Raw genomic sequence first — 143,889 nt, forward strand, 5'->3', positions numbered from 1 at the left:
AGAGCAGATTTGCAGTTACAGAAGAGTACGGATACGCAACATCGCCATCAGACTGTACTGGGTGGTTAAAACCTGCAGCACTAACAGTCTAGTAAAACTTGTATTACAAACTACAACATACACATTACAAACTACAGTGTATACAAACTACAACATACACATTACAAACTACAGTGTATACAAACTACAACATACACATTACAAACTACAATGTATACAAACTACAACATACACATTACAAACTACAGTGTATACAAACTACAACATACACATTACAAACTACAATGTATACAAACTACAACATACACATTACAAACTACAACATACACATTACAAACTACAGTGTATACAAACTACAACATACACATTACAAACTACAGTGTATACAAACTACAACATACACATTACAAACTACAATGTATACAAACTACAACATACACATTACAAACTACAGTGTATACAAACTACAACATACACATTACAAACTACAACATACACATTACAAACTACAATGTATACAAACTGCAACATACACATTACAAACTGCAACATACACATTACAAACTACAATGTATACAAACTACAACATACACATTACAAACTACAATGTATACAAACTACAACATACACATTACAAACTACAGTGTATACAAACTACAACATACACATTACAAACTACAACATACACATTACAAACTACAATGTATACAAACTGCAACATACACATTACAAACTGCAACATACACATTACAAACTACAATGTATACAAACTACAACATACACATTACAAACTGCAACATACACATTACAAACTACAACATACACATTACAAACTACAATGTATACAAACTGCAACATACACATTACAAACTACAATGTATACAAACTGCAACATACACATTACAAACTACAGTGTATACAAACTACAACATACACATTACAAACTACAATGTATACAAACTACAACATACACATTACAAACTACAACATACACATTACAAACTACAATGTATACAAACTACAACATACACATTACAAACTACAGTGTATACAAACTACAACATACACATTACAAACTGCAACATACACATAGACATTACAAACTACAGTGTATACAAACTACAACATACACATTACAAACTACAATGTATACAAACTACAACATACACATTACAAACTACAGTGCATACAAACTACAACATACACATTACAAACTACAGTGTATACAAACTACAACATACACATTACAAACTACAACATACACATTACAAACTACAGTGTATACAAACTACAACATACACATTACAAACTACAGTGTATACAAACTACAACATACACATTACAAACTACAACATGTACATTACAAACTACAATGTATACAAACTACAACATACACATTACAAACTATAACATATACACATTACAAACTACAATGTATACAAATTGGAACATACACATTACAAACTACAACATATACATTACAAACTATAAAATATACATTACAAACTATAAAATATACAGTCTATCAGAACATCAGAATGGAAACTGCGTGGGTAGAATATTTTAAGATGCTGTTACGATACAAACTGTAGGATGTGGCTCATTTATAGCTCAAACCTGAAGGGATTTACTGTCAGATCATTTGGCGAACCTGTGCGTCTTTATTTTTTCTTTTGATACTATTGAAACCAAGTTGGTATCAGTATATTATCAATATTTTTGCTCTTCTACTTGCGTACCACGTTCGAGCTGGAAGTTAACATAGAACTACTGTGACTCGGTGACGTCACAGAAAGGGGCGGTCCCGGCCCGTTTGGTACACCGCCCCCCAGCAGCAATCTCATGGTATCCTATAAGACTTTTTAAGTACATGTGGAAAGCTTGTATTAGGGATTTAATTAGGCTGGCACAATCAATACAAACTTTTAAATGTAGATTCAATTGTGCTCTATAAATTTGATTCCACCAATCCAGGGTGAAATTATTGAGGAAAAATCTAAACTTTTGCAACCATACCAAAGCATGCAATGGTCTGCAATACCACAAACCAACCCAGAGCAGTAATACTTAACAAATTAATTTTTTTAATTAAAAAATATGGTGTAGCTAAAGAAAACTACAAATGAGACAATGTCAGAAAAGTTTATTTAAGTTTTAAGATACATGATGCATGGTAAAAAGTGAACCAAGATATCGCACATTTGTATTTTCTACAAACAAAAATTCATCTTCAGGTAGGATAAATAATCACTTAGATGTCTCTGCTAATTATGATTACTATGGAAATACAATTACTGCGCTTGTAAAAATTGTCAAATGAGATGCCCTGCAAGGCAATTACTGGTCCTTCAACAGTGACACGCTGCAACTATTTACATTATGATAGATAAGGCTAAAACTATAAAGCACTTTTAAGTGAGGAGGGCAAACAGTCCTGTTTCTCATTTCATATGGCACATGGTTCATCAGAAATGACCCCTTGCTTCTATACATTTAGAAGCACTTAATTACCAAACGTTACATTGCACAGCTAAAACAGACTGTCTGTATAATCCACCCAAAGAGGACTGAAGAGCCTGTGTGTTCAGCAGTAACAATTTTAATGAGATTTCACCCAGAGACTGATAGGGCTATTCTATTATCATCCAGAGGCCTAATAAGCACCACTACCCAATAACAGCAGCTGCTTAAACAGAAGAAAATACATATGACAATTATCCATAACAATAACTGACTATACACGCTGAAACACATTCATACACAGTAAAAGCAAATGTACCCATGCAGCCAAAAGCTATTTTATAACTAAAAATTCTGAAATAATTAGATTATTTTGTTTCTGTAAAACCTGTGGTGAGGTGTGAAGTGCAGTATTTACTACTGCATAGTCCAGAAGGTAGCGATTAAAACATATGCACAATGTTCACAACAATGTTCTTCTTGCACAAGAACAATAATGAAAGACGAGTGCAATCAAAAACTGAGCAAACTGTGTACACTGGAAAAAGATAATGACAGAGGCAAGGCCATGGATGCTTTAAACTGCACAACAGGTATGGAAGCGTTGCTCACACAGTGAGAGTAGTGGAAACCAGCAGGCCCAAGCTATGGGACTGTATGGAACTGGATCCAGCTCATTTAAGTCAAAAAAAAAAAAAAAGATATGTGCCTTGGGGAGATGAAGTGATCATAGCTGCTGTACATGATCTGCCACTGTTCTGTTCCACTGAGTGAGACTATAGCTTCACATTGGCAAGATCTTTGGAGATACTGTGAACATAGGCTTCATGGATGGCACTTAGAAACCTGGCATCATTCTGTTGAGTTAAGAAAAAGAAAATGATTAAGAATGGAACGGTGAACAATGAAAGAGGACTTTCACATTAGCTAACTGAAATGTAGTCTCTCTGCGGTTCATGTTCTCTACCTCATTTTAGTCCTTCCACTATTTACAACTGTTTAAGACTTAAACTGGGTTCCTGCACATTTCAACTGCTAAAAAGAAATTCACATTTGTCAGATGGAAAATTACAACATTTAATAAATTACAATTACAACAGAGAAAATACTTATAATTTCATTCCAACAAAGCACAATATAAAAGGAAAACTGAAAATAAAATACTTGTCCCCACTTCTGAATATCCTAGACACATATGACTTAAAAGACTGTAAAATTAAATAAATTCTCTCATAAAACACAAAACATGTACATCCCACAGACAAGAATGGGTTTCAGAGGGCAGTGCTGAATGGCACCTGGTTCTGTGGTGCCAGCTTGTTGCAACCAGCTGTAATCCAGTCACATGTGTTTTAGAAATATTGTAAGTGTGTGTGTGTGTATGGGATGGGTTCCTAGTAAAACAGCCAGTGTGTGTGTGTGTGTGTGTGTGTGTGTGTGTGTGTAGGGGAGCACAAATGTATTACCTTTATAAGGTGGATGAGGATTTCCTGTAGCTGGTTTCTGTTGATGGGTGCAGACCCCTGATCTGCGGGCCCCAAATTAGCAGGCGGTGAAGGGGGTTGCGCTTGGTTCCTTATCGGTTCTGTTGTCTTGGTAACAGAGTTTTGAAATGCGCTTGGTGAAAGAAGCACAGAGGGCTCAGTGCCTGCGACCAGCCCCGCCTTCAGTGAGACCACCTGCAATTAAGAGAGCAAAATCAACTGCATCATGTCACAAAACATGATCAAAAGTAAATCAAAGTACATCATGTCACAAAACAATAAAACATAACTGGACATACTGGGAAGTTTTTCACCAAATTCTGTGGCTGAACAAAGACATTGGTCTCTTTACTTGGCTGTAGGAATAAAAAAAAAAAAAAAAAAAAACATTGGTTACATCCAGTCATGTAACTGAATCAAAGTTGAATTTGGTGAGAGCAGGACATACTGACCTGGACAGGGTTGGGAGGAATGCCTGCAAAAGCTGCAGGGGGTTTGGGGACAGACTCTCTGAAGCTCTGAGGTGTGACCAGTGGACTAGACAGGAAAGTGGGTGCAAGTGTAGGCATGGACAGGGGGTGGGCTTCTGGCTTGGATGGCGTGATGTAAGAAGTTGGAGGGGGTCCTGCTAGGCCAAGCGAGACAGAAGTCCCCAGGCTGCCAAGTGCATCAGGTACAGCCTGAGGCACCAGCCTTGGTGAAACAGATGGTGGATGGTGTTCCATAGAGCTGCCCGCCTGAAGAAGGGGAGCAAGGCCCGGGACAAGAGGTCGGTCTGTCCCACCAGAGTCTGGTGTGAGGTGTGGTGCAAGTAATGACTGAAGAGAAGGGGACTGAGGAACATATGTGTTTGCATGAAGAAAAGTTTCACCCGGTGAAGAATCAGTGGTGTTTTGGACAGGTGGACAGGCTGAGACAGGATCCTTAGATAAAGAGCTTCCAAACAACTCCTCCACTGTAATCTGCTTCACAATAGTATGTGTGGTCTGTAAATAGACATGGTAGATGTAATATTAGAAAAATAATTAAAAGATAATTAAAAAAATAAGACAGTACGAAATGTTATAGTGTAATCCAGTATTTGAGGTTAACCCTTTAATGCACATACTGAAATTCAATATGTTGGCCCCTGGGACCAGATATATAAACAGCCTGATAATCATTAGTCAGGTGGGCTTAGTACTGTGCAATATAAATTTGGACAACGGGGGAGATTTGGAGTATACCGGCCTACCACAGAAATATCCGCTCCTCGCCAAAATGACAAGTCTTGTCTCCGCCACAAAACCACGCCTACTTGCAGCACGAGGTATTAGATTTGGAGCATGGCAGGGTTTCTATGGATCTATAAGTCTTAAATTCGACTTTCCAAAATTAAGCCCTTAAATATCATTAGAAATGACTAGTAATCTAGAGTTTAAAGGTATTTTAAAAATGAAAAAAGCCTTCAATCGGTCAGTAATCCGAAATGACCAGGTCCTAGCCTATTTGATGCCGTATAAGAGTCCAAAAAAAAAGTAAACCCAAAAGAAATTTTGAGTTTAAAAATCCCAGAATAAAATCTTGGAATCATGGAGGGACTGCATGATAAAATATGAACAAGCATAGTGTTGACTAGATTTTTACTGCAAACTCTATATAAATCACTCGCATTAGCGCTACTAACACTCTTCTCTCCTCATTTTCCCTTTCTATGGATCATCCCTGTCCTCTATATTCCTCTATGCTCCCAGGCTATCTGAGACGTTGTGCAGCAGTCGAAAGGAGTGAAGAGCAGCGGAAATCACAGCTTGACCGGGCCTGCTGCATCATTAGATACTCCTGCGCAACTTCTCCACTAACCTCACCTCTGCTAAATCTACTTTCCACAAAGCCAAACTGGAAACTCTTCAATAACTGCTGACAATTTAGCCAAGTTTCCATCAGATGAAATCATCCAGATCATATCTACAGGCAATCCAACCACCTGTCCACTGGATCCAATCTCTTCTGACCTTTATCCCCTTTATTCCTCATGTCGTAAATGGTTCGATTACATCTGGTCATGTACCATCTGCCTTTAAAACAGCCAGGGTTCTTCCAATCCTCAAGAAACCCACCGCTGATCCTACAGACATCAACAATTACAAACCAGTTTCCCTCCTCTCATTTCTTTCTAAAGACGTCCTGGAGCGCTGTGTCCTAGATCCCATTCAGTCAGGCTTCAGAGCAGGTCGTTCTACTCTGGCTGTTTCTGAGAAGCTACATGCATCTGTTCTTATTCTCATCTCATGAAGCATTTGACACAGTTAACCACTAGACTCTCCTGTCCATCTTGAAGAGACTTGGAACATTGAAATGGTTTGCTTCTTACCTTGATGAGCGCTTGAACTGAACAACTCTCAGATCTCTCCTTCTACAACTTCACGCAGAGTTACTACGGACAACCAACTCTCCTCGACTCACATCACCAGTCTTTCCCACTCGTGTAGATTCCTTCTCTACAATATCAGACGGATCCGCCCTTTTCTATCAACACAGGCCACCCAGATACTTGTGAAGTCGTTAGTAATCTCACGACTGGACTATAGTAACCCTTCAAGAAGGGTTTGATGCAGCAGACCGAAGGTTTTCAACCTTCTTAAACTCTCCCACACCACTGGCTCCCAGTAGCTGCACATATCACATTCAAAATACTGATGCTGGCCTACAAAGCCAGACATGGAGTAGCACCATCCTACCTCACAGCCCTTATTACACCTCGCACTGCACCTCATATACTCCAAGCCTCCAGTACTGCTCGCCTGGTCCCTCCATCTCTGAGGGACGGGGAAGACACTAATTTATACTCTTCTCCGTCTTGGCCCCACGGTGGTTGGATGAACTTCCCCTCAACAGCACAGTCGCTGAGTATTTTCAAATGGCAGTTTAATACCTTCTTCTTTAGAGAACATTTAGACTAACTTGTAACCTTCCTATAGACTTATGTATAGAAACTATAACTGAGGGAATAAAATGATTGTATTAATGGTGGATTCAGGTTGGCGGATTTGCAAATCAAATGAAAATTTCATTGAAAATGAATATTTAATAAAACTAATTTACAATGTGAAATATTTTTACCAATTACCGAAAGGAAAAAGATAGACCGAACTATACGATAGGCCGAAGGTTAGTGTTTGCTGACCGTTCATTTACCTGTAATACACACTCTCAAACGTATGAATGCTAAAATAAAACTATTACTGATCACTTCTGATGGCTACCTTCTCTTGAACAGGAGGATCTACAGTGGCATGCAGTTGATCCTGTATCTGGCCAGCATCAGCATTTGCAGAGACGTCAGGAGTCTCACCAGAATGGATCTAATGAAGTGAATAAATGAAGAAATTCTTTGGAACATGTGGAGCTGGTTAGGCTATAATGTTAGAATTAACACAAGCACACATGACATGGGTTAAAAAGACAGAGCAATTAGACATTCAAAATGACAATGTACAATCCAATCAAGCAATAAAAACTCATTAAAACCATCATCCTCAACCAGAGCAGAACCCCAGTTTATACAGATGTGTTTTAAACCGCTTTTTAAAACCAAAATCCAGTACTCTTGTACTTTATTATTTAGATACAAATCATGTGCAACTCTTGTACAGTCATGTGATATCTGTAAACCCAACCAAGCCGGTCCAATTTCCTTCACACCCATCCAACCCAATTTCATGGCAACATATTTGTGGCCTATTGGAAGTTAATAACATATTGGCCTGATTTAAACTACACAGTGTTGACTAGACTGGCTGGTATGAATTTGTATATGATGTTGCAGACTACAAAAATGTACATTAAATACCGGAGATCGAACTAAATCCTCTGCAGATTACAAACGACAATTCTTTTAATCCCACATAGTCAATTTCTTTATGTTTGTAAGTGTGATGGTACATTTGAAATTACCTTCTGGTACTCCTCTTTAGCTCTGTTGAGCAGCTCAAGGATGTCTCTGGATTGTGTGTCGACACAGCCATTAGTCCTGCTGGTCATGCCGGAGTCAGGACAAGCTTGCTGAGCCATCAGAGCCTCTTGCTTTACAATACTGAAACACACATTTTTTCCGTTTGAAGGAATCAGACAATTAAAAAAATTAATTTAATTAATTATTCCTACAGACAACCCCTAATGAAGGAAGATTTGCAACTGGAAGAACATAAAGCCAGGACCCAGATTCGAGGCCACAACGCTATCTACCATGGCTTCATGCATAAACACCATGTGCTGAAAGCTGGTAACATCATTAGAGCATCTCCTTCTTCACAAGCTTCCATTCTGCTCCACTCCTCCCAAAGCCCAGTCAAGAAGCCACACAGTCTCACTACCAAAGCTCTTCTTTCCAGGAAGAGGGGATGATCCACTTTCATAAGGCTGATGAATATTGCTCCACTGTTTTTAAGCACTTTAAAAACAGCAGATATCTAGAACCTGACAGAAAACCCAAGTAAAGGATATGCTGGGCATATACTGTAAATGCTGGTTCACCAGTTTCTCCAAAAGCTCAGGGATGCAGGCTGATATGGCCTGGAATGTTTAAGTCTGATTACCTCCCTTAAAAAGAGGTTGAATAAGTGACTGGTCCCATGTGGAAAATAATAGTCTTATTTGCACAACCTACAACCACAGGGTGGTAGTAGTCTAGTGAGTAACACACTCGCCTACAAACCAGATGACCCAGGTTCAAATCCCTCTTACTACCATCGTGTCCCTGAGCAAGACACTTAACCCTGAGTGTCTCCAGGGGTGGACTGTCCCTGTAACTACTGATTGTAAGTCACTCTGGATAAGTGAGTCTGATAAATGCTGTAAATGTAAACAACCTTTTGAATAAATATGAACGTTAATTGAAATATTGATGAAATAGGCCCACTGCTTGTCATTATCTACAGGAATAACAGCACAATTGTTAAAATATTTGTAAAGAATGTCTCTAAATGCCTTACCTTACCATCAGCTGGGCTATACGTTGGCAGTCAGTCTTATCATAGAACCAGATACTATAGATTCCCACTAGAGAATGGGGAGAGAGATGTTAATGTTATTAATGTTAATGTACTGTAAGATAGCGTCAACATTTAACCTTTATCTAAGCACATAAAAAGCAAGGCCAGACTTCAACAGACTTATTCCCAGATGCTGGGTGCTAAGCAACCAGTGTGCTCACAGTATCCCTATGGGAATAAAGAAGCTGAATAAGCTGATTGTTACAGCACAAAATTTCCAACCCCATGCACATACACAGAAAGACACCAGATCAATTGACACAAATTTCAAAGAAGAAATTATTTAATATAGAAAAAAAAAATTATGACTGTCTCAATATTTTTACACAATAAAAATGTCCCATAAAAATACTCCCAGTTTGGGCTGAATCGCAAATTGACAGATTTAATTTTCACATTTTTTGCACATCGTTCCAGTATTAATTTGTGTATAAAGAAACTTTAACATAACTGTACATTGAAATATGCTACTGCAAGTAGCATAGCACTAGATGAGAGTGAAGGTCTATCATAGGGACTAGGGATGTGCAATACCATTGGTTTCATTTTCGATCCGATACCAAGTAAATGTGATTGGAATGTCGAACAAAAAATGTGATTATCCGGGTGGGCCAACTTGGTATCGATAGTATCAATATTTAGTATCGATCTGCACCAGCCTAACAGGGACATCAACGCAATTCGATTAACTGTCATTGCACCTGTTTTACTGCTTTCTTTACTCCGCTGCATGCCCCCTCGGACGGACTGATTCCCTCTCTCCATGTCCACCTAAGCGGTGCGCTAGAGGTGTGAACCTTCACTGGTCTCATGATTCAAACTGATTACGATTATCCCTGACAGCATTATGACATCAATTTTTTATTATTCAACTGAATTAAACTAAAAATTCCATTTCACATAAGCCTGATGGGACTATTTAGACACCCTGGATGTTGCTTGCCAAGTTAAAGATTGAGAACTGTATTTGATTTGCTACAACAAGCAGAAAAACGGTCTGTATTCAGTCTGCACTCCCCTGACATCACTTCACTTTGACTTAAAACAAGAGATTAATAATAAAAATGAATAAATACGCTGTGTCTGTTCATTCTGAACCTTCCACCACCACCACCTCCGATATAAGAACAGGATTATTAAATGTTAGATCTCTCACACCTAAAATGCTCAGTGTTAATGAAATGATTACAGTTTTACGAATTTGTTGCATTGAACGAGTCTCGTCCTCCTGGATACAGCTATGTACACCAACCTCGCTTAACTGGAAGAGGAGGTGGCGTCGCAGTCATTTATAATGATAACCTCAGTATTACTCATAAACCCGGACATGGATTTAACTCTTTTGAGATTCTACATACCAATATAACTCATGTAGGGCTGCAACTCTATCAATAGTATGTTATTTAAAATGAGCAAGCAATTGGCTGTTATTCCTCACAAAAAGTTTTTTATTCAAACTTTTATTAGATCAAAGCTTAAAACCTTTGGGTTATGGCTCCAGAATTAAGCCCATTTAATCAATCTTTCTGTGAAATTCATGAAGAGAGAGAGAGAATTTGTCTTAGTGCATGATGTACAACAAATGCTATAAACTTGCCCAAAAGTAAATGTGTGCGTGAGAGAGAGGAGGAGGGATGAATTACATGAGTGAGATCTCATGCCTTATCATACCTCGACTCATAACACAAATAATTACAAATCATGTACGTTCTAAGAAGCGCTAATGTTAGTTAGCAATCATAAAAATAAGATACCTTGTAGAGCGCTCCGAGTCGCTTGGAGGTTATTTCGGTTAGGGTGCTATAGCTTTGACAAATTTTAGTACTTTTATGGTAAGCCAAGTCCGTTTTACAGTGTATACGTTGTCCACGAAGCATAAAATGCTCCCACACTTCAGACATTTTATGCCTTTTATGCACACGGTATCTTCCTTTTCCGCCAATAAACTGCACCTCCTTAAATCTTTGAAATGCGCATCAGTTAAAACAGTCCGTGTAGAATAATGATTGCGGAGCTGCACCAGCAGGAGCGATACGATAAGAGATGGACTTTGGTGATGAATTAAATGAAGCCTCGAGGCAAAGAATTTTCCTCAAATATTCGTTTCAGCCCTAAACTCATGTAGTCTCACAAAATAAAAATTATAAATGAATTCAATTGATTATTATTTATAGACCCCCTGGACCTTATTCCGAGTTTCTTGGTGAATTTACAGATTTTGTCTCCAACTTAGTTGTATCTGTGAATAAAGCCCTAATTGTCGGTGACTTTAACATCCACTGTGATAAATTAGAAGACTCACTAAGAACAGCCGTCCTGTCTTTATTAGACTCAGTTGGAGTTAACCAACATATAACAGGACCTACTCATGAAGGTGGTCACACGCTCGATCTCGTAGAAAAGAACATAGAAATTAGAACGTAAATTAAACGTATTCAGAATAGCGTGGAAGGAGAGCCTACTTAACTATAATACGACTCTTAGCGCGGCTCGTCCTCGGTCCTCGATAATAGACAAGAACAAAAAGAATCCCAGATTCCTGTGTAACACTATAGCCAAACTAACCAGGAATAAGAAAGAAACTGATACTACCACTCAATATCATCATAGTAGCGAAGATTTTATGAATTTCTTTAATACTAAAATAGTTACGAATAAATAGAGATAAGATTAAAAGCACAACAAATAGCTCTGTTGATATTAATATGGAAAATAATCTTCAAATAGCTGACCACCGATTAGAACGCTTCAAATTTATTAAAGAGCATGAACTAATTAAGCTAATCTCCTCGTCAAATCAATGTACTTGCGAATTAGATCCGCTTCCTACAAATTTCATTTAATAAGTAGCACCCGATGTTATAAATTAAAATTATTAATTTGTCGCTTAGCACCAGCCAAGTATCAAGTTTGGGGCAAAGTGTTCAGTATTGGGGCAGTGGTGACCTAGCGGTTAAGAAAGCTGCCCCGTAATCAGAAGGTTGCTGGTTCGAATCCCGCCACTGAGCAAATTATGGTCCATCAAGGGCCATCAAATATTGATATTTTTGGATACAAAAGTCCAAAATTCAGTTCTGAGTTATGCTGTGTCTGGTGATTTAAGTGATGTGACCTACCCAGATCGTACACAGAATCATGTATATCAGCTCGATTTTTGCATTTTCAATGACCTGTAGAATATTGCAATATAGTGCCGTAATTTATCATGATATATCGTATCGTGAGATCCTTGCCAATACACAGCCATATTATCCAATGCTACTTGTATATAGTATAATGTATATTGTGTTGTCTAGGTAATCATCTGTATTTAGTTCATGTCTGTAATTAAGATCCATACATGTCTGTCTACTGTATGTTGTATTATATCGTACCAAGAGCCTTGACCAGTAAATATGATTTATATAATGAAGTCAAATCCAGAATCACAACAATAAATTCCATAATGATTACGATATTAATGTGTGCAGAAAGAACTCACAGTTTGCATTTCTATAGAGAAGAAAGGGATCCTGTAGCTGGAACTCCAGATCTTTATTGATGGGCTCAACCAGGTTCTCTGTGCTAAGCCGATTCATGATGGTGAAGCCATGGTGTGGGGACGCCGACCTGAAGGAAACACAGCACAGAACTATTCCTGAACAAACTGCTGATGTCACATCCACCACTAACTTCATTAACGGTGTAGCAGGTAAGGAAGCAAATTCCGAACCCCCATGGTGGCCCTGAGCAAGGCACCATCCCCACACACTGCTCACAAAGGGTTAAAAGCCACATCACATTCACTAGTACTAAAAACACAAGTGCTTACCTGGCATACACAAACAACGTCCCCTCAATGTCTGTCTTCTCCTGGTGAAAAATGTTCCCAAAGGTAATGATCACACGATTCATCCACCATTTCACACGACATTCAAGTGAGCCTCGCAACAGCCATCTTACCCATTCGCTCGCCTTGGAGTTAAACGTGTAGAGTGCGACCTGGCCGGTGACGTCCAGGAGTTTATTAATGTAGGGATCGTACTGCTGTAGCGCAGCGAGGCTCATCAGATGGCCAGCCTTGTTGACGGGGTCCATCTTGCAGCGTGTACAATGCGCACATCCACACGGACGATATTCCACGAACACAAGCTGGTCCCCGTCCCCGGAAACAACTGTCCGGAAATATGGGTTCCGACGTGACGGGACGGTGAGCTACAGCGGACACGTTTGGTAAGGGACGATAACTTCTACGCCGGCTTTACGCATGAACCACTCCTGTCAGCATTACTACAACTATAGTTTTAGTGACGTTTATTACATTCAAAATCTCTTTAGGAAAGTACGGCCGCAAGGTGGCAGTGCAAAATGCATTTATTTTACCTACGTGTGTTTTTATGAATTATTTTTTATATTATTGTATATTTTATATTATTGTATATGAATGTAGCTCAGGATTATTATTGGGGATTATGATTGTGAACCGGGTTTCCGTTGCTGTCACATAATCTCAAATTGTCTGTATGCAGTGATCAGATGTGAATTTATTTCTAGCCGGTGTTGCAGAGATGCAACATGACTTTATGTTGCATATCATAGGCCTGCACATCTAATATTAAAGGGACTGGTTGGTGCTTAGAGATGTGCTTTTTATTGTTTGTAGCTCAAAAAATGACTAATTTATCAAAAAGTTGTTCTAATGTATACTGTACTCTGAGCAGTTTAATTAAGGTTTCTTCTTTTTATGTCCAAATCCTAAAATAATGATTTAAAGCAAACTGTCAAGGTAGTGGAACTGACAGCAAAACCCACAAACCAAAAAATATGATGCACAATGTATTTTTACATCATGCAAGGACAAAGACAATATAGGGAAAATATATAACAATATATACACACACACACACACACACACACACACACACACACACACACACACACACACAACAACAAGTGCTAAACACCTCTGGGAACTCCTTCAAGACTGTTGGAGAAGCATTTCAGGTGACGACCTCTTGAAGCTCATCGAGAGAATGCCAAGAGTGTGTAAAGCAGTAATCAGAGCAAAGAAACTAGAATATAAAACATGTTTTCACTTATTTCACCTTTTTTTGTTAAGTACAGAACTCCACACGCGTTCATTCATAGTTTTGATGCCTTTAGTGAGAATCTACCAACGTAAATGGTCATGAAGATAAAGAAAACACGTTGAATGAGAAGGTGTCCAGACGTTTGGCCTGTACTGTATGTTTTATTATATAATAAGGGCCAGTGGTTGCGGGTTCGAATCCCGATCCGCCAAGGTGCCACTGAGGTCCCCTTCTTTTGTGCTGCACTTGTCGCTCTGTAGAGAGAGGTGCGACTCGGACACAATCCCTCAGATTAAAGCGGATTATCGCTGCGCGCCCCCGCGCTGCGTGCCCGCGCATCCCCGCCGATGCCCAGTCCACAGGTAGGCGCGAGCGACGGCGCAGCACCCGGATGTTCCTGTCAGGGAGAACCGGCGAGAAGCTGCGGACCTTATCCTGCCTCGGACCTTCATGCGTTCCAGCTCTGATCCTGTCAGGGAGACCATTGATGGTCTCCAGCTCTGATCCTGCCTCGGACCTTCATGGTCTCCAGCTCTGATCCTGACAGGGAGAACCGCCGTGAAGCTGCGGACCTCGATGCGCTCCAGCTCTGATCCTGCCTCGGACCTTCATGGTCTCCAGATCTGATCCTGCCTCGGACCTTCATGGTCTCCTGCTCTGATCCTGACAGGGAGAACCGCCCAGAAGCTGCGGACCTTGATGCTCTCCAGCTCTGATCCTGCCTCGGACTTTTCTGCGTTCCTGCTTTTTCGATGTGGAGGAGGGGATGCGAGAGACAGAGGATCAGTCCGGAGGTAAAAGAATAAAAATCCTTCACGCTGCGCTGCTGTTTCCGTGATAAATAAGGTGCAGTGGATGGAATCTCAGTAGTTTCTGTAAAGTTGGGGGTCGTGTTGATGATAATACGTTGTCATGTACTGATGGACGATGTGGATTTTTCTGGAAGGTATAAAGATATAAAGAGTTTACTTTCAACATTAATGCGTAATATGAAATTATTTTTTTTGTGGAGCGATGACTTGTCATTTGTCATATGGCGGTGCATTGATTGGGGTTCCTGCCTCTCCCTGTCTCCTCAGGGGCGAATTATGCCAGTAGCACCAGAGCCCCGCCTTCTGACATCGCCCCGCCCCCGTGGTCTGAAAGCCCCGCCCACTCGCCCCAGCAGCCCTCCTCTGAGGCCGGTGGCCTGTCCTGGCAGGCCGCGATCAGCGCCGCCCGGAGCGCCCATGGCGGCGCCCCGCGCAAGGTGAAGGGCCACCCCAACATGGGCGTGGCGCCTGCGGGCTCCCTGTCCCAGAGGAAGAGGCAGCAGTACGCCAAGAGCAAGAGCAAGGGCAGCGCCACCAACAGCCGGCCCCCGAGGGCCCTTTTCTGCCTCACGCTGAACAACCCCATACGCAGAGCCTGCATCAGCCTGGTGGAGTGGAAGTATCCTTCACCGAGTCCATATTTCAAATATATGCATATTACAGCCGTTACTTAGCAACTGTCTAGCGTACACGTCCATGTTGCTGCAGTCTTTTCCTTCACAGTTCAAACACAGACCTTTTGATATCTTTATATTACTTTCTATTTTTGCCAACTGCGTGGCCTTAGCTGTTTACATCCCTTTTCCCGAGGATGATTCCAACTCTACAAATCACGACCTGGTGAGTACAGTAGGGCTGCTGGAAGCCCCGCCCTCTGCGTTTGGCATTGTTGAGGCTGTGCTGTGGTTGGGCGGTAGATTACAGGTGCTTCCCATGCAGAGACTCCTCTGTGTTGGACATGGCTGTGATTGGCTGTCCCATGGTGGGATCAGAGCCGGCGCAGAAGATGTTGGTGGGTTCTCTTTTCTAAATGGCGAACTACCCGGCTTTCATTGAATTATTTAAAGCATTGATATGCAGCATTTTTTTAAGTTGGGATAGTTGATTACTATCCCACTGGCTCTAAAAAGCGTATTGCTCTATAAACTCCTAGGAATTTGCATTTGAACTTGCACATAATGACATTTGAACTGTCATTATCATTCAGGCACACAAAACTGTGACCTCGTGCTGTGCGCATTGCATAATCCTACCGAGCGCTGCTGAATATTGCGCGCTCGGTGTCCTTGACCAGATGTTGATTGGAACTGGTTGTAGCTTGATCCTCGCTCATGCAGGATTACGTCACCCATAACTTGCTCTTTCTCCCTCTCGCTGGGCCAGACAGAGACGCTGAACCTCCGTGGAACCCGCTGTCACTGCCGAGCAGAGCAGTGGTTGGGGCACTGTGGCATCGTCACCGAAAAGATGTGGTTATGAATGAGTGCAGCCATTCAGCAGGATTGTTGTGTGTGTGTGTGTGTGTGTGAGAGGGATGGCCATCGGCAGCAGGGATTACTCTGGCCTGTGGATTAGCTGTCAGTCAATATGGAGAAGAGGATAGGCAGCGTAGTTAATGATGGTCATGTGGTTGTGGTGAGGGATGAACATCTTCATGCCTGATGGTTAAGTTATGCTGGTGCTGTAGGACCTCCAGCAGGAAAGGAATGAGGGAAGGTTCTGATGATGTATGCTCTAATAGACAGGAGATAAGACAGGACATACATTTAATCTGCCTCAAGCCCACTGGGGTTACAGCAAAGGTGACACCCAACAGCTGGGCAGGACAAGGGCTGTGGGTAGGGTGGCAGTAGCCTAGAGGGTAACACACTTGCCTATGAACCAGAAGACCCAGGTTCAAATCCCGCTTACTGCCGTTGTGTCCCTGAGCAAGACACTTAACCCTAAGTTGCTCCGGGGGGGGACTGTCCCTGTAACTACTGATTGTAAGTCGCTCTGGATAAGGGCGTCTGATAAATGCCGTAAATGTAAATGTAATGTGTGTCAGTCAGAGCTTTTACTTTTTTTTAAAGATTTGAAACTGATAAAACAAAAAACAACAAACTTTTGATAAGATAAATGCAACCATTATAAATCAATATTCATGACATTTACCCTTCAAGTAAAAAGAATGTTATTGATTGGGATTTTGAGTCAGATTTTCCTGCCTTAAACACTGAAACATAGCCATACAAATATCTTATTTAATAAGATATTTAGTTGCTGAAAACTATATACTTTTTATGGTTTTGTGTAAAACACATACAAATAATCAATGGCATTTGTACGCCCGGGGAGCAGTGTGTGGGGACGGGATCTTCATCACAGTGGATTAAGGGGACATCAAGGGGACCAAAGTAGATTGAAAGTGTCAGAAATACATGGAATACACAGATTATAATAAATCAGCTATATTTAAATCAGTTTTTTAATAGGGAAATTAAATGTGTGAAGTAGAACTGTAATAAAATCATTCAAATACAAACATGCTATATAAAATATTTCATGACGCTGCTTTTACACGTTATTGTCCCTGTAAAATGTCATATGGGGACACCAGGATCAGGTCTGCTTGTGTGTGACCCAGTGCTAAATCAGAATAGTAGGGACACAGACCTTCTAGGACGTATTGAGAGGGGCTGCTTTAAATAATCCAGAATGAGCTAATACACACTAGCAGATACAGAAAACTAACAAGCCGTCAGTCCAGAATATTAATATACATGAATTAGGGGATATGGGGTATTCTGAAAACACTGTCCTAGAGAAACTGTACCTCATAATGAACTCATAGTTTGCCCTGCTTCCAAGAACCTACTATTCTTTCTACATGTAGATGTACATTTTGTTTCATAAGAAATGGTTTCCTCAATAAAAATCACAATAAATTCTAAAAGCCAATACATATCATATATTATGCCTTTATATAACAGTTAAATATATTTTTTTGTAGTAGATGATCGCTGTTACTGCTGTTATTTTTTCCTGCATTTATAAAAGAATAGAAACTTTTACGAAAGTTGCCAGGTTGAAATATTTAGTCATGCTTGATAAACTAACATACATGTGCATGTGAAATGCATGCATGCATGCATGTGTGTGAGTGTGTGTGCTGGACACTATTGATTATATCGGAGCACGTGGATTCAGTGGCAATTTGTGGGCTGTTCCCTGCAACTCTGCAGTGGCTTTATTGAAGCTGCATCGGGGATAGGAAGACCTCAAGCCCCAGGCATCAGCTCCCACTGGAACAAGGACATCAGACACATAACCTGATACTGAACTGTACAGCAAGCCATAACACAGGCCTCCACTACACGGAGGATCTGCATGCAGCATCTGTGTTATATGCTGCTGTACATTTTAATCTATCCGAGCTGCTGAGAGTCTGTGTGGGCTGGAGAGTAGGCGTCTTACAACAATGAGGTCAGGTTTTATTACCACACACACACACACACATCATCCATTACTGAGAATATCCTCACATTTAACTACAATGCTCACTCACAGTTTCATGCCCGAGGCTTCGCTTTGAAAGGAAGTAGCAACTTTCCGTCTCTGTGCGAGTACATGCTATGTTCCTTGTGGATTTTTAACTGCATGCATTTTAATTCGACTGATTTATTCCAGAAGATTCCAGTGTATTTGTATGAAGGTGTAAAGCACTGTGAACCTAGTTTCTACTTGTTGTTGATAAGCTTCTCTGATGTTAATAACTCAGTAAAAGGTGACTGTGAACACACACACACACACACACACACACACACACACAGAATATGAAAGCAGTGGGCTGGTGTGTGGAGCAGGATGTAGTATTTTGGCTGGTGTTACAGACAGTGCAGGCGGGAGCAGGGCTCTAATCTGCCGTTTTAAGGTCAGCAGAGTGCAGCGACAGAGGCGGATTAAACGGCACGGCGAGAAGCGACACCGGGAGTGTTGCTGATTCATCCTTCATCAGGCTTTCCCGTGTCCTGCCTCTCTCTTCTAACTGCGTGAACATCAAAATCCTCTTTCCATGCTTGGACGCGTGCAGGAACTGGTCCACAGGCCTTCAGGGAGTGACCTGACATTGAGGTTGGCTAACATGCATAACAGTAGTTTTTTTAGTTAGTTGCTTCACCATTGATCCATACTTCACCATTTTTTAACAAGTTATTCAGCAATTGGCCTTCACAAAAGACTGAATATTGCACTCACAGTAATGCTGCAGTATTCACGTCTGTGATATTGTTCTGGATGTCCAATCTGTGTCGGATGGACGTGAAAAGCTCCCTGTGTGTGCAGCTGTCTTCTGTAAATACGTTATCTGATTTGGTTGAAGTGATGTGTAGGCTTTGATGTGAACATGCGTCTTTTTCTGCTCTATTCCTAATCTGCCATAAAACACCTTGCTATTGTGGCAACGGTGGTCATGGAGACGTGTGGTCGCCTAGTGAGTAAAACACTCGCCTATGAACCAGGAGACCCAGGTTCAAACCCCACTTACTACCATCGTGTCCCTGAGCAAGACACTTAACCCTGAGTGTCTCCAGGGGGGGACTGTCCCTGTAACTACTGACTGTAAGGCACTCTGGATAAGGGCGTCTGGTAAACGCTGTAAATGTAAATGTAATGGAGACCTGATCAGGACAGATACAGAGAGCGGTGTATCCTCTGCTAACAGACATACTTACTGTTACATTTATTTATGCTGTGGAAAGAAAAGGATGGTGATGCTGAGGTCTTTACTCACACAGACCATGTCATGCTGGGGGTTTAGAGGTGCCAAAACATTCACAAAAAGGAAAATGTGGCTCTTTTGCCAGTGTGGCACGTATTGCACATCATGACATATTTAGGCAGTGACTTTCTGTGACATGTATATGGCATGTTGACATAGGCCGGTTGCCATGGCAGCATATTGAACATGCTAAGCATGAATTCCCAGTGCACACATGCTGAAAATTGAGATATGAATAAGCTCCTCATTAACATGAATTGAGGCAGAGGACCTTCCTGTGCTGCAGCTCATGTGGTCACGTCTGTATAACCTCACACATACACCATATATTCCTCACACATCTACATACAGACCTCACACATACACCATATATTCCTCACACATCTACATACAAACCTCACACACACACCATATATTCCTCACACATCTACATACAAACCTCACACACACACCATATATTCCTCACACACCTACATACAAACCTCGTACATACACCATATATTCCTCACACATCTACATACAGACCTCACACATACACCATATATTCCTCACACATCTACATACAAACCTCACACACACACCATATATTCCTCACACATCTACATACAGACCTCACACATACACCATATATTCCTCACACATCTACATACAAACCTCACACATACACCATATATTCCTCACACATCTACATACAAACCTCACACATACACCATATATTCCTCACACATCTACATACAAACCTCGTACATACACCATATATTCCTCACACATCTACATACAGACCTCGTACATACACCATATATTCCTCACACATCTACATACAGACCTCACACATACACCATATATTCCTCACACATCTACGTACAAACCTCGCACATACACCATATATTCCTCACGCATCTACATACAAACCTCACACATACACCATATATTCCTCACGCATCTACATACAAACCTCACACATACACCATATATTCCTCACATATCTACATACAAACCTCACACACACACACCATATATTCCTCACACATCTACATACAAACCTCACACACACACCATATATTCCTCACACACCTACATACAAACCTCACACATACACCATATATTCCTCACGCATCTACATACAAACCTCACACATACACCATATATTCCTCACACATCTACATACAGACCTCACACATACACCATATATTCCTCACGCATCTACATACAAACCTCACACATACACCATATATTCCTCACGCATCTACATACAAACCTCACACATACACCATATATTCCTCACGCATCTACATACAAACCTCACACATACAACATATATTCCTCACACATCTACATACAAACCTCGCACACATACACCATATATTCCTCACACATCTACATACAAACCTCACACACACACCATATATTCCTCACGCATCTACATACAAACCTCACACATACACCATATATTCCTCACGCATCTACATACAAACCTCGCACACATACACCATATATTCCTCACACATCTACATACAAACCTCACACATACACCATATATTCCTCACACATCTACATACAAACCTCACACATACACCATATATTCCTCACGCATCTACATACAAACCTCGCACACATACACCATATATTCCTCACACCTCTACATACAAACCTCACACACACACCATATATTCCTCACACATACACCATATATTCCTCACGCATCTACATACAAACCTCACACACACACCATATATTCCTCACACATCTACATACAAACCTCACACCAACACCATATATTCCTCACACATCTACATACAAACCTCGTACATACACCATATATTCCTCACACATCTACATACAAACCTCGTACATACACCATATATTCCTCACGCATCTACATACAAACCTCACACATACACCATATATTCCTCACACATCTACATACAAACCTCACACATACACCATATATTCCTCACACATCTACATACAAACCTCACACATACACCATATATTCCTCACACATCTACATACAAACCTCACACATACACCATATATTCCTCACGCATCTACATACAACCTCACACATACACCATATATTCCTCACGCATCTACATACAAACCTCACACACACACCATATATTCCTCACGCATCTACATACAAACCTCACACACACACCATATATTCCTCACGCATCTACATACAAACCTCACACATACACCATATATTCCTCACACATCTACATACAAACCTCACACATACACCATATATTCCTCACGCATCTACATACAAACCTCACACATACAACATATATTCCTCACACATCTACATACAAACCTCACACATACACCATATATTCCTCACACATCTACATACAACCTCACACATACACCATATATTCCTCACGCATCTACATACAAACCTCACACATACAACATATATTCCTCACACATCTACATACAAACCTCACACATACAACATATATTCCTCACACATACAACATATATTCCTCACACATCTACATACAAACCTCACACATACACCATATATTCCTCACGCATCTACATACAAACCTCGCACAGATACACCATATATTCCTCACACCTCTACATACAAACCTCGCACACATACACCATATATTCCTCACACATCTACATACAAACCTCACACATACACCATATATTCCTCACGCATCTACATACAAACCTCGCACACATACACCATATATTCCTCACACATCTACATACAAACCTCACACACATACACCATATATTCCTCACGCATCTACATACAAACCTCACACATACACCATATATTCCTCACACATCTACATACAAACCTCACACACACACCATATATTCCTCACACATCTACATACAAACCTCACACATACACCATATATTCCTCACACATCTACATACAAACCTCACACATACACCATATATTCCTCACACATCTACATTCAAACCTCACACATACACACCATATATTCCTCACACATCTACATACAAACCTCACACATACACACCATATATTCCTCACACATCTACTGGCACTATCTCATATAAGGTAGAAATACGTTGACATTATAAGAGACTAAGAAGTTAATTTATTCATAAATTCTACTGTAAAAAAAATGCATATTAGGTATGAACGCGGTATGAGAGGTACTAGGTATGTTGAGTGGACCTGTAGTGGTTTGGTTCTGGAACTATCTCATTTCAGTGGAGCTGTATGAAGGTTGACATATGTAGAGACGAATAGTGAAAGTGCTTTTACATTACATTGATTTAATTAAATCATTTAATTAAAATTAAATCATTTAATTAAAAGTGGTGGCCTAGTAGGTAAGGAAGTGGACCCGTAATCAGAAGGTTGCCGGTTCGAATCCATGAATTGCCAAGGTGCCACTGTGGTCCCCCACACACTGCTCCCCGGGCACCTGTCATGGCTGCCCACTGCTCACTAAGGGTGATGGTTAAAAGCAGAGGACACATTTCATTGTCTGCACTGTGTTCTGTACTGTGTTTCACAATGATAATTTATTCATTACGTTCAATATTGTCCTTCACAGTCCAATAAGGAAATTCTAAGATGAACGCAAGGTTTCCCTCAAAGAGCATTGGTCTTCCAAAGGATACCGTAAACCCCCTATAACTTGTGCGTGGCTTTTTTTAAACGTTTAGCTAAACCGTGTTTGAGGGCATTAGAACAAGTTGTGCGTAGCAATTGGCCAGACAGTAATCCCGCCTCAAATGAAATCAGAACAAACACAGTGATTGGTCAGTAGTTTGAACATTGGAACAGAGAAGAATGAGACACTTAACCCTGAGTGTCTCCAGGGATAAATAACGTAAATGTAAATGTAAATGTGCGGCTCAGCATGTGCACCCAACAGTTACACAACCGCATACACATAAGTGCACTGCGTGTATGTAACACACAACCACCATGAGCTTCAGTACTTTTAATTTTTGTATGAGTCCCAAGTGCATAAATGCGCCTTGGCCATGCATCAATGACCTATTGCTAGTTGACTTATATTATGCAAAAATGATTAGCTTTTGCCACTGCAGTTATTAAAGTGACAGATTGACCAGTAAAATTAAAGAATTAGAGTGCATTTTTCTAAAGGCCACCTCATTTTTCCCATTTTTCTGTGCCACCTCACATTTTTTTATATCAGTTAATACATAGTATTGTTCTATGACTACTTTTAGGCAGTAGAAAAAAAATCTTTCAGATAGTTTAGTTTATGTTAATTTTATGTTTAGTTTATGTTCATTTTCATCAATAAAAAAATACAATGGTTGAACAGAAGAAATCCTAATCAAATCAACATTTGGTGTGCGCACCCTTTGCCTTCAAAATGGCATCAGTCCTTCTAGGCATACTTGCACCCAGTTTTTGAAGGAACTCTGCTTCATGTAATCCATGACACTAGGCTACTACCACCCTCATCAGCAAGAACGATGAGTCAACATGCAGTGAGGAGATGCAACGACTGACGGACTGGTGTAAGTTCAACAATCTATTTCTGAATGTGGACAAAATAAAGGAGATGATTGTTGACTTCAGAAGACAATGGAGGGACCACTCTCCACTGAACATCGACGGTTCTTGTGTGGAGATCTAGAGGAGAATCTCAACACCAGCTCAACAAGCAAGAAAGCCCAGCAACATCTCCAACCACCCATCCTCATCACCTTCTATAGAGGGACCATTGAGAGCATCCTGACCAGCTGCATCACTGTCTGGTTTGGGAACTGCACCATATCGGACCGCAAGACCCTACAGCGGAGAGTGAGGACAGCTGAGAAGATCATCGGATGATTTTCTTCCCGCCATAACGGACATTTATCACACACGCTGAGTCCCTGAACACTCAGGGACTCAACCCTCTGGACTGACACACTCACACACACACACAACTTCTGTTATATTGTAATATTATCTATCTGTAATATCATCTATTAATTCACCATTCCATGGTACTATTTTACTTTGCACCTGTTGAGCGCTGTCTGTCTCGTTGTTTCTTTGTTAAATGTTACTCTTGCACTGCCTGTGTCCCATCTTTGCACTTTATGTAGCCCAGTTTGTCTGTGTCGCGTTATGTCAGTATATGACATTGTGTAGCACCAGGGTCCGGAGAAACGTTATTTCGTTTCACTATGTACTGTCTAACATGTATATAGCTGACATGACAATAAAGCTCAACTTCAAGACCTTGCTGATTCAGTAGACCTACCTTGTGTCTTCTTGCTGTGGTCAGCCTTGTCATGGTGTGTGACCTGATGTCATGAAATGGGGTTCCACTACTTCACCTTGGTAACAGAGTTTGTTTAAAACTCCTACACAATAACTGTACAGTAGCAGTAAAAATTGGATTGAACAACCATCAGTCACTGAGCGCTACTAAGTGGGAGAGCAGCTTGGACTGAACCCATGTGACTCTTGAGACCGCTGATGCTGTAGGCCTGTTTTCTGCTGCTTGTCCACTTTGATTATCCTCAACAGAGCCAGTGACACCAGCAGATACAGGATCCAGACATCCATTTAGCTGCACAGCATATGCATTGACTGACTGGAGCATAGCACTCCATAATACTCCATGGAGTGCTATGGAGTATAATGGAGCATAGCACTCCATTATACTCCATGCAGAGTATAATGTGGTGAAGCCTACAAGAAACATGCAGAACACATGAAGTTCATTTTGATCTACTGGCTTCTTTTGGAAGTTGCCCTGTAGTGGTGATCTTTGACCTGTATGCATTAATGGTTGCAATAGGGCTGTTTGCCCCAAATCCTCCCTTCTTTACCCCATCCTTTAAAGGGTTATTATGCTCCTGCTCCCTTTTTCAGATAGAAGAATTTCCTTCTGGATAAATAAACTTATTGTAACGTGTTGGTGCGGTGTGTTCGGCCAATGGGGAGGGTTTTTGTTGTTCAGTGTTGGGGTAGCCTAAGGGCACGTCCTGTTGGGGTTAAGGGGGCAGTTCTGCAGAAGGGGAATTGTTCCGGTTGAGCGAGAGTTTGGTGTGGAAGCGTGCGTTGGAGCTGGAGTGATTCAGTCCCGTGTCTCATCTTTGCATGGACGTTATCTTATACTACATCATCTTAACCAATTTTTCATGTATTTCTCCCTCATTATAAAGATGTCGAGGTTTAAGGGTTGTGTGTGTTTTAGATGGATAACTGCAAACCAGAATCAGTTTTGAGTCGCTGGAACTAGTGTAGAGCTGTTAATATGGCGTGTGGACTTCCATGTTTTGCCACTTTGTGTCTCTGAGTCCCTCCATAAATTGAAGCATTGCTTATTGCACATGCCCCTTAGTTCAGAGGTGCAATCTATATTTTCTATAATCTATATTTTCTGCCATTTTTGAGGGTGTTGACCAGTAGTCAGTAGCTTCCTGGTCATTTTGTGTTTTACAATGACTGACATGAAAACTAATTAGAGAAATCTGCAGGAGATTGGGAGGTACACGCACTCTCACCCTGCTCATGGAGGCTCGCTGCCTCCATCTGCTCTGTACAATAGAAGATGGTGGCTCATGCCCCAGTCAGCATTGTCCACAGAGCAGGAGAAAGGTAAACACGGACGCAGAGCGGCTATTCAGCCCACCCGGGGTATCTGGGAGGTCCAGTTGTGGCCTTCATTGTGTTCTGTAGATGTGTGTTATCTGATCTCATCCTCTCGATGGCTCTGGCTTTGTGCTAGGATGGGCCAACCCTCATTACAGCTGTATATCTTTTTAAACAAGTGGTCATTTCTGATCTATAGTACCTATTCATAATTTGTTTTGGTGATTGGTTAATGTGTTTCGCATGTTGTAAAGTCTGGGGGTTCACCGTAGTTTTGACAGTGCAAAGGAGCTGTGCGCATGAGAACAACTGAATAATGTGGTGAGCTTTCGAGGAAGAAAAGCATGACACTGATTCTGGCTCAAAGAAGAACTCTGACATCCTGCTAGGAGGAGTCAACACCTCAACACACCCACTTTTTGCTTACTGAGTAGCAACCACCATTGCACACACACTCACACACACACACACACACACACAACTGTAAGTGGCACTGTACCTCTCCGATCTCGCATATTATTTTGCTTCTGTCGTGTGTTAAACAGCCAGAAAACGTCGATGTTCTCCAGCTTTGTCTATTTATTAGAAATGTGCACCATAGTGGGGATTTCTTGTAGTTGCTTTATGAGGTTCTGCAGCACAACCACAAATGAATTTTATCTTTTAATAACCAAATAATTACAATAGGACAACTACAATTATTACAATTTTTATTAAATTATTACAATAATTACAATTACAACTCTTCTACAGGACTGTACTAGAGGGCAAAATTAAATTTAGAAAACAAAACAAAAAAAATATACATAAACTGGGGTGTCTTGCCATTGAGGTGAAAAAATTGCAGGTTATTGAAGAATAAACTGTGCATCCCTCAAAAAAAGCACAACTTCCATCAAAACTCGACAAAAGAACAAAAGTCCAACCAAGATATATTCACAACCAGACAGTGTCAGAATAAATGCTGCAACTGGCTGCAACTGATGATTATTTTAATAATTGATTAATGTGTTGATTTGTTTTATTAATTGTAGAATCGGAAAAAAAAAAGAAAAGCATTCATTTCCAACCCTTTATTCAAAAACAGAACTAGAATCTTTAGAAAGTGCACAAACATGTTGCTCCTTGAGCTTTTATAATAATAATACAGTAAAATAAAAATGGACAAACACAAAAAACACACACGTGTATGCTTTACATCTGCCAAATATAGACTTTTTTTTTATTTCACCTGAACTGCCAGGACAATAAATAAAAACAAAGAACAATTCAAATCAGAAAATGTAACAGGAATTGTTTGAATGTCAGACCTTGTTCTCAACACTACACTGCAGACACACACACACACACACACACACACACACACATTTACTCTCTCGCACACCCGTTGTTCAGACACTTTGCAATGCAAAAATGTGAGCGTGTTTCTTTGAGGCAATGTTACCTGCTGCAGATGGTGTTGATGTGGCAGGGATGCGGCGGTAAGGCATGAAGTAATTGTCATTTTGAAACACTGCATCACCCTTGGTGAGCAGTGGGCAGCCATGAAAGCCGCCCGGGGACCAGTGTGTGGGGACGGTGCTTAGCTCAGTGGCCCCTCAGTGTGGAGGTGAAAGTAACGAATTACATTTACTTACCTTACTGTAATTGAGTAGCTATTGTGAGTATCTTGTAATATTTTAAACCGTTTTTTAAAATAGGTCATTTTAATTTTACTCGAGTACATTTTTACCCCAGTATTTTACTTTGCTAAATTGGGGGGAAAAAATCGTTACTGAGTAAAAATGCAGAAAAAACTTCTGCTTAAACTGATAAGAAATTGTACAGGTTCACGCTGCATATTTCTCAGAAGGCAGACAGCAGCGCCTCACTATGAAACAAGTGCTGGGTCCTAAAGCCAGTCAATTACCAGCCAATCAAAAAGGCCTACACAACAGCCAAATCAGAAAACAGCAGGACTGGATCTGGGCAAAATGCAGCACAGCATGAATTCTTCATCCCTTCAAGCACAGAGTAAGTCATCATTTGTTTTAATATAGGGTTGTAGTAGCCTAGTGGGTAACACCCTCGTCTATGAACCAGAAGACCCAGGTTCAAACCCCACTTACTACCATCGTGTCCCTGAGCAGGACACTTAACCCTGAGTGTCTCCAGGGGGACTGTCCCTGTAACTACTGATTGTAAGTCACTCTGGATAAGGGCGTCTGGTAAATGCTGTAAATGTAAAATGTCAATGTAAATATTTGTTACAATTTGTTACAATTCGAGAATGTCGATCAGATATTAGCATCAGTTTTTTGTATAGCCTCAACTTTTACAGTCTGCAGCATGAAAGCATGTGGTAGTAAGAAGAATAGCCTATACAATGCATCCGGATAGTTTTTACATATTTTGTTATGTTACAGCCTTATTCCAAAATGGATTAAATGTATTTTTCATCAGAATTCTTCACCCAACAGCCAACAATGACAACATGAAGAAAATTTGATGGTTTGGCAAATTAATTAAAAATAAAAAAACAGAAATCACACAGCCTTTACTCAATACTTTGCCGTCTTTTTGAATATGATACCACAAGCTTGGCCCACCTATCCTTGGCCACGGCCATTCCGCTTTGCAACACCTCTCAAGCTTTACCAGTTTGTATTGGAAGCGTCGGTGCAACCATTTTAAGACCTCTCTAGAGATGTTCAATTGTATTCCAGTCTGGGCTCTGGCTGGGCCACTCAAGGACATTCACAGAGTTGTCCTGAAGCCACTTTGAAAATCTTGGCTGTGTGCTTAGGGTTGTTGTCCTTCTGAACTCCCCCCAGTCTGAGCTATCTGGAGCACATTTTCATCCAGGAGGTCTCTGTACATTGATGCAGTCACCTGTTCCTCTATCCTGACTAGTCTCCCAGTTCCTGCAGCTGAGAACCATCCCCACAGCATGATGCTGCCACCACCATGCATCACTGTAGGGATGGTAGTGACCTGTTGATGAGTGGTGCCTGGTTTCCTTCAGGTAGCTTTTGGCAAACTCCAGTCAGGCTTCCATGGGCCTTTTATTAAAGGTCCCTTATTATGAAAATTTCACTGAAGCGCTGAAGAACCAGTGGGTTAATTTTTTTCTGGAAAAACACTAAGTGTTGATGACGTAATTTCCGTGAATTCCTGCGCACTTTGATTGGCTTCTCCTCCTTTATGCACACACACACACACACACACACACACACACACAGAGAAACGGTGCATACTGGGATTGCTGATTGTGTGACCTTCAAAAGCAGCAGAAAGGTTTCTGTAACCCTCCCCAGATTTGTGCCTGGAGGCAAACATGTCTCGGAGGTCCACAGACTATTCTATTCCTTTGACGTCATGCTTGGTGTGTGTACTGACATGAACTGTGAACTGTGGGACCTTCTATAGACTGGTGGGTGCCTTTCCATATCAGCTAGTGGACTCCAATTAAGCTGCATCTTAAGGATGATCAGGGGAAACAGGATGCACCTGAGCTCAATTTTGAGTTTTTAATTTTAATCCCATTTTTTCAGGACTTTTTTACCTCCTGATTACGGGTCCATTTCCTTACCTGCTAGGCCACCACTGTCCCACTTGGCTGGCCTGGCCAACATGGGATATCTTTCATTGTTAGCCTTCCACCACAGTAATGGGTTTTCTTCCTTGGCAAGTATGTGAGGACTTTCAATGAGGGTGATAAAAATGATTGATAAGAAAGATTTTCATTAAATAACTGATCAACCAAAAGAACCAATAAGATAGATTTGAAAAATATAGATTTGTGTTCATACACAGTGTCCTTATTGTTCCATATAAAACGAGAAATTGTGTTTGTAGATGAGTAGAAGGATGGATGGCCTGGCGATGAAAACCAGGTAACTTTACCGGGACTTTATCAAAATAATAATTGCACATGAGAAAGAAATTTAAACCAGCAAGGTTTGATAGAATAAGGTGAGGAATAATAGAAGTCTGGGTTTTAAAAAATGATCTTATTCAGGGCAGAACCACAAACGTGTTATCTGCTGTTGTTTTATGTTTGAGGTTGGAGGTTTGGCTAATACAGGAGGGCAGTGGTGGCCGAGTGGTCTGTTAAGGAAGCGGCCCCGCAATCAGAAGGTTTCGAATCCCGATCCACTGAGGAGCCACTGAGCAAAGCACTGTCCCCACACACTGCTCCCTGGGTGCCTGTCATGGTGCCCACTGCTCACTCAGGGTGACGGTTAAATACCGTACACGCTTACATCAGCGTTTTGACAAAAAAAACACTGTTGACACATTTACATTTACGGCAATTAAGACGTCCTTATCCAGAGTGACTTACAATCAGTAGTTACAGGGACAGTCCCCCTGACAGTGAAAATTAAAGTGCATTTTATATCCTTAAAATGTAACGCAAATTTGTGTCTCCAATTTCAATTTCAGTTTAATGTGACACACAATCCGGGTCCTTTTGGGGAAAAGCAATGGAGTGCAGATTCCCAACAGAGCTCATGTTCTGCTACGAATGCTATTTGTGAAAACCGGCTCCTGACATGGGCTCAGTGTTGGTAGAAGCTCTGCTGTTGCGTCAGTTGAGAATGAGGTTGCAGGGACACCATGGCCCCCCTGACAGTAAAGTGCATTTTGCTTTCTCTGGGTGGTCTGTATACACTGTTGCCAAGCAACAGCCAAGGTGCACATCTCTCCGGTGTGGTTGATCAGCATACAGCCGCCTCTGCTTTCATGCTGCGGGAATTACTCTGTGGAACATGAATATTATTACATTACTTTGATCTTTGTTACCTGGTTCAGGGTTAAATGTCTTATTTGCAGCCGTGACTCTACGGTTATTTGCCTGTTACTGTGGTGAAGATTTGATCAATAAATTTAAGCAACAGGAAAGTATTCACAGCGCATCACCTTGATACTTTATGCACTATATGTCCAAATTATTTGGGTGAAAATATACATTTAATCCTTTTTGGAATAAGGCAGTAACATAGCAAAATATTTAAAAACTGATGCACTATGAATACTTTCCATAAACTGGAAGCCTGTATACTGTAATGCAGGGTAAATAATTGGGTGAATCTGAAGAATGAAGTCTCTTAGCACTGTACCAGCAGGTCAGTACGAGCAGATCTGTCTAATCGCTTTACCACCTGAGCGTGGATGCTGGCCGGTGTTGAACAAAGCGATTTTAATGTTCAAACGGGATTATGGAGGCTATTCTTACTACAGCGGTAATCCGAAAGCATCCTGTCACTTGCCCGTTCGCACCGGTGTCTGAGCCTGGCCCGACTGCTGTCATTTCACTGAATGCTGATTCTGAGAGTGATTTAAACACTGGTTACCTGGATGTCCACATTCACCGTTCCTTTTAAATCAGGAAATTTACACCGTTACCAGTGTACATTCACTAATTCACTGTAATTTGTATTAATTACGTGCCGCTCTGGGGCATGACTTCCCACAACAGTTTTTTTTCCATCTGTAGACTTTTGCTTGTAGGAAATCTTCATTTACATAGTTGGGAGAGACCAACCCCCAGTTCCTCTAGGTATCAGTTTTTCTCAAATCATTATTATTTATGTGTTTTACAGATTTACACAGTCTCTTCCTGAACATTTTGTGGAGCTACTGTTAGGAAGATGAAAACCCTCTAATTAGTTTTACCACTGCCTAAAACCTTAGCACAGCATTGTGTGTGTGTGTGTGTTTCACATTCTTACACTTAAATATGCTCTTCACTCTGCTCTTCTTTCCCACCCCATTCCTCTCTTTTTTTGTCCACAGGAAACAGTAGAATATGCCTTCTTAATCATATTTACGATTGAGACCTTTCTGAAGATCATAGCATATGGATTAGTAATGCACCAAAACTCCTATGTGAGGAATGGCTGGAATATGCTGGACTTTATAATAGTTATAGTTGGGTGAGTATACAGCTCTTCCCTATATTTGGTTTGTTTACATTTGATTTATAATTTTTTTGACATTTTAGACAAGATTATAGTATCTACTCATGAATGCACTTTTTTCCATGGTGAAACAGATTTGTTAGCTTGTTTGCCAGAAATGCTAAATGGCTTGTGTTCTCGTTCCAGTGTTTTGTCAAGTCCATTTCCTGCCCTGCCCTGATCGAACTAATTGATAAAAACTATTTTTTATGACATTTTTAAATCACAATGACTCCACCCAAGTACCGAACATGTGGTCCATATCAGCCCCATCTAAATATGAACCCAGGAACCCGTAAGAGGAGCAAGAGACGCCCCTGACAGATATGGGGCTGATATGGACCATCTGTTTGGTATCTCCAGTCAGCTGTATTTCCTACAGTTACTAGGATACTGTTGGAACCACTGGATAGGGGGCAGTGGTGGCCTAGTGAGGACACATTTAGTTTTAGCTGCAACATGCCTGAGTGGGGTCTCAAGGAGAATAGAAAGAAAATATCTGAATAAGAGATGCATTCACAGAAGTTTTCATACCTGTTTGGTTGTATTTTTATTAAATGAAAACTGAACATTGTAGAATGTATAAGTGAGCAGTTGTATGATTTGATTTATTGTCACTATGGTGGTAGTAGGCTAGTGGGTAACAAACACGCCTATGAACCAGAAGAGCACAAAGTCCCACTTACTACCATTGTGTCCCTGAGCAAGACGCTTAACCCTGAGTGTCTCCAGCTGGACTGTCCCTGTCACTACTGATTATAAGGCACTCTGGATAAGGGCGTCTGGTAAATTCTGTAATTGTAACTCATCATTGCAATTTTTGAGGTTTGCATCATGTGCTGTGGGTGGTGTTTCATTCCACATGTTGTCCAGCAATTCTTCCAGCTGCTCTAACCTTTAAAAAATGATCTGTGTTTTAATGACCTTATGTAATATTTTGAGGAGTTTTATTGGGACACTTGAGAGAACATTTTAGACTGTGATTCTTCACACCAGGTTGAAACACAGTATAGAAAACACAGTAGTGAGTGTGAAGAGTGTGACATCACATAAAGTACAAAATGATTAACATGGTTCATCCTAGAACATCTCTGGTTGGGCATACTGTACCTAGATCAACACAAAGTACTATTCATGAAAGATACAGACCATATCATAAGCAGAAAATAGAAAATCTGAGGTGTCAGTCATACTCATAACACTTCCCACTCACTCACAGCATCCACTGGGAGAGAGAAGGAGAGAGGATATGTGAGAAGTTAATAAACTGAAAAAAGGAAAAGTGTGACATGCTTTATGTTTTTTTCCCTTTTGAATTAAAATGAGTGCACTGTAATGTCTAATCATTTGCTGTATTACATTGCTCACTTTTTAGGCTGTACTGTATACTATATACTTAGTTTTCATTAAAGATTTTATAAGTATACATAATACTTGTAAGTACTACTAAAATGTGTTCTTTTTTTGCTTGTTAAATATTTGCACTTAAATTATTATTGCATGTTTACTGTAGTTTATGTTTTTTTATTATTTAAAAACTAATTCTAATAATTTACTATTTTATTTATCTGACATTAACATCGGCTTTTCCTGCAGGTCCTGGTATTATCTGATATTATAATACTATGTCTCATGGACAACTGATGGGACCATTAACTAATTGTTCCTTTCTTTGCATTTTATTTAAATATGGAATTTATTATATTAATTGCATATGTTTATGTGTATTCAGGTTGTTTAGTGTGGTGCTAGAGTTGATAACCAAAGAGGGCGATGCATCTGGTCCAGGTGGAGGAAAACCAGGTGGCTTCGATGTGAAGGCTCTGCGAGCATTTCGTGTTCTGCGACCCCTCCGACTCGTCTCAGGAGTCCCCAGTGAGTCGGAAGCTCGTACTCCACACACTTCACTGCCATATACGGTTTAAAGATGCAGAGCCTGTAGTAGATATATTGCAACATCTTCATCAACAGCGTAAATAAGAGATACTGTCACTTTCTCTTGCAGGCTTGCAGGTAGTTCTTAACTCCATAATTAAAGCCATGGTTCCTCTTCTCCACATTGCGCTGCTTGTGCTCTTTGTTATCATCATCTATGCTGTCATTGGCCTGGAGCTCTTCATTGGCAAGATGCATGCAACCTGCTACCAAACCAAAACAGGTGTGTGACTCCTTGTCCCCAGTTGTCCCTGTGCTGGCATGTTTTGGCTAAATGCACCATTGAATAACTGTGCGACTTTGCATGTGTGTGTAGGAGCCTTGATTAGGTCTGTGTCTCGCTGGTTTCTGTTACTAGACCTTGAAAAGCTTTCTGTCTTCGTGTTTTTGCAGGTGCACTGGCTGAGGAGGAGCCAGCTCCGTGTGCTCTGTCAGGGCACGGGAGACACTGTCCCCTTAACAACACTGTATGTAAGGAGGGCTGGATTGGCCCAAACAATGGCATCACCAACTTTGATAATTTCCTGTTTGCCATGCTGACTGTGTTCCAGTGCATCACTATGGAGGGTTGGACAGATGTGCTGTACTGGGTGAGGAACACAGTTGGACCAGACATTACTCTGTCTTCCTAACTGGCCTTTATCGTGGTCAACATTATATGCCGATTTTGTTAAGTATTCTGGGATGCTCTATATTATTTGGTAGTGCAGTACTAAACAGTAAACAGCTACACTAATTAATAAATAACCTTGCAGTAATTAAGAAGCACTAATTAATTGTTCTAACCTCTGTGGACGGGAAACTGACCCCTAGAATTCGAAACACTAACGTAATGTAAAGTAAATGGGGTGCTAGTAGCCTAGTGGGTAACACACTCTACTGATTAATTCAGTAGATTTACGGTGGTCATTTGTGAAGTACATTACATTACATTAAAGAATTGATCAATTTAATATTTTATTCTGATAAAAAAAGCAAACATCGAAAACATGAAATAATAGAAATCAATAAAAAAGGTTAGAACGTTTGTTCATGCATTTAGTCATTTCATGTTAATCAGTATCAGCAATCAAAATTTTGCATCATCCTTCTCCTTTAAAAGGGTGGATTGCTGTGATAATGGTGTGTTTACCTGGTAAACCATGAAAAAATATTAGCAAAGTTTGTGGAGGTGGACTGAATAAAAAGGTCTCAGTGCTTGGACAGAGAAGGCAACAGAGAAGGGCCAGTGGTGGCGTAGCGGGTAAGGAAGTGGCCCCGCAATCAGAAGGTTGCCGGTTCGAATCCCGATCCGCCACGGTGCCACTGAGGTGCCACTGAGCAAAGCACCGTCCCCACACACTGCTCCCCGGGCGCCTGTCATGGTGCCCACTGCTCACTCAGGGTGATGGGTTAAATGCACAGGACAAATTTCACTGTGTGCATCGTGTGCTGTGCTGCTGTGTATCACATGTGACAATCACTTCACTTTTTTTTTTTTGCAATGCAGTGTCGTTTATGGTCAGATTTACTGACTACCTTTAATAACTCCAAGCAGTCTGACAGGTTCTACTGTACTACTCAATGTTGCCATTGTAAAAGTAGGTCACAAAGGCACAGAAAAATGAAACATACAAATGCATTTTTATGAAATGATTTGCAATATTTACATCTCCAAAAATCTGCAAAATTAACCAAAACATTTTTAGTTTGTAATGTAAATGAACCTAGACTGTAAAACTGACTAAACTGTAGGTCTGATGTTTAATCAAATATGTTTTGTAAGATAAAATAGTAAAATAAAATAATAATAATATTATTATTCAACTGGAATTGCTCCTCCATGTTACCATAGTAAACACATGTTAAAAAGTGATGGAAGAGAGAAGCAGACACTCTGAATGGAGGGTGGTGAAGAGGAAGTGCTCTGTGCAGGAGAGTCATGTGTTGTGTAGGGTAAAATTGCTGGTAAAACCATGTGTCTTTGTGTGTTGTAGATGAACGATGCCATGGGTTTTGAGTTGCCTTGGGTTTACTTTGTCAGTTTGGTGATTTTTGGCTCCTTCTTCGTCCTCAATCTTGTGTTGGGTGTACTGAGTGGGTAAGTCTGTTGAAATCGGAAGGCAGCATGTTTGAGTTTATACAGTGTACTCAGTGACTAATGACATCTTGTATGTGACATAAGAGAGTTCTCGAAGGAGCGGGAGAAAGCCAAGGCCAGGGGAGATTTCCAAAAGCTACGTGAGAAGCAGCAGCTGGAGGAAGATCTGAAGGGCTACCTGGACTGGATCACACAGGCTGAGGACATCGACCCAGAGAATGAAGAGGAGGGCGAGCAGGAAGGCAAACGCAATAGTGGGTGCCCACAAAACTACACACACACACAAACACACACACATTCTGCTCCCTTTACTCATAGCTTTAGCCTGGTCTGAAAACAATGTTTTTTTTTTTGCTAAACATAAAGAATAAAGCAGGGATTCAGACGAAAATGTGTTTTAATGCCTTCATGGACTTTATATTCTCATCGTACCTTTTATCTGCCAATCACTCCTGTTCATAGTACTTCATCCCTCCTCCAGCCACCTTGCATCATTTCTGCCCTTCACTGATCCTCTCATTCTGCTCATCCCTCCTCCACTCAGTCTGGGACCAGATTGTGCAAAATGTTTCATTTCTCTCTTTTTTTTTCTCCCTTTCCTCTTTTTCTTTCTCCCACAAACACACACACACACACACACACACACACACACACATAAATACACACACACACACACCCACACAGACTGTCTGGGCTTCAAACACTCTGCCTGGCTCCTGACAATGGGCTTATCTCTTATGTAAATCCCAGCTGATGAACACACTGTCATTAAACTCTCGTTCAAGGTTACATGAACAGACACAAAGGCCAGTAACACAAATGTAAAATGCAACTTGAAACACCGCAGGCATCGTAACATCGCTCTGTTTCTATTTCAGTGTCCATTTTGCTTGGGTTCATTCCTGATTTCTGCCTGTTTCACACATGTAACAGTGGCAGTGGTAAGAAGCAGTAAATCTGCTCCTCGCTGCTGTGGTCAACTCTGAATGTCCTGTAGAAGTTGTTTACCGGGGCCAGTGCATAGATTAGACTGGACGGGATAAATGGCACGACTTCTGTGGAAGAGAGGGAGAGTAATCCAAATCCTTTTTATGTAAGTGCCACATGACGCATAGCAAAAGCACACAAGTGGGTCAGCACAGTGCAGCCGAGAGGCCATCGTCCAGTCCCTTCTTTCCCTCGTCACTACATCCACATCTTTTACACAGAACGACATCATGTGACTGTTTGCACTGAGAGGGTGACATTGTTGTGTGTCGTCTGTCTATTGTGACATGGCTTTTGTCAGCATCATTATCTGACTACTCATCCCTCTGTTAAACACGGGCACATTATTTGTGTGACAGTGAGGCTGAGGTTACTAGGCTGCAGCTGTGCTGAGACTCTTAAAGATGGTGTGTGTGTGTATATATAATTAGACAATATTTATTTCTGCCAATTTCTGTCATTTAGAAGGAATTAACATCATAGAAAAAAAATACTTTATTAAGAAATAGCACATTTAATATATCTGATCTGATACAGTTCTGATCAACCATTTCAACTGATAAAAATGCATTCAGTGCATTCATAAACCATAATCTGATTTTCAGTAAATAGTAAAAGTAAAACAAAGAGAACCCAATTAATTGAATTATAATGAATTATTAATCAGTAATTATTTACGGATGACGTTGTCTTCCAACCAGTTTGGTTGTACGCACAAAGATTTTACACCTGATGTCCTTCCTGACACAACACTCCCCATTTACCTGAAGACCGGAACCAATACACACAGTCATTTATTTACTGATGACAATGATGCAATATTTGCATCATTGTCATATTTAATGTTTAGTCATATTTAAATGTTTCAGATAGTAAAAAAATATTAAATATAAGTCAAAGACAACACAAGTTAAAAAATCCAAACCTTCATGGACCGGTGGGACAAAATGATTGCCCCCAGCCTGTTAATACACAACTTAACAGTGGTTCATCACAACTGAGTTCAATATAGCCACACCCAGGCCTAATTACCTAATTATCTCAATCAAGAAACCAATAAGATCAAATCTCAATAAGACCTGCCTGACACAATGATGTAGACCAAAAATCCTCAAAAGCTCGACATCATGCTGAGATCAAAAAGATTCAGGAAAAAATGAGTCTGGAAACTGAACAGCGGTGAACCTTCCCAGGAGTAGCTTCAGGCCTCGTTGCCTTAGTCAAGGGCAGCTTCTGGTTGTAACGGCAACAGTAAAATATGGTGGTGGATTACAGTCTGGATTTGTCACACTACCGGGGCAGTGGTGGCCTTGCGGGAAAAGAAGCAGACTCGTAATTAGAAGGTTGCCGTTTCAAATTCTGAAGCAAGGTGCCGCTGAGGTCCCCTTGATCAAGGTACCGTCCCCACACACTGCTCCCCGGACGCCTTCCATTACCAAGGTCATGGAATAAATGCAGATGGCACATTTTGTTGCTGCATTGTTTCACAGTGACCGTCACTTCACTTTCACTTTTGCTGCTTTAGGTCCTGGAAGACTTGCTGTGATAAATGGAAGTATGAATGGTCCTGTCTACCAAAAAATCCTGAATGAGAATGTCCGACCATCTGCTTGTGACTTCAAGCTGAAACAAACAATGATCCAAAACACACCAGCCTCTGATTCCACCTCTGATTGGCTGAAGTAAAACAGAATGAAGACCTTGGAGTGGCCTAGTTAAAGTCCTGACCTGAATGATATATAGATGCTGTGGCATGACCTTAAAAAGGCGGGTCATGATTGAAAACTCTCCAATGAGGCAGAACTACAACAATTCTGCCAATGAGCGTGGGCCAAAATTCATCCACAGTGCTGTAAAAGACTCATTGCAAGTTACTCGAACGATTACGCAGTTGTTGCTGAGGGTGAGGGTGACCCAACCAGTGATTGGGGAGCAATCACTTTGTCACACAGGGCCAGGTAGGTTTATTCCCGTAAGAATAAAAACCTTCACTTTACCACATTTTGTGTTTACTTATGCCTTTGACTAATATTTTCAGACTATTTAATTAAATTGGAAAAAAGTAAGAAATAAGAGAGGTGGCAGATACTTTTTCCACACCATTCGATGTTGAAAAATGATCCTGGTCAAGCTGCAAATTGTGAGGGCTTTGACACTGGCTGGGGATGTTGTTGATGAGTGGTGCAGACATGGCAAGCCGGTGTACGCCAGGTCACCAGGGACGCATCAGTCATGATGACTTTCCTACTCAAGATCATCCCCAACGGAATTTACAGTATGTTGTCAGATTATTCTCACCAATGGAGACTGTGACCATGGAGACTGTGGTATTTAATTCTGTTCTGGGGTTGACGAGAAGTTACTTTTGAGAGGGAGAAGCACTTTTAGAGTGAAATGGCAGCCAGTGAGGACGGTGTGTTGGAGTATTCTATCTGAGCACTGTGAGAGACACCATGTGCCGATCAGACACTGATCTTTAAATAAAACAGGACACCCACTCACAATTGATTTAAAAACACCTACTTCATATGCGCCTTTAAATTAATTGCTAATCCTATGTATAAAAAATATAAAAAATAAACAATCAACAATAACAATTTTGTCTTATTCATTTAATTTGATTCTCTTTATCAATGTATAGGACTTGTCTGAAAATCAAATTCAACCACCACAGTATATAACACAATTTTAAGTTAAATCACCAACATAATAAATCCACTTTCCCTAAATTTCTTTGCACTGTTTATTATGCCAATTCTATAAAAACATGTGTGTTTTAATCTATTCTGGTAACTTCCTGTCTGGGGCACTTGGAGCCCAAACGTCTACATCTGTCTTTCTTATAGTATGACCTCCCTTCAGCTCCCTCCTCCGTGCTGAGTAGCTGAGTGCTGATGCTGATAGATACTTCTTCTCCTTTTCCCTGTACACTCTCTCTCCCTCTCTCTCTCTCTCTCTCTCTCTCACCGCACGCCCCCTGCTGTCTCAATGCATGAACTGCATTAAAACTGAAGGGGTGACCTTGGCTGACCTCACTCAAAAGAAGAGAGGGAAATTTAGCTGGTTCAGCCAGTCTACAGAAACACATGGTAAACCAATGTGTGTGTCCTCCCCATAAACTGTTTCTGTCTGTTCTGCATGAAACTAATCTTGAACAGGAATGTGGAGCATGACTGTATTCATCGGTTCAGTTGGAAACAAATGAAATTCTAACAAAATGTAATTAATATTGTAAGCATAAAATAACTGTATTCCTTTATGTAGAGTGTATGGTATGTGACTGCGCATGATCTGTATCATACAGGCAGAATTTTGTGCATGCGATACTGTGCAGGTATGCAAATGTCATGTTATTCTACCGCACAAATCAACACTGGACCTGCGGTGCGGTTTCACTGAAACTGCCAGCAAGAAAATGATTCAAACCTGCTCTGGTGTTAAAGGGATAGAGAGAAATGAGAAGCGAAGTGAGAAAAGCTAATGAGAGGTTATTCATGTAACTTATGTGCTGAGGTGAAGCAGGGTCAAGAATAATGACCCTGCTATTATAGGAAGTTTAGACTGGGCCGAAGAAGTAAATTTGATTTATTGTATATTTATATAAAATACGAAAATGTGTACATAAAGTATTGCATTTTAATTAGAGAAAATACTGTTCATAATATTGATAACAAGATTACTATTAATTTATCAGCTTGGAGTAAACTTTTTCATATTTCCACAGATTTTTTTAAACAGAACAGTGCATCAAGATTTTTCATTGAATTTATTGATTTTATTTCTATTAGTATTTTGTTTTAATTTCTTCGTTTTAATATCTGTGAGATGAGTTAAAAGGATTTCTGTAATGACTATAATGAGTTAAACAGACTACTTACTTTGCTTTAGTGGAAATGTAACATTATATATACAGTGGTGCAAAAATGTTTTTGGCTGCCACCAATTGTGCAAGTTGTCCCACTTGAAGATAGAGGTCTGTAACTTTCATCATGAAGTGTCTTGTACAACAAAATGTAAAAAAATCCAGTTAATCACAATGTATGATTTTAAAAGAATTTATATGAATAATGGTGCAGAAAATAAGTATTTGGTCAATAGCAAAAGTTCACCTCACTACTTTGTAATGTAACCTTTGTTGGCAATGACAGGTCAACGTTTCCTGTAGGGCTTCACCCGGTTTGCACACACTGAGGCTGGTATTTTGGTAGTAGCCAAAATACCAGTAGTAGTGTTAGTGGCCTAGTGGGTAACACACTCACCTACGAACCAGAAGACCCGGGTTCGAATCTCACTTACTACCATTGTGTCCCTGAGCAAGACACCTAACCCTGAGTTGCTCCAAGGGGGGACTGTCCCTGTAACTACTGATTGTAAGTCGCTCTGGATAAGGACGTCTGATAAATGCTGTAAATGTAAATGTAAATGTATTTTGGCCCATTCTTCCATGCAGCAAACACGCTCCACCAGTATCAAATGAATTCTCTAAAAATCATACAATGTGATTTCCTGAATCCTGATTTCCTTGAAGTGTACATATGATGAAAATTACAGACTCTTTTTAACTGGGACAACTTGCACTTCTTTTCAGTCTGGTACTTTGATAAGAAGCCACAACCACCTGCTCACTCGTAAATGCTCCATAGTAAGCTGTTAGTGGTATTATAATTGGGCCACAAAATGGTAGACCACGTAAAATCACACAGTGTGGTCAGTGAAGTCGTGTGGGGGGATTTCAGGGGTTGACCCTGCAAGCCTTCACAAATGCTCTTCTGGAACAGAAAAATCCCCAAAATCCTAAACTTGTAGTGTGCCTTCCCAGCTGTAATAGCTGTAAAAAGTGAGCAGGTGTCCCAATACTCTTGGCAGTATAATGTACATTGTTGGGCCCTCCAGTTAGCTGTTGGTACTGATCAGTGCACTTTTTTATTTCTTGTTTTTCCTGAAGAATTATCATTCCTCTTCCTGTGATCATAGAGCTAACATACAATGTCCCCCCCATCTCAGTGAGCATGCCTACCAGCGAGACAGAATCAGTCAACACAGACAACGCAAATGGACAGGATGGCAAAGCCCACTGCTGTGGACCCATCTGGTGAGTGTGTGTCCTTCTGGTTGCTGAAGCATAAATGCGTTTTGAGAGACATATGCAATAAAATGATGGGTTATTACCCTTTACTGTTTATTACATCTTAACTGTTTATTACATGATATATTTTTTGGAAAATGGAATTACATATACTTTACATAGTTTCCTGTTCATAAACTGGATGTTGTCTTTGATTTTCCAGTCAAAAAATTACAAAATCCAAATTCAGGTTAGTAACTAAGCCTGAGCCACGTTTGGTGGCTTGCATGTTTCAGTCAGTCTGTCTTGATCCTGATTGTTTTGTGGCAGAGTGGGACTTCTGTATTCCTTCTTCATTGCTTTGTACATTTGTACAGATTCTGTCCTGCATTTTTCATCCCTTCTGCAGACATTGGCATGGCCTTGTGTTCTCATTGTTACTCAGTGTTTCATTCACTCTTCATTTATCTTCTTTGTTTCATGAACTTTAGTGTGCGGCAATATTGGCAGTGTTCAATAAAATCTGTGCATCAGTCCACATCATGACTTGCAGTATTTTGTGAAAGTTTTAGTATTGAACTCTATAAAAACTTTTCCACAGATCGTTCTGACTTGGCATTCTGATTGGCTTAAATCTCAAAATAACATATTACATTGTGACTAGGGCTGGGAGACTATTAATCATATTTCCTGTCATGACCAGGATCTGGTAGTAGCCTATGAGTGTTCAAAGGTTCAAACCCAACTTACAACTTGTCCCTGAGCAAGACATTTAACCCTGAGTGTCTACAGGGGGACTGTCCCTGTCGCTCTGATAAATGCTGTAAATGTAAAGTAAGCCCGTAAAAAGGGAAAGTAGTTTCATTAACCACAGTGTGAAAATGGCACAAAGGGAGACACATTTAACACCCAGAGCTGTTTAAAGTAAAAGATACACTAGGCAGGTGTCAAAAAAATGCTTTAAAAATCTTAATAATAATAGATAGATAATTTTTTAACAATTTACAAAATTCAAAGTGAGCAAACAAAAAGAGTATAAGTTGAAATGCAGAATCAGCTGTGTAGGAGGCTTATGTACCGTACTGACAGTTCTAGCCAGAAGTGGTCAAAAAGCCAGACCTCCAACATGGAAACGAGGATTGCACAGGAACTGGGGTGCAGAAAATGGCAGCAGCTGAAATTTGAAATATATTTTTGTAGCTGGTGAGTGGTACAATAATGAGTGTATGCAGGTAACAATGAATCATTGTGGATATTCTGTGCAAGTTTAGTGCTGTATTTTTGCTAATGTAATATTTTTTGTGTGCAGAAAGGGCTAGGACAAAAGAACATTATCTTCTGGTGCTCATGCAGTAGTAGTCTCAGAGCAAAATCCATATTCTTTTTACAATGTGATTGTTTCAATTGTTTAAAAAAATTCACATTATTAAAACCACCCAACGCCTTGCAAGATGAACAAATGAATTTTTATAATTATTCTCTCACTTAAACCATTTCAGAAGGCACATCCTATGGTCATGGCAAGGATGTCACTGTGAGAAGAGTCAAAATATTGTCCCCTATCAAACAAATAAACTACTAAGGAGATCACTTAAACGACTGTGGATATTAGACCACGATCATCTCAGCAGAATCTCAAAAGACGATAATGATTAAATTAAACACTGGTGAAGTCAAACCGTACAAAAAGATAGTTGAACTCACAGCTCTGATTAAAAGACGAAGTAAAAATATTTCTATACACGCTCTGCATCAATACAGCTGTATAGAGCTGTTTGGTCATGTGTCTGATGAGTCCAGATTGATGGCTGCATCAGGTAAGAAAGGAAGCACATGTGATGCAGCCTTGATACTGTTACTTGATACTAGTGTACAGTATTACTGTACAGAGGCCTGTGGACCCAGTGTTGTGAGCTGAGGTCATCTGACTACGTGCTCATCCTCATCAATGGTTCAGAGACACTTCGAGTCGACTCTCTTGTACATTAATACAACTCTCAACTGAAATAAATGTTGGGACATTTTATACATTTATTGATGATTAATGTATTCCCTAGTGGAGGCTAAATTGGTAAAATTAGTATTATTTGAGCCTATTTCTCCCAGCCCGGGATATATACCAGATGGTCTTCCAACGCATGATCTAGAACCATCATAATTGAACACTGCTTAGTTTGCTGTACGATGTGTGTGTGTGTGTGTACTCATCTGGACTTAATTCTAGCTACTTTCACTTGCAAGTGACATTACTCCATCCTCACACAGTCGCCACTGGCGCCGCTGGAACCGCCTTTGCCGCAGGAAGTGCAGGGCCGCTGTGAAATCCACATCCTTCTACTGGCTGGTGATCCTCCTGGTGTTTCTGAACACTCTCACTATCTCTTCTGAGCACTACAACCAGCCTGACTGGCTTACTGAAGTTCAGGGTGAGTTAGAATACGAAATTCTTGATTATAATGCATTCAACTGCTATGAGCTTTGTCTTTGTTCTTCTTGTTCATCTCAGAGGTTGCCAATAAGGTTCTTCTCGCCCTGTTTACCTGTGAGATGCTGGTGAAGATGTACAGTCTGGGTCTGCAGGCCTACTTTGTGTCTCTGTTTAATCGCTTTGACTGCTTTGTGGTGTGTGGAGGGATTGTGGAGACCATCTTGGTGGAGCTGGAAATCATGTCATCTCTTGGCATCTCAGTGTTCCGCTGTGTACGTCTGCTCAGGATCTTTAAAGTCACTCGGTATGAGCAAATAATATCACGAAACCCCTGGAATTATTTTGTTATTACTGTTCTTCATTCTGATTATGAATTCTCTGCTCACAGCCACTGGGCATCCCTCAGTAACCTGGTGGCATCTCTGCTGAACTCTATGAAGTCCATTGCATCTCTGCTGCTGCTCCTTTTTCTTTTCATCATCATCTTCTCACTTCTTGGCATGCAACTTTTTGGGGGAAAATTCAACTTTGATGAAACTCAAACCAAGAGGAGCACCTTCGACAACTTCCCCCAGGCATTACTCACTGTCTTCCAGGTCTGCGTGTGTGTGTGTGTGTGTGTGTGTGTGTCAGAGCTGATAAAAGCTGTAATTGCGGCTGCTAACTGCTCTATATGTAGTTATTCATTAGCGCTATTTTAAGGACAATATGTAATATATTAGAATACATATTTAGCTTAACACAGGGGACTGTCATTGGAACTACAGATTGTAAGTCGTGTTGGATAAGGACGTCTGGTAAATGCTGTAAATGTATTCTTGATACGTTTGAGACATAAAAAGAGCAAAACGGTGGTTTGGTTTGGCATCTCTCCTGTGTTGTGCAGATTCTGACTGGTGAAGACTGGAATACAGTGATGTATGATGGAATCATGGCGTACGGAGGGCCCGCCTCCTCAGGAATGGTCGTGTGCATTTACTTCATCATCCTCTTCATCTGTGGAAACTGTATCCTTCCATAGCTATTTTTGGATCATTGTGTTGCCACGCTCTGTTTCAGACTTCCTTAACTCTCCCAATACAGACATACTTTTGAACGTTTTCTTAGCCATTGCTGTTGACAATCTTGCAGATGCTGAGAGTTTGAACTCTGCTCAGAAGGAGGAGGAGGAGGAACGGGAGAGGAGAAAGAGTCTTCGGTAGCCGCAGTGAAACCGGAGCATCTAGTGTTTAAAACTGTCTTTCTGACTTGCATCATGTGAGTTGTGGGGTTTTTTTCTCTAGAGAGGGGAGCATGGATAAGAGAGATGAGGAGAAATCAGAGCTCAAAGCTACTGAATCTAAGGCAAGCTTTACATGCACATACATACATACCCATAGTGCTAAAAAACTGTGACACTTAAATCACACCAATTTAAAATATTAGAAAAATATAACCAAAGAAAAATGGAAAAGTACATTTTTAACTGTTTGTGCCACCTTTAGCGTTTGTGTTTTTTTGTCCCATTCTTCTCTGTAGAATTATTTGAATTCAGCCACATTTGGGGGTTTCTGAGCATGAATCACCTTTTTAATGTTGTGACACAGCATCTCAACTAATTTCAAATCTGGACATTGACTAGGCCACTCCACAACCTTCATTTTGTTGTATTAATGAAGTGAAGTGATTGTCACATGTGATACACAGCAATACAGCTCACAGTGCACACAGTGAAATTTGTCCTCTGCATTTAACCCATCATCCTGAGTGAGCAGTGGGCAGATATGACAGGTACCCGGTGTGTGGGGACGGTGCTTTGCTCAGTGGCACCTCAATGGCACCTTGGCGGAACGGGATTCGAACCGGCAACCTTCTGATTAAGGGGCCGCTTCCTTAACACAAACCAAGGAATGTGAAACGGAGATTTGGCTTGAGATGATAGTGCATCCTAATGAATATAATGGTTCCTTCCAACCTGTGTATGTTCCCTGCAGATAGATATCAGCTAGTTTTTCATCTGTTCCTGCATTTCTTTTGGCCTACTTCACTGTCTGACAGGTTTTAATGATTAAATAGAGATAGTCAGGCGTGGGTGTGGCTAGTGACATTGAGCTCAGAAAAATGTAATTCATTCATGTTAATTCATGATGTAATAAGAGGGGGCAACTACATTTGTATAGTAAACTGTACGTTTACTATGTTTATATGAATTTGTACTTCTTGGCTTCAGGTCCCTCTTGAGGAGTGTCACAAAGAAGTATATCCCACAGAAGATTCAGGTACAGGATTGGGTGTATTCTACTTATTAATAATTTAATATTAAATATTAATAACCATTTAAATACGGGCAGTGGTTGGCCTTGAACCGTCAAACTTGAAATAATGAAGATCATTCTGTTTTGATGTGAGCAGTTGATTATGAACCAGACGTTCCATCAGGACCTCGTCCCCCGAGGCTGTCAGATCTCAACCTCAAAGAGAAGATGCCGCCCATCCCAGAAGGCAGTGCTTTCTTTATATTCAGCAACACAAACCCGTAAGACTTTAAAAAATATATATATTTTTTATTTCTTTTACATTTTTACATTTTTGCACAGACACACACACACACACACACACACACACATATTCTGTGTAAGCAAACAAAGCATAAATTATTTAGCTTTTGGGTCGTAATGTTTGGTGAAACAAGTCCTTACACATTTTGTGTGTCTGGTATAGCGTGCGTAACTGTGTGCGTAACTGTGCCTAATGACTGTGTTCTTACTGTAGAATTCGTATGGGATGCCACAGGCTGATAAACCATCAGATCTTCACCAACCTCATTCTCGTCTTCATCATGCTCAGCTCGGTCTCCCTCGCTGCTGAAGACCCCATACGCAACTTCTCAGCCCGCAACATTGTAGGACTTTAATTATGCATTCATCACATTTAGTGTAATGATTCTCCTAATCCAAACCCATCGGAGCTTGTTTTTTTATTCAGATGTCTACATACAGTAGGCTTCACTTGAGCAACAACGTCATTATCTGTAGATTGCATGCAGTGAAGGGTGCGAGCCTGATCACCTTGAAACAGGAGCTGCTTTACTTGGTCCACGCTTGATAATATGCAACCAGCCTGCATCGTCCTGTAATTCAAGCACTGATAAAAAATAGCACAGGAGACCGTCTGCCCCCTAGTGTTCACTCTGAGCAGACCTCATCATGTGCTGACTTCATCATGTGCCCTGTCCCCTCTTATGTTGCCCTCTTTCCAGATTCTTGGTTATTTTGACTATGCCTTCACGGCTATCTTTACGGTAGAGATCCTGCTGAAGGTAAATGCTCTGCTACTGTCTCTCTCTGCTTTTGGGATGGATCTGTAACCTTCTGACCGTCTTGCTTCCGCAGGTCTTAGGCTATGCAGATTATGTCTTCACTAGCATGTTTACCTTTGAGATTTTGTTGAAGGTAAACCTGTTTCAGTGGCCTCCTGCATGCCCCCATCTTGTGTCACCAGAGCTTGCACATTTGTTACCATGACATCACAACTTATTCAAGCTGATGATGAAAATGAAGATACACCGAATTAATATCTCACATTTAATATTAAGTCATACTTAAAACTACAAATGCTGTAATCAGGTTTCAGGTAACTGATACAGTATGTGCTTCTGCATATCTATTGTGCCTTGAAAATAAATAGATTGCAGTAAAAAAAATACATCAGGGTCTATACATAAAATGAAATGACTGATGTCTGTATATTAAATTAGCAATTGAATGTCCATTTAAATGTTTTCATTCGTTTTCACTGTACAGTTTTACATTTTACATTATCTTATTCGATACTGGTGGCCTGTTCACTGTGTCTGTGTGTGACTGAGAGCCATTTTAATAAGCATGGATGATCCTTTGATTTCATTTCAAATATAAGATAAACATATGTAAGATGTTTAATAAAACTGTTTTAGATTTGAATTATGATATACTGTGCTGCAGTGTGACGTTAGCTCTTCTCACAGATGACTGCATTTGGGGCTTTCCTCCATAAAGGGGCGTTTTGCAGGAACTACTTCAATCTTCTTGACCTGCTTGTAGTGGGTGTCTCATTGGTGTCCTTTGGGATTGAGTACGTAACACTTCTATAGTTTATCAGCAAATTCTCACCATGCTCAGCACATCAGAGCAGCAGCAATATTGTGATTTATTTTCCATCTCCAGGTCTTCTGCCATCTCTGTGGTAAAGATTCTGAGGGTACTCAGAGTGCTGCGGCCACTCAGAGCTATTAATCGAGCAAAGGGATTGAAGGTCACAGCCTTTACTTTTATTATATTATAAGTAAACATGGCAATTAATTTTAATCAATTATTTTCATGATTGCCTGACATTTTACTCCTATTTTTTACTCCATAGCATGTGGTACAGTGTGTGTTTGTAGCCATCCGGACCATTGGAAACATCATGATCGTCACAACTCTGTTGCAGTTCATGTTTGCCTGCATTGGAGTGCAGCTCTTCAAGGTTATTTTTAATGTTTTTTACTCCAGTTACAAGAGTATTTAATATTGATGTCTGTGTACTAGTATGGAAGTCTAGTATATCTGTCACATGTTTATGGGAATTAATGACACATAAAAAATCCATCTCCAACCAGCTAATGTGGAGTAAAAGGGCTCAGTAACTTCAGTGTGTACAAAATAATAGACTTTTCTGAAATATTTAAACCACTTTTTTGAGCTTTGGCAGCCAAAAGCTAGATGTTTAAAAAGCAACCATCTACCTGCCTCTATTAGCATTTTATTGAAGAATGTGCATCTATTCCAAATTCACTTTTTATAGCTTGAGGTATTTTGGTGTTCTTAACTTGTGAATGGTTCTTTGTGGCTCAGGGAAAGTTTTACCGCTGCACAGATGAAGCAAAGTCAAGTCCAGATGAATGCAAGTAAGTGAGAGGTGTATACATACATACAAACACACAAACACACACGTATGTACCTGATATGACAATAAAGCTCATTTTAATTCAACTCTAAATCATGTCAAAGAAATGAAATAGTAGTCTGACAGAATGGCCAGTTTGAGGGGCAGGTTTGAGCACCATTTGGATTTTACATTTTACATTTACAGCATTTACCAGATGCCCTTCCAGAGTGACTTACAGTCAGTAGTTACAGGGACAGTCCCCCCTGGACACACTCTGGGTTAAGTGTCTTGCTCAGGGACACAATGATTTGTAGGGTCTTCTGGTTCGTAGGAGAGTGTTTTACCCACTAGGCTACTAGCACCACTATTCACCACTACCTGTGGACATGACTGAGCAAATAAGGTGTGAACAAGGGACCTCTTCCACGGGCTATGTCCCCGGAGTCCCAGCAGTACCATCAGTGGAGGAATGCATACATGGGCTACATAAGGTGTGAACAAGTGACCTCTTCCATGGGCTACATCCGCAGTGGAGGAGGCGGGGTGGGTGGCGACAACCACAGGGCTCCTGCCCATGTCCTCTCACTGGAGGACCTGGACCCTCTGGCTGGCACCCAGACGTAGTCACGAATGGTTGCCTCTGTCCCTCCAACCTGCACACAAAAATCCCCCCCTGGGTGATGCCTTCTCGGCACATGCAGCCCCTCTCCCCGCACAACCCTGCCCCCAAGAGGAGGCCCTAACCCAAACCTCACCCCCTCAAAAAAGTCTTTAGCATAACAATGAAAATCTATATTATATCTCTTTAATAGGAAGAATGTAAATAATGAATAAAAGAGGCCCTAAAACTGAACCATGGGGCACACCTGCAGAAACAGGAAACAAACTTGAACAGTGGGATTTAAATTAAATAAACTAAGTGTAGACTGTTGAGAAATAGGTATCAAATGCTGAAGAGGATGGGGATGGTGAGAAGACCAGAAAGAAACTGTTCCTGTGTGGGCTGGTCCTAGTCTGCAGGCTTCAATATTGTCTGCCAGAGGGCAGCAAGTCAAAAAGTCTGATCCCACTGTGATGATTTTACATGAATTTTTCCTGGTTCTTGAGTGGCACAGGTCCTGTTTGGTCCTGCTAAAGTCAGGCATATAAATGATTTCATGACCACAGACTTCAAGGCAACTGGTCTGTAGTTATTCAGTCCTGTAATGGTGGATGTCCTGGGGACCAGGATGATGGTGGAGTGTTTGAAGCTCCAGCTCCATACAGCTCCAGGAATCTATTGAAGATGCAGGTGAGAATGGGAACCAGCTGATCAGCACAGGTTTGAGGCAGGAGGGGGATACTATAGGTATAATCCTTCAATTCTCATGATTCAATTCATTCACTCTCAATTCAATTACGATTATCAATGGATTTAATTATGGATTTCATCAATTTCAATCAACTTCACAGCAGTGGACTGAGCACACAGCCCTGAGGAACTCCAGTGCTCAGTGTGGTGGTGCTGGAGATGGTGTTCCTGATCTGGACAGACTGAAGTCTCTCAGTCAGGAAGTCCTAGTTGCAGAGGGGGTTCAGACCCAGCAGACTCAGCTTCTTAACCAAGTGCTAAGGAATGATGATGTTGAACTGAAGTCTGTGAACATTTACATTTACATTTACATTTACATTTACGGCATTTGGCAAACGCCCTTATCCAGAGCGACTAACAACGTGCCTTCAAGTTACCATGGATGACTTTATCAATTCCGGTTCACTAGGACCCCAACTATGAATACAATCTTTTTATTCACTCTGTTGTAGATTCTGTACACAAAGTTCGACAACAAGAAAATTACAATTTATTCTAAATATTCTTTAAAGAGGAAGGTCTTGAGCTGCCGTTTGAAGGTGCTCAGTGACTGAGCTGTTCTGACCTCGAGGGGAAGTTCATTCCACCACCGAGGGGCCGAGACGGAGAAGAGTCTAGATGAATGTTTTCCTTTTACCTTCAGAGATGGAGGGACCAGGCGAGCAGTACTGGAGGCTACTGCGTGCAGCTACTGGGAGCCAGTGGAGGGAACGTAGCAGAGGGGTGGTGTGGGACAATTTGGGAAGGTTGAAGATCAGTCGTGCTGCTGCATTTTGTATGAGTTGTAGAGGTCGGATGGTACATAGAGGTGGACCAGCCAGAAGGGAGCATTAGTGCGTAGGAGTCCTTATTTTCCAGGTGGGTGAAGGTCAGATGCAGGGTGGTGGCAATGGCAAAGACGAAGTCTGGAGCTTTGAGCAGTTCACATACCTCAGCTTCTGGTTGGATCGTGCGGTGATGGACTTGTTGATGTAGCTGTTCACTGATGTTCTGTACTCCTCCATGTTGATGGTCAAGGTGCCGTTGGTTGCAGCCCTCCTAAACATTTGCCAGTCAGTGCACTCAAAGCAGTCTTGAAGAGCAGGAATGGCTTCTGCTGGCCAGGTTCTCACCTGCTTCAGTACCGGTTTTGTGCGTCTGATGAGCGGTATATATGCTGGAATTAGCATAACAGTGATATGGTCTGATTGGGGGCCGAGATGGGAGCAGGACTCCAGCGAAGTTTGTTTAAACAAGATCCATCCCTCTCGTCATAAAGTCCACATGTTGATGGAATTTAGGGAGAACTGACTTGCGACTTGCATGGTTGAAATCTCTTAGTGTGGCCAAAAGTTTGGACACCTTCTCATTCAATGTGTTTTCTTTATTTTCATGACCATTTACGTTGGTAGATTCTCACTGAAGGCATCAAAACTATGAATGAACACATGTGGAGTTATGGACTTAACAAAAAGTGGAGACCTGGCCTCCACAGTCACCGGACCTGAACCCAATCCAGATGGTTTGGGGTGAGCTGGACCAACAAGTGCTAAAACACCTCTGGGAACTCCTTCAAGACTGTTGGAGAAGCATTTCAGGTGACGACCTCTTGAAGCTCATCGAGAGAATGCCAAGAGTGTGCAAAGCAGTAATCAGAGCAAAGAAACTAGAATATAAAACATGTTTTCACTTATTTCACCTTTTTTTGTTAAGTACAGAACTCCACACGTGTTCATTCATAATTTTGATGCCATAGTTTTGAAGCACACTGGGAGTTCTGAGAGCATCCAGCTGTTTCCATAAGTCATCCTGTGGGTTTATTCCAGATGGTTTAGTAGGATGATGAAGCTGGAGGAGTTTTTTATTGTAGACAGCGTTTTCTCCGATGTCCATGTGTCTTTTTGTCGCGTTGAAAGACAATTTTGGGTCCGGAGAGGCTGCTGCAAGCTACCACCATGTAGAGTGTGTTTGTATCAAGGTGGATCAATTATTAAAAGATTAATTTCAACAGCCCTAATTGAGACACATGTGCATGACATTTAGAAATGAAAAAACAGAAAAAAGGACACACAGGCAAACCGAAGGACGCAGCATCACATGAGAAGAGCTGGCCGGACTGAGAATTTGTTCTGCCTGTGCAACAAGTGGTTTGATAAAAGTCACCTGACAGCTTTCAAAGGGCCTGAGAGACTCATTTCAAATGTGACGCTATAATGGTCCAAGACCCCATCATCAAAAACATCGATAGTAGTTTAATTGAAGTGATTGTCATTGTGAAACACAACGAAATGTGTCTTCTGTATTCTGTATTGGTGAGCAGTGGGCAGCCATGACAGGGGCCCTGGGAGCAGTGTGTGGGGGCCAAACCAGCAACCTTCCTATAACGGGTCCGTTTCCTTACCCTCTAGGCCAACCACTGCCCCATGACAGGCAAACCGAGAGTTAATGGCCCTTCTCATGTGTCGGACTTGTGATACGTGAAATGAATAAATAAGACACAGCAGAGGTAATGAGGGACAGCAGACATGGGCATAAAAATCTTTAAAGATTAGCAGTCTGTCAGAGTGCTGGAATGCTGTGTATTGGTTAAATATTAGTGCATACCCAGTGCATCCATGTTTGTGTGTGTGTGTGTGTGTGTGTGTTTGTGTGCGTGTGCTTGTAATGTTTTATGCAAGTATTTGCATTTAAAGGCTGATCAAGCTGTTCTCTTCTCTGTTCACAGAGGCACCTACATCCTGTATAATATTGGTGAGACAGCGTTACCTGTAGTTAAAGAGAGGACCTGGTACAACAGCGACTTCAACTTTGACAATGTGCTGATGGCCATGATGGCTCTATTCACCGTGTCCACGTTTGAGGGCTGGCCAGCGTAAGCACCAGACAGACACTCCTTCACAGAGATTGATGCTTTATGTTTCCCCATTTCAGCTTTACTCATTATTATATTTGGTTTTATTTTTGTTTGTTGAAGACTCTTGTACAAGGCTATAGACTCAAACAGGGAGAACATGGGCCCCATCTATAACTACCGTGTGGAGATCTCCATCTTCTTCATTATCTACATCATCATCATTGCGTTCTTCATGATGAACATTTTTGTTGGTTTCGTCATCGTCACGTTCCAAGAGCAGGGAGAGAAGGAGTATAAGAACTGTGAGCTGGACAAGAATCAGGTCAGAATTGGTTTTGAGTGCTATTTGATATATTGTATGTTTCTGTGAATGAATTTGGAAAATGAATGAAGGCAATTCAGTGTGCACATGAGAGTTCCTTCATGTCACCAAAACAGTTCTGACCCATGGATTCCTCAAGACCTCTGAAGTGATCCTGTGGGATCTGTTAGCAGTCCTGTAAGTGGTGAGGTGGAGTCTCCATGGATCAGACTTGTTTTTCTAGCACCTCCCACAGATTCTTGATTGGACTGAGATCTATTTGTGCTGCATTAGTTCTTCTGTGGGATCAGATCAGATTGAACATTCTTCAGTGAGCTTTGGATGCCCTGACCATCTTTGTCCCATTTATGTGTATGGTTCTGTATGATTTTTAACTCACTGTGTCTTCACCCCTCAGCGCCAGTGTGTAGAGTACGCTCTGAAAGCCCGACCATTACGCCGTTATATTCCTAAGAACCCATACCAGTATAAGTTCTGGTATGTGGTGAATTCAACGGGGTTCGAATATGTCATGTTTGTGCTCATCATCCTCAACACGCTCTGTCTGGCCATTCAGGTAAACACTGCAGCAGAGTAAAGCGGATCATGGTTTTGGGGGGGGTTGGTCGTCAGAAATTCTCAGACATAATGTCCATCCCACTGCTTGCAGCACCATGGTCAGTCCCATCTCTTCAACTACTCGATGGACATTCTCAACATGGTCTTCACTGGAGTTTTCACTGTAGAGATGATTCTAAAACTGATTGCCTTCAAGCCAAGGGTTAGTAGTTTCTTTTAGGATACTAGGTCTTCTGCTAATTTCCCCTGCCCTCCAGGTGCTCCTGGTGTAGTCCCTAGTGATCACTTAACCCTGTTCCTCCTCTCCCCCTGTCCCTCCTCTCCTCTCCTCCACTGGCTGGCCAATGCCCGCTCTAAATAGGGCTATTTTGGAGATGCCTGGAATGGGTTTGATGCCCTGGTGGTGATTGGCAGTGTAGTAGACATCATTCTCAGTCAGGTAGGCTGGACCCTCTTACGCTCTTGTCTTCTCCCATCCTTTCATGCCTTCCTTCTCATCACAGTTGGGTCTGGGCTCTCTGGAATGTCTTGTATTCATTGTGGTATTCCCATGTATGGATCTGTCAGAGTGAGCTCCATGGATCACAGGCTATGTAGCGTTTATCTAGTTCATTTATTAAATTGCTTAAAATAAGGGAATTGCTTTTGTCAAATATGTTCTATAATTACTCTCTCATTTAAAGAACATTCACTTGTATATTTTGGGTTCATGGGTAAAAAAACAGGAATGATCTATAGTGGTCACTTTTGGCAGAGCAGTGTGTAAATGTAACAAATGAAGTAAATAGGGCTTCTGTGTTGATGGTCTCTGGCTGCAGCTAATCATGTCTTTATCATAGTTTCCTGCTCTTTTTTTCTGATGTGTCCTTTCTCTCTGTCTTCTGTCCATCTCTTGCTTGGTGTTTCTGCTGGTCTAAACAGCATTATTTCGCCGATGCATGGAACACGTTTGATGCCTTAATTGTTGTTGGTAGCGTCGTTGACATTGCAATCACAGAGATAAATGTAAGTAAGACTACTGAATCGCTTTTTGTGTCTTTGTCTTTTCATTACAAGGCTTTGCAATAAGTTTTAAAAAGAAGATTTGCATTTTTTTATTTCATATTGAGCTGATACTGGCACTCTTTTTACACATTAGTGTGTAAATTATTAGGAATCACTTACTTATTCACTCACTTTCCATATCTGCTTAATCCTGGCACTAACCCAGGGTGGAGCACCAGCCCAGCCGAGATTTTTTTCATGAAAAATAGGATCTTTCCTAATGTATTTCAAACTGCATTTTAAAAAACTGACAATTGTAATCTGACTGTAGGTTTCTTTGTATGGATATTTTGCAAAGTCTTCCAATCTTTTATACGTTCATCTTTCTTCCTATGTACTCCCATTCAAAGTTTTGCCGCTTTATATGATGAATATTTAGGAAACATGCCTGTATGTCTGAGATTTAATATTATTAATATTATTTAGCGTTAACTAATACCTCAGAGCAGCATTCAAGGATTTATTTAAACACCCTTGATTCCTGTGTATTAGCTGACCAAATTTCTGTTTACATTTGTATTAATCGTTGCCATCAAAAGTCTATGTATCAAATATGAACTAAATGGCAATCTATTATGTAACTGTTATCCACTGTCATACAATGCATAATCATTCAATTTAATGTTAATACGTTCATAATACAATTCTTTGATTTTAAAGCAGTCAGAAGCTGTTTTAGTGGTGGAGGTCGAGCAAGGGGTAAGAAGCCCCGGTGTCATGTAGCCTGATCTGATTCTTTTGTTTTGAGGTGTTTTCATTTCATTCAAAGGTTTGTTCTCATATATTTTGCTAAGATTGATTTACATTTACAGCATTTACCAGACGCCCTTATCCAGAGCGACTTACAATCAGTATTTACAGGGACAGTCCCCCCCTGGAGACACTCAGGGTTAAGTGTCTTGCTCAGGGACACGATGGTAGTAAGTGGGGTTTGAACCTGGGTCTTCTGGTTCATAGTGTGTTACCCACTAGGCTACTACCACTCTACCCTACCACCCTAAAAGTATGTGTATATACAGTACAGGCCAAAGGTCTGGACACCTTCTCATTCAATGTGTTCCCTTTATTTTCATGACCATTTACGTTGGTAGATTCTCACTGAAGGCATCAAAACTATGAATGAACACATGTGGAGTTCTGTACTTAACAAAAAGTGGAGACTTGGAGACCTCCACAGTCACCGGACCTGAACCCAATCAAGATGGTCTGGACCCCAACAAGTGCTAAACATCTCTGGGAACTCCTTCAAGACTGTTGGAGAAGCATTTTAGGTGATGACCTCTTGAAGCTCATTGAGAGAATGCCAAGAGTGTTCAAAGCAGTAATCAGAGCAAAGAAACTAGAATATAAAACATGTTTTCACTTATTTCACCTTTTTTTGTTAAGTACATAACTCCTCATGTGTTCATTCATAGTTCTGATGCCTTCAGTGAGAATCTACCAACGTAAATGGTCATGAACATAAAGAAAACACATTGAATGGGTCCGAATCTGTGGCCTGTACTGCATATTACTATATTAAACAAATTTTTTACAACATACCGGTTCTTAAGACACCCCAGCAATCTGCATGTGTGTTCTATGCTGTCGCCCCCATAGCTGTTTTAGATCTAGAACAGAACAAAAATGTGATCAGGTGCGGTTCCTGGAGAACTGGGCAGGGATTAACAGCTTCTTTCCACCTTCTTTTGCTGCATGAATTGAGTATTGTCATAATCACATATGATCGTACATAACATGTAAATAAATAATTATGAAATATTGAAATAGCATTTTAGTTCATTGTTGGGAATGAAGTGGAGCACTCTCGCATGCACTGCTCATTGGATATGAACGTTTTTTGCTCATCGCCCCGTTGTCGACTCGTCATTGCTCAGCTTCGCATGAGGACCATGTCAGTGCAGTCAAACAGATGTGCACCTACATAACTCTTTTTTTCATTACATTCAGTTCATTTGAAATGATTTCCCCATGTACGTTCAATTCTTCTCAGTTGTCTTCATGGACCTTATTCCTATCCCTTCACAGAACACAGAGGACAGTGCAAGAATCTCCATCACCTTTTTTCGCCTGTTCCGAGTCATGCGATTGGTGAAGCTGCTTAGTAGGGGGGAGGGCATTAGAACACTGCTGTGGACTTTCGTCAAGTCCTTTCAGGTGACGAGGATTCCTGTCTCTTATCTCCTAATGAAACAGCTTTGTTAAACATCAACGCACATATCAATCTTATCACCTTCTCTCTTCCTCAGGCTCTGCCATATGTTGCTTTGCTTATAGCCATGCTTTTCTTCATCTATGCTGTCATTGGGATGCAGGTACATGTTCTTTCTCCACAAAAATATTAGCTGAATGAACATAATGTGATGATAGAGGACGTAGAACCACTTGACTTGATGACTGATTTACATGCAAATGGTTCTGCGTTTCAGGTGTTTGGAAAGATTGCCATGGTGGATGGAACTCACATTAACCGAAACAACAACTTCCAAACTTTCCCACAAGCTGTATTACTGCTCTTCAGGTTTGTGTTTCTGTGTGTTAACCGTGTGTGTGTGTGTGTGTGTTCTAAAATGCCACTTTTCTCAGGTGTGCCACTGGGGAGGCTTGGCAGGAGATCATGTTGGCCTGTTTACCTGGGAAACTCTGTGACTCGGAGTCTGACTACAACCCCGGAGAGGAGAGAACCTGTGGGAGTGGCTTTGCCATCATCTACTTCATCAGCTTCTACATGCTGTGTGCTTTCCTGGTAAACATGAACACATGCTAAGACTGTCCTTCACTGCGTCCCGTCTCACTCTGCTGCGGTCATCACCTGGATGCATGATTGTTACATTATTACTTTTTTCTTACAGATTATAAATTTGTTTGTTGCCGTCATAATGGACAATTTTGACTACCTAACTCGTGATTGGTCCATTTTGGGACCTCATCACCTGGATGAATTTAAAAGGATCTGGTCTGAGTATGATCCTGAAGCCAAGTGAGTGCAAGTGTGAAATTTGAAAATACGTTTACACATGAATGGATTCCGAATTGTGCATTTTAACCCTCAACACATGTTCTCAGGGGCAGGATAAAGCACTTGGACGTGGTCACTCTTCTCCGCAGAATTCAGCCTCCCCTGGGCTTTGGGAAGCTGTGTCCTCATCGTGTGGCCTGTAAGGTGTGTACACACATTATTTACATATTCGAACACACACCCACACACCCACAAAACAAACAGAGGCATGCAAACTGAACATGACGCTTTTGCATGTGTGACCACAGAGGCTGGTGGCCATGAACATGCCCTTGAACAGTGATGGCACAGTCATGTTTAACGCTACCTTGTTTGCTCTGGTGAGGACTGCTCTAAAAATCAAGACCGAAGGTATGAATGTACACAAAAATCAGCAGTTCACTTGCATTCCTTATCATTATTTTGATATTGCCATCATATTATGACCTCTGAAATGTGAGCATTATTATCTATGTTTTCATATGGCGTAAATACGTGTACTGTTACATCGCTCCCTAGTACTTGGCTCTGCCACTGTGTACTTGCAGACTAGTCAGACACAGCAGCAGGTGGCACTACAGGAAGGAGATAAACTGGTGTATGATGGCAGTGCCCCGTTTCAGCCACACAGGACACTGATATTTCCTGTACTTTATACCCTTCTGTAAGGGTGCTAGAAAAGTGGGTTTGAGGTCAGGCCTCTTGATAAGCACGAGGAAGTAGGTTTCATTGATTGAAGGGGGGAGAGGGATGCTGAGTAAAAAACCTGTAAAATATATTAGTATGCCCTTGGATGTGAGGACAGGGCTGTGTGTAATGTTCCTGACTTCCTTGTTGTGCTTCTGAGAGCTGGCTGTCTTGAGGTGTAAGATGGCTTCTCCACACATAAGGTACGTAGAAGCTGAGGACTTTTTTGTGAGATTAGGGGTGATGGTACCCGGAGGACAGGACAGGGAGAGACAGCGGGAGAGAGGGCCCAGGTGACTGGGTGCAGGGAACTCTTCTTACAGATGTTGCAATTTGCCTTTTTCTTGCAGGGAATTTGGATCAGGCCAATGAGGAGCTTAGGGCCGTGATAAAGAAGATTTGGAAAAGGACAAGCATGAAGTTGCTGGATCAAGTGGTTCCTCCTGCTGGGGGTTAGTTAAACAATCAACATCCAGAGACACACACATAAATGGGTTCCCTCTTGAATGAATACCTTTTCCACAGTGTTGAGTCAGGGATCCAGCCAGACAGCTACAAAAGCAAAGACTCCTCTCGTGCTTTTCCTTTGAGAGACTATGCTTGTCGCCCTAGAAAAGTCATTTTGAAGTCATGTTTCTTCTTCTGTGCTTTGCTGCTGTATCGATCTTAATCTCTGCCCTGATACAGCATTTCATGCATTAAAAGCTTCTCATATGCCCCTTTCCCCTCCTGTAGTCTATTCTGTGTTTTTTGTACTTCTGTCCTCCTGCCCTGCAGAATTTCCTGAAGCAGTTCTGTATTGGGGTGGTGGCATGGAACCAGCTCCTCTATTATGTCCCCTGCTTGTGTCCCCTGCGTGAGAGACCCCGCATGCACTATGTGGTGTAGATGCAGCTGTTGTGTTGCTGCTTTGCTGTGGAAAATGTGAACATTGCAGCTGTTTGTGAATATATGTGTTGTTCTGTTTTTCCTCTCTGATATTCATATCTCACCACACAGTGGGTTGTGCTGTAATATTTCTGAAGCAATGTGTTATTTCTATTCTGTTGTTTTACTTTATGAATATTTCAATATGTATTTGTAAATCATGTTAACCTAGGTTTTCAATCCAATGTAGAAATGCAGAATTTCCAAGAAATAGTTGTACTATATTAATATACACAAAATATATCATTTTTACAATGTCTCTAACTGTGAATTAGTGCTTTTAAGCAGAAAACTGTCCTACCTGCACTGCAGACATGATAAAAGGACGTGGTTGTGTGGTCTGTTCACTCAGATGATGAGGTAACGGTGGGGAAGTTCTATGCCACCTTCTTGATACAGGACTACTTCAGGAAATTCAAGAGACGCAAAGAGCAAGGGCTTGTGGGACGACATCCAGCCAGCCTCAACACTACCATTGCCCTGCAGGTGAGATGTCTTCTGGTCTCTCCAGTTTTTGTGGATAAGATAATCCTTTATTAGACCCACAAGTGGGAAATTTCCAATAATTTCAGTTAAAAAGAGGAAAATAAGAAAGAAAGTCAGAAATGAATAGAGCTGCTGTAGCAGGCTGCCACACACTGTATGATTTATTTAAAATTATCACACCCTAAAAAAATGGATTATACCTGTAAAAGGGTGGGTATATTAGCAACATCAGGTAAAATTAAGGTGATGAAGTGTACGCATCTGAGTTAATTTGATCAGATTACGTAGCCTATACACATGATTAAAGCCATTCATAATACATAAATATATTTTTTAATATTAGACAGTACAGTAGGATTCCTCAGCTTTAGTCTGTAACTCCAGTGATGGTAGAGAGGCTAGATACCTGATCAGTGTGTGTGCTTCAGTGGAATTACATACAAAGTGTTTACAGTGTAGGTCACTCTTCTAACGAAACAAGATAAGATCATAAAGAAGGGTTAAGAAAGAACACATGATGTCAAACAACAAAGGCAAATGTGTCATTTGAATACACAGGGATAATATTTGGATGCCATCACACCGCTTCTCACGATATTCCACGTTTTGCCTATCCAGCTTTCGCAGTTTTTACTCAAAACCAGAAGTTCCCAGTCCTGCTCCCCTCAGTTCCCCTGGCAGACAGTTCAATGTGTTATTTAATTAGGATTAGATCATCAATACCAACTGATCTATGGAGCAGTTTGAAATGGAAACCGTCTGTCAGAGTGTCATGCCACATTCGGGAAAGGGTCCCAATAGGCGGCACCTGTGGATGATCAGGACCCGTTTCCCAGTGTCACATGCATCCTCAGTGGCTGGGTTATTTACTATGAACATAAAACGTAGAACATTTTGCACTTACCTTGGCAATCCAGATACGGTTTATTTAAATACACTATTTAATTTAATGTTAAATCGGTTTAAAATAAAGGCCAATATTTACAAATTGGTGCCAACTGGTATTAGTGCCCAGGGTCTTCTTCAAGTACAACATTTTAGGGCACCAACTTGTAATCTAGTAACCTTGTAACAGTTTTTCTTTATATAGAAAGAAACCCACACCCTGGATTTGTCCAACTTGGAGAAAAACATAGATATGTTCAGGCCACAGATATATCTAAAAACTGGTGCTGTGACAAGGTGTGAGGTGGAAACCATCTCAGGGACAACATTTCTAGTTTACTACAGACTCAGAATTTATAGTCTTGCCACAATGAAAAATGTGGCTTATGTCCTGCATGTCTGTTAATGGTTAATGAAGACACAAATACAAGTGTGTCCTGAAAAATTCTGGGTTATACCATGGATGTGTATTTTCTCTGTTGCTATATATAGGCTGGACTCCGCACACTGCATGATATTGGGCCTGAGATTCGCCGAGCCATATCATGTGACCTACAAGAGGAAGGCCTGGTAGACATAAATCCTGATGAGGATGATGAGATTTACAGGGTAACTCATATTTTCATTCTTCTTCATGATTCTTCATGTTTAGGTATGATCAGTTGTGACTGGCACAAAAATGGGAAGAAGCATAGTTTTTGTGTTTTAGACATTTGTGTTCATTTTTAACATTGAATCTTTCAGTTTGCTTTTTCATTTCAGTCTAATTTTAGGAGTTTTGATTTATTTGAGAAAATAAAAAAATATGTTTTGAAAGAGTTCGTTTTAAGAATATTCACAATATGAGGATCACGAGATATTCATGCACTGGCCAGTAACACTGCAACAGCAGCATGAAGAATGCATGGTGTTCACAACCTAGTAAGGGAGGCTGTAGAACGATTAAATACAGGTTAAACATGGGTAAATTTAACAAGACTTTCCAATCAATACACCTCTCTTCAGAGGAATGGAGGCCTGTTTGGAAATCATCTCAACCACATTAGTGGAAACAACCGAGGTTTGACCCAGCAGACCAACGTTACCCAGAGACCCCTTCAGGTTCCACCACCTTCCTTTTACATTCATGTGGAATCCAACTCTCTCCGTGAGCAGCAAGAAGATGGACTGCAGTATGTCAATCCTAACCTCTACTTCTACCAAAAGTCCTCCAACACCAACCTCAACAATGCCAATGTGCCCTCCATGACTGCTATGGCCTCTGTTGCTGTTGGGCAGTGCTCCTCAAACAATGAGCAGTCTTCTGCTAACATGGCCTTCTACCTCAACGTCGAAAGTGATATACAGGCGAAGAGGAGATCTAATTGCACAAGGTATGATGAATCTCAGCCATGAGTGACACATGGCTGAAAAATATTACAGGCATCATATAATACACAGTCCATTACACTGTAGATTACAATACACATACACACTCCATTACGCTACACATCGTGTATGCACATGCACACATTACATTACACACTACAGTGATGCTTCTCCAGCTCACGGTATGCTTATTCATACACATTAAAGGACCTTTTCTAACACTTCCAGACAAGCACCAGGAACCAGGTGCTACCCCAACAGCCACAGACAGATGCCTGCTGGAGACATGAGCGATTATGAGGACGAGGTCCATGGCGTGTACAAGTATGGAGAAGAGGAAATCGTGCTGGCTGGTGACAGGTATCAATTGTCAGAAGTCCAGAAATGAAACAACACTGTTCTGAGTTCTATTTCATAAAGCTGTAGCCATTCTCTGGATGGGTTTTGCGGCAGTTGGGTGAATTTGCATTATTTTGGTATATTTTTGAGGGAATTATTTATTCATGTAGCAGGAACATGCATTATATAAGTATAAATGCAATATATTAAGGCTGTGTGATTAATACAATTTTTATTTAAATGTTGGCTGTAAACGGTTACAAATATAAATTAAAATGTAATCAATAAAAAATGTTATATTTATGGCATTTGGCATACGCCCTTATCCAGAGTAACTTACAACATGCTTTCATGTTACCATCAATGAAGTGACTATTTCTGGTTCACTAGGACCCCCAACTATGAATACATTCTTTTTATTCACTCTGTTCCAGTTTTTCTTGCAGAAGTCAGACTAGAAGAAAGTTACAAGTTAGTAAAAGTATTCTCTAAAGAGGTATTAAGCTGCCGTACTCAGTGACTGTGCTGTTCTGACCTTGAGGGGAAGTTCATTCCACCTCTATTGTAGAGAAGGAATCTACATGAGCGGGAAATATTGCTGATGTGAGTCGAGAAGGAGAGTTGGTTGTCTATTGTTACTCCAAGGTAGTGGGCTGTTGTAGAAGGAGAGACCTGAGAGTTGTTCAGGTAAATAGCAAGATCCTGATGTGGTGAAGAACCTGCTGGAATGTATATTAGTTTGGTTTTGGTGGGATTGAGTTTTAGATGATGGGCTGCCATCCAAGACAATTAGACATGCAGAGATTTGGGAAGCAGCATGTAGATCTGAGGGAAGTTTGCAGCAGATCCAAGTCAAGCTGGGATTTCTTATATTTCCACTCAAAGTTCCCTTTGTCTGCTGCACAACATCTCAGATTGCCAGGGAGCAGGGCGAGAAGTCCTCTTGGGTTTGGAAGATAGAGGACATAGACGATCGATAGAAAGCAAGGAGAAGAGAGTGTTAGTGGCTAAGGGTAAGGAGAAGACAGAGTACAGGAAGATAAAGATGAAGGTGAGACATAGTGAAGGTTATATTGAATGAGTGGTGGTCAGTGATGTGAAGTGGAGTTTGGTAGGTTGAGAAGGATGACTGTCCATGTCCAGGACATTCCCATTTTTGTTGGTCGAAGAGGTGCTGTGGTTGGCCAAGGAGAAAGAGTGGAGAAGGGGAAGAGGGCAAGACGAGCCAGTGGTGTGAAGGACCAATTCCATGATTGTAAGAGGCCAGTTCCTCCACCTCTCCCAGTTTTCCTAGGATTGTGGGAGAAAGTACAGGCAGAAGTGAGAGCAGCAGGTGTAGCTGTATTCTGAGGGGACATCCAAGTCTCAGTTAATGCCAAGAGGTCCAGGGAGTGGAGAGTAGTGATGGCAGAGACCGGCAGTTCAAGAGCCCACCTACCACTCTTGTTTGAGAAGTAGATGACAAAATGGGGTAGATGAGGTTGCCTCTGCAGCATGAACATGTTCTCCTAAGACGGTAAGAGATGGATTTCAGACACGTGATGGCAGTTTAGACAGACAGACTGACAAAATAAGAAGTGCAGAAGTGTCTGAGAAGAATGAGAAAAGGCTAGAAATGTTCAGACAGTGTGTGACAGGCTGCGTTGGTTTCAGATGGAAATACTACAACCTACATGAAATAAAGCAGTGTTGTTTGACTAGGATTTGGTTTTCTTGATTTTCTTACGGGGAATACCACAGTGCTGCTGGCGATTCAGAAGTGGAGACACTGGTGGGCTGCCAACATTCAGAGAGTTACTATGTTGATGATGATGAGCAGCCCATCTACCAGGAAACAAGGAGGTCTCCAAAGCGAGGTCTTCTCCATTCCACACCACAAGGTGAGGAACATGCACAGGGAAACGTTGGTTCCTGCCACTTCCCCGTGGTAGTCAGTAGTCACAGCATTTATGTCTTCATTACACACAGGAATAAATATTTTTTTGATCGTGATCTGTAGGAGAACTATCCATAGTTCTCACACACCCTACTTCCTCCTTCTGGTCAATCCAACCCTCGCCTGCACTTCCAAGAAACTGTAGACATCTCAGGGCCACGCCCATGAAGGTTATCAGCCCTTCAGCTCAGTCTGATGGATGAACAAACTATGGACACATTTGTGAACTGGTGCTTGTTCACTACATGAATTGATAAATAGGAACACATGAGCTGCCAGGTAGAAAGTAGTTCATGGTGTGGAACTTTCTTCTGAAGAATACAGCACTTTGTCAGATTCAGCCACGGTAATCCTTTCCATTTTCCATTTTTGCTTTTTTGGGCAGTCTCACAAAAACCATCCTTCAACTTTGAGTGTCTGTGCAGACAGAGCAGTCAAGACGAGGTCCCACTCTGTCCAGCGATTTCCCAGAGAACTGCACTACCTCTTCATCTGATGCAGCATCAGGTACAGGGCAGAACGTGCCTGGAATCTCCACCCCATTCATTCAACTCATGAGGGAATGTTCTGGTTGTGCAGGTAATGGCGGTGGCCGGGCTGGACTCCAGAGTGAGGCTTTCCCCCACGCGCTCTCTCCACTCCTGGGTCACGCCTCCTACCACGCCCCCGTTCTACACACCCCTTATCCAGGTGGACTGGCACGGCGGGCCGGCCTGCAGCAGCAACAGCAGCGGCAGCGGGCGTGGTGCAGCGCAGCAGAGTTCCTGGTACACACACCGCGCGTCCACAAGCACCTCTCACTCTCCAAGCTCCTCCCATCAGCGCTCGCCGTCCCATCTGAAGATCCCCTTCAGCAAGTACGGCCCCATGAAGGGCAGTGCCAACAGCCTGGTGGAGGCGGTGAGTCCAGGACGCACGAAGACAGCTTGAATGATGGGGTCTCATCCGGACATTTAACTTGTCTTTTGCTTTTTTGTAGGTGTTGATTTCAGAGGGACTTGCAAAGTATGCGAAGGACCCCAAATTTGTGGCAGCGACAAAGCATGAGATTGCAGATGCCTGTGAGATGACTATTGATGAGATGGAGAGCGCTGCAAGCAACCTGTTGAATGGGAGCATGGGAAATGGGGTGGGGCCAGACGCGACAGGTGACTCTCATGACAAACAGTTCCAAGACTACAGTGATGAGGAGCTGGGGCCAAGAGGCAGATATGAGGAGGACCTGACAGATGAAATCATATGTATCACGACTTTATAACATCTGCTTTACAAACAGAAACAAACTAAAGTGCCTTTTAACAGTGAAAGTCAGGATGATCCATCGAAGAAGCTCGAAAAGAGGCGGGGCCACCTCAGGATGTGACCTCGTCCTGCTACAACGGTTGGGGAAATGTGATGATGATAATGGTATTTCCTATAGTGTCTCACATATCACCATCCTCTGCCATTTCGTACCTCCACCACCATCAACTGCTGTTCATTCTCCATTGAAAAAATGCTCCATTCCACCACACGTATAATTTGTTAAAACTGTCAGGTGTTTATTCCAGTATTCAGATTATTAGAAACAAAACCTATCCTAGCAATATCTTCCCATGGACGTGCAATCTACTTCGATAACAGATGGAATATATAATATGATGTGTGATGCAACTGTTGCCTTGTTACTGATGCATTACAGAGGCTTGAAGGTAATAAAATGCCACTCCACCGTAGTTGTAGAGTGGAATGTTGACAGCAGAGCTTTTCTGCATATCTTGTGCATGAATGATGCACAAGTAGGGAATGTCAAAAGATGCTTTACAGTGCATTAAAAAAGCTGCTAGATACAGTACAGTCATTTTCATACTTTATACTAATTGATACAAGAGTTTAACACCATGAACTCAGTCATTTAACCACTTTTGTAACAAAACACTAATGACATTTTTTAATATAAAGTTATGGCATTGATTTCTTGAACTGTGTGATACTGTTTTCTACTGTTTTTTTTCCTCTGGGATGAAGGCTGTCTGATGGCATGAATTTTAATATTTAAACGTGAATGCAGATATTCCTTTAATCTGTATTAGACACTCAGTCCCAGTCCTCAGGTACAGTCCCAGCACTCTTCACCTTTAACCTCACAAGGTTCTCGAGTGAATGTTCTCCTGTCAACACTAACCCTGACTGTAGATCAACCAAATCTCAGACCAATCTAAAGTTAGGAATGACATATCATCATTTTTATATATATTTTCTGGACAGTTTGACTCCCTTTTAATACTGTAATAGAGAACTAAAATGATTCTACAGATTACCTGAATGTCATGATTATTCTTTGGCCATTTTGGCGAGGACGTACCAGGTCGTCCTGTTCTGGACTGAGACATGTCAACTTTTTTCTTCTTTTTTCGTGGAGCTCAGATGTGTGTGATTTGTCAAATGATGCAATTAAATAAGCTTAATGCTTATGTTTCCTGTGTTGTCAGTTTAATTAAAGAGATACAATATTAAATATTACACAGCAATAATCACATTTGACATTGCAACTGTACCTTATGATTTCAATTATTTAAAACCCATCCTTTTTATTTAGTTTGTCTTTGACAGACCCTGTTAATGATCTGTCCAAGAGAAACTGTCCAACAGCTGTAACGGCAGGGTCAGTTAATAAATTGATCTGATCTGGTTAAGGATCTGGGTGGTTATGGTAGATGCCCGTGTACACGTCGAGATTAGCACCATAGTATTTGTGAGTTTTAACTGTTATTGAACGCTTGGCTTTAGCTGTGTCTTTAGATGTGTCTTTAGTCTGGACTTCAATATTGACACCGTATCTGAGTTTCGAACATGAAGGCTGTTCCAAGCAGAGGAGCCTCTGTAGCAGAAAGCTGGTGCACCTGCTGAGAACTTGATCATTCTCAGTACCAGTAGGAGCCCACTTGGTAATCAGGGACTAGTCTATTATAGAATTATTATAGTCTGTGCGAAAATGTACTGCTAGCCAATGCAGTGAAGAACGCCATTTTGAACTGTTTGGAGTTTACTGAGAGATGATAAGTAGAGCATTACAGTAGTCAGTAGTTCTTCTGCATCATGCATGGTGAGCAGACCTCACCTGCCTTTCTCCTCTCTTTGACATGCACAGCATTTACCAGACGCCCTTTTCCAGTCCCCCCCTGGAGACTACCACCCAATAATGCATTCAATGAGAAAAGCATGAAAAAGCGGGTCACAGTAACGTCGGCTGCATGTGGCTGCAGACGATGGCCTGATACGATCTTCGTGTCTGCAGCAGATGTTTGTGCAGAGCACAGATAGCGTGCTATACTCACTATTATCTCTCTGTTCACACACGCACACACGTTTGTATCTCATTTCCCTGTAAGCCGTCTCTGATATGACCTTTTCTTTACAAACCTTTACTACTGAAAAATGTGCTCTTAATCACATTTACAGACAAATAAATGTCTTTTTAAATCACACGAGGGAGTGCATTTACATTAAAACTTAAAAATATGTTTTCCTTTAAAGGCATCCACCTTCGCCCTAATAAAAAAGATTACATGATAAGAACGGGCAGAACGCATGCAGTCTGATAAGGACGTGGTCCAGAGTGTCTTCTTTGTCTGTCCATATGAAAGCTGTTTACTTGGGGACCAGAGGTGGAAAAAGTAGTGAAAAAATGTAAAAAAGTACCCATCTAAAAATCTACTTTAGATTAAAATGACATTACATTCTGTAAAAAAGGACTAATCACAAATCCAATATAGCACTAGTTGTTTTTATTCAACTTTAAGGCAGTATAATGTTCAGCCATAAAACATTTTTAAGCAAAGTTGGCCACAAAAGTACCACATTCTAAACTGTATGGTCCAACTCAAACGTTACAATAAAAATGAGGAAATAATTCAACATTAACAAACTGTGCTTTTTGTTCTTTCTATAGCACACATAAATATATCAGTTGTCTTTACTGACAAATAAGCACACAGGCTTCTGATATTTCTGAACTAAAATAAAGCGCCCTGCCCCACAGAATACTACAGTATTAGACTGTAAATGTCTTGTTCAGTTTGAGCGATGTAATGTATGGAATATACAGTGCATACCTTTTTCCTCATTTTGTTATGTTGCAGACTTATTCCAAAATGGATTCCATATTTTTCCTCAGAATTGTACATACAACACCCCATAATGACAAAGTGAGAAAAAGTTTACTTGAGTTTTTGGCAAATTTGTTAAAAATGAAAAAACTGAGAACACATGCATAAAGTACTCACAGTCTTTGCCATGAAACTCTAAATGTAGCTCAGGTGCCTCCTGTTTTCTCTGATCATCCTTGAGATGTTTCTGCAGCTTAACTGGAGGCCACCTGTGGAAAAACAGTTGATTGGACCTGAATGGAAAGGTCTATACCAGTCTATAGAAGGTCCCAGGTCATGTCAGAGCACAAACCAAGCATGAAGTCAAATAAATTGTCTGCAGACCTCCAAGGCATGTTTGTCTCCAGGCACAAATCTGGGGAGGGTTACAGAAAAGATTCTGCTGCTTTTGAAGCTCCCAACAAGCACAGTGGCCACCATCATCCATAAGTGAAAGAAGTTCAAAACAACCAGGTGTCCAAGAACCCAAAGGTCAAAGGAGAACCTTCTAGAAGGACAACCATCTCTGCAGCAATCCACCAATCAGGCCTGTATGGTAGAGGAGCCAGATGGAAATTATGATTTTTTGGTTTTTATATATATCTTATATATGTGTAATACTGAATCTGAAGTCTCTTTCTGAAATTCAACCATGGTGCAGAATTACAGCCACGTTTAGCCAGTCACACAATCAGCTATCCCAGGATGCACCATTTCTATGTGTGTGTGTGCGTAAGGAGAGAGGCGGGACAAGGACAACAGTGGCCAATCGAAGTGGGCGGGCATTCTCAGAAATGATGTCAAACACATCCTGATTGGTGCGTTTTTCCAGAGAAAGAAATGATTGACCCACTGGTTCTTCAGCACCTTGTGTGATGGAACATTTGTACAAATTTTCAGATCCAGTCATTGAGCAATTGGAATGCTTCACACGTTTGGAAGCCATGATGGTCGGTGGAATTACTTTTTTAGGGGAGAAGGAGAAGATAGTGGACCTTTAATAAAAGGTACATGGAAGCCTGACTGGAGTTTGCCAAAAGTGGTGGCCTAGCAGGTAAGGAAGTGGCCACGTATTCAGAAGGTTGCCAGTTCAAATCCCAATCTGCCAAGGACCGAGCAAAGCACCGTCCCCACACACTGCTCCCCGGGCGCCTGTCATGGTGCCCACTGTTCACCAAGGGTGATGGTTAAATGCAGAGGACAAAATTCACTGCATGCACCGTGTACTGTGCTGCTATGTATTACAAGTGACAATCACTTCACTTCATCAAAAGATGGCTGCAGCAATGTACGGAGACATCCTGGATGAAAACCTGCTCCAGACTGGGGCGACGGTTCATCTTTCAGCAGGACAACAACCCTAAGCACCCAGCCAAGATATCCAAGGAGTGGCTTCAGGACAACTCTGTGAATGTCCTTGAGTGGCCAAGCCAGAGCCCAGACTTGAATCTGATTGAACATCTCTGGAGAGATCTTAAAATGGCTGTGAACCGGCCCTTCCCATCCAACCTGATGGAGCTTGAGAGCTGCTGCAAAGAATAAGCCCAAATGGCCAAGGATCGGTGGACCAAGCTTGTGGCATCATATTCAAAAAGACTTGTAATTGCTACCAAAAGTGCATCAACAAAGTATTGAGAAAGGCTGTTAATACTTATATACATGTGATTTCTCAGATTTTTTTATTTTTAATACATTTGCCAAAACCTCAAGTAAACTTTTTCATTGTGTCATTATGAGGTGTTGTGTGTAGAATTCTGAGGAAAAAAATTATTTAACGGGATTATTTAAATGCAGCGAAGTAAAAATGTACTTAAATTTAAATAAAAAATTACTTCTCAATTACAGTAACGCGAGTAAAACCTCTGTTATTTCCAACTTTTCCATCAGACAGTCAGTGAACTAAAGTTCCACGAATTCACATGCTCGACATCCTGCATCCAGCCTTACTCCATCAAAACCACCCTGACCCGGTGAGACATGGACATCAACATGAGCATAAAACACACTTTAGGACTGGGAATACTGTTCAGCATTGTGCAACCTGCTAATTAGTACATTCAAATAAAACTATGACGACAATATTATACCATCACCATTCAGCAGACTTAAACTGAACAACAGATATCAGGATTCAGACATATCTTCTTCTTATAAGAGATATTAAAGTGTATAATAACTGTATAAGAGATATTAGATATTCAGCTATTACATAATAGATATAATATATAAGATGGTCCCTCCAGGAATTCGCCATGTTGCAATCACAACAATTAACGCAAATTCAGAGCAAATTATTTGCGTTTTGCATTTTTGTCGAATTTTTTTGCAATTTTGACCTACATTTCGTTTTATATCCTTTATTACGCTGCTCATTTTCCCTCAAAAGTTCTGCCAAGGAACAGTTTCCAAGTGCATGAAAGTGGAGCTAAACTACAATCTACAATGGCTGCACCGGCCTTGCACACCACAGCAGAACTGCTGTTCAACCTCCTGGCAAATCGCATGGACTCACCCTCTCACGTCCACTTCATGCCAGTTTCATTGCTGCGTTACGCCGTTTTGTTCCACATGCAAAGCACTGAAGACATGCACGTCCAGCCGAGACAAATCTCGCCTACTCAGTTCCCCAGGAAGAAACTCCCATCACTCCAACTTTCACTAAAGTACATAAGTACATAAGATTCAGGCATATAAGCTCATGGGGAAACCCTGGAGGGAGCGGTGAGATGGATTTGAGTCTCCCATCACCGTGACTGGTAAACCGGCACATTGGGGGCACTGAGTGGGGGCAGACCCTTGATCATGTCAGCGGCCTTTTCTGCTATCATAATGGTGGGGGCGTTGAGGTTCCCGCTGACCACGCTGGGCATTACAGACGCGTCCACCACCCGGAGTCCCTCCAGGCCGTACACGCGCGTCTGTGGATCGACCACAGCCATGCGGTCAGAGGCCCCGCCCATCTTACAGGTGCAGGACGGGTGGTATGCGCTGTCCGCCTTTTGACGCACGAATGCATCGATCTCGGCGTCCGACTTCACAGACGGACCTGGCTGGATCTCTGGACCACGGAATTCGTCAAATGCTTTTTGGGCAAAGATCTCGCGTGAGAGCTTGACACACTGCCGGAACTCCCACACGTCAGAGTCTAAAGGCACACAACATGGAGTCATTAGAGAGTAAAATGGAAGCTCTCACGTACTTCCACGCTTATTGGACAGCTCTGACCTGTACTCAGGTAGTTGGGGTGCAGTAACGGATGATCGAGGGGGTTCCTGCTCTTCAGTTTTAACCATCCAATACTGGTGCTCCTCAGTGGCCCAACATGAACCTAAAGGCAAGACGGGACAGGGTCACATCACATTTACCATGTATGGAACTGTAACTGAAGCAACAGTTCTCTGGAACAGATGGAAAAAATTGCATGAAACATCAGTTCCGAGTGCAAACTGGAGTAACTTCTGGAGATCCCTCAGCATTTTCAAATTGTGCATTTCTTCCCTGACCTGGTACGCCTCCATCTTGGGGCTGACTCGTCCATGGTCGATGACCTGAGAGGGCAGGAAGTGGAACTGGATGTCAGGGTGTCTCACGCCAGGCCGACTCCGAATAAAACCTCCGCTCTCCAGGTGAGCAGTGGCCCCGTATCCTGGGAGAAAAGGCCACAATTCCGTCGAATTCCTCTGGTTGGTTGCAGACATTTCCTTGCCAATATGTGTGTTTTACCTGTGTGTTTTAAGAGCCACTCGAGCCCAATTCGAACCATGTGGAGAGGCTTCTGGGCTTTATACAATGTGATGGGCTGAGTGCACTGTTGTTGAACATACACTTCCAAATGGTCCTGAAGGTTACTGCCAACTCCTGTTCCATTCAAATACAGCCGTAAAGACACGCTGGATTAATAATAACAAATTTAGAATATTTGAAATCTGAAATTGCCTCAAAAAAGTAATTTGATAAGTCAATATAAATTGTGGAGAAAAGGTTGAATACGATAAAACCATTAGCTGTAGGGATCTTTATGAAACGTGAAATCCTCATAAGCAGCGACTTGTGGCATTTACAGCCACATGGTAGGAACTACGCAGACATGAACTCTCACCTGGCAGGTGCTGGACCACAGGGATGTCCAGTTTCTTCAGGTCATCTGCATTTCCAACCCCGGACAGCATGAGGAGCTGGGGAGAGTTTATGGCACCTCCACTTAGGATCACTTCCTTCTCAGCAAACACCTACCAACACGCAGAATAGTCTGTATGTGTCGGTGAATAGTCCAGTGAGAAACACACCAACCTGCAGGTGCCCCCCCCCAACACTATTCTCCATTTTGAACCAATTAGTAGAAACGTAATAATTCTACTGGCTGAATTCCTTTCACTCTTCACCACATCCTCTTGCAGGTCTGTACAATCTGTTCAGACATCTGACTGACCTGTTTTTCCTCTCCATTCTGCAGGTACTCCACTCCTATGGCCCTGGAACCATCAAAAAGAACGCGTGTAGCATGACACTTGACCTCCGTTTTCAGATTTGCCCGGGAGAGGACGGGGCGCAGGTAGGCACTGGCTGTACTCCATCTCTTACCTGGCGTGGAGGAATAAATGATGTCAGGTCAGGTGAGGTGGAGCATTACTGCGGCTCCTCACATCCTTCAAATACATGCCTTTATACACGGTCATGTCCATCCAGCCCACGCCCTCCTGCTGGTATCCGTTCATGTCGTCGGTGAAGGGATGAGCGGCCTGCTGGCCGGCCTGGATGAACGCTCGGTGTAGAGGGTGGCTGGTCTTCCCCCGCGACACGTGTAGCGGCCCCTCGCCTCCTCTGTAGCGGTCGGGCCCCAGCTCATGCGTCTGAGCCTTCTGGAAATACGGGAGGCAGTGTTCATAGTCCCAGCCCTCAGCCCCTTCTCTTTGCCAGCGGTTGTAGTCCTCAGCATGACCCCGGATGTACACCATGGCGTTGAGTGAGGACGAGCCGCCCCAGAGCCGCCCTCGGGGCCAGTACATGACCCGGCCGTCCATGCCTGGCTGGGGAACGGTGTGGTAGGACCAGTTGTACTTTTCATCGCAGAGGTTATAGGTGAGAGCTGCGGGCATGTGGATCTTCCAGGAGAGCCGGGTGCTGTTGAGGAACATGTCTTTAGGTCCCGCTTCCAGAAGCAGCACTGAGTGGGACACATTCTCAGACAGGCGGTTGGCCAGCACACACCCGGCGGAACCGGCACCTACAATGACGTAGGTGAAGGAAGGGCTCTCTGGACCGACTCTGACAGAGCTGAAGCCATCTGATCGCGGACATCCAGGCCGTCCTGAAGAAGCCCAGCGCCACTTTCCAGGCACAGACGTCAACCTGCTGCGGCCCAAACGCCACATTCTGAGCAGAGTCCTTACCGTACGGCCCTGACGCGGTACACCATACAGCCCAACGGCCCTGCAACAGAAATACACAAAATGTTGGGATTTTCCTCACATTTGAATAAAATGAACTCCAAAAGACAGATAACAAAAGCTTGTTTAAAATAGGATTCTTGCTACAGGTCCCAAAGCTTTCCACCTGAATACTGATAAAATGCTGGAGAACATGGCATCCATGATTTGGACTAAATGTACGCTGGATTGTGGAAGTATTTCGTAATGTCATTGTCACAGCCTTGCAGTGACATTCACTTGGCCTTGTCCCTTCCACACACAGATATCTCCAATTTTGTGGGACCTGTAGCAGGTATCACATTTGAAACGACCTCATTTAGAAGATAAAGATACGATACGATGATCCTTCATTAGTCCCACAAGTGGGAAATCCTCCAGTGGTGCTCTGGCCACTGAGCTACGAAGGCGCAAAATTGGAACATTTCTTACGTTATTTAGGAATTAAATTGGCTCGTGGGATTTGCTTTAGTTTTCATTTTATTCCCATTTGCGGAATTGGTGTTGTATTTCTACAGCAGTTAGAGTTTTTCTAAATTGGGGTTCTTTGCAGACCTCATTTTACATTACTGTGTGTATATTAAACTAGATTCGTTTCAAGTGAACTTTCCGCACCAGCAGAACTGCTTGCTGGATTAATCATTCATCTGGACACACAGCCAAACGTCTTCATGGTTTTCCTCATTTCAGGTCAGTCGGAGCAGCAAAAAATTATTATTATCATCATAAATTATTTTGCATAAAAGCATCTGCTGGATACAGATGTGCTGAACTTTCTGTGACCTTTGCCCTCTTCGTACCAACACTTCGGCGATCTGGGATCGACTTTAAAAAACTGAACAAACCAAATCAACGACAAAAATTAAAACCAGGTCCGTTTCTAAGCATAAAAATGTGGCATTTTTAAAACGAGCAGCTTCCGTTCCGCTTCACTACAGTTCAAGGAAACACAGAAGATCTTACCGCTCGTCCGACTGCCGAGAAAACGCTACGCGGGGTACGTGTCACGGATCTACTGGCACCCCGTGAAATGATGACGTCCCTGCAGATGCGGATGGAAGCAGATTCGTGAGATAAGAAGCGGCATTTAACTGGCAGACGTGCAGGAATAAGACGAATAAAGAAGCGGAACTCTCCCCTGCACCATGGACCGAGTTTTATTACAGGGTTCTAACGTGGTTCACGTGGTTCTAACGTGTTTTTTCTTTGCCTCACGTCCCCTGCTTTGGCGCTGACTTGCAGAGAGAGCTCGGAAGTCGGCGAATGTGCTGCAGGAAAAGAAAGTGGCGGAGCGTCCCGTTCACGGGGGAGCTAACTGAGTCGTAGCACGGGGGAGTGGGCGTGGTCTGTGTGGGGGCGAGACGGCGCTGCCCACTGACGACACTGCATAACGTTATCTGTAAAATGATCCGAATATTAACTGTGACAGAGGAGCCAAGTTGTCACTTCACCACCAGGAGCCATGCAGAGCGGCACACTGGCTCTATTCATCCCATCCCTGTTTATTACCTCGGCCTGGAGTTCCTCAGGCGTGGTACGTGGCCTTGTCCTTACCTCGGCATGGAGTTCCTCAGGCGTGGTACGTGGCCTTGTCCTTACCTCGGCATGGAGTTCCTCAGGCGTGGTACGTGGCCTTGTCCTTACCTCAGCATGGAGTTCCTCAGGCGTGGTACGTGGCCTTGTCCTTACCTCGGCATGGAGTTCCTCAGGCGTGGTACGTGGCCTTGTCCTTACCTCGGCATGGAGTTCCTCAGGCGTGGTACGTGGCCTTGTCCTTACCTCAGCATGGAGTTCCTCAGGCGTGGTACGTGGCCTTGTCCTTACCTCGGCATGGAGTTCCTCAGGCGTGGTACGTGGCCTTGTCCTTACCTCGGCATGGAGTTCCTCAGGCGTGGTAGGTGGCCTTGTCATTTCTGCTTATCATCTTTACACACTGTGATTGTCATTTACGTGTGCAACGTTGGTGAATTTCCAGAACGCTGCTTCGTGCTGTGTTGAGAACGGTAAGCGAAGTCACCTGGAGGGTTGGCCCATCATCCAGTAAAATGTTTTAATTGTTGAATCTTTTTTACTACAGGAAGTCCGTGTCGAGCGGAGTATTCTGAGCGATCCCCCGCCGTGGTGAAGATGCTGCTGGTTGGACTGTCCACGGCAGATGAAGCGGGAGCTCCCAGACTCAACATCTCCTGGGCTCTCAGTGTGGACAGTGAGTTTCATGGCCGTTTAAACGTGATATCTATATGAAATATTCCACAGGGCTCATGATAGTGCTTCTTTTTTCAGACAGTTTGGGCATCCTGCAAGGAACATGCCTGGAGGTTGGCATGCCTGGTAAAGGGATTGATAATAAATATTATACGTGCTCCTATAGAGGACTTCCTACGGCAGGAGACATGAAGCAGGTATTGTTTGCTGGAATTTCCTCTGACACCAAGTGTTTTGTTCACTTTCATTCCGCTCTTGTCTTTCATAGCTGTGGTTCCACTTCATGAACGTTACTGCTGAACCAGATGCTTACTATCATGTAAAAACATACAATCTGCCAAAACCACCACTAGGCTCTGGAATATCAGCTTCGAAGTCGGAGTACTTCATGACGCCTGGTATGGCATTTTATTTCATTCTGTGGATTCTGTAGAAGATAAAGGGAGATAACATTACTCGATCTTTAACCATCCAGACTGTGGCAGCAGCGAGATGTGGATGCATCCCACATGTTTAAGGCGAGGTACTTACTTTCCAGACACCTTTAATAGTTTCACAAGAAACAAGAGCGCTGGTTCATTTACTATTTGGCTATTTCACAAGGGCCAAAGTGGGAACCAAACCTGTCCTCCGTCCTCATGGACACTGACATTATAACGACGTTCAGCACGAGCCTGAACAGCAGTAGGTACACGCTGTATCTGTGGATGGGATCTAAGAATCTACATTCCGAAGATGTCTACTCAGTAAGTTCTCCTCTCCGTCACCAGAAGTTAGACTCAGCAGAGCAGGGATCTCATTTACATTCTTTTCTTAATAAAAGAGAAACGTGCAGGCAGTTGAAGAGGTGGTGCACAAGCAGAAAGTGCCCAGCTCCACTCCATGCGAAGGCCTGGAGATAACGGTTAGTATAAAGTTAATTTTCTTGCTTTTACTGACGTCCATCAGCTGTATGTCAGAACTTCACATTTTATTATGATGAAGGTCCCGTCCCCCGGGCGCCTGTCATGGCTGCCCACTGCTCACCAAGGGTCATGGTTAAATGCACTGTGTGTACTGTGCGCTGCGCTGTAACATGTACAATAGTCAGAAGAAGTGCACTGAATCCATGTTCCATATTTGGAACCACTGGACAGTGCAGAGTAGGTTTCTGTCCAGTGTCATGGTCCACCGTGCATGTTCGTTATCATGCTACTGGTCCATTTGAAGGTCCCTTTATTTTCAGTTGTTATGCTGTTGGTTAAATAATATAGAACCTTTATTTGTCATGATTATGGTTGCAGGTTTTGCCTTATTTTTCATGGTGTGAGCCAGTGTGTAAGTCAACGCCTGGAATGGTCACCTGCCCAGGTGGGTCTGTCCCTTTTTTCCCAGGCTAAAGATTCAAGCACATTGTGATTGTGTCATTGGGGGACATTTCCATAGCATGTTAGGGACATGCACAAACGTAAGATTCACTAATTCAGAATTCTGGAACTTTTTGGAGTGAGTTGAGATTCTGGTAATTGTTTAGTAGGGAAGTATTGCACAGTTTGAATAATGCATTTAGGGTTAACATGCCATATTCTGTGCTGTGCTGCTTTATTGAGGACCGCCTGTGAGAGGTTTATATATTGGGGTCACCAGTAGGATTTGGTATTTGTAAAGAGAGAGGATTTTGTCCTCTGCAGTCACAGTTGATCATGGCTGTATGGGCGCTTGGTATTTTCATTTTTAACAACTGCAATTTTTATTTTTAGGTACTACAAGACTGCCTGGAACAAATGGAACTGTGGTCATGTTACAGTGTGCAGCAATTCTGTCTTTTCTTTTCATTTCCTGTTTCATTATGTGTAAGAAATGTAGTTTGTTCATCTGCCTGATACACATTTAACTATCATCGACCTCTAGTTTAATATTACATTCTCCCTTTCTCACTAGATAAGCTCTGTTTAATGAAATGGCACTGTCTGCCTAAGAAGGGACATATTTTGGACAGTCCTCCAGTGACAGTCCTGCTTGTGTACCCAGCGGTGAACATGGTGTTCCAAAATGTTGTGGTAGCTCTGGCCAACTTCCTGCAAAGCTGCGGCTCCTGCAATGTCACCTTTGATGTGTGGCAGTGCGGCCACGTGGCAGAGCTGGGTCCTCTCCGGTGGCTGAACTCGCAGGTGAAGATCTCCGACTGTGTGCTCATCGCTCTCCCCGGTCACAGCCAGAGCACGGGTAAGTCCGGACACCGCTCAGCATCTTTACCATCACGGGAAACATGGGTTCAGACCCTATGTGCTGCTTTCCATTTCTTTTTGTTCAGATGTTCTAAGTGCCCAGCCGCTGGACTCTGATCAGAAGGCACACATCGTCCCAGCTTCAGCACATGAGCTTTATCCTCTGCTGTTGAACATGCTTGGCGGCCATGCCCAACAGTCTAAACTAAAGGAGAAGTTCTGTCTGGTACAACTGGGTCAGACCTTGGTGAAAAAAAGTGTTCCAGTGGAACTGAGCGGCTGCAGGTCATGTATCCTGATGAGGGACCTAGAGAAACTCCAGAACATTCTGTCCTGTTCACAGCTGCCAATGCAGACAAGGTCGGAGAAGGCCGACTGCGATAAAGCCACTGCCCAGTTGAGAGAGGCAGTGAAGAAGCTGGAGCGGTGGGAGAACCACACATGGATTGATTGATTGATTGATTGATTGATTGCCCTTTATTGCTGTTGCAACAAACCATGTCAAAAGTACAAGTCCTACTGACCATACATTTACACAACACAGTACGTTGGGGGCGGGGGGCACAGTTCAGGAACAAGAGCAGGATACACATTAGGATAATGGGGGGAAAAAAGACCACCCCCAGATTGTACTCCATTGTGGGAACCAAAAAAAAGCCACCTCAACAGCACAGACTCTACATAACATAACAAGTAAAAGTCAGTTGCCACAATGGTGGTGGGTGTAGTCCGAGCATCAGTCCTGGTGCTGCCCACACAGTTCACGCCGGGAGGTACGAAGTGGGGGTGGGGGGGTGGGGGGGGTGTACATATCAGTGTGTATGTGTATGTGTGTGTGTGTGTGTGTGTGTGATTAAGTGTCCTTGGGGATTAGGGGAGCTGAATTTATTTCTTATAAAGCCCATAATACATACAGTATGTCTCAATGGGCTTTGACAGGCCCTACAGTTGACACCCCAACACTTGACCCTTCTGCACACAAGGAAAAACTCCACACAAAAAAACTCTAAAAGAGAGAAAAAAAGAAAGGAAGAAACGTTGGGATGGAGTGATACAGAGAGGGTAGAGTGAGCCTGCAAATGGTGTCAGTGCAGGGCTGGTGATGGTTTGTACAATAAGAGAAAAATATGTGTCCATTATGATGCTACTGGTCCATTTGAAGATCCCTGAAGCTTTAGTTGTTATGGTGGTGGTGGCTGTGGTGACCCTCTGGTTCGTTTCGTGGTAGGTATAGCAAAGATAAACGCAACCTAGCTCTTCTATTATTCCAGATTGTACAAATAGTTTTTTCATCCTTAAAAAAATCTGTGGTAATGGAAGAGGTCAATTCTGAAACAAATATAAAAACGTTAGTAAAGTGTTCATATTTAGAATATTGATTCTGCCAATCATAGATATTGGTATTGACACCTACCTATTAATTTCTTTAGCAGTTTCTTCCATAGGTGGGCCATAATTAACCTCAACAATGCTCTCAAATTTAGATTTAAACCCCCAAATAAGTAAACTGTTCCACCACATTAAATTGAGTTGTTGGGTTCCTCCTCTCCCCTTGGTTAAATATGTTGGACTTGTTGAACCCGACTCCAGAAATTGTTACCACACCCACACCCACACTTTGTCAAATGCCTTCTCTCCATCTAATGGTAGTAGTGCAGTGTCAGGCCTGTCTCTGTCCTGATGGACAAATTTATTCTCTCCTTACATTATGAAAACCTTGCCTTGCCACTATAAATCCATTCTGGTCTTTATTTATAATACCTGGCATAAAATTCTAATACGTATTAGCTTTAGATCAGTGTTTAAAAAACGAATTGGTCTGAAGTTTTCACGTTTATTAGAGAGTTTCCCAGGTTTTGGTAAAAGTATAATCAGGACATCATTCATTGATGAGGGTAAACATTCATTTTCGAAAGATTCGAATATCATCTCTAAGAGTGGTGTTAATAAATTTAGTTTTGAATTTTTTGTCTAACCACCCCTCTTCCCACTTTTCATATTGTCTATTGCTTCTTATTCTTCCATTGTTACTGTTTGTTCCAAGCAAGCAGCATCTTCTATATTCTAAATGCTTCATTGGTTTCTAATGGAGCTAATATATTTTGACCTACTATAACAGATGTAATGGATGATTTGGTTTCTAGTTTTTTAATCTGCCATGATAGCAGCTTTATCACCATGCTCTTAAAAAGACAGTTTATGATATCAGATTCGTTTTTTTTTTTTTATTCTAAGATTATGAGCCAGATTTTTAGATAACTGAGTGGCACCCAGTCGGGGTGGATGCCATCTTGCCCAAAAAGACCAGGCGTCCCCCGAAATGTTGGACAGTTATTAATAAAGCATACTTCATTTTTTGGGCACCACTCCGACAACCAGCGATTTATACCAAGGAGCCTGCTACAGGTCTCATCGCTACGCCGAAACTATGGAGTCACCAATGACTAGAGCCGGTGGTTCGTGGGACTCAGCGGATGCCTTGCAGAGGGGGAAGAAGCGGTTCTGAACGGGATCTGAGTGGTTCTGAACGGGAAGTGGCGGTTCTATAGTACTTCACAGTATTATACCTACACGTAAAATACAATCACAGTACTATACCTACACATAGAATACTTCGCAGTACTACAGTACTATACCTACATGTAGAATACAATCACTTGCTTTATTATGATGTAATGATTTTTTTAAACATTACATTGACTTAACATAGGACAAATAATGAAGAAACATGCCCAAGCCTCCCATCCCCAGAGTCAGAATAAATGATGACATTAGAAAATATCTATCAACATGGAATTTGTCATTCCAAAATAGGTATCAATTTAAAAAACAGAGAAAGGGAGTGGAGAGAAATGAGTGTGTTTAGCCATAGATGAGAGTTTATGGCATCTTGTTAGAATTAGAACCAATGTGATATTCAGGGTGGGTAAATGATATGAGTTTGTGTGAGCCTCTAATTGTATAATTCATGAATTTATGAATGTTTCCTATCTGCTATAAGATGCAAATGTAATAATGACTGGCTGTATGTCGAATTATGAAACATTTCTAAAGTTTAATTAAATTCCTTGGAGGTGTGACTGGTCTCTCTCTCACTCACACTCACTACCATGCCACAATTCTCTGCAGCAGTGACATTTAACGCATTACAGGGCAGTGGTACCCACAGAATTGTACCGGGCCACTGTAGCACCAATATACCACTATTACCACATATTTCAGTATCGGTCGTACAGTGCAACCATCTGCCGCTGGTTCTGTTTGTTTTTCTCCGAGACACGGAATCAAGCGCCCAGACTACTGGCAGACCCCAGTGAAGAGACAAGCAGATACATCCTGGTTCCTGACAACTGCTTAACAAGGACATACCATGAAACAAACCAGAGGGTCACCACAGCCACCACCACCATTACAACTACAGCTTCAGGGATCTTCAAATGGACCAGTAACATCATTATGGACACGTAATCTAGACCATGACACTGAATACATCCTGGACTTCTCCAACCCTACAACTGTAGGACTTATTATTATATCATCACCAGCCCTGCACTGACACCATTTGCAGGCTCACTCTACCCTGGAAGGGGGTCCCTCTCTCTATCACTCCTTCCCAAGGTATCTTCCTTTCTTTTTTTACCTCTCTCCTAGAGTTTTTCCTTGTGTGCAGAAGGGTCAAGTGTTGGGGTGTCAACTGTAGGGCCTGTCAAAGCCCATTGAGACATACTGTATGTATTATGGGCTATATAAGAAATAAATGTTGTTGTTGTTGGTGGCCTAGCAGATAAGGAAACAGAGCCGTAAATAAACCCCAAACCGCCAAGGTGCCACTGAGCAAGGTACCGGTGGGGTGGTAGTAGCCTAGACACAGGTTCAAACCCCACTTACTACCATCGTGTCACTGAGCAGGACACTTAACCCTGAGTGTCTCCAGGGGGGACTGTCCCTGTAACTACTGATTGTAAGTCACTCTGGATAAGGGCGTCTGGTAAATGCTGTAAATATAAACGTACGCTGCTCCCCGGGTGCCTTTTATGGCTGCTCACTGATGGTTAAATACAGAGGATTTAACCTTTGTGTGCCTTACTGCAGTATTTCACAATGATAGTTACTTCATAATAAACTATACATTAGTTAAAGCAGAGTGGGGTCTTTCAGCACAATAAATGAAGGACATCTTGATTCTGATGCTTTCAAACCTTCTGAATTAAAATAATGTTCATTTTAAGTAGTTGCAGGATTGTAATTGTGTCTTAAACATATTTCCCCCTAACAGTAAAAGTTTTTGTGACAATTTTTTATAAATAAAAAAATCACCTGTGACAATTAAGTAATACTTCTCACTATATTGTCCACACATATACAGAGGTGGAAAGTAACAAATTACATTTATTCACATTACTATAATTGAGGGGGGGTTTGTGAGTAATTTGTATTTTTAAAGTTGTTTTTGAAATAGGTAAGTTTACTTTAATCAAGTACATTTTTACCCTTATATTTTACTTTGCTATATTGGAAACACCCCCCGTTACTGAGTATAAAAAAGAAATGCAGGAAGAAAGAAAAAGCCGCCTGATCTGAGAGGAAATCGTGCATGATCGTGGACCACAGCCACCCACTAACAAGCGCTGGGTCCATAAGCCGGTCAATTACCAGCCAATCAAAAAAAAGAAATGGCTCATTTTATTCCCAACAGCTTTTGTAATAATGTTTCAGTGCAAAACTAAACTGTCAAAGTATTCTAATATTCAAAGCTTGGTAAAGCCCATTGAGTCCATTTTTGCAAAGACATAAGTGTGTCCTTGTCATATGAGCTTCACCTGTGACTAATAATGGATCCATTAGGTGTCAGGTGTATAAAAAGAACCCCAGAACCCCACTAGACCTTCACATCAACTGCAACTAGACCTCTGCAAACATGCCTAACATTCACCCTGAGAGTAAAGAGGCTGAAGACCAGATCCACTGCTGATGTGGAGACACCTTCAATGTGTCTCAGTGTCAAGAACAGAGGATAAAAACTGCTCAAGAGGACCGTTTGTTGGCTCAAAAATCCAAGGCCAGTCCATTTTCCACTGCAGCAGAGCTCCACGAGACCTGGTCACCTGAAGTCCCTGTGTCAACCAGAACAGTTTGTTGGATTTGTTGGTCTCGAAATGGCCTCCATGGTGGAATCAGTGCCCAGACGGCAGCACTAAACAAAAGACCATTGAAAAACCATGTGGCATTTGCAAAATTAAGTAAAAAAAAGAAAACTGCTAATAATACTAACACAACATCCTTTCATGTCCATATCTCTAATTATGTTACACAAGCATGCATATAGGTATCGATAAACAGACATGACTTAGATATATATACTTTAACGAACAAAAAAAACACTGTCTTTCGAACCCGGGACCTTCCAGTACCTAATCTGACCAGTAGATTGTGCACACTACACTGGCAAGTGATGCAAGGCAACACAAGAAAACACAAGAAAAACGACTTTTTACAAATTAAACAAACACAAACACATTACTCGGCCAGAACACAACGTAATAAAACATTTATTTATTTGGCAAATTTATTAAGAATAAAAAACTGTATTTCTAGTTCAGTTCAAGTTCAAGTAGGTTTATTGTCATTCCAGCCATACACATACAGTATACAGTGAAATGAAATATCGTTTCTCCAGGACCAATGTGCAACACATCAAAATTGCAGGACATAAGTATACACGAGACAAACAAGCGCAACGATACAATTTGACATGACTAGACAACACAAAGTGCCATTTTCCATATATTCACTGTACATATATACTTTGTCAATGTACCTTTGGCAGCATTTACATTTTACATCTCAAGTCTTTTTAAGCCATTTTAAGATCTCTCCAGAGATGTTCAATCAGATTCAAGCCCTGGCTCTAGCTGAACAACTCAAGGACATTCACAGAGTTGTCCTGAAGCCACTCCTTGGATATCTTGGCTGGGTTGTTGTCCTGCTGAAAGATGAACCGTTGCCCCGCTCTGAGTTCAAGAGCGATCTGGAGCAGGTTTTCATCCAGGACGTCTCTGTCTATCCTGACTGGTCTCCCAGTTCCTACAGCTGCCTCCACCATGCTTCACTGTAGGGATGGTACTGTCTCATCCTGTCTCAGAGGTCTACAGACAATTCCTTTCACCTCATGCTTGGTTTGTGCCCTGACATGAACTGTCAACTGTGGGACCTTATAAAGACGATGTGTGCCTTTCCAAACCATTTCCAATCATCTGTTTTATCCACAAGTCGACTCCAGTTAGAGGCAGAGGTGGTCTAGTGGGTAAGGAAGCAGACTCGTAATTGGAGGGTCAAGGTGCCACCGAGCAAAGCAGCCACCGTCCCCACACACTGCACACTGTCATGGCTGCCCGCTGCTCACTAAAGTGATAGGATAAACGCAGTTGTGTGCACAGCAACATTTGCTGTGCTTGCTCTGAACATTTATGTATATTTAAGTTTTAGTTAAGTATATACGTATGTATATATTTTTATTTTACGATTGCACTATGGGGGTCTGTGTGAAACATTATTTCAATACACGGTATACTGTGTATACTGTAGTACTGATTATAAACCAATTTTGAATCTTGAATGTACATGCACTTGCTCAGTTTTTTTATTTTTTATAAATTTGTACATATGGGGTGTTGTGCGTAGAATTCGGAGGGAAATAAATGTTTAAAAATGTATCTACTTTGGAATAAGTAGATACTTATTCCACAAAATGTGGGAAAAGTGATGGGCTGTGAATACTTTCCAGATGCACATTATACCACCTTAAAACTTAATAAAAATCGACTAGTGCTTGGATTTACGACTAGTCCTTTTTGCATCAAGTAACTGAAAGTAACTAAGTAACTTTTACTCAAAGTAAAAAGTTTTTTATTTTACTCAAGTAGATTTTTAGATGGGTACTTTTACTTGAGTAGAATTTAAGCAAAGTAAAGATACGTTTTTTCAGTACTTTTTCCACCTCTGCACATTAAACCAAAAAGCTATTTTCCACTGCAATCAAGAAAACTGATCAAATATAATATATAGTTTTTCAGGAACTCCACCAGGCTTTTTCTTTGATTAATTTTTATTTAATTTACATTTTGTATTAACACTTACATACCGTTCTTTCAGTTCCATGTCTAAAGATATCAAGTTGCAGAAGTTCATACACCCCATGCAAAACTTAAATCCAGTGGGTATTTCAAGTCAACCTACAAAAAGTCATCATAGTAAAGTTACTAAATTCTTCACAGTTTATTTCTTGGAAAAAAAAAGAAGTTCCAAAAGGTTATGGTTTTGTCAGCATACACCAACACTACTACTACTTTCTTCTAATATTCATTTGACAATGTTCACAATTTATAAAGAAATCAATCATATTTTAAGACACAACTGCTATAAAAAAATACCAATCTAACCAAATTTAGTTTGCCTTCTATTTTTTTAATTTCTTTGTATTTATTTCATGGACATTTGATTTTTGACTAATTTGAGTCATGTCTCAGACAAAACACTTCATTTTTAAATATTTTAACCTACAACACCATTACTCCAACAAAAAAGGCAATCAGATCCCCCAGTCTTACCACACTTGGGTACCAGAGCACCAGCACCATCCGAACAATCTCAGATCACATGACTTTGGGCAGAAATGGTGTAAGGGTTGAGGTAGGTTATGAAAAAATAATAAATAACAATACAAAAACCATACAATTAGTTCTGAGACCATGATTCAGTTTCAGGCTAATGCACAACATACTGTTCCAAGGTTACATTGTACAAGAGACAACTAGTTTGTGCTATGCTCTTACCAATCACTACACATTTAGCATCCAGTCATTAGTGCAAGAAATGTCTGAACACATAAAGCCTACTTATTGTGTGATAATATTGCATTCCCCTGATAAATCGAGTTCATTTACATCATACTTTGTAGGACACTGTGCTTTTTACAGAACAAAATACACCGCAAATGGTTATGAACAGAAAGAAACGAATGTAACTGGGGCGGCCTCTGGGGCAAGAGCGGGCAGTGCCCCTTAAACAAAAGTGAAAAAGGAAATAATAAATTACCCGCATACTAAATATGGACAAGATTTACTACATTAGCTGTAAAATCCACTAGAAAAGGCACAAACAAGATCAATTTCTATTATTTATTTGAGCTTGGGTCCGGGTTGCACAGTAATTGAGAAATACAAACTTCTGGTCTATAGTACCTATCCTTTCTGTATGATTCACTGCTTGTAAATATGTTTTGGTCATTGGTAATGTTTTGCATGTTGTAAATTATTTCTATTAAAATTGATTTGCAATTCTCCAGTGCCAAAGTGCCACTGAGCAAAGCACCGTCCCCACACGCTGCTCCCCGGGGCACCTGTCATGGTGCCCACTGTCACCAAGGGTGATGGTTAAATACAGAGGACACGTTTCACCGTGTCACCGTGTGCTGCGCTGCAGTGTCTCACACAAAGCCCACCCCCACATTCAACAGGTTTGTGTTATTGTGTTATTGTTGGGTTCGAATATATTTGATATTAGCCATCAAACTAAATGTCATGCTTTTAGTTGTTATAATCTGAAGAGGAATCATTTATTCGATTTTTTTGCCATGGTCAGGGGGGGTTGTGTGCCTCAGTGACCCTAAGGGCTACATCAGAAGAAGCTCAGCCTTCAGGTGGGACACCCAAGTTGGACCAGGTGAAATCCAATTACATCACAGTTATCGGGAGCGATGGTGCCATCAGACTTAATCCCAGAGCCGTCAGTGAAATAGCGGCGTGTGCTGCACTCCTTTAAAACGCTCGCTGGCTTGCCATAGTGGAGGGGGAAAGGGAGGTGGCCTCATTTATTACTACTACTACTTAATAGGCTTTGCTATGCAGATAAATCCATGTGATCTTGTTCTTTTTATTTTAGGACACATTAATACAAACTAGTTTTAAGAACCACTTTTTTTTGGATTGCACCGTTTTACCTATATTGTCTATTCCATTGGCCTGCCCTGCATCATATGCGATGCCGCTTACTGAGGTAAAATAAATGTTGTGCATGCACTCTCTCTCACGGTACTTTACTCAATAGACCTACGCATTCCTCCATAGAATAGCACCGTGGATGGAATGGCGGGATGCTTGTTTTAGAAGGGGGAGGATTTTTTAGTAAAATGAGTAGTCCCTCCATCAGTCCAAGTGGACAAAATGTCGAGTCTTGGAAGGGAAACGGAGAGAGAAGAGTTTACAGAAGAGATTACAGTAGGCAGAGGTGGAATGTGATGAATGTAATGAATGAAAGCAGCTGTTTCTTCAGCAGGTTGAGGCACTGATTTTTGTAGAGACCTCCACATCCGACTTAGCCACAAGAAAACTAAGTCGCCCGCCACCCAAACGAATCAAATCAACCGCGCTGAAAGAGAGTGAAAGACAGAGAAATATGCATTAAATAATTATTAACATGTCTGTATATTTATGTGTGCAGAACAGGTCAGGTGTAATACAAATGAACATTAATATTAGACATCCACATGAATATGAGAGGAGAAATAGCAGTACCCTGCGACCGATATTAGAAGGTGAATAAAAGAATGAATAACCTCTGATAGTCCGCTCCAATAAGACTGGTTCCATTAACAGCTAGAATGCGGTCGCCAATGTGCAGCCTCCCGTCTGAAGCTGCAGGGCCGTCTGGGATCAAGGTGCGGATGTATATCCCAGGAGCCTTCAGTTCCGTGTGCTGCACATACACAATGAACTCTTTACTGCAGTCCAGTCCAGAGAAAAACCCATGCAGATGTCCCACACTCACCAGGCCATCAATCAGCCCCATCCCCAGGCCGTACGGTCCTTTATCCAGTTCCACTGCAGGAGACCAATCAGCAAATCAAGACACCATGCATCTCCCTCACACACAAACATGGTTATACTCAATGGGACACAGAAAGTACAATGACGTGTAGTTTATATAAAACACTCAGATTTCAGAAAAAGACATTTCATCATTTCAATCCATAGAGCAGCAGAAAATGTTTTTATGGTCTCAGACATGAATATTACTAGAGTCATTGTTTAAACACAGCACACACTGTGTGACTGACCTTCAACACCATTACTGATGAAGCCGTTGGACTTGTGGTCGGGGGGACAGCCGTTGGACTGGTGGCCAGGGGGACAGTAGTGCTGTGGATGTGGGGACGGGTTGTGTGTGTTGGTCTCCGGGTACAAAACTGCATGCTGCATGGGGGCTGCGTCAGGGTACAGGGGAGTGTTTGGTGGGGTGAGGAGACAGGACGAGTCCAGTGGCTGAGAGGGGTGTCTCCCAGGACCCCCGTTCCTCTGGACTTTCTCTCGAAGACGCTCCTCCCCTTCACCTTCTCTTCCCCTCTGCCTCACCTCTCCTTTTCCCGCTCTTCCTCTCTCTCTGTTCTCTCCTTCTTCACCTCTCCCCTGCACCTCCCCCTCCCCTTCTCCTCTAAGTGAGGGTGGGGCTTGCAGATGGGGACTACTGTGGATCACAAGTTCTCTCTGGAGAAAAAAAACCCCATTCACAATTCCTCACATATACACACGTGTACGTCTACTCAGCACAGCTTCTATCCAGCTGCTTTTCTCACGTTTGTGAGATATTATAGCTTTTTTATTTCATTGGATAATGTTTTAAGACTCTGATAATCTCTTTGTGGTGTAGTGTAGTGTGGTGGCAGTGGTGGATTAGCGAAGGTTGCCGGTTCGAATCCCGATCTGCCAAGGTTGCCTGTCATGGTGCCCACTGCTCCATCAGGGTGATGGTTAAATACAGAGGACACATTTCGTTGTATGTGCTGTGCTGCTGTGTATCATAATGACAATCGCTTCACTTTCACTTCAAATATTCTCCCATGTCATACATTAACCCTTTGTGTGATTTGTGGTGGATAGCGTCACCTCTCTGACTTTAATATTGCTGTGAATGTGCCAAACTAGTTTCTAGATGTAGTCTTTCTGTTAAAAGTCCTATAATTATGTCTGCCTTTCAGAAGCAGAGCTCCCTACTGTGTGGTTTAGGCATGTTGAGAGGATAAAAACCTTCGTGAAACGGTCCACTATGCAAGGGACTACAGGACCACTGGAGTGTCCCCTACATGCTAAACTCTCCAATACACGAATGAATAAAAGGATTCATTTTCATGAATGAATTTCAGAAAGTCCTCCGCTCATGCAGCTCAACTGGGAGGGACACGTGAGGTTTTGTGAAGTGTGTATTTGTGTTACCTGGCCGTCTGCGGTGCCATTGCTGGTGGGTTTGGTGCGTAGACCCCAGAGGAAATGGCGGATGTAGAGTAGCTGGCGGTACACGCTATCCACCACACACTCGCTGTCCACATCCACACAGAAGCCTCCGCTAGGCAACACAATAGGAGGGTGGTTCTCAAAGCTCTCCAGAAGGTCCACTAGTGTCACACACACACAAAAACATGCATTCTGTTGCAGTGCAACTCATTTTCTTTGAGGTTAAGGTTGGAAGTGATTGAATGGTATCTAAAACTCACACAAAACACAGATTTCTAAATGTCCATGAGGACAGAGCCGCTACTGCTTCAAAAAAGTGCTTTTCATTGCGCATATAACTTTAACTGTTAAATAATAATTAACAATTATTTAAATATTCCAGGAAATTACTGATGACGTGACTCTTTTGAATTAATATATGTAGTCAATGGTATTTTTGATGCATATAGACAGACCTGTCCTGTAGATATAGGCTTCGTCCTCGCTGGTGGGTTGCCAAATTGGCACAGAAGTGATCTCGGAAAATAGCTGATATTGAGAGAGGATCCTGTGCAGCTGAACCGGCTTCAGAGACGGGTGTTCCAGGGATAAAGCCTTCCAACTGAGCTACACATACACACAATCCAGTATTAAGATGTTCCAATCATCTACAGTTCAGCAAAATACATCCAGTCAGCTGTACGTTACCAAGAATTTAAATCATTTGGCAAACGGACTAACACTGAATATCCCGTACCTCTGGGAGGAGACGGGACTTTATGTTGGTTATTTATTGAACAAATGTATTTTTGTTTATTTCATTAGAACAGAATAGAATAAAATGCCTTTTATTGACAATATACACATGTACAATGATATTAGAGCAAACATTTACAATAAAGTGATCCTCATTTATTAAACTTATTCAACTCCTGTTGCATCAAAGCTCCTGTAAACTATTCACTGCTCCCTCAACCGAGCTTGAGAGTGAATGTTCAACCTTTCAGCACACAAACACTTACATGTACGAGTTGCTGGGGAGGAGTGGACAGGATTGCCACAGCACTGCAGAACTTGGTGAAGAACTTCTGGGCAAGGTGATTTAACCCTGCTTCTTTTGTCCAATCCAAAAGCATCCACAAGCACGTCTGAATTTGTAGAACTCGAGAACGCTGGAACCAACCTCTCCCTGGGCCTTTAACAGGACAGCCGCCACCACACACACACACACACGCACACACACACACACACACACACACGCACACACACACACGCACACACAAACGCAAGATAAGAGGTAACAGGTTGTGGGCTAATCCTCTCTGTCTGTTATGACAAATTAAGAGGATTAGGAATGTCTGGAGTAATGCATAATCTCTTCTCACACACACACACACACACACACACACACACACTCTATGAACGTATGGAAGCACACTCACACTGCTCCTGAATATTATGCAAATATCAGATAAAGGTTTATCTTGCTGTAATGTCAGACTTCCTCTAGTCAGTGAGAAATTACAGCTTCTACTTTCATGCACATAATAAAACATACAATATAATGTGGAAATAAAGGGCACATTCACTCCTGAATAAAATCGTAAGACCAGGAGGAAATGACAAGTATTCTCATAGGCTGTAGAGGTTCAAACATATACATTGATAACATTAAGGGGTATATCATAAAAAAATCCCTCATTTGGTTCACTAGGACCTGATCTACAAATGCCATTAGTATAGTAACTCAGAAACCAACTTATTAAACAGTAAAAAGAGTAAATTGGATTTTGTCGATCTGTCTTAATTTTTGTTTTAGTCTACTCTTTGCGTCAATCTGACATTTAATTATTATTAGTGTTAGTCAAATTCATACTATTTTAGCCTAGTTTATTCAACAAGAACTGATTTTAGTCAATGAAAATTGTATTTTAGTCTTTTTTTTAGTAATACATCTCTATTTAAGTCAGGGTACCACATTCCACAGTCCAGTAACATCCCTCCAAAAATAACCCACACAGACCAGGGCAAAATTACCGCTCTCTCTGTTGATCCAAAGATAAGAACAAATGGGCCATAAAATCCAACCTCTCTCTCCAGGAGAATGGAGTTCCCACCCAAACTTCTGGAGAACAAAGGAAAACCATTTCTTTAGTTCTCCTGGAGGACTGGATACTGCTGGACTAATGTCATTTGGTGGGACTATAGACTTTCATGTCCCACATACCATGGTGAAACGACATACCTAGTTAACAGGTAATGTGGTGCGCCGTGATACAGATGAATATTTGTGTACTGTTTGGTGTCTCTGTAACCTGAGTGAACATGTATTGCTCACGACTTCTCACTTTCTTATAATGAGCATCGCAATGAACTCATCTCCAGTCAGAAGATCAAGGGGGAGAAGCTATGATAGCCCTCCCTGCAGCATCACACCATTGGCTAAGGCCTCAACCTATAGGGGCAGTGGTGGCCTAGCGGCCCCGTAATCAGAAGGTTGCTGGTTCAAATCCTGATCTGCAAAGGTGCCCCTGAGGTGCCACTGAGCAAAGCACCGTCCCCACACACTGCTCCCCGGGCGCCTGTCATGGCTGCCCACTGCTCAGGGTGATGGTTAAATGCAGAGGACAAATTTCACTGTGTGCACCATGCACATGTGGCAATCACTACACTTTAAACCTGGGGTGTGGTCTTACTGCAGGTAAAGTTGGCATCCCATTGCCAGAAAAAAGAAACAAAAAAGGAAACTGAACCCAATAGCGCAGAACAGCTAGAGGAACTGAAGAAGAAGACCAAGCAGCTAAAACAGCAACTTCTTCAACCTTCAGTCATGATGATACCCTGCCCCCACGATAAAGTAGGATGGCTCTAATCATCCGTCAGACAGAGAACACGTTACGGACTGTGCGTAGTATATTAGCATTGACTCTTCAATGCATAAATCTGCCTCGCTGGTACTTGTGAAGCCGAGCTGTACCGGATTATCTGGTGAACGTAAAAATCCGGCACCTTAACGTTGATCAATATAGCTGTATGAATGAGTGTGAATGAAACGTAGCTCCCTTTCATATTTTATGTTGTTTGTACTAGTTTTAGAACTAATTTCCCAAAAGGCATTTCTCCTGAGTACACTAAATATCTGCATTAAAATGTAGGGTCCCTACACTGATGACTCTAATATGTTTTAACCTCTGGGGACGCCCTTTTTGTCCACACCTTGTTATAAGAACTTTATAACAAGGTGTGTAACTTTAATAAATAGGGAAGCTGGTCCGAGCAAGAGACCAAAAACATGGACTATGCAACTCTGGATGATTCCATTCAGGTCAAGTCATCAGAGTACGGTAATGAACGTGAATTGATTGTGAATGAATATGGTGAAAAAGAGAGGAAGTGCAGCGGTATGATACTATCACCTAACCAAGTCATTTGGTGTCGAGGGAGAGGTACTGAGCTGTGAGGGACACCATAAGAGATCTTGTGAGCTGCAGATGTGGCCCTTCCATGTCATCTGATAAAATCGATCCTCAAGATAGGAAGCGGTGTACTGCCATTCCGAGCCACTAATTTCCAAAAACCTGAAGTAGATGCCAATTTCTGGTTATTGGGCTGAAGGCAGCATCTGCCTGTGTCATCAAGGACAGCCCATCAGATCCTCTACTGTTTTACTGCATCCAACATCAGTGATGATGGTGCACTGCAAGAGCTCCACAATCCAGCCATGTTCACAGCCTCTGTAATCAGGAGGTCATGATAGTGTGAATGCCTGACAGAAAATGACATGAAATGTGAGTCTGAGGCGATCAGATGATGAACATCCTGTTCCAGATTATCTATTTTTTCTCCTTTATAACCTGGTTACAATCCAGCAGCACAAAATGGGAATACTTGTCATTTTTCCCCGGTTTTAAGATTTTGCTCAGAATGTGTAAGATTAGACATGCATTTGGCAAATAGTATCAGGTTAATGTGAGGACTGCAGAACACTCCAGAAAGAATTATACTCCACTGGTGCATGACCGCCAAGGATCACAATCAATCTGTCTGGAAACTCACATAATTAAATATTATTATAATAATAAACAGCTTTCTATGACCAATTGCATCTCAATGCATGATGCAGAAAAACTGGTACGTGCATTTTTAATGTCAAGAATCGACTACTGTAATGCTCTTCTTATCGGAATCCTGGCATCCTGGCATCATCTCTCTCAGTAAACACCGGCTACCTGAAAAATTCTGCTATTAACCTACACGAGGTCCTACACGAGAATTACACTTACAAGACTCCCCTGCTCTTGGAGCTACTCTAGGTCTGTCCTTGTTGCTGATACTGATTACCACCAACTCATCCACCCACACCATTAGTGTAAAGACGGACCAGTATCATGATAATGGACACTGTGAACCATAACACTGGACTTGAAACATGGTCAGATCCTTTCTCCAATGCACCATGTTAGACTAACCCTGCTCTTGCACACTCGCTCTAGCCTGGGGATGTCAACTGTAAGGCCTGTCAAAACCCATTGAAAAATACTGTATTTGATTTCTTGGCTAAATAAGAAATGAATGTTGTTGCATTGTGTGGGTTTTGCTCTAGTTATGTATACTGACCTTTATCCATAAGTTGGTTGAACAGAGATACATTTGAAAAGAAGAAGAGGTAGGAGAACATTTGATTCTGGACCTCAGGATGCACCAGATACGTCTGCAGAAGCTCCTGGGTGCTCTGAAATACTGACAGAGCTTTCCGGACTGGCTCAGGGATGGTTGAGACAGTACATTCTGCTCCAAATGGGTTACAGTCTAACAGACCAGGAAGCACCACGTACAATGTCTGAGGAATCACAAAAGAAATCAAATGAACGAATCACGAAAAGCAAAAAATATATTTCACAATAGGATGCAGTAATAACAGCAAAAGGTTAATCCACAATAGAAAACAGGAGGAAAAGCAGCGAAGTGAGAAATAAAATAAAAAATTAAAAATGTGCTTTAAACAACAGTCGACTGAAGTTTTGGAAGAGGAATTGTAGCCACTGTTGACTGGGCCAATCCATACACTGTGACAGAGCGTTTTATAATGCATCAGACATACGGATCTTACAGCTCTACACATGCATTAATAAATACAATCTCAAACATTGACGTGAACAACTTATAAAACATACAAAATATGAAACAGAAATAAGGGGCATTATAAATGAGATCAACAAAAAAAATCTGCTTAAAATGTCATTTAAATGGTCTTTACGGGGAAGTGCAGCGATATGACATTTGCAGTGGTCGCCTATGCTGTTAGAAAGATTTCATTTAGGATTCTCTTCTCTCACAAGGCTCCTGCATACAATACATGGATGTAGGCTACATCAGTGAAGTGTAGACAGCATAATCCTGCACAGAGAACAGTAGAGAATGACCTTAGTGATGTAGTAGACACATTGCTGAAAGGTGTACATGATCACTTCTTCCAAGATAGTCATGGCTTCCTCATTGACTGAGATTGTTGCTGACAGCAACGACTCTTTAGAGCCTGTAGAGAGCCGGTGGAGGACAGAGACAGAGGGTGCGAAGGACGGGAGGGAAAGAGAAAAGAAATATTTACATTCAAATTCCGCATATTTCGTGTCCCACGTATGAAAAGAACGAAAGATACCTTTGTCAAGATGCTCTATACGCTGCATATAGGTAGGAGACTTCTGCTGAATAAAGTAAAGGATCTCAATAGCATTGGACATCCAGAAGAAGATAATCTGCAGATCTGGCACCAGGTCCGATATACTCAGGAGCGACAAAGACGCTGGATCCTGGCTTTAACATGGAGACAGACAACGTGCACATTTCAGACCGAGACACGTTCACCATGTCACAGTGTCAGAGGCAGCAAGGACAAAAAGTCATCTTTTAAATATGCATAATATCATTCTCTTTTCTGTGATGATGATGATGTTGGTGATGATAATGATGATATGCGCACATCAGAGCTTCCTGGATGTTTTTAATCTTGTGGCTGCTCACACACACCTGCAATGGAAGGCGGAATATGATACTCACTGCTGAGCTTGCTTCTGAGCCAGTTCCTTTGTCTTCTCCTGCACGGAAAACACTCACCAAATGCAATTAGACTGTAATAAAATTTTAAAAGGCTTACGCAGGTGGTACAGTCCTATACCGAGACAGCAAAACTTAAATTATCCTAAAACCGAGGGCAAGAAACACTGTGGCCGTCAGCAGAACAGCTGCTGGTATATTAAATGGTGCTGTACATTCTGTGACCTAGAAAGATATAACACATCATATAATTTGTTGCAGCTTTGTGAAATATTATAATAATACTCATATACTGGAATAATGCAAGGCACCAAACAAATCAATAAATTCATGAATTTGTAGAGTAAAACGTCTGTCTGTATGTAAATCCTCACTATCGTTGAGCAGGGCTGTGCACAAGATATCACATCTGGATATGTGATATTTCCGATATTTGGTCATCCTGCCCACTTCCACACGTCTTCCAACACATTCATCATTCGCGATTCACTCTGTATTAATCACGTAAACTGCAGTGCCACCAGTCCTCAAAAAAGGACTCGAATGATCTATTTCAGAATGGGTGTGGTCACACAGCTACAATAAGTGAAGTGACTGTCATTGTGAAACCCTGCAGGACCGGGATTTGAACCGGCAGCCTTCTGATTACGGGGCTGTCACTGCCCCGTATAGCACTTAAATAAATGATATCTGGCTGTTACAGAGCGCCGAGATCACGCTCCTTGATCACTTACTGCCTGCTGGCTCGGGTTTCGTGACTTGATCTACGTGTTCTTTTTCCACAGGCAGCCATGGCCGCAGCTGTTCACTACACTTTCACCAGTTTGCACGCCACCTTTCAGATCAGACTGCTGCTCCTTCACAGAGAGGATAATGCAGGGGACACATGTTGTTGTGTAAGCTGTGCTCTGGTGTGGTGTCTTCATATAACGACAATACAGCTTAATCAGCCTACCTCCATCATCTCAACTCGGGTCTTCTCCTATCTGACATGTAAATAATAACGGTAGATTCTAGTCTAACTTGAAAAATCCGGCACCTTAACCCATTCCCTGCCCACCAACTCCCTGCCCACCAACTTCCTGCCCACCAACTCCCTGCCCATCAATTCCATAGCAATCAACTCCCTGCCCATTAATTCCATACCCATCTACTCCCTGCCCACCAACTCCCTGCCCATCAATTCCATAGCAATCAACTCCCTGCCCACCAACTCCCTGCCCATTAATTCCATACCCATCTACTCCCTGCCCATTAATTCCATACCCATCTACTCCCTGCCCATTAATTCCATACCCATCTACTCCCTGCCCATCATCAACTCCCTGCCCATTAATTCCATACCCATCTACTCCCTGCCCATTAATTCCATACCCATCTACTCCCTGCCCATTAATTCCATACCCATCTACTCCCTGCCCATCATCAACTCCCTGCCCATTAATTCCATACCCATCTACTCCCTGCCCATCATCAACTCCCTGCCCATTAATTCCATAGCCATCTACTCCCTGCCCATCATCAACTCCCTGCCCACCAACTCCCTGCCCATTAATTCCATACCCATCTACTCCCTGCCCATCTACTCCCTGCCCATCATCTACTCCCTGCCCATCTACTCCCTGCCCATTAATTCCATACCCATCTACTCCCTGCCCATCATCAACTCCCTGCCCACCAACTCCCTGCCCATTAATTCCATACCCATCTACTCCCTGCCCATCTACTCCCTGCCCATCATCTACTCCCTGCCCATCTACTCCCTGCCCATTAATTCCATACCCATCTACTCCCTGCCCATTAATTCCATACCCATCTACTCCCTGCCCATCATCTACTCCCTGCCCATTAATTCCCTGCCCATTTCACCCATACGTTCTACCTTTCATATGCAGTCCTTGATTACTGTTCCCGTTTGCCCTGAAGTCACACACTTGTCAACAGGTTACCTACCCAGACAATGGTCTGGATCTTCCTGGAAATTTTGCGCAGGAGTTTGGCGTAGCTGCCCGGGCTGAAGGCCATGGCGGAGTGACGGATGCACAGGCAGAGCAGGAAAGCAGGTGTGAGTTTGTGATCGTCTCCGCTCGGCTCGATCAGGGCCACAATCCGATTCACGAGCGCGTCCTCATGGGCCTTCTCAAAATCCAGCTGCAACTTCCTGCGTTGGAACGAGGGCGTGCGTGTTTGGGGGCGCGTCTGGGCTTTTTTGGGCACCGCGTGCCGCACTATGCGCTCCTTCAGGACGCAGCCACACAAGCGGCAGACGCCACCGTCCTCTGAGATGCCACTAACTTCTGTCCCTAGAGCCCTTAACCGGGACAGAGTTTGTACAGGCAGGGGACCTGCCCCCAAAGGGTCCTTGTACAGGAAGATGTAGTAGGATCCGAATGACAAGAGGTCCCCGTGCCGGAGGGGAGTCGGCTTATCCACACGTGAGAAGTTCACCATCACCACACCATGAGCAACAGGCTCCACCTGCAGGAACTCGTTTCCGCGGCGATGGGAAGGGGTCTGGCGGATCCGACAGTGAAGGGGAAGGATGTCTGGAGATGCCAGGCAGATGTTGGGCCGAGCTGACGCAGTTTCTTGTCCAACAGTGTGCTGATCTCTGTTCAGTAAATACACAAGACAGTCCTACACACACACACACACACACACACACACACACACACACACACACACACACACAGATCAGTTCAGCCCTGACTCTTCACCTCACTTTCCTCCTGGATTAGAAGTGCACCTGTCTGTTGTATCCCTGCAGCAGCAGAAGGTGTGGCGACTGATAGAGGGAATGCCTGACTCCGCCCCCGTCCCGTTCCTCCTTCCTGCGGCCACTCCCCACGGCTTCGCGCGCTGAGGTGCCGTCACGGGTGCAGCGCGCTCTGATTGGTCCAGGCAGGGTGGAGTAATAGCGTTTGGGCTCCTCTCCTACTCCACACAGACGATTGAGGCTGGTTTCAGAAAGCGAGCGGCAGAAGGACCCACGGGACAGCGTCATCGTCCCCTTCGCTCGGTTCCTCTGCAGTTTACGGGCCTGCGCATTTATGTCTGAAAGAAAATAATTATTAAAGTGTGATTGTAGAAACAAGAGCAAATGTCCTCATACTGTGAGCCTGTGATGAACACTGCAGAGATTCTGAATATTAACATAATGAATAAAGCATAATGGGATCAGGGTGACATGAGTTTGGGGGACCACACGTGGTCTGATAGGGTATGAGCTCGATTAGAATGCAAGAAGCCATGGAGTTCCTCTGGTGAGCTTCAGGGGCAGGGTTATCATCCACTGGGTCTCCATATATTTCACTCAGAAAGGCACTTAAACCTGCACGTGGTCAATATGACCTTCCGACCTTTCCTTAAATCAGCCAATGAAGTCAAACAAACAGGAACATGAGCAGGGGACAGTTTAGAGTCTGCATCTGAAAACGGCCTTAAACTGCCTTTCTGGAATAACCGTCACCCTCGGTGACAGTGGGCACCATGACAGGCGCCCGGGGAGCAGCTTGTGGGGACGGGACCTTCATCAAGGGCACCTCAGTGGCACCTCGGCCACCTTCTGATTACGGGGCCACTTCCTACGCCACCGCTGCCCCTTATTCTACATGTAATATTATGGTTATGATGTACACACCTCTGAACGTGGTGATATGCATTAGAATGACATGATTGGTGCGGATGGGGCATGACCCCCACCTGTAAGTGTAGGTGTGCTGGGCTGAACCATTTTGAAGCCCCTGGGAGAATTCCGGTGGGATCTACTATTCCCAGTTCTACCTACATGAGGAGCTACCGTAGGAGAGAAGGAGCGTTGTCCTGTAACAGGAGCACACAAATACACTAAACAGGTCATCAGCATAAAACACAACTCCATCATCGCGGCATAAGAAGCAGCTCTGCAGCGGACAGGCGGGGGTTAATTAACTTCCCAGCGACCCACTGAACATCTGTCACACAGTGGGGATCAGACGGGAGCAGCATATGACTACGGGGGTGAGTGTGTGTGTGTGTGTGTGTGTGTGTGTGTGTGAGTGTGTGAGGGTAATCATCCTAAATTAGAGTAAATGGTCTCATTACAAGGACAGATGATTGGTGTTTTTACTGAACTAATTATCCCGCAGTATGTAGATGGGTATTTATTCCAAGTTAAGAACAGTTCAGGACTGTCTGCTCAGTTAATAAGCAACTTTTAAAGCACATGGCCACATAGGACTTGTACTGAATGGGGAGTTAAAGAAAGTGCTGGAACATTCATGACTGCAGCTCCCAGAACTTTAATCATATAACAGCACATCAGATCATTCCTCAGGCCACTTTGGTACATATGAAACATCTCCAGCTTACGTAGGACACACAGAAATTGACAATAAAGTCCTTCTGAACACACACACATCATTTCCATTTCTCCAGTGTTTGGAGGTACTAGTGAAGTGTAATAACTTCACCTGCCTCACCTGCAGTCACGGTGTCTCGGTCCCTGCTGGTCATCTCCTCCACCTCAGCCCGTAGGCAGAGCTCGAAGCGGCGGGCGAACCCTTCCTTGGGTTTCCACAGGTCCTGCAGCAGCAGGGGCTTCTCGTTGTTGCCCAGCGGCCGCAAGCACTCGGTCCTCCAGCGGCGCTCTGCCCCCTCGAAGCGGCCAATCACGTCACACAGCACGTAGGCGTGCGCCGAGGCCTTGCTCAGGGCGTAGCGCTCCAGCGCCTCCTTCACCAGCTCCTGCGCGCTGGAGGCCGGGGTGGCCAGGACGCTCTTGTAGTTGGCCCCCGCGCTGACTCCGTCGCCGAAGATCTTCAGGACCCCCGGGGCCGACGTTTGGGTGGACAGTTCCGCGGGGTCATCTGGCATGGGCAGCTCCGTCACCGAGCGGCGATCGCGGTGGCTCAGCGTCCGGTACAGAACCTGGTGTTGGGGCAAGAGTCATTACTGCACAGTAGAAGTCAGGAGAAGCTGGCCGTGCTTCTGTGCATGCAGGTACCTGCGTGAAGGTTCTGCGCTTCATGCGACTCTTTGAGGGCAGGGACATGCTGGCGGACGATGATCCGTAGAACATTGTGAACCTAAAGAGCGTAAAAGATTCATCCATAATACGTGGTCTTGCTCCAGCGTGGGCCTGGAGGAACCTGCGTTCCAGCTTTACACGCTTTTACCAAGTTATGACTGTAATTACTGTAACATTCAATAACAAAAAGACCTGTTAGCGCTGAGTAATGGAACTTTACTGATGAAAGATGAGCAATCATTTCCATTTCTAGCCCTGCATATGAAGCGTGATGCCACAACTGCAGGAATAAAATGAAAATGCAATCAAATGCTCCTATTCCACGCACAGAACGAGCATTCTGACAGCAGGACTCACCTCACCTTCACCGCAGAGCTCCAGACAGGGTGGGGGATGCACCATCAGCAGCGCGGCTCCAGGAGAACTTGGTCCTCTGCGCCTGCAGGGCAGGAGGGAGAACCGTGCTTCTCCGCTAATCCGCTTCCAGCCTAAACCGAGAGCGTCTTATCCCGCGTCATTACCGGCCGGCTAGTGCATGACTGCTGCAGTCTCTCTCTCTCTCTCTCTCTCTCTCCCCTCATCCTGCAGCTGCGCTCGTTTACGTCCGCGTCGCCCTGACTACGAGCCCTGCGTTCCATCGCGCCAGATCTCGCGAGATTGCGGGGAGTTCGCAACACAGATCTCGCGAGATTGCGGGGAGTTCGCAACCCAGTACACAGGTCAGGCATCTGGCGTAGTGCAAGCAAGTAATGTGCATTAAGATTGTCGTTATAATAATATGGACTTTACTGAAATACATGTTACTTGATTGAATATAAGGTTCATTCATTTGGCCACTTTTCCACCAGACCAGACCAGACCAGACTGGCTGCTGTTCTCTAACCCCCAGATTCCCTGTCTCAGCTTTACTGTTGGTGGCCGCTCACCACTGGAAGAGAAAGACAGTCTAATACGGTCTTACTTTATTTCTTACATTCTTACACTTCCTCATTATTTCAGTAGAATGTGTGGTTGTGGCCTGGTGGGGAACACTCGCCTATGAACCAGAAGAGCACAAAGGTTCAAACCCCGTTGTGTCCCTGAGCAAGACACTTTATCCTGAGTGTCTCCTGAGTTCCTCACATTGTGGTGTCAGGAAGACCACATCCAGCTGGTGGACTTCCGCAGGAGACAGAAACTGGACTACAAGCCCATCATCATCAGTGGGACTCCAGTCAAAAGGGAGAGCAGCATCAAATATCTGGTGTCCCCATCTTGGAGGATGACATGGTTGAACACAGCCAGGTTCAGAACAAAAGAGAAAAAAACAGCACCTGTACCACCTGAGAGTTTAGTGTGTCTCCAGACTTCCTAAAGACTTTCTACACGGGTGCTGTGGAGCACATCCTGACACAGAACTTTACTCCATGGCTTGGTAACAGCTGTGACCAGGATTACAAAGCCCAACAAGACCCAGGCCAGCAAGGTTAATAAGGACAAAATACATCCAAACAATCATAGCCAGGCCATAAGGATGCGGAATGAGGACATGCAGCACACCTCATACCCCGACCATCTGAATGGCCACTTTTTACTGCAATCTGCTACTGTTACACTGGTTATTTCACAAAGCACTTTAACAGAATACAGATCCACCACCAATGATATCTGTCTTACATTCTCATTGAACATAATACCTTGCTTACGTTATAGCTTGCCTAGCTATGCAGTGGAAACAGGGCGGTTCAGGATGCATTTCACTATGTTGTACTGCTGTAACTATGCATGCAGCAAAAAAAAAAAAAAAAAAAAAAAAAAAAAAAAAAAAAAAAAAAAAACTGATTGCAAGTCGCTCTGAACACTTACACACCCACTGCACAAATAATAATAAATATACATTTTCGAGCATGTTCTATTCCTGACAAGTGCGGATTATCAGGGCCTTATCTTAGTTTTGTAAACTCAAAATGTATAGAAATCAATCGAGAATTGCTGGTGTCTTCCTCTTGTAAGTCGCTTTGGATAAAAGAGTCTGCAAAGTAAACTTCTGTAATGATCTCCCAGTTTTAGTTTATTGAATAGGGAAAAATAAATAAATAAAAATCAATGTATATTTATGTTATCACAACTGTAAATCAGTACTAAAAACCATTCATACAATTAAGATAGTCGCAGTCATAGCCAGGTGACCATTAACACACAGGTGAGCAACAAGACATAATATAAAGTATTTCACTACTGAAACCAGCCCCAGCAGCATATAGATTCTGCCTGCACAGGCTCAACAGTTTAAAGGTCCCCTGACAAAAGGAAAAATAAATAAATAAATAAATCAGTCTTATTGGATAATGGATCAATGAAATGAACCAACTGGTTCAGTCTTTCTGAACTAAAAGAAAAATACATGTGCTCATTTTTTACATCAATCACCAATCAACTGCAATGCTTTGCATGTTTGGAAGCCATGACTGTCAGGGGAAGATGTTTTGGGGAGGTGTGGGAAATTCTCTGGGTGGGAGAAGGAAGGGAGAGAGAGGAGGGGGGAGAGGGAAAAAAAAAAAAAAAAAAAAAAAAAAAACCTTTCCCCTTATGGCATATGGGGACAAATTCCCGATCAGACACTCTACACTGCCGCTTTTAGGCCTATCACCATTACTAGCCACCGCAAGACCTTAGACCAGCTAGGGCAAATAGTAGCAATGTTATTAATAATCTCAGTCACATTTTCATAAGGGACCTTTAAATGTTTAACTAGAGTATGCCTGTATTTCCAGCTACTTCAACAGACAAATCACCAATAGACTGAGCGATTTAGCAGCATATGGGCAAATGTAGAAGGGGTCCACATGCACTCATGTTCTTCTGCACCTCGTTTCAGATGTGGAATGCCGCAAATTCTGCAAAAGGAAATTAAAAATGACAAGTCAGAAGAGAACGGCCAACTATAAATTCTGAAAATACTAGCTACCTTCAGAAACACTACTTTGAAGCAAGAAATGAGGCATGATTATATTCATTAAAAAAAAACTTACTTCTGCTCCTGTTCTTTCTACAGCCATGCTGGACAGATGACTGGACACAGCCTGTTAAAATGCATGAATATTAGAACATACAAAACATCACACCAATCAATTCAGAAAATATACACGAGCCTCAGTTTAAAATTGGAAAAAAATCACAAACTGCAGTGCAGTTCATACGAGGTGTCAGAAATAAAAATGAATAATCATTGGCTCACAGATCTTCCATTAAACATTCATCTTTTTGAATCATATGAAACTACACCCAAATAGTGAAAAAATTAATAAAAGAATACCTGTTGATTCCAGCACATTTTCCTTGAGCAGCCAAAACTGGGAAAACTCCAGATTCCAGTCATGAGGACTACAGGGAGGATGAAGGGCAAGCAGGGCGCACTTCAGGAGAGAGAAGAACGTTCCAACGCATCTCCAGTCCGCCGCCCGACGCAGGGACCACGTGTTCGGCCACCACGTGTACGGCCACCATGCCTGGTAGAAAAGACACGGAACAATTTCTACAACACGACGTACACATCGGAGCCTACAGCGACACGCTGGGCGTGAGCCTCAGGTTGGAAAAGCAAAAATCACAAACTGCAGAGCAGTTCATACGAGGTGTCAGAAGAAAAATCATCAGCAGCTCACATTTTATACCCGCTCATGTACTCTAAATCAAATTCAACAACGTGCTTTCCACATGGTTACTAGCGGAGTTCAAATTTCTAATCAGAATAACATTCTGTACCTTACATTTAAATAATATAAAAAAAGGCACAATTCAGAAACCTACCCCGTTCCCTCCATCGTGGAACTCCAAAGGATAGAAGCTCCAAGAGAAATGATGGCGGCCGATTCACTCCATTTATCTTCAGGCGGAGAAGCGCTAGTAAACCTGGGAGTTGTAGTTAATTGTCCCAATTTGGGTAAAACTATACGCGCGTACTGAACTACATTTCCCAGAGTTCTCCACGGCAGCGTAATCCATAGAGTTAAAACGTTTTATTCAGATCCACTTTGTAATCAATTTTATTCTGTTTTCAGGAAACAAAAGTAAAAAAGAAAAAAAGGAAAAAAAAAAAGAAACAAGCAAACGAATGGATTTTTTTCCAATGAAATAGAATGGATGCTCTTGAAAAAAACACCCATTAATGGTAGCGCCTTGTTGGAAAGGACACGTTTTCAGACCAAACCAATCGTCTGTACAAGGGTAGATCAGCGTTAGTCACAGTTTTATAACATGAGCAAGCATGTTATATTGTAAGTAATTTTGGGGACGAAGTGTAAAGATTACAATGGAACAATTCCAGTTTATCTATTAATAGATGAAGTACAACTTCTTCATGCTAAACTCAAAATAGACTGAAATATAGTTACTATAGTTACTCTCTGTCAATAGTGATGGGACTTCTACAACCTTGAAAGACCTGGGAATCACAATAAACTGTGATTTGTCTTTCGAGAATTGCATAAGCAACATTTGTAAGACTACATTCTTTCACCTCAGCTATAAAGCTAAAACTTTAAGCTCAAGACAGAACAACTGGTAAATGCACTGCAATTCGCCTATCATACAAACCGCTCCACTGACGATGCCATCTGACCCTCACCCACCTGGACAATAAGGACACATACGCACGAATGCTGTTCATAGGCTTCAGTTCAGCATTTAACGCCATCGTTCCTCAGCGCCTGGCCGAGAAGCTGCTACTGGATCTTGGACTGAGCGAGCTCAGGAACAGCATCTCCAGCACCATCAGGGCCGTGTGCTCAGTCTGATGCAGGTCACCCTGCTGAGCCACGACTACATCATCAAGTTCTCCGATGACCCGTCCTCGCCACCTTTGGGACCATTTGAGAGCATGTTGATCAGCTGCATCTCTGTCTGGTTTGGGAACTGCACTGCATCGAACCACAAGCAGATAGTGAGGACAGCTGAGAAGGTCTGAGACAGCTCAGTCTCTCTTCCCTCCATAATGGACGTTTACAACACGCGCTGCATCCGGAAAGCCACCAGTATTGTGAAGGACTCTGCACCCCTCACATGCACTCTTCACCCTCCCACCATCTGGAACAAGGTAGCGAAGCATTCGGGCCCTCACTGCCAGACCCTGCAACAGCCTCGCGGCCTACAGCGGGGTGCACAGAGACATCCCACTTACCACCTGTTCCAACTGCTGCCATCAGGCTGGCTTTTTTATTCTGATTCATGGCCATCAGGCCATCAGACACATGAACATTCTGGGACTTTCCACTCTGAACAAACACCTCATACAACATACCTTTTAGGCAGTGGTGGCCTAGCGGTTAAGGAAGTGACCCTGTAATCAGTAGGTTGCCGGTTCGAATCCTGATCCGCCAAGGTGCCACTGAGCAAAGCACCGTCCCCACACACTGCTCCCCGGGCCCCTGTCATGGTGCCCACTGCTCACTCAGGGTGATGGGATAAATGCAGAGGACACATTTCACTGTGTGCACCGTGTGCTGTGCTGCTGTGTATCACATGTGACAATCACTTCACTTTCACTTTTATCTCTAGAACATTTGTAGAACAGCAGTATTTGTCTACATGTTGATGTTTCTGCTTGTCTTGCACTTTATGTAGCCGGTTTGTTTCTCGCACACGCGCATAACTGTTTAAATGTTCCATGTAGCACCAGGTTCCAGAGAAACGTAGTTTCATTTCACTATGTACTGTCTACAGGTATGTAGCTGAAATGACGCTAAACTGGTCCTCTTACAGCCCAGGTGCTCCTCAATCCTTCTCCCGTGGTCCCTCTTCACCATCCTGAAGCCTCTCCTCAGCTTGTTTTGTGCCATTTTTGTGCCATAGATGGCCTTATCGCCAGGCATAAAGCTGGAGTTTCTCTCATTAAGCAACCGCTCGACCGCCCTTGTGATCCAGGGTTTCTGGTCAGGAGACCCGGACTACAAGAAATGTGTCCACTGTGACTGTGTCCATGCAGGTCTTTACCGCATTTATCCAGAGCCACTGACGATCAATAGTTAAAATCAACAGTGGAGACACTTAGGTAGTAACCCGGGTCTTCTGGTTCATAGGCGAGAGTGTTACCCACTAGGCTACAGTACACTGTTGGTGTCGAGTTCCAGGTCAGGATGTTGGTTCTGTCACAGCAGTCCTGTAGCTGCAGAGAGGCCTCCTCAGGCCAGGGTGTGGTGGATCATGTGATAGTTGGAGCAGATTTGTGGAGGGGGTGTATGATGGAATCAGCAGCAGTGATAGGTGGTCAGACTGGGCCAGGTGTGGAAGCTGTCTATAGCTTGATGTTCGTGTAGACCTTATCTAGCGCGATAATGAAGACTGCGTCAGGATACCAGCTCTGTCGGCTGCTAATGCTGCTGTGTAATTAGCCGCTGGTAGAATGTTGGTGATCATGGTGTTCCTCACACCCGCGGTCAACATTTCACAGTCATCTACTCCAACTGAAGAGAGCAGAAGGTGCCACTGAGGTGCTATTGTGCAAAGTACCGTCCCCACACATGGGAAGCGCCGGTGCACAGCCAAGATCTCTTCAGAGATGTTCAAGTGTGGTCTCTGACTGGGCCACTCAAGGACATTCACAGAGTTGTTCTGAAGCCACACCTTTGATATCTTGGCTGTGTCCTGGTGAAAGAGTTCAAAAGTGTCTTTTTGGTGATGAGTGGTGCCTGGCATTCAAATCTCTGTCTCATCAGACCAGAAAATGTAGTTTCTCTTTGTCTGAGAGTCCTTTTGGTGGCTTTTAGAAAGCTACAGGCGGGCTGCCATGTGCCTTTTATTAAAGAGTGGGGCCTAGATGCTCACTAAATAAATGTATTTAGACTTTTTTCCAAAATGTATAGTTATAGCTATGTGAAATAATCATTAGCTAATGCACTCATAATGTTGCTAAAGTCCAGCAAAAGTCAAGCATGTTCTGGAAGGCAGTTATGAAATGATGTAACTTTTGCAGATATGAAATAATGCATAAAGCACAGAATACGGCTGTGGGTGTAACCAAACCACATACACATACACAAAATATATTTTTCAATGTTTTGGGGTCTTTGGCAAATTAATTTTATTGAAAATTGTGACAAAAACCAAGAACCAAGTTCTTACAAAACCGAGTAAGTGGCACATCTACAGATTGTTAGAACAAAAAGACAAAACCAAGCATTCATCAAAGGGTGTTATAGCACCAAATGTTCTCTCACACACTCCACATGACAGCTAAAAGCATCACACTCAAACCACTTTCACCTGGGGAAGGTTATGTTGCTAGAATCTAGAAGAAAAATCGATTCTATTTTCTATAGCTCACACAATTTACCAGGTGAACAGAAAGACAGAACAGTGTCATTTAAAAGCACAATTTATACCTTTTTACACACACACACACACGCACACACACACACACACACTCACACACACACACACACACACACAGACGCCAGAATCAGCTTCACGCCAACAGAACAGCAGGCTAAAGTTGCTTTGCATTTCTCCCCTCAAATATTATTAAATTTATTTAAATAAAAATTCAGTGCTGTAAAACATTTGTGACTTCAAAGGATTTGACCAATCACAGAAGGCCTACGTTTTCTCTCTTTCTATCCATCCCATTCCTATCCCCATGACTGATATATTGTCGTCTTCGGCTGAACTGAGCATCACACATTCCTTCTGAGTATACAACACTGATTAGTAAAAGTGTCTTCATATCGGTTTCCCATTTGAAATAAACCTTTGGTTTACCAAAAAAAGCGAAAGATTGATTATGTATAATGGTGTGGTTTGATAGCTGTGGTTCAGTGTCTCCCAAATCACGGGATTTGTGTTGTCGTGTGTGTGTATATCTGTATTAGTGTGTAAACATGTAGACATGTCTGTACAAGTGAGACTTTATTAGTGTATGTGTGTATTTGTATGCATGCTAAGATGTGGATACACACAGTCGGTCTATAAGCTACAGCGCTCAACATTCTGTCCATCTTCTGCATGCACCTGCAGATTGATGGGCGTGTGTGGCAGATGCCCTGGTCGCGTGTTCATCAGCAGTAGGTTTCGGATACACCCTGTAATGCCAGATGAGAACTTTCCCCCACTGAGTGTCTTCACATCTGGCGCTCCACCTAAACACACATGCAACCAGAGACCTCAGAAAGACTTCAAATTCATACACACACACACACACACACACACACTGAAACAGAATCCTTACCTAAGTAAATGCTTCCTTTGGTGTTAACCATGATGCTGTTTCCCATGGATTGGCCTCTGCTAATAGGTCCTCCATCGATCTGAAGGTTGCCCTGCTTCCCAGTCCTGGCTCAGAGAAGGCATAATAAGAGAAGAGAAACTGGACAGATCTCACCAGCATCTCTAAAGCTGATGTATGTCTACTGCTTTTACAGGCATCTCAGTAACAGGATGTAACAATGATTCATATTCAAATTATTCTCTACTCCACTCAGTAATATCTAATTTAAAGACACTCCTGGTGAGTAATTATATGCAATTTTGCACATGAAACTATTCTGTGAAATTCTTCCACTCGGTGGTGCTTTGGCGCATATTCAAATATTCCAGACATTGTGGGTGTTTTGCTCAATCTCCGTCAGGCTTAAATCAATTAAAAGAGTCCCGAGACAAATGATCATCTAAAAATGTTAAGACTTTTCATGAAGAGTTATATACATTAAAGGCACTTCAAAATTCTCCTGGATTTTATATTCAAGAAAAAATGTTAAGAGCAGAGGCCAAATTTCATTAACATCAGCCACTGGGTGGTGCTACAGCAAGAAGAAAAATGGATCCGTTTCTTGAATGGCCTGTACAGTTCCAAGCATTAGAACTTATGGCATTGGCATTGTGTCTGAAGGGCGGTCTTGTGCTGCGCCCAGCAGAGAGACAGGGCCAGCTGTGCGGCAAAGAAAAATTTAAATTTAAAAGTACTCGTCCATGAACAAGTGCAATAACATTTAGTTTATGACACTAATGTGCTTTTAACAGCAGTATTCCTATGACACAGTAGTCATTTTAATCATGATGTAAATGTCCAGTGTCTCCAGTCAGAGCACCAGCTTTTGAAGAATCCAAGGTCCTGCCCATATCTGGATGTGAGTTCAGAGCCAATGAGCAATCAAAAATAAAAATAATAATGTGATAACTTGCCTGGCACTAAAATGAAGAAAAAGGCTCTAACATAAAAAGGGTAGACATTACCGGAAGGCTGTGATCTTGTGCCAGCTGCCATCATTAATGGGTCCTTTCGATGTAATCCTGGCTTCGCCACTACCCAGCTGATAGCTGGGTTAACACGGTTTATTTAAAGAATAAGGAAAGAACACAAGTTCATTAGGCCACAGCGTGTATATATATGGAATGCATACAAATGATTGTCTGTGTATAAAGTCAAATCATCCCTAGAATCAGTTTTCATTTTCATATACAGATAACAATGTTGCATCATTACCCATAATGAATTCTTAGGCTTGTGTTCCCCCAACTTTACATATACATATAATTAGATTTAAAAAGTAGAACAAAGTACAAGAGAAAGAAAATGACCATTAAAAAAAAAGTTTTTAATATTTGTTCTAATTATATTTACCATGGTTCTAATTATATATATCACATACATGCATGCATACATACATACACAATATCTAAAAATTACACGCAAAATTACCTGAAGACAGCATGCCCATTCTGCAGACCCAGGCTGATGAAATCTTTCCCCTTTCCTTGGTGTCCCCGTTCCTAAAAAAAACGATTTGCAGAAAAGTTTTCATCTTTGGATACAAAATGATTGTCAGTTAATGTCGGTAGCAAGAGGTTTAAAGAGTAAATAAACCCAGGCTTTCAGTTCAAAATGAAACCTCAAATAACAATAATGAACCTATAACGTTTTAGGCGCTGATCCTTCGTTCGTGCGTTAAAACGTCGTACTGTCAGAGAAGCGCATATTAACCAGTCATTTACACTTTTTATAATAACTCATTTTTCTATGCCGGTGCAACCTAAACATAATCGCTAGAATCAAGCTTCCTCAACCTAACAGCAACACCACACCATGGGCATCATTGTGGCATTATGCCATGTTCACATGTTGGTGGGCACAAGGAATAGCTAATTACATTTGGGCAGTTGGAAGCAGTGGCACAAACAAGCACAGTTATTATAATAAAAGCTGTGCATTAATAAGATAAGATGCATTCACATGAACACACACACACAGAATTTTGTAAATTTGAATTGCACACAAGTGAGTTTAAAATGCACCCAAGAATGTGCGACAATTTGAAAGTTCAATGGATCAGTGTGAACAGACGTGCAAGTTTCTGTGTAGTGAAACATACTGGCATGCGTGTCTGTGCTTGGATCCTGGGTACCTGCCTACCAGCATGCAGTCTGTTCTTACTTGTGATTGGTTCCTGAGAGAAATGGAGGCAAGTTAGTGGGCCATGCATCATACAGCATGCAGGGAGTCACACATTTTCAGTAACAAATATACACACACACACACACACACACACACGAAACTGTTAGATTGTTTAGGAATTAAAAAGTTGGGCTGCAGTGTAAAACATAAAAACAAAATGCGAGATTCCACCAGGGAAATCACCATGTGAACTGCACAAAATGCAGCTTAGGTCTGTCATTCAAAGAAGAAACCATATATTAATAAGACACAGAAAGTCAGCCATTGTCTCGGCACCAAAGCCCATTTCAAATTGATTGAGGCACAGAGGAACACTGTTGCAGTGGGTACGGAACGTATTCAGACCACTTTAAACTTTTCAATCTTTCTTATACTGCAGCCATTTGCTAAAATCATTTTTCAATCAAGTTCATTTTTCCCACATTTTCCCATGCACACACAGGACCCCATAATGACATTATTAATTACAAAATCTCAAAAAATTCTCTCACACATTATTTTGACATTTAGCAAATAGAAATTATTTTAGGAATCTGAACGAGCCTAAAACTGAAAGGGTTTTGTATGATTTCATATCAGAGAGTAACAAAAAAGTTATATGTCTTTTTATACACTGTATGTAAACTTTTGGTTTCACAGCTAAGTGTCTAGGTGGTAGTAGCCTAGTAGGTAACACACTCGCCTATGAACCAGAAGACCCAGGTTCAAACCCCACTTACTACCATCATGTCCCTGAGCAAGACACTTAACCCTGAGTGTCTCCAGGGAGACTGTCCCTGTAACTACTGATTGTAAGTCGCTCTGGGTAAATGCTGCAAATGTAAATGTAAATGTCTGAATACTCAGGACTTTGTGACATTTCAGATTTTCTTTGTTAATTAATCTGCATAAATTCTGTGTTTTTCTGCCAATATGGGTCCTGTGTGTACATAGCAAACGGCTGCAGTATAACAAAGAGTGAAAATTTTCAGGGGGTCTGAATACTTTCCGTACCCACTGTAGGTGTTATAATAGACAACGTGCTTTTCAGGGAAGGAGCAGCGGTGGCCTAGCGGTTAAGGACCCCATAATCAGAAGGTTGCCGGTTCAAATCCCGATCCACTAAGGTGCCACTGAGCAAAGCACCGTCCCCACACACTGCTCCCCTGTCATGGTGCCCACTGCTCACTAAGGGTGATGGTTAAATACAGACGACACATTTCACCGTGTGCTGTGCTGCAGTGTCTCACAATGACAATCACCTCACTTTCATACTCTGCTAATTACAACATTGGTTCATAGAGAGTCCGGTTTAGTTGTGTCCAGTAGTCTATATCCAACCTTCATACCAAATCATTGAATTCTGTCATTTCACACGGTGCCCCAACTTTTTGGTGTTTTAGCTAAAAGCAGAAATTATTATAATGATTAATGATTTTTTTTCCAGAAAAAGGAACATGTTTATGAAAATAATATTTTGGCTTCTCTATCACACACTTTTATTCTGTCATATTTTGGAGTGGCCTGTCCCGTTCACGCCTCCACTGAAATGTCAACTAAGATAGAAAGAATGCATCTGTGTGTTTGTACATGCACACATGATCTACTTCTGACTTCAAGATGGAGAGAGCCAGACCTACCACTCCCTGCCACAGGATCAGCCCCTCCTTAGATGTGGTCTGGATTTCCACTTCTATAGTCTCAGGAGCATCAGAAGAACTAAGTGAAAGGGAATGAGAGATCAAATGAAAAAGTAACACCTCTTTCCCCCCCATGGCCAGCACCGATGCTCAATCCTTCTGCTGGTAACATGGCTGAATATGTCAAGTCATGGTTAGGTATGGAACAAAGGAGGAGAATTCAAAGATTCCAGGTCATATGCCAGCACTATAAGTAAAAACTACATGAACATAACCATCCTAACATTTTAGCCTCAAGCTTTGCTCAGCAGTCTTGAGACCTGATCTAACTAGGGAGGAAGGATTTGCCACATGGAACCAGACATGTTATCAGTGTGCATCAGTACCTGCGTGGAAACATGAGCTTGGGGAGGGCGAGGTATCCATCATCATGGAAATAGACTGAATATTGAACAGGAGCATCTAGGATGAGACCAAAGAAGGAATTACTTTCCCCACACTCGTACACACAATCATGTTGCTCACATCTGCTCAGTTATTTGTGCGGCTTAATGCAGTTATTCCCATTTCATACTCACCATCCATGGGATTTTGTTAGTAACAATGTAGACCTCTCATTACAACACACTCCATACTGCTTTACACACAACAGACATGAACACACATACACACACTTCTCCAGATTCCCTCAGTGTTGAAGATGAAGCTGAACCGGACATGAACAGTCCTCCACCCTCCAGTACCCCATGCCCGAAGCTTTTCCTTCCACCCACCCACATCACCTGAGGATCCACCAGAAGGCTGGGACGGACTGAAAACCTTCTGACAGGGGATCTTCCGGGACAAGAACCAAGAACACCCAACATCGTACCAGCACCCAACAGATCAAACTCAACCTTCAACCGCAAAGATCCTCCCTCAACTGTGCGAATGCCTCGTGCTCAACCCAGAACATTCTGGAACACTCCACGGTTAGCGAGATGGTTACTGGTTAGTCTGTGAGTAGATATGTGTGTCTGAGAGGATGCGGATTGGGTACAAAATACATAAGAACAGTATGAATTTGTGTGCGAGCTGGTACTGTACCGTTACCCATGCTACTCTCCACACTCCAATCAGCCTCTGCTTTCAGCACGCTTCCTGCATGTAGAATAACTGTTAAATGCACTCACATACACACAACCGTACACACACAGCAGATAAATCGCTGCCTTCTCCATCAATGGAACAAGGACTAAAGCTCAGCAGAGCACAGAATTATACACACACACGATCAAGTACTGGTACAGGCGAGGACAAACGTTTCAAGAAGGACACAAATAGTCATTTTCACTCAATTTGCTGCTTGGTTTTTATTATGGCAATTTGCATATATTCTGCTAAATGTACAGGGATTGGACTGCTGAGGACTGGGGTAAAGTTCTCTGGTGAAGACCTTTTCCGATTGTTTGGGGCATCTGGAGAAATGATTGTCCGGAGAAGAAAAGGTGGGTGCTGCCATCAGTCCTGTCTCATGCCAACAGTAAAGCATCCTGAGACCATTCATGTGGGGCTGCTTCTCACCCATCACAATTTTACCCAAGGACATGGCCATGAATAAAGAATGGAACCAAGACGTCCTCCAAAAGCAACTTCTCAAAACCATCCAAGAGAATTTTGGTGAAGAATGATGCCTTTTCCAGCATGATGGAGCACCGTATGATAAAGACAAAGTGAGAACTAAGTGGCTCAGTGGCTCAGGTGGGTGGACACATTCTGACAAACTGCAAGCACTGATTATGAAGGAATGGGTTGCTATCAGTCAGGATTTGGCCTAGAAGATGATTGACGGCATGCCAGAGTGAATTGCAGAGGTCTTGAAAAAAAGGGCAAACATTGCAAATATTGCCTCTCCGCATAAACTTGATGTAATTGTCAGTAAAAGCCGTTTAAACTTTGCAATTATTCTTCAATACACAACAGAAACAAATGACAAAAGGATAAAAAAAAAACCATGAAGCAGCAAACTGGGTTGTGAAAACCAGTATTTGTGTCATTCTCAAAACTTTTGATCACAACTGTACTCAATTTTTGTACTAAATCCAACACATCTATTCATTCCGAACAAGTCGGGGACTAAAACAGCCGTACAAATCACCGCCCGCCGATTATCGAGCAGAACAGAAAGACCGAAGCGAACTAACAACCGCACTCAAACTATAGTCTGATCTGAAAACAGTGACCTAGAGTGCTTGGAGATACAAAGTTCCCAACGATTAAAAAGTGAAGTGACTGTCATAGTGAGACACTGCAGCACAACGAAATGTGAGTGAGCAGTGGGCGCCATGACAGGCGCCTGGGGACAGTGTGTGGGGACAGTGCTTTGCTCAAATCATAAATCAGTGAATAGTGACCATAAAACCAGATTACAAACATAATATGCTGTGCATAATCATACATACAAGAAAACATTCAATTGTGGTGGAAATATTCTCTGCATATACAGCATCTCTCTGTTACTATAACAGTGTTAGAAGTTTGCACAAGAAAAATATTTCATCTTTATATGATGCTATTATATAGCCAACTTACTGGGTTCCTCTTTAATATTTGCTATATAGGAACAGAGTGGAGCCACAAATGTTGTGGATACACAAATGACAATTTATTATGATCCAAATCTAAAATTTGTGACAAAAATGCTTCAATAAAAAGGTTATGGTTTAGTTCATGTATAACCATCTGAATGAATCACTCACCTTCCTCACAGAAGATTCCAGAATATCCCGTCATACACACGCACCGGTTGTTGAGGCACCGGCCTCCATTCTGGCACTGCGAGCTGCCCTCACAGACCTCCTTCACTGTCTCACAGCGGTCTCCTGCATGGAGAAGAAGGTACTGCAGCATGGAACGCACGTTGCTCCATGTATAATAGCAGGAGTCCCCCTCACCTTCATAACCATCGCGACACACACACTGGTACTCGAACTCGGCCGTGGTGAGACACTGGCCCTGATTCAGGCATGGGCGTCGGTCGCAGGGACTGCTGTCTCGGCACTGCCTGATGCCATGGCTCTCAGTGAAGCTGTAGGACAGGTCCAACGTCTTGCCGTTTATGGATACCTACAACACAGAATAGTACAACTTAGGGCTGGGGGAAGAATCGATTTTGATTTTGCAAACTCGCGTTTTTTGCCACAATAATTGTTTCGTCCTTGTTGGTTACCGTTACCGCCCCGCGTAACACGCTCAAAACAACATGGCAGCTTCTAGCAGAGAACTACTTCCAAAGAAAGGCGCAGGGAATCCCGTCATTTGGAACTGGTAGACGAATAAAATACGTTTCAAGGCTGTTGCTGCTGGGAGCAGCAGTACAACAAATCTTTTCCGGCTCCTCTAGCACACCTGCTAAAAAGCAAAGTACACTTCCTGACAGCTTTACAAAAGGCGGTCACGTTTTATAGCGCCAATTTACTCTGTCGAAAAGCGAGGCTTTAATCACATGCTGAAGGTATTAGATGCGAGGTGGTACGTTGTCCCCAGTCGCCTCACCTGTACAATACAACTCGGGAAAAGATGCATGCAAACACAGGCATGTTTCATTTTTTTTATTGTAATGTTACATGTTACAAAATTTGTAGTTGTCTGATTTCTTGAAGCTGTTGCACGTTTGCTTAAACCTGGGTTAAAGCTTGAAATTGTTGAATGACAGAGCTTCATTTACTTTTCGTTTTGAGATTCTACACATTTTAACTCTTGAGGACAATCATAGCAATAAAGTTGCACTTTTGATACTATACCTGATGTCTGCAGCCATTTTTTAAGTGCATTGGGGAAAAAAACCGAAAATCGAATCGAAAATCGAAATTTTCTTTAAAAATCTAAGATTTTTTTTTTGGCAAAATCGCCCAGCCCTAGTAGAACTTCGTCTTAACCTAAAGAATCAAATCATTTATCAATATGTGGCGTAGTCTCAAGTTCTCTAGATCCCACTGAAATATTAGTTACTACAAAACGATGACCATTATAGTACTGGGCTGGTATGGTCTGTACACATGGTGCTCACCTCTCCAATGCAGCCATCAAACAGGGCGCTGACGTTGGCAGGCTTGGGCAAGATGTCCATGCTGGGAACCCCCCCAAGAAACATGGGAGTGTGGATGTTGAGTCCCTGTGCTTTGCCTGGGGATGAGCGCAGTACCTCTAGCCCTGCATCCACCCTGAGGGAGCCATCTTGATTCAGACGCCCTGCCTCTACACGATGCCACTGTCCCAGGGACACTGGCAGTGGACTGTGTAGGACTGCCTGACCTGCAAATCCCACACATTCCATCAAAAGCACTTTCCTGAGATTAACCCAACCTTTACCTATACCACTCACCTACTAACTAACCTCACCTTTACTCCTAATCAATTTAGTAGCTTACCTGTACCCAACTCATAGCGAAACTCCACATAGCCGCCCACCATGGAGAGAGCCACAAAGTCTTCTGTCTTCATCTTCTTTCCTCCACTGAAGAACATGAGACCATCAGCAGCTGTGGGCTTGAACTCCATGTCGATACGCAGATCGTTATGGATATTGGTCAGAGGAGGGTAGGCAATATAGGAGTCACTCCTCACAAACCATGGAGTGGTCACCAGCATGCCTGGTCACAAAAAATAACAGTGCTGCACTACCTGTGGAACGCATGCAAACCCCGAATCATTGATGCAAATGCTCACCGTCCATGCACTTCTCTCCAGACTTGCCCAAATGACAGCGGCAATCGTACCCCAGGCCAGTAGACCGGCTGATGCAGGTGGCATCAGGGCCACAGGCCTCTGCAGAAACACCAACAAAATGTGTCGTAAAGGATCAGAATCCTGCACTAATTCAACATTGGGACATTGCTTTTATATTTAAGTAGATTCACATTTTTTACGAATCTTCTCACCTGGGTGGCAATGCAGGGACGCATGATGCTGGCAGTTGCTGCCTTTGAAGCCACGTGGACACGAACACTTATACAGACTGGTCTCTGAGTCCTGACAATAGCCACCATTCTACACACATACACAAATAAAACATCAAGTTCTGGGGGCAAATCCATCTTCATAATCCTTTACATTATTTAAAAATATTTATTTCATTGTTTAGGTTTCACGACTATTTGATGGTTTATATATGTCCATCTGAGAGAGGGTTTATGTGACAACCTGACATGGGTTGTCCTTGCAGGTGGGGCAGTTGGTAACTCCAGTTGAGCTGCGGTCCAAGTTTTTAAAGATAACCTCCTCACCCTGGATGACAAGCTGACGGATGCAGCCTGAACACACGAAGACAACAAGCATGAAACCACCTTGTGCAGTGTGATGAATTTCAGGTGCCACTGTATGTACATAAAACCATATGTGATTATCTGATGCTTCAAATTAAAATGAAATCTCTTACCTACAAACCCAGTGTTGAGGCCAGCAGTTTGAGCCAGAAGGGTGTAGTTGGGATACCCCCCCACATACAGTACCTCATTCAGGTCCAGACCGTGAAATTTCCCCTGCAGAGTACAATTCAAAGTACATAAAAATACTTGCATTTTTTTAGATGTATTTATTGCTACATACCTGAGAGCTTCCAGTAATGGGTGGCTGCCCATCCATGATGAGGGATCCAGAGGTAAGGTTTCGGCGCAACTCCACAGTGTGAAATGCACCCAGCGTAACCGATGCTGGGGAGCGAATGGTAGCCATGCCAGAACCCACATCAAACCTACCATCAGAAGACTCAGTAAGCAACAGTACGGGAGAAAACCATCAGCTACGAGTGTCACATCAGGAAAACCCACCTGAACTCTGGCCGACCACCCACCAGCCCCAAGGAAATGAAGTCAGCACCTGTGGTCTTCTTCTGTCCATTAAAGATGATCATGCCTGATGGACCAATGAGGACAGTGTGAAAGATGGAGAGCTTTCCCCACTATGATGCATGAATGACATACATACACCACCATTTCTCCCAAGCAGAGGTGCATGCTGCACACCAGGCAGGAACAGCAGGGGGCGTGATTCCAGTCACTCCACTGGTTACATGCTAAATGTGAAACAATCTTTCCTCCTCTTCTCATTCTATATGTCATTCATTCTGGAGGTATTACCAGCAAGCACACAACCTCCATAGCACAAATGTCATCAACTTAATGAGCCCTCACCACTGAGCAGGATTACATTTTGACTCTGAGATCCCCGCTTTTGTTCAGTGACTTTGGTTCATGCTGTTGCATGCTTTACAGAGCTAAGGAGCTGGGTTTGGAGTAAGCCATGCATCATATTCTGACATCATGTCAGATGTTGAGTGTGTTTGTGTGTACTGAGCCACACAACACCAGTTTGGAAGTGGTGTTGCTGGGGAGGTCAATGCCATGGCCTGACACAAACACACATCCTACAGGAAGAGGGCAATGGAAGCTCCTCCCAGCCTTCCAGGCAGAGAGCCTGCAGGACTCTGGCATGCCTCTGGAACTCTCAATCCAACTCACCAGCATACAGGAGCAGGCCTGACCCCGGAGATGAGAAACAGGACAAGAGGCATTAAAAAAACAAACTCTACCAAATGCAGTTTCATTTCAAACCATTGATTTTTGCCTTAGGTCAGGCCAAATCACGTTAGTACTTACACCAATCAGCCACATCACGACCAAATTATCTCCATACAATCAGATTTAGTCCTTTTGTTCCTGTTGTGTGGACCACTGAAGCTTTCTCAGCGTGCCACCCACCCCACATGGGTTAAGAACAATATTCTGTACCTCACTGACACTGAGGAATAGTATCAAGTTTCTATAGTTCTTTATCTATTCCACTTGGCAGATATTAGTCTGTGGGACATCTAGCAGAAGAAGAAAGTTCATGTCCTGACTTAATAGAAACAAGATCCAATGACTTGAATGTGCTCTCCAGAATGACCTTGTCTGTCACATATGTTTGTGAATATAGACATAACATTTACGGCATTTATCAGATGCCCTTATCCAGAGCATAGTTACAGGGACAGTGTCTTGCTCAGGGACACAATGGTAGTAAGTGGGATTTGAACCTGGGTCTTCTGGTTCATAGGCGAGTGTGTTACCCACTAGGCTACTACCACCCCTCAGACTGTGTGGCTGGGTACTCTCCCCGTGTGGGTGGGGTTTCTTCCTGGTTCTTTGGTTTCCTTTCGGAATCCACACTAGGAATTGTCCATAGGTGTGAGTGTGTGAGTTAATAGTGTGTGTGTCCTGTGGTGGGCTGGTTCCCCACCCTGGACCCAGAAGAAATTTAGTGTTGGTGCAGAATTACAGCCACTTTGATCCAGTCCCACAATGACATTTTCCAGGACGCGCTGTTTCGGTGTCTGTTGCTTTAAATGCAAACGAGGCGGAGAGAGGTGGGACGAGGAAGAGAGCAGCCTATAGAAGTGAGCAGCCATTTGTGGAAATGGAAGTTGTGTTGCTGTTTTTCCAGAAAAAATTATATTAACCCACTGGTTCATTTGAGTCTTGTGTGACGGAAGTAAAAAAATTAAATTGTGCTCATCTTTACATCCAACATTTACATCATAAAACATTTTACATGTTTTAGGGTGACGGGTGGGAAATTCTCTGGGCAAACAAAGCAGGAGAAATTGAAGGTAACCTTTCCCCTTATGATGTCATAAGGGGCCAAATTCCAGATCCGACCGTCTAAGCTGCTGCTCTCTGAACGGTGAAGCAGAACGGCCATAGACTCTTTACACCCATCACCATCTCTAGCCACTGCAGGACCATAGACAGGCTGGGGGAACTTGTATTAATGTTGCCCCTTTGGGACAATGGTGGCCTAGCGGTTAAGAAAGCGGCCCGTCGCCACCAAGGTGCCACTGAGGTGCCACTTCTGTTCTGAAGTGTCCTGATGTTGTGTTTTCTGAGTTCTCTCGAAAGCACCCATGACTATTAAAAGGTTATGGCTGATCGGTGTATAAACAGAAAGATCTTATTAATATGAATTATTAATATGAATGTGTGTAGAGGTTCCCTTACCATCCACATTGTCAGGTCTGAATGTGATTTTGATGTTGAAGGCTTTGTAGGCATTTTTAATGGTGGGCAGAGTGAGGTAGGATAGGGGATCCTGGATGAAATACGGCATTACTCTCTCTGCAAAACAGGCATGAAATTGCAGATCATCATTCACATGACTTAGGCCTGACATTTTGCAACATAATGTATACACCAGACGTCTATAAACAATAAAATTACTACCAGAAATATTAATTATATTTTCACATTTACCAAAGGCCCTTCTCCAGAACACCTTACAATCAATAGTTACAGGGACAGTCTCCCTGGAGACACTCAGGGACACAGTGGTAGTGAGTACCCGGTATTTTAACAAACAAGTTGCATAAGAGTTGCCATTCCGCTTTGAAAAAGTGAAGAATGATTGGGTGCAACATGCAGGTGTAGATTTGGGTGTGTGGGGGTGAAACTCACCATGGACATGGAGCTTAGTGAAAGCCTGAACTTTGCCTTGCTTGTTAGCAGCAGTGCAGACATAGGTGCCCGCATCTTCGTGTGTCACAGAGGGCACCGTCAGCTGATGGGCATCCTGAAAGCACTTTTCTGGGACCTCAGAGTCCAGCTGTAAAAACAAAATATTCTTAAAAACTGTGTTTAAAAACTGCGTGGCAAAACTGAATGAAAGTGAAAATGGAATTTTAAAGATTTTGAGTGGGCCCTCATGGAAAAGGACTGAGATACAGGACCAAATTGCATTAATTACGCCATTTAAACCACAGGGCCCAAGAAACACTATTTACCTTTGACCAGGTAATATTGGGGGTGGGGTACCCTGTCACCACGCAGGGGAGTACTGCTTCAGACCCAACAGTCACCTCTTTTGTTTCTGGGTGGGCAGCAATCTGGGGCAGAGCTGTCCAAAATAAGAGATCAGATAAAAAATGAAGTCACTGCACAGTCACTGTGTGGGTTGCTTCTAACACAACTGTGTACTGTATGTACATGTGTACCTGCCATCAACTGGGCCACAGTTTACTTCTCAGTGTAGTATAGTAGCATTTTACTTGCAATATGGTTCCACACAAGTAAAACATGTAACGATTTGTAATGAGGAATTAGTCTTACAAAAGTCAAGTTTGAATTATATGCATCATATATATCTATATAACAATAAACATTACCACAACTCAGTCACTTTGGATATAATCAAATATTAAGTTGACTTATTGTAATGCATTGTGCAATACTTGTGTTTTAATGGTCAGGCCAGCAGCACTCACACTGCACGTTGAGGACCACCTGGGACTGGACAGAGCCCACATCATTGGTAGCAGTGCAGCGGTACTGGCCAGCATCTGACTCCACGACTGGACTGATTGTCAGCATTCCTCCTTTCACCGTGATGTGTGTGGGCATGGTACCGGCCACCTTACTCCAGTGTAATGAAGGCTGTGGTGTGCCTTCCGCCTGGCACTCGAACTCCACAGTGGTGCCAACCATCACCGTCTGTACTGATGTTCGTACGTTTATCATGACCTTGGGTAGCGCTGCAGACACATCAATATGTATCAGGAGTCAGGACCATGGAGGTCATACAGAGGTCAGCGTGATTCTGTGATATTTTCTCCAAATTGATTAAAGGTTTTTTCATACAATTAATGTGTGAAAGCCATTAGAAAGTTTAATTATTTTAACAGAAACTAAATCATATTTACAAAATGTGTATTTTGCATCATTGACCTCTACTTGTATATATGTGTGGACCCAGACCTTGGATGCTGAGCTTGGCACTGTCCTGGGCCTGACCATATGGACTGGTTGCTCTGCAGATGTAGATGCCCTCATTATTCTGCTCCAGGTTCTCAATCCTGTCACACAAACAGCATCCTATTAGTTCAAAAATATGCACTTTTCTTTGGTAAATTTGTGTGTAATGTACAATTATTATACTGTTTTACTGACAATAACTAACACACTCACACATACCTCAGTACACCATGCCTGATGTGATGATTGTGAGGTAGTGCGCCTCCCTCCTTGAGCCAATCTATGGTAATGTCTTCATCTCCCCTGGCTACACAGGTGAACTCCACAGCCCCGCCCCGAGCCCTCACCTCCACCTGAGGAGACACACGCACCGATAGGGGTGCTACAGACACAACCCCACATCGGACATGAACAAACATGCCCATCATACAGCATCATACATACTCCGAATTTTAATTCTTTTAAAATATTTAAATAGCTGGCAATAATAACAGTCACCAAGGATACCAATCATAATCATACAGTGCATCAGGAACCTTATTCCAAAATAGATAAAATTATGACATTTTGGCAAATGTTGGCAAAAAAAGTGAGAAAGCACATAAGCATTCATAGCCTTTGCCATGAGGCTCAAAATTTGCCTCCTGTTTGCCCTGATCATCCTTCTTCTGCAGCTTGATTGGAGTAAAATGGTTTGGGAAGGCACACAGCTGTCTATATAAGGTCCACAGTTCATATCAGAGCCAAACTGGCCAAGGATTAGTGTGCCATGCTTGTATAAAGGCTGTAATTGCTGCCAAAGGTGCACCAACAAAGTATTGAGCAAAGGCTGTGAATACTTATGTACTTAGGAGACCCAGGTTCAAATCCCACTTACTACCATCGTGTCCCTGTCCCTAAGTGTCTCCAGGGGGGACTGTCCCTGTAACTACTGAGTGTAAGTCGCTCTGGATAAGGGCGTCTGGTAAATGCTGTAAATTTAAATAACACAATCAACCACACACACACAATTTAAACACTCACAGTGCACAGCAACTTTAGCCTGAGTCTCGCTTTGGCCCACTTTGTTGGTGACCACACACTTGTAGGTGCCGGTGTCTTCTGGAGAGGCCAGGTTGATCTGCAGGTCACCTCCACTGACTTCAGCCCTGACTGGCAGTGTGCTGTTAAGTTTGGACCACTCAAAATGCAGAGGAGGAGTACCATGGGCCAGACACTGGATTCGAATAACCTCCCCAACTCTCACTTCTACAACATCTGACAGGGAGGTTGCATATGGAGGAGCTGAGAGACGTGGGCGGGGGTGAATGGGGGTAAGAAAAGTAAGACACATTATACATAGAGTCCTGCTCACCACTGCTGTGTCCCTGAGACTCTTAAATCAAGTTAAGTCAAAATTGTCCAGAATGTTGAACATTTAAAATACAGCGGGTACGGAAAGTATTCAGGTCCCCTTAAATTTCTCACTCTTTGCTATATTGCAGCCATTTGCTAAATCATTTAAGAACATTTTTTCCTCATTAATGTGAGTGAAGTGATTGTCAGCTGATAGACAGCATAGCACACAACGAAATGTGTCCTCTGCTTTTAACCAATCACCCTTAGTACATACAGCACCTCATATTGACAGAAAAACACAGAACTGTAGACAGTTTTGCAGATTAACAAAGAAAAACTGAAATATCACATGGATGTGTTGCAGCTGCAGGGACAGGACGACTGGTTGCATTCAAGGGAAAGATGAATGCGGCCAAGCTCAGGAAAATCCAGGACAAAAACCTTCTCCAGAATTCTCAGGACCTCAGACTGGGCCGGAGGTTTAACTTCCAACAAGACACTGACCCTGAACACACAGCCAAAATAACAACTTGGCTTCACAACAACTCTTGATTTAAATCCAACCGAGCATCTCTGGAGAGACCTAAAAATGGCGGTCCACCAACCTGAGAGATCAGCAAGGAGGAATCTTACTAGGATCCCCAAATCCAGGTGTGAGAACTTGCTGCATCTTTCCCAAAATAGCTGGATTAGATTAATATGGTGCTTCTACTAAATACTGAGCAAAGGGTCTGAATACTTAGGACCATGTGATATTAAAGATTTTCTTTGTTAATAAATCTGCAAAAATGACAACAATTCTGTGTTTTCTGTCAATATGGGTGCTGTGTGTACATTAACGAGGAAAATGAATTTAAATGACTGTAATAGAAGAAACAGTCTCAATACTTTCCATATACTTAGAGCATTCTGTATACATAGAAGGATGGTCACTCTACTCACTTTCAACATCCAGCATGATGGTCACTTCACTGATGCCCATGTGGTTGCTGGCATTGCAGATGTACTGACCCGAGTCCTGACGACCCACACTGGGCAAAACCAGACTTCCATTCACCACCTTATGTCTCCATGGCAACGGAGAACGCAGCTTCGACCAGGAGATGGTGGGAATGGGGAGACCTGCAGAAGAAACGAAGAGAAATGACCCACTCTAATCTAACAAAAACACAACAATCTTCCATGGTCAGCACCAAGACCTGATGCTATAAGGTCAGGATACAAATATCATTGATATTAAAGGTGTTTTTTGATTATTCATATTTTAGAGAAATGAGAAATTGGGAGTTACCAGAGGCACTGCAGCGAAGGATGGCATTCTGCCCCTCTTCAACAACCATCAGGGGCTCAGGCACGCTGGCAAACGGTGCAGCTGGCACTTGGGACTGTCCTTCCACTATTACCTCTACTTGGGACTCTGTGGTGCCCTGGTTATTTTGTGCCTTGCATACATAGATGCCACGGTCCTCTGGACGAGCCACCAGAATCTACGGGAGGAAATTAAAAATTAACTAATTTCTGCTACAGGAACAGCATTCCATGTGTACAGGCTACACATCTTTTTAGCCAAGCACTCCATAAAAGTGCAAACCTCACAAATACACTGTACAAACCCATATATTATACTGTAGGTTTGGACTACCTGCATGACTGCATTAGACTCCATGGGCAATGGACTGGACAGCACTGTCCTGCGACTGGCGTCCAGTCTGTGCCATGAGACGGATGGGTATGGCTCTCCAGACGCCTGACATTCCAGGTTGATGGGATCCCCAGCTCTCACTCTCACTGGGCCCTTTGTTACTGACACTTGAGGAGATTCTGTAAATAGACCTTTTATTTTAACACCTACAAATACATCTTACAATTTCTAACACTGGATATTAAACTGGTTCAGGTCACTAAAGATTGTAACATGTATGTGTGAGGGCATAGTGCCTGTTTATTACTTATTAAATCCCTGAGTTTGTGAGTGGAGTGTTTTCGTCCTTTTCCTTCCCATAGCATGTCCCTGACAGTCTTTAATATAAATGATGGCTGAACTGAGTCAACATTTGGAATTGCATGGCTTTCATGACCGAGCCATAAAACACATTTACTCCAAATCCACATTAATGGAAAGTCTTGTGCATGGCAATTCAAAAAGAAGGTAGAAAAATAAAAATACCTCTCACAATCAGAGATGCAAAGCTCTGGGTGATGCCATACAGATTACTGGCCACACAGCGGTAGGTGCCCTTGTTTTGGGCCACAGCACTCTTAATGGTGATGACTGAACCATCAGGAGCCACATTAACATTCTCTGAAATCAGACAAAATCAGTCCAGCACAGCTTAGTTCTCCTCCTGTTCCTCCACATCTGTAATGCACTCCCAGAACAATATAACATGCATTCAAATATACAAGTACATTTCTGAAGATGAAAACTCTATACTATATTATTTGCTATAAAGTACATAAAAAGCATACTGTACCAGAAATACGTAGTATTTTTAGTGCATGTAATAGGCAGAATTTCCTCGTCTATTAACATCTAAGTGACATTTGAAATGTCATTAAAAGGCAAATGTATATCATTATTGAACATACTTTGAAGTTACTAGAAGTCTGTTTGCAGTGTTAAATGAGAGTTCAAATGAAAGGACCCATTCAAGTCTTTGTAAAAGGGAAGGGCAGATACCTGGCAGCGGCTGGTTGTTAGAAAGCTTCCACTCCAGGCGCACAGGTTGGGCACCACTGTACAAAACGCATGTGAAGCTAGCTGACTCGCCCCTCTTCACCACAGCACTGTGGGGCGTGATGGAGATGATGGGGGTCTGAAGACCTTGTAAGAACATCAGAATTTCCCAGATATTAACATATGTAACTACAACTTAACTAACGATTATTACACTAAACTTCATCTATTTAGTGAGAAAAATGATCCAATATCAGTACCCAGCTTTACCTTCAGTGTCAATTTTTTACTACCACTGTATGAAATTTGTACATTAGCCAAAATACAAAAAGCACTGTAGTTCTTACGGGATGCTGCAATGGTCACAGAGACAGATGTTTGGAGCATCTCAGAACTCTCCTCCACCTGACAGATGTAGTCCCCTGAGTCAGCAGCAGAGGCATGAAGAATACGCAGACGTGTGCCTATGACCTGCATGATACATAGCATTTATTTCTTCCGTTGTCAGATTCAGGCGCGTCACCTTGTGATTTTCAGCATGCATGGTTTGAAGGAACAATAAATCCAATATCAGACCTACCTGATGGTTGGAAGCCAGAAAGCCGTTGGCTCTGCGCCAGGTAACACGGTGCTGGGCGTCGCCAGGGATCATGCATTGCAGGTCGAGAGTACCCCCCTCCTGCACCGTAGCATTGTAGGGCTGGATATTAATACCTGAGGAGGCTGGCAGAAATAGAAAGACTATTAACTTCTTCTTGTCTGACAAAATAGTATTGAATAATGATTTTACAATTTTAGATCATTATTGTAGATAAATTATTGGCTAATATTGCGCTGCTGCAGGAGTGGTCATCAGAGAACTTCCTTTATGAGACGGGATGCAGATGGTCTACAACAATCCTTACTTTGGTGGTAAAATTCATGCATAAAGAATGCATGAGACCAAGTGATTTTGCTTGGCATTTAGAAACAAGGTTCATGAAAAACTCTGGCTGTTCTAGATGTTTTTATTAAACTTTAAGGCAAACTATGTTCAAACTATGTTCAGACCACCCACAAGTCCTTCCCAACGTTTCTTCCTTTCTTTTTCTCTCTCCTAGAGTTTTTTTGTGGGGAGTTTTTCCTTGTGTGCAGAAGGGTCAAGTGTGGGGGGTGTCAACTGTAGGGCCGTTCAAAGCCCATTGAGACATACTGTATGTGATTATGGGCTATATAAGAAATACATGTTGTTGTTGTTACTTTACACTTAACATATAAAAGTTCCTAAAGACATCTACACAAACCCACACAAGCTCTTTCTTACCCCTCACTACAGTGACCTTAATGGGGGCTTCAGATGATCCAACAGTGTTGGTAGCAACACAGAGATAAGTTCCACTGTCTATAAGCCGGATGTTGGGGATGAGCAGAGTTCCGGTGTCTGTGCGGTCCACCTGGAGAGCAGGGGAGAAATATCAGCTATTATTCTGTTAATATTTACTTCAACATCTGAAGAATACCTGAAGAACCAAAGACTGCAGGCTCATGATCAGCAGCAAAAGCCAATTTATGCCAAAAGCCATCTGAATATTCTACAACATGTCCATCTTTCGCACCACCAACACCACAGATTTTGTGCTTCTTGCATCATATAATCCAATAATATGTGTTTTGTGACAGGATATGTTTTCAAATGTTTGCCAGGTGCCTCTAAAATGTGGTGTTTGTTAGGTACATGCTCTAATATATGAAAGTGGGTGTCTGAAAGTGGGGGTACACACTCAACATCTAATATAGTGCAACTTATTGTAATGCCCACTGGATCATTTTTTCATTTACAGCGCATCACTTTGTCCACATTTGGTATGTTACAGCCTTATTCCAAAAATGATTAAATACAGTTTTTCCCCTCAGAACTCTACACACAATATCCCATAATGAAAATGTGAAAAAAGTTTCCTCAAGGTTTTAGCAAATTTGCCTCTTCATTTGCCATGAAGTCAAAGGAATTGTCTGTAGACCTCCAAGACAGTGGTAGGGCAGCGTCTTGGAGGTCTACAGGAAGGAAGCAGACCCGTTAAGGGGGCGGCCCCGTAATCAGAAGGTTGCCGGTTCAAATACCGATCCGCCACGTTGCCACTGAGGTGCCACTGAGCAAAGCACCGTCCCCACACACTGCTCCCCGGGCGCCTGTCATGGCTGCCCACTGCTCACTCAGGGTGATGGTTAAATGCAGAGGACAAATATCACTGCGTGCACAGTGTGCTGTGCTGGTGTGTATCACATGTGACAATCACTTCACTTAATTAATTAATTAAGACAGGATTGTGGAGAAGAGCTGGCGTAAGAAGGGCCTCAGGGAGGTGACCAAGAACATGATGGTTACTCTGTCAGAGCTCCAGAGGTCCTCTGTGGACAGAGGAGAACCTTCTAGAAAGACAAACATCTCTGCAGCAATCCACCAATCAGACGGAAGCCACTCCTTCGTAAAAGGGACATGGCAGCCTTTTGAAGTTTGCCAAAAGCCACTCGAAAGACGCAGACCATGAGAAACAAATTTCTCTGGTCTAGAATGTTTAGAAAACTTTCTAGACCAGAGAATTTTTTTTTTAGAAAGTGGTCTTTGGTATGAATGCCAGATGTCATGTTTGGAGGAAACCAGGCACGGCTCATTTACCCCATATATGCCAATACCATCCCTACAGTGAAGCATGGTGGTGGCAGCATCATGCTGTGGGAATATTTTTTTATGGGGGACTGGGAGACTAGTCAGGATAGAAGGGAAAATGTACAGAGACATTCTGGATGAAAAACTACTCCAGAGCGCTCTTGAACTCGACAATTCATCTTTCAGCAGAACAGTGACCCCAAGCACACAGCCGAGATATCAAAGGAGTGGCTTCAGGAGAATGTCCCTTGAGAATGTCCCTGAGTGGCCCAGCCAGAGCCCAGACTTGAATCTGACTGAACATTTTAAAATGTCTGTGCAGCAAAGCTTCCCATCCAGTCTGATTGGCCTGTAATTGCTGAAAAAGGTGCATCGACAAAGTATTGAGCAAAGTTTTATACAGTTTTTTGATTTTTAAAAAATTTGCCAAACCCTCAAATCCATTTTTTCACATTGTCATTATAGGGTGTTGTTTGCAGAATTATTATTTTTTTTTTGCAATAAGGCTGTAACATAAAATGCACTGTCATTCTCCTACATTTTTATAATTTTGTTTGTCCAAAATGATTGAAGCAGTAATAAGTCTATGGTCCTGTTTTATGAATGTAAATGGAAGAGACAAGCGAACAGTATGAAAGCTGTGGACGGGTTCGAAGCGAACGAATGGTTCCAGGTCTCTCCAATCATCCGTCCAGCCTTTTATGACAAGTTTAGCAGTCACCTCATCAACATAAATCAACAGCTTATCACACAGTTCGCTGACAGTGATCCTCAGCGTGCTACACACACACACACACACACACACACACACACACAGGCAGGCATGGACAGACCTGCAGCTCTTCTACATGTTTCTGTAAGACATCAAGACTGTTGCTTTTAAACTGATGGAAACCATGAAAAGGAATTGCCTGAACAAATTGAGAAAGGTGGAATGAAGCATTAAATGATAATTGCATTAGTGAAAAAGTTAAATGAAGCACTAAAAGCCCTGTGCATTAATGTTAATGTGAAAAGTAGATGGATGTCCTCAGATTCTCCTGCTTCAAGTGGGCCTTGGTCTCACCTGCTGTGGAATATCTCCTCCTCTCTTCTTCCATGTGAGAGCAGGGCTTGGAGTGCCTTCTGCCCTGCAGTACAGATGTAATGTCTGTCCCTCGTGCAGCTCTGTTTGTTGGGGGCTTACATGGACCTGTGGAAAACCAGCACCTGCTGCACAGGCAAACACAGAGCAGCACTCAGAACAGCACTCAGACACTGCGCTCAGAACAGCGCTCAGACACTGCGCTCAGACACTGCGCTCAGACACTGCGCTCAGACACTGCGCTCAGAACAGCACTCAGACACTGCATTCAGAACAGCGCTCAGACACTGCATTCAGAACAGCGCTCAGACACTGCGCTCAGACACTGCGCTCAGAACAGCGCTCAGACACTGCGCTCAGACACTGCGCTCAGACACTGCGCTCAGACACTGCATTCAGAACAGCGCTCAGACACTGCATTCAGAACAGCGCTCAGACACTGCATTCAGAACAGCGCTCAGACACTGCATTCAGAACAGCGCTCAGACACTGCATTCAGAACAGCGCTCAGACACTGCATTCAGAACAGCGCTCAGACACTGCATTCAGAACAGCGCTCAGACACTGCATTCAGAACAGCGCTCAGACACTGCGCTCAGACACTGCGCTCAGACACTGCGCTCAGACACTGCGCTCAGACACTGCATTCAGAACAGCGCTCAGACACTGCGCTCAGACACTGCATTCAGACACTGCATTCAGAACAGTGCTCAGACACTGCGCTCAGACACTGCGCTCAGACACTGCGCTCAGACACTGCGCTCAGACACTGCATTCAGAACAGCGCTCAGACACTGCATTCAGAACAGCGCTCAGACACTGCATTCAGAACAGTGCTCAGACACTGCACTCAGACACTGCGCTCAGACACTGCGCTCAGACACTGCATTCAGAACAGCGCTCAGACACTGCATTCAGAACAGCGCTCAGACACTGCATTCAGAACAGTGCTCAGACACTGCACTCAGACACTGCGCTCAGACACTGCACTCAGACACTGCACTGAGGGTACACACCATGCACGTAGAGAACAGCCCGCGCTGTGTGTTCTCCATGTATGTTCTGAGCTCTGCAGATGTACTCGCCCTCATCAGACCTCGCCACTGCCGGGATTTTGAGGACACCCCCCTGGGTGATGACCCTACCAGAACCTCCTGGATTCAAAATAAAACACAGTTGGCCACAAGGTTAACATTAAATAAATGGGCTGTCATGCTGACAGGCCCAAATGAACATAAGGAATATTAAAAGCAGTATATTTTATTCCTTTATTTCTTGTTTTACTGTTCAGCTTATTCGGTGTATTATTTCTATATGTACAGCACTTTGGTGAACAGCTTTTTCCATTTTTGAAATTGTGCTTTATAAATAAATTATTATAAATAATAATAATTAGATAAATGTGTATAATTATGAAACTAGATGTGGCTGTTGCATTAAATGTAATGTCCTCTCTTCTTCATGCTGAATGAGCAGCTCACCTATCCACATAACGTCCGGTACGGGGTTTCCAGCCGCACTGCAACGAAACTCGGCCTGCTGACCCTGTTGGACGGTCAAAACTGGGGTTTGCACAGTTGCCACAGGCTGGGCACCTTCACCTACTACAGCGCACACACACACACACACACACACACACACACACAAAGACAGATTTTTGTTCTGTTTTACTGAAGTGGTAACCTCTTCCAGAATCTGGAATATTGAATTTTTCTACAAAATTCAGTCAAACTGTAGGCCAGAGCACCAAACTAAATGAAATTAGTAAAAGAAGGAAGGAAAAATTGGTGAACAAGCTTCATGTTAAATCTCCACCTGAATGAACGGGTGGAGGTGTGTGGGGTGGTTACTTTAATGGTTAATGAGCCTTCGTTGGGAAATATTGAGGATTTAAGTGGTTTGATTGAATATTTGTTCAGTGGCTGTTGTATGACTGAGTCTATTGTAAAAAATGAATGATTGGATGAAACTTACAACATTGTTTAAAGTGCACCAACCAACACTTGCAAGACTCATTACATTGAATATGGTCCTTAAGGACATTGGCTGTATATTTAGGATCACTGTCCAGCTTTTGGCTGCAACTCTTCCATGACCAGAACTCTTCAGGTCATGAAACTGGAAGCTCACCTTGGAAGCAGAGTAACTCCTACACAGCTGTTTCAGAATGGTTCTCATATGGAAGAGAACCTGCTCCATCGGATTTTGATATTGTATTATCCTTTGGTTATCCAGGACTTTGTGTCAGTTGGGATTCAATTTCTGAGATGGACAAATCTGCTGCCGTTAACATCTCAAGGTCACCAGTTGACCCATGTCACGGTGATCATCTCCGTGTCACATAACCTGACAGGCTGGAGGCTGAGTTGAGGTGATGACTGGTTCATTGCTTATGTTTAGTTTGTCGGAGGATTACACTGAATTTGAGCACGCTGGAAAATATTACTTTAAGTTAAAAAAAAATTTTTAAGTAAATTTTTTATGTAAAAATCAGATTCATCTTTATATGCATTGATGATCAATAGCACCTGTTTGGTCAAATTGATTTATCAACTATATAAAACTATATATAAAATCCTGCATTTGAACAATAAAAATGCTGCTGGTTTGAAAGCAAAGGGCAGTAACACCAAATAATTATTTAGATTTTGCTTTTGTTTGCTCACTTTGCATTCTGCAAATTGCAAAAAAAAAACTGTACTGTAATTAAGTAGTTTTTGTGGGTAATTAGTAATTTTTTTGTTTTTGAAATAGGTAATTTTACTTTTACTCAAGTATTTTACTTTGGCCAAATGAGAAGGTGGTTATAATGAAGTGACCACATCACCAGGCAATAATAAAGTGGCCGAAAGAGCAGGTGGTCATAATGAATTGGCCCAAGCATGAGATAATCCTAATAAAGTGGCCAAAAGAGCATGAATTCTAATGAAGTGGCCGAAAGAGCAGGCGTTCGTAATAAAGTGGCCGAAGGAGCAGGCATTCGTAATAAAGTGCATTCTAATTTAGTGGCTGGTTTGTGATTCCTATAGAAATGCATTGACTGTTTGAGCGTTACTAACTTGGATCATTTAGAAAAGTAATATCACCCCTCACACAACTCAGTGCTAATCTTTGATATATAGCTTGCCGGTGCACATGGTTTGGTATGACCAGCATTCATTGCCAAGAGGTGGAAAAACACAATAGTAATTTCAACACACTGTGTTACAAGGACTTAGCGTGGCTTTTCTGTCCTTTTTCCCAGTTTTCCAGGTCTTCCTGACCCCCGTTAGAGACACAGACACGTCCAATATATTAGATCATGCGGATAACAGCAAAAACATGTTCCCAGCACAATAGTAAATGGTCTGTCATACTGACAGGTCTAAATGATAAAATTAGAAATGAAAATCTCCTGACAATAGACAAGCAGTGGACAAAGTACACAAACTTTGTACTTGAGTAAAAGCAGTTACCCAGGGCAAAACTTTACTCTACTAACAAGACCTCCGTTTACATTTACATTTGCAGCATTTATCAGACGCCCTTATCCAGAGCGACTTACAATCAGTAGTTACAGGGACAGTCCCCCTGGACTGGTCCCCCTGGGTCTTCTGGTTCACAGGCGAGTGTGTTACCCACTAGGCTACTACTCAATTTCCACTTGAGTAAAAGTACAAAAGTATTTGCCTTCAAATGTACTTAAGTTTATTTTGCTCTAATGTGTAATTTTCATTTACTGGTTAAATCAGTTCATTTTAGGTCAATTTTCTAAAACCAGCTTTTAATGGAATGCCATTATGCCATTACTCTCATAACTATGAAAAACTTCATCAGCAGTGACAGTCAGTTAAGACATAAATATGATTTTTGCTATGGAAAGAACAAAGAGGCAATGCTGTTCATTAGAAATTGTTTTGAATTGTTTTTTTTTATTTTGTATAGTAATGTTTGAGTTTGGCCCTTTTGTGGCCAACTGTGCTTAAAGGTCCAATGACATGAAAATGTGACTTTATGAAATAAATGAGATGTCTGTGGTCCTGCAGTAGCTAGAAATGGCGGTAGGTGTAAAGCGTGCTTTGGCCATCCTGCTTCGCCGCTCAGAGAGATCTGGAATTTGGCCCTTCATGTCATAAGAGGAAATGTCACCTCTGGCACAGAGGATTTCCCGCCCCTCCCCTAAGGCACTATCTCCTCTGACCGTCATGGCTTCCAAATGTGCGGGGCATTGCAGTTGCTCGTGTTTGGATGTAAAAATGAGCATTTTATTAGTTCAGTGACATGACTTCCTGTCTGTGCCAATCATTGTGGTCGGTGAATGGCGTTTCTGACGTCAACTTCTATTGGCCGCTCTCCTCCTCGTCCCGCCTCTCTCGTTCTCATTAGCATTTAAAGCTACAGACACTGAAACGGCGCGTCCCGGGAAATCTCACTGTGGGACTGGATCAAAGTGGCTGTAATTCTGCACCACGGCTGAGTTTCGGAAAGAGACTCCAGATACAGTATTAGAAGACACTAAAACCTCTAAAGTAAAAAAATCATGTCACAGGACCTTTAAAATGTTTTATGAGATGGTCTGAACATAGTTTGTACATTATACTGCCAAAAAGTTGAATAAAACAAGTAACTGACATCAAGTAATTGAAAGTAACTAAGTTTTACTTAAAGTGCATGTTATATTAAGTTTTTCTTACTTCAAGACTGTTTTTAGATGGGTACTTTTACTTGATTAGAATTTAAGCAAAGTACTTTAGTTAATTTGATTTTTTCAGTACTTTGTCCACCTATGATCATTTTCCAGACACATGCTTGAACATCTGGTATATATCTGGTATGGATCAGTAAATATCTGGTATATATCTGTTATGGATCAGTAAATATCTGGTAAATATCTGGTATGGATCAGTAAATATCTGGTAAATATCTGGTATGGATCAGTAAATATCTGATAAATATCTGGTATGGATCAGCTGAGGTGGAATGATAATGGAACCTGTGCATGCACTGATTTGTGTGCATTTGTACAGAATTGATATGGCAGCTGGTACAAGCAAATATGGTTCTAGCAGTACAGACGCCAGTTGGTTTAAGCATTTGAATCTGATGTACAGGTAATATGTTGCTCCAGTAAACATACTGCAGTTTATTATGGCTCAAACATTCTATTATTCTTTCCTATTACAAAACTCTTACTTATCAAATCAAAACTATGGCACCCACAACCCTGACATGGATTAAATAGTTATGGATACTGAGCAAGCAAGTGAAACTCTACTGTCACTCTTGGTATACCTATATTTAAATAGAAAATGGCCGCTTTATTTCCTTTTTAATTTACTTAATTGACTTATCTTTAATACACTGATAATACTGCAGTCATACACAAGTAAGTGAGGATATTAAGCAGTTTCCACAACTGAAAATAATGAAATACATAAGAGGTACACAAAAAAAAGCTAATTAAGTACAGTAACTAACTACCTTTACTTTATTACTCTCCAACACTAGGTATAATGAAATTGGAAGGTTAAATGCAGTGAGGATTTGAATACTAGTAGGCTACTACCACCCCAAATATAATGTTTATGATTATGATTTATTTAAAGATTATTATTTTTGGAACAGCAATTCAGGATGAAATTTCAAAAATAACGAATAATAAAGTGTGAATTCAACCTGGACTGAATATCAATTCACTATCCTCTTGCCTCTTCACACATTTAAAGGAGCATGTTTATTTACAAAGCAAATAAAGTTTCCATTTTCCATAAATAAACACGTCCCCGTACATAAATTACGAATAATAAAAAAAAAAAAATGCTAGATTTACTCCATGAATGTAATGCTACTTGGGCCATATTAAAATCTAACTGTCTTCTTTTTAGACAACCTGATCAATGATGATAATATACAGGTTTTTAATTTTACTCCTAACACAACAGGGGACAAGACGGTTCTAAAAGAACTAAATAATTTTTTTTTTAAAAGATAAAGGAACCTGGCTCTAAAATTGTGATATTTTGTAACATGAGAGAAATATGACAAGAAATTGATATAATTTGAGATATATTGTACATGAAATCCATTGATCATTGTTGAATAGTGTATATCATATATCACAAATTGTATTTTTTCCACTCATCGTTGTATTACTTTAAAGCTTAAATCATCTGACCATCTTCACATGCTCATCACCACAATCTCTGGTATGTGTTTTATATATAAAGCCACTCTGAATAAAATTCCTTTCTTTTTCATTTTTTTGATGTGGAAACCATTATGACACATTAAAACTGGTCAAAAATTAAGAATTTTAGATTTTCCGTACCCGACTCTGAACAAGTTTCAGTCAGTAATCTGCCTGAAAATACAGTTTCACTTAATGAGTTTAAAGCTCTGGTAAATAAGTATTTATAATAAGTATTAAGAATGAAGTATTCTTTTATGAAACCTCTCTGCATTATAACTAGTCTTGACCAGACAAACCTGGTTAAATAAAGGTTACTAATCATTTCTAAATGCGTGGGTCAGTGGCATTGACGTGGAGTGGAGATGATTGTAGTGTTGTGATCATTTGAGCATGCGGTTGTCATGCAGAGATCTGAGCAGGGTGCAGCACAGAATGAAACTTGTCTGGAGAGTCTGTAGGTTTGAACAGCGGAGATCATGCTTGATATAGAGACCTGACTGGAGGAGGCCTCGTACAGACTTACGTTTCCTATGGCCTTCAAACATTTCATAGGCTGTATAAAACATCTGAGATGTCTGAGGTGTGTCTGTGGAAGGACAGGCAAACAGATGAAAACTGCAGGCTGTGTGCCAGTTCTGGATGGGTCACCATTCAGACGTTACGGTCAATGGTGCTGGAATCCTTTTTTCCCCAATTTCTATTTCTCTTGAGAAAATGCATTACAGAGCAGCAGCAGGAAGAACTGGAAGTTGATGTAAAGTTTACACAGAAACAGAATACTTTTCTCTCATGCATGCATATACCTAGTTCTCAATCTTTCCACCCACTTACATAATACATTTATACAATGACGCACGCACCACCATATTCATTATGTTTTTAGAGGATCAATTTCACTCACACGCACACAATCTTATATGCATATACACACAAAAGGTAACGAACGGATCACAAAACGAGTTAATAGAGCAGCACAATGTGAAATGAACACGCATGCAGGTTAGTAGCTTTAAAAACAGGTGTGAAATCTTTACTTGCATCACTGATACATTTCCTCTCAATACAGCATGTGGATTACAGATATCACACCAGCGTCAGGGCATTTCCATATTTTACACACACATTTCAGAGCATACATAAATACAGTACATCAGAAATCAAAGTACATGAATCAGTTCACTTTTTAAATAGCACCTTGAGATCATACAAGGAAATTAAATGCAAAGTAAGGTTTTAAACAAGAAATTGCATAATCCGGTCAACTCTGAGTAAATGGTATTTTACTAAAGATAAAAACATAACAGCTATAAAAACGCTGGACATTTGCTTGACCCCCCCTCTCCCCTCACACACCCCTGATTGTACAAATAATCTTTGAATGAATAGAAATACAACTGTCCTGATCTGGGCAGACATTAATTCACACATCTCATTCAAACTTCCAAAGAGGAGCGACATGCAAAATATCCCAACGCTCCACATCTAACATCGTTTCTCTGTCAGGCTGTTATTATTGCCATTCTGTATGTCCCCTGCTTGTCCCCATAACCGTGGCCAACGAACTCCACATCCCATCTAACTAGTACAACCTCAGACGACAAGGAAGAAAAGCACCAACTAACACACCAGCAGCAGAGGAGCGAAACCAGGGAATAAAGGGACATAGAGGAACCAATGGATCCATAGTCATTTAAACATCTGAGCTATGGTGCTGATCTGAGGCATGCAGTAATATTCTGTACGCCTACTCCTCACCAGATGATAAACTACACTCACCACCACCACCACCACCACCACACATTCAGACAGAGTACCAGTCATGGAGGGGAAAACATAGTAAGTAGCATAAAGCAAGCCTGTGTGTGAGATGTTGGGGTTAACCAGAACAGGAGAAGACATGCCGCTAGATCAGCTACGAGAGTGGAAGTCAGGCTCAGGTGCATGCACCACAGAGTGGAGCTGGAGGACTACTACAGCAGTTGGTGCTAATCACAAACCTGTCACATAGAGGGTGGCAGTGCCCTCATCCATAGCAAACATATTGGAGCCAGTGCAGACGTATCTGCCAGAGTCCTCGGGCTGAACGTTGTGGATGGTTAGGATCCCGTTGAAGTCCATGGCCCGGGAGGGCAGTTTGCCGCTGCCCTGGCGAGTCCAGACGAGCGTGTATGCTGGAAACTGCATGGAAACATACACACTTTTTGTTCGTGCATCTGTATTGTATATATGATGAGGGCTAGCTGGGCTTACCTTGCTCTTAGCCGTGCAGATGAAGCTGACAGAAGAACCAGCCTTTAAAGTCTGGGCATTGGGTTCTTCAATAAACACCTCGATAGGTTTCATGGAGCTGGCTGTGCACACACAGACAAATACAAGTATTTCAAAGCAATGGACTGAATGAAGATTTTGTCAAAATGTTGTCTGGTTACTGATGTCTAATACTTTACAATAATCTACAATGTGATAAACATATCTTCTGCTCAGAGCACAGAGTGAAGAGGAGATGAGGAACCACGTGGAATCTGCTTCTCTATCAGAGGAAGTAATAAGATAATGGCCTAATATTTAGGAGCCCCCCATTTTGACCTAATTAAAGCATGGACTCCAGATCAGTAGCAGATCCATGAAGTTCAGTTGTGAGGCTGTGCCTTCATGGACCCGATTCGTCCCACAGATGCTCAAATTGGACTGGGATCTGGAGGATGTGGAGTCCACATCAACACTTCCAACCACTGTTGGACACAAGGTTTCAGGAACCCAACATTGTCCAATGTCCAATGCGGCCTCCACTGACATTTCCTTTCTGTGCTGTGTCTAAGGTAAGTGATACGCAGTCATATTATGCACAAGAAAATGTGATTACTCAAACTGTGCCTGCTTGGTTATGTATAATCTATTCCCATATTTCATATATTACTCTTTGTTTGATCATTGAGAGAGTCCCATATTTGTAGTTATGTCTGTACCTGTGACGATGACTTCTGCTCTGCTGCGGTTGGTGTGGTGCTGGTCACGTCCAGTACAGATGTAGACACCTGCATCAGCCAGCTGCACACTGGAGAAAAACAGCTCCTCTCCTGGAGACAGCAGGACACAACAGCAAGACATTCACTACACACCTACAGAGGAAAAGAGCTTCTCTGCACAGCTAATACAAGACCCAGCCTCATCAAACCTCACCCCTCCTGCTCATTATCACGATCATTGTATTTACAAGTGTGTGTAGTGCCCAGCTGTACCTTGCCGCCGTCTTTCTGCATGGATGGAAATGGGCCGCCCGTCCTGCCGAGACCAGTAGTAGTGGTGCGGGGCCAAGCCGCTCATATAACAGCGCAGGCTGAGAGGACCTCCCTCACTCACCTGCACACGCTCAGGATGGATCCTCACCACCAGAGAGGCCGAGTCTGTTAACGCACGCGAGCACATACACGCACGCACGTACGCACGCACGCACCACACACACACACCACACACACACAGGATTAAGGCACTGACAACAGCCTCTATCAACCACAGGGTCAAACCATACAGTCAAAACAATCCCACTTTAATCACCCCAACTGACCAACCAAAAATATGATAGAAATACCTGATCCATCCGGACGACACTTGACCCTTTCCTGTGGGTTTCCCGAGAAACCTGGGGCACAGCTGCACAGAGACAAGATAAAAAAAAAGATTAAATTGTGTGTGTGTGTGTGTGTATATATATAATGGCAGTTCACTGCGAACATTTGACTAATACATGCCAATTTATACAATCATTTTGGCTCCGAATGTTCCCTGGAATGTTGTGACCGTGTGACCTGCAACTCACCGCTCGCAATACTGGCCAGTGTAACCAGTCTGGCAGGCGGTGCACCGGTAACCACCATTTCCCAAACTCTCACAGACGGGGGAGAACCTATACCACACAGAAAAACAAATGTTGGCAATGCCTTCATAAGGTATAGGGTACTAAAATGTAGGAAGTGGTACTGGTCAATGGAGAATATGCAAGTACAAGGGTCTGAATTCATGGCCGTGTGTCTGACTTACTGGTACTCTCGCTCTGGGTGTGGACAGGCGCAAGGCTGGCAATCCTCAGGAGTTCCAGCTGTGGGGTCACCAAAGAAGAAAGGAGCACAGCTCTGACACTGATCTCCTACAGTGTGATGTTGGCAGCTCTGTGCACACACACACACACACACACACACACACAAAAGTCCGATCTAGAATAAAAAAACTCTTAAGATACAAGACAATCAGATTGTTCAGAAGGAAATGCATTACTTTACAAAAAAGTACAAACTCACACATACTTACAATATATTAATATATTACCATCAGACACAAGACTATCAAGATTCACTTTTTGGTTTGTTCATGCCAACACTACCTTTGGTATAAAATATTTAAATTAACTGTAAACATTTGAAATATCTAGGCACTTTAACTGATGGTCTAAATGACAAGTCATTCATACCCAAACCAAACTATTGTTAACGGTTTGGATTTAATTGTAAACCATTTCAGCGTGGAGCTACCAACCAACGTTTAGTAATGCACAGAAGCAGAAACAGGAACAGGGCACGTCGGTAAAGGCCCTATATGAAATGGTGCGTGTTTTTTTTTCATATTGTGTTTTTGCATCACGGTTAGGCAGAGCACTGATAAGGCACTCACCGTACAAGTGCCCTTCTCCGGGTCGCAGGTGTCTGAGTGTCCATTGCAGTCACATGGTTCACAGTTCCCCAGGTACAAACCAAAACCAGTACGAGTGTAACCTGGAGCACAGTCCTGAGACACACACACATGGATAAACAGACGTAAAGGGAAGCAGAACATTTGCTTAGAATGACTGAAGGCCAGTGTTGCCACCTCACCTGGCAGGACAAACCGCTGTACCCAGGGGGACACAGGCACTGCTCAACCTCTGGAGCACCTGCCAGGCCGGTGTAGTTGGGCACAGCCACCTCCATGCTGACATGAGAGATGGAGGAGGAAAGGAGCTCTGTGTGATAGGACGCTCGAATCAAAATGTCCTCCAGATCTGCTAAAGCCATCAACAGATGCTCGCGTGTAGCCGGCATTCCATCTGGCCGCTGCCAGTTCTCCTACAGACACACAATCAGGATGCTAACAATTAGAGAACGCACACGTACACATCAAACCACCTCACATCAGATCAGCTTCACCTCTCTGAAGACGATCTCGAAGTGCCTGGTCTCCCTGGTGCCCTGTCCCTTCTGCCACAAGTGACGTGTTACCAGGGTGATGTCATTCCCCTGTGGTAACACAGACATCGTGACTGGTCGGATCTGGTACAGCTCCATGACTATACTGTAATAAAGCAATACTCACAATAATCTGAACATCCACATCCTGAATTGAAGTGCCTCTGGATCCAGCCACGTATGAGATGGTGTACTTCAGCTTTCCTCCATACGAGCTGACCTGCAAACGTTCAGCATCTCAGTCCAGGAATCTCGAACACTTCAACTACAGAGGCCTTGATGAACGTGGTGGAGTTTTTAATGCGAAGCTTTTCATGCTCGTTCCGGTTCATTTTCCCAACCGGCAACCGCTGTTCGTTAACCGAGTTAACGTTAACTGATCGGATTAGAATATTGTCCACCAGAGGCAGCACGGAAGGAGCAGAAGTGGCCTGTACTCTCTGCAAACGTGTCCCCCAACTCGCACGTCGACAAATATTCAATTAGAATTGAATGAAAATAGAACTGAGGAGCGTCTGATTTAATATGTGATGAACATTTTATTTTTCGGTTTTATTTTAACGTGCGAACAACAGCACAGAGAACAGAGAACATATCAAGAACAGAATCTGGATTCACACATCGTCAAAATGCCACACGCCTGCAGCGTTTCTGACCACAGACAAAAACGAATTAATAAAAATAAAAAGAATAAAATAAATTAAGATTACAAAACGAATACGTTTAGCTGCGAGGTTCTCAGCTGTGTGTCTGCTTGACATACTCTGTGTTACTTGCAGTTTCACGTTATTGTTATACAGCTTTCTGTTGTACGGCACGTCCAGCAGCCAGTCGTAAGGGCCACAAACTTTGTGCAACTGAGTTGTGTTTTAAGTGATTTTTTCCTCTCCTCAAAACAGGCTTCAATTGTTCAGGTAATAGAAGGTCTTGATGGGATATCGTAATATATTAATATAATATTACGATAATAATATAATAATATCGCTCAATATAGCTCAGTAACTCTCAAAAACCCTTCACCACAGACGACGCTGATGGCCATAATGTCCTTAACTAACATCTGAGTTACCTCTTCAGATCACCGTGCATCACATCTTCTCCCTGGTAACACAGAAGACAATGCTTGTCCTCCCTTATTGCACAATGCTTGTGGATGTTTGCTTCACAAGTGATATTGCATCGTACTTGTACTGCTGGTGTATTTTAATACCGCATAGCAGATTTTTCAAGTCACTTTGTTGGCCTTTCTGTCGAAATGGTCCCACACAGTACTTCTTTTCACTCGCTTTATTTTGTTTGCCCGGCAAATTATGTCTGAAGGCATAATGGCCCATGAGTTAACAAATAGCGTATGTGTAGCATATTTATGCCGCAAAACGTTTTACTACTACTAATAATTATATATATACATAGATATA

General features: G+C 42.3%; 6 protein-coding genes, 1 long non-coding RNA gene and 2 other non-coding genes across 55 annotated transcripts in view; 2 read left to right on the forward strand and 7 right to left on the reverse strand.

Moving 5' to 3' along the window:
- Positions 1-2,583: 2,583 nt before the first annotated feature.
- dcp1a (decapping mRNA 1A) lies at positions 2,584-13,101 on the reverse strand. The gene is made up of 10 exons (XM_028993890.1): positions 12,920-13,101; positions 12,789-12,829; positions 12,459-12,586; positions 8,918-8,984; positions 7,881-8,019; positions 7,190-7,288; positions 4,397-4,930; positions 4,244-4,300; positions 3,927-4,139; positions 2,584-3,317 (listed from the first exon to the last, which is right to left on the reverse strand). Exons 1-10 carry the CDS (start codon positions 13,052-13,054, stop codon positions 3,237-3,239), a joined length of 1,494 nt encoding a protein of 497 aa, XP_028849723.1. The 5' UTR covers positions 13,055-13,101; the 3' UTR covers positions 2,584-3,236.
- Positions 13,102-14,329: 1,228 nt separating this feature from the next.
- On the forward strand, positions 14,330-67,699 carry cacna1db (calcium channel, voltage-dependent, L type, alpha 1D subunit, b). 29 transcript variants are annotated; one of them, XM_028992921.1, is made up of 50 exons: positions 14,330-14,840; positions 15,126-15,477; positions 15,593-15,698; positions 31,967-32,106; positions 33,863-34,005; positions 34,136-34,288; positions 34,459-34,655; positions 36,042-36,145; positions 36,230-36,399; positions 40,147-40,221; positions 42,137-42,224; positions 42,421-42,447; positions 44,463-44,623; positions 44,704-44,929; positions 45,014-45,221; positions 45,512-45,632; positions 45,709-45,823; positions 45,909-45,969; positions 46,835-46,883; positions 47,017-47,140; positions 47,377-47,506; positions 47,864-47,923; positions 47,997-48,056; positions 48,611-48,717; positions 48,810-48,897; positions 49,003-49,110; positions 49,479-49,531; positions 53,568-53,714; positions 53,817-54,018; positions 54,416-54,574; positions 54,668-54,778; positions 54,938-55,015; positions 55,498-55,581; positions 56,281-56,319; positions 57,649-57,777; positions 57,870-57,935; positions 58,050-58,141; positions 58,207-58,366; positions 58,473-58,600; positions 58,687-58,783; positions 58,888-58,990; positions 59,656-59,757; positions 60,585-60,718; positions 62,096-62,212; positions 62,609-62,976; positions 63,200-63,331; positions 65,051-65,190; positions 65,632-65,753; positions 65,826-66,146; positions 66,226-67,699. In XM_028992921.1, exons 1-50 carry the CDS (start codon positions 14,813-14,815, stop codon positions 66,502-66,504), a joined length of 6,564 nt encoding a protein of 2,187 aa, XP_028848754.1. In that variant the 5' UTR covers positions 14,330-14,812; the 3' UTR covers positions 66,505-67,699. The 29 variants fall into 29 exon arrangements, with proteins under 29 accessions (XP_028848754.1, XP_028848763.1, XP_028848758.1 ...); XM_028992930.1 differs by lacking the exon at positions 55,498-55,581 and having other exon boundaries at positions 56,284-56,319; XM_028992925.1 differs by lacking the exon at positions 47,864-47,923.
- A 3,404-nt stretch (positions 67,700-71,103) lies between these two features.
- Positions 71,104-75,795, reverse strand: chdh (choline dehydrogenase). Its single transcript, XM_028993638.1, has 8 exons — positions 75,763-75,795; positions 74,034-74,803; positions 73,803-73,954; positions 73,473-73,602; positions 73,097-73,231; positions 72,877-73,019; positions 72,599-72,701; positions 71,104-72,518 (listed from the first exon to the last, which is right to left on the reverse strand). Exons 2-8 carry the CDS (start codon positions 74,743-74,745, stop codon positions 72,118-72,120), a joined length of 1,776 nt encoding a protein of 591 aa, XP_028849471.1. The 5' UTR covers positions 74,746-74,803; positions 75,763-75,795; the 3' UTR covers positions 71,104-72,117.
- Positions 75,796-76,149: 354 nt separating this feature from the next.
- Positions 76,150-79,978, forward strand: il17rb (interleukin 17 receptor B). Of its 2 annotated transcripts, XM_028993636.1 has the most exons (12): positions 76,150-76,693; positions 76,775-76,802; positions 76,877-77,005; positions 77,083-77,201; positions 77,273-77,402; positions 77,480-77,527; positions 77,608-77,750; positions 77,828-77,908; positions 78,288-78,354; positions 78,744-78,836; positions 78,925-79,209; positions 79,298-79,978. In XM_028993636.1, exons 1-12 carry the CDS (start codon positions 76,262-76,264, stop codon positions 79,663-79,665), a joined length of 1,923 nt encoding a protein of 640 aa, XP_028849469.1. In that variant the 5' UTR covers positions 76,150-76,261; the 3' UTR covers positions 79,666-79,978. The 2 variants fall into 2 exon arrangements, with proteins under 2 accessions (XP_028849469.1, XP_028849470.1); XM_028993637.1 differs by lacking the exon at positions 76,775-76,802 and having other exon boundaries at positions 76,379-76,693.
- A 7,609-nt stretch (positions 79,979-87,587) lies between these two features.
- On the reverse strand, positions 87,588-102,283 carry radil (Ras association and DIL domains). 3 transcript variants are annotated; one of them, XM_028994726.1, is made up of 17 exons: positions 101,900-102,283; positions 101,514-101,595; positions 100,990-101,437; positions 100,232-100,351; positions 99,276-99,583; positions 98,483-99,166; positions 96,533-96,570; positions 96,135-96,289; positions 95,899-96,011; positions 95,093-95,315; positions 91,498-91,670; positions 90,952-91,102; positions 90,479-90,657; positions 89,326-89,752; positions 89,037-89,089; positions 88,825-88,964; positions 87,588-88,637 (listed from the first exon to the last, which is right to left on the reverse strand). In XM_028994726.1, the coding sequence occupies exons 2-17, from the start codon at positions 101,586-101,588 to the stop codon at positions 88,538-88,540; spliced, it is 3,387 nt and encodes a 1,128-aa protein (XP_028850559.1). In that variant the 5' UTR covers positions 101,589-101,595; positions 101,900-102,283; the 3' UTR covers positions 87,588-88,537. The 3 variants fall into 3 exon arrangements, with proteins under 3 accessions (XP_028850559.1, XP_028850557.1, XP_028850560.1); XM_028994724.1 differs by having other exon boundaries at positions 101,895-102,283; XM_028994727.1 differs by lacking the exon at positions 100,232-100,351 and having other exon boundaries at positions 101,895-102,283.
- Positions 102,284-104,072: 1,789 nt separating this feature from the next.
- Positions 104,073-105,447, reverse strand: LOC114798724 (uncharacterized). Its single transcript, XR_003751098.1, has 4 exons — positions 105,327-105,447; positions 104,833-105,025; positions 104,549-104,599; positions 104,073-104,413 (listed from the first exon to the last, which is right to left on the reverse strand). It is a non-coding gene; the product is annotated as an uncharacterized LOC114798724 (long non-coding RNA).
- Positions 104,665-104,751, reverse strand: LOC114798912 (small nucleolar RNA SNORD60). Its single transcript, XR_003751145.1, has one exon. It is a non-coding gene; the product is annotated as a small nucleolar RNA SNORD60 (small nucleolar RNA).
- Positions 105,099-105,178, reverse strand: LOC114798913 (small nucleolar RNA SNORD60). The gene has a single exon (XR_003751146.1). It is a non-coding gene; the product is annotated as a small nucleolar RNA SNORD60 (small nucleolar RNA).
- A 3,110-nt stretch (positions 105,448-108,557) lies between the features above and the next one.
- Positions 108,558-143,889, reverse strand: part of hspg2 (heparan sulfate proteoglycan 2) — an 85,939-nt gene continuing 50,607 nt past the window's right edge. For 6 of the 16 annotated variants that reach the window (XM_028994994.1, XM_028994997.1, XM_028994996.1 and 3 more), the window contains 50 exons: positions 142,599-142,691; positions 142,433-142,522; positions 142,121-142,351; positions 141,921-142,034; positions 141,294-141,421; positions 141,073-141,159; positions 140,845-140,906; positions 140,495-140,659; positions 140,222-140,332; positions 139,506-139,606; positions 139,253-139,433; positions 137,779-137,841; positions 132,568-132,690; positions 132,103-132,240; positions 131,069-131,214; positions 130,836-130,913; positions 128,659-128,788; positions 127,936-128,078; positions 127,703-127,826; positions 127,359-127,502; positions 126,846-126,980; positions 126,321-126,499; positions 125,970-126,165; positions 125,621-125,800; positions 124,364-124,624; positions 123,560-123,722; positions 123,344-123,441; positions 122,854-123,120; positions 122,374-122,486; positions 122,048-122,195; positions 121,595-121,711; positions 120,077-120,094; positions 119,387-119,471; positions 119,166-119,310; positions 118,996-119,098; positions 118,761-118,870; positions 118,499-118,607; positions 118,287-118,385; positions 117,989-118,210; positions 117,628-117,872; positions 116,513-116,684; positions 116,318-116,440; positions 114,666-114,719; positions 113,966-114,041; positions 113,580-113,658; positions 111,878-111,952; positions 111,208-111,278; positions 110,742-110,825; positions 109,738-109,841; positions 108,558-109,648 (listed from right to left, as the gene is read on the reverse strand). In XM_028994994.1, the coding sequence (XP_028850827.1) occupies positions 109,476-109,648; positions 109,738-109,841; positions 110,742-110,825; positions 111,208-111,278; positions 111,878-111,952; positions 113,580-113,658; positions 113,966-114,041; positions 114,666-114,719; positions 116,318-116,440; positions 116,513-116,684; positions 117,628-117,872; positions 117,989-118,210; positions 118,287-118,385; positions 118,499-118,607; positions 118,761-118,870; positions 118,996-119,098; positions 119,166-119,310; positions 119,387-119,471; positions 120,077-120,094; positions 121,595-121,711; positions 122,048-122,195; positions 122,374-122,486; positions 122,854-123,120; positions 123,344-123,441; positions 123,560-123,722; positions 124,364-124,624; positions 125,621-125,800; positions 125,970-126,165; positions 126,321-126,499; positions 126,846-126,980; positions 127,359-127,502; positions 127,703-127,826; positions 127,936-128,078; positions 128,659-128,788; positions 130,836-130,913; positions 131,069-131,214; positions 132,103-132,240; positions 132,568-132,690; positions 137,779-137,841; positions 139,253-139,433; positions 139,506-139,606; positions 140,222-140,332; positions 140,495-140,659; positions 140,845-140,906; positions 141,073-141,159; positions 141,294-141,421; positions 141,921-142,034; positions 142,121-142,351; positions 142,433-142,522; positions 142,599-142,691 (6,456 nt within the window). In that variant the 3' untranslated portion in view covers positions 108,558-109,475. The remainder of the gene's footprint in view (positions 109,649-109,737; positions 109,842-110,741; positions 110,826-111,207; positions 111,279-111,877; positions 111,953-113,579; positions 113,659-113,965; positions 114,042-114,665; positions 114,720-116,317; positions 116,441-116,512; positions 116,685-117,627; positions 117,873-117,988; positions 118,211-118,286; positions 118,386-118,498; positions 118,608-118,760; positions 118,871-118,995; positions 119,099-119,165; positions 119,311-119,386; positions 119,472-120,076; positions 120,095-121,594; positions 121,712-122,047; positions 122,196-122,373; positions 122,487-122,853; positions 123,121-123,343; positions 123,442-123,559; positions 123,723-124,363; positions 124,625-125,620; positions 125,801-125,969; positions 126,166-126,320; positions 126,500-126,845; positions 126,981-127,358; positions 127,503-127,702; positions 127,827-127,935; positions 128,079-128,658; positions 128,789-130,835; positions 130,914-131,068; positions 131,215-132,102; positions 132,241-132,567; positions 132,691-137,778; positions 137,842-139,252; positions 139,434-139,505; positions 139,607-140,221; positions 140,333-140,494; positions 140,660-140,844; positions 140,907-141,072; positions 141,160-141,293; positions 141,422-141,920; positions 142,035-142,120; positions 142,352-142,432; positions 142,523-142,598; positions 142,692-143,889) is intronic. The other 10 variants (XM_028995006.1, XM_028995004.1, XM_028994992.1 and 7 more) reach the window with 8 other exon arrangements.

This window comes from Denticeps clupeoides, chromosome 10 (assembly GCF_900700375.1).
Source record: "Denticeps clupeoides chromosome 10, fDenClu1.1, whole genome shotgun sequence".
NCBI classification, from domain to species: Eukaryota; Metazoa; Chordata; class Actinopteri; order Clupeiformes; family Denticipitidae; genus Denticeps; species Denticeps clupeoides.

Coding starts and splice junctions, on each gene's coding strand:
- dcp1a (XM_028993890.1), bottom strand. CDS start 13,054: ATGGACCCCGTCAACAAGGCTGGCCATCTGATGAGCCTCGCTGCGCTA. Junction 8,020..8,917: donor ATAGCCCAGCTGATGGTAAG/GTAAGGCATTTA, acceptor TGTGTGTTTCAG/TATTGTAAAGCAAGAGGCTC. Junction 4,301..4,396: donor TTCCTCCCAACCCTGTCCAG/GTCAGTATGTCC, acceptor TTATTCCTACAG/CCAAGTAAAGAGACCAATGT.
- cacna1db (XM_028992921.1), top strand. CDS start 14,813: ATGCGAGAGACAGAGGATCAGTCCGGAG. Junction 47,924..47,996: donor CGGTAGAGATCCTGCTGAAG/GTAAATGCTCTG, acceptor TTGCTTCCGCAG/GTCTTAGGCTATGCAGATTA. Junction 58,367..58,472: donor ACATGCTGTGTGCTTTCCTG/GTAAACATGAAC, acceptor TTTTTCTTACAG/ATTATAAATTTGTTTGTTGC.
- chdh (XM_028993638.1), bottom strand. CDS start 74,745: ATGTGGCGTTTGGGCCGCAGCAGGTTGACGTCTGTGCCTGGAAAGTGG. Junction 73,955..74,033: donor GGACATGACCGTGTATAAAG/GCATGTATTTGA, acceptor CCTCCACGCCAG/GTAAGAGATGGAGTACAGCC. Junction 72,702..72,876: donor CCAAGATGGAGGCGTACCAG/GTCAGGGAAGAA, acceptor TCTTGCCTTTAG/GTTCATGTTGGGCCACTGAG.
- il17rb (XM_028993636.1), top strand. CDS start 76,262: ATGCAGAGCGGCACACTGGCTCTATTCATCCCATCCCTGTTTATTACC. Junction 76,803..76,876: donor TTCGTGCTGTGTTGAGAACG/GTAAGCGAAGTC, acceptor TTTTTACTACAG/GAAGTCCGTGTCGAGCGGAG. Junction 77,909..78,287: donor GCGAAGGCCTGGAGATAACG/GTTAGTATAAAG, acceptor TTATGGTTGCAG/GTTTTGCCTTATTTTTCATG.
- radil (XM_028994726.1), bottom strand. CDS start 101,588: ATGTTCTACGGATCATCGTCCGCCAGCATGTCCCTGCCCTCAAAGAGT. Junction 96,012..96,134: donor TATAGAGCATCTTGACAAAG/GTATCTTTCGTT, acceptor GGCTCTCTACAG/GCTCTAAAGAGTCGTTGCTG. Junction 91,671..95,092: donor CAACCAACTTATGGATAAAG/GTCAGTATACAT, acceptor GTCCTGTTAAAG/GCCCAGGGAGAGGTTGGTTC.